Source organism: Bombina bombina, chromosome 2, assembly GCF_027579735.1.
Source record: "Bombina bombina isolate aBomBom1 chromosome 2, aBomBom1.pri, whole genome shotgun sequence".
NCBI classification, from domain to species: domain Eukaryota; kingdom Metazoa; phylum Chordata; class Amphibia; order Anura; family Bombinatoridae; genus Bombina; species Bombina bombina.
In genome coordinates this window covers 377,174,692-377,318,870 of record NC_069500.1, presented here as the reverse complement: position 1 = coordinate 377,318,870, position 144,179 = coordinate 377,174,692, and positions in this window count along the sequence as shown.

Here is a 144,179-nt window from a genome sequence, read left to right as displayed (position 1 = left end):
GAAGAGGACATCCGGACCGGCAAACATCTTCTCCAAGCGGCATCTTCGATCTTCTTCCATCCGGAGCGAAGCGGCAGGATCCTGAAGACCTCCAGCGCGGAACATCCATCCGGACCGACGACTGAACGACGAATGACTGTTCCTTTAAGGGACGTCATCCAAGATGGCGTCCCTCGAATTCCGATTGGCTGATAGGATTCTATCAGCCAATCGGAATTAAGGTAGGAATTTTCTGATTGGCTGATGGAATCAGCCAATCAGAATCTAGTTCAATCCGATTGGCCGATCCAATCAGCCAATCAGATTGAGCTCGCATTCTATTGGCTGATCGGAACAGCCAATAGAATGCGAGCTCAATCTGATTGGCTGATTGGATCGGCCAATCGGATTGAACTAGATTCTGATTGGCTGATTCCATCAGCCAATCAGAAAATTCCTACCTTAATTCCGATTGGCTGATAGAATCCTATCAGCCAATCAGAATTCGAGGGACGCCATCTTGGATGACGTCCCTTAAAGGAACAGTCATTCGTCGTTCAGTCGTCGGTCCGGATGGATGTTCCGCGCTGGAGGTCTTCAGGATCCTGCCGCTTCGCTCCGGATGGAAGAAGATCGAAGATGCCGCTTGGAGAAGATGTTTGCCGGTCCGGATGTCCTCTTCTTGCCGGATAGGAGGAAGACTTTGGAGCACCGGATTATGGATCGCCAACCCCCGCTTGGGTTGGATGAAGATGTTGGAGCCAGGACGGATCGGTGATACCTGGATGGTGAAGACAAGGTAGGAAGATCTTCAGGGGCTTAGTGTTAGGTTTATTTAAGGGGGGTTTGGGTTAGATTAGGGGTATGTGGGTGGTGGGTTGTAATGTTGGGGGGGGGGGGTATTGTATTTATTCTTTTACAGGCAAAAGAGCTGAAATTCTTGGGGCATGCCCCGCAAAGGGCCCTGTTCAGGGCTGGTAAGGTAAAAGAGCTTGTAACTTTTTTAATTTAGAATAGGGTAGGGAATTTTTTATTTTGGGGGGCTTTGTTATTTTATTAGGGGGCTTAGAGTAGGTGTAATTAGTTTAAAATTGTTGTAATATTTTTCTTATGTTTGTAAATATTTTTTTATTTTTTGTAACTTAGTTCTTTTTTATTTTTTGTACTTTAGATAGTTTATTTAATTGTATTTATTTGTAGCAATTGTGTTTAATTAATTTATTGATAGTGTAGTGTTAGGTTAATTGTAGGTAATGGTAGGTAGTTTATTTAATTAATTTATTGATAGGGTAGTGTTAGGTTTAATTATAATTTAGGTTAGGATTTATTTTACAGGTAAATTTGTTATTATTTTAACTAGGTAACTATTAAATAGTTCTTAACTATTTAATAGTTATTGTACCTGGTTAAAATAATTACAAAGTTGCCTGTAAAATAAATATTAATCCTAAAATAGCTATAATATAATTATAATTTATATTGTAGCTATATTAGGATTTATTTTACAGGTAAGTATTTAGCTTTAAATAGGAATAATTTATTTAATAAGAGTTAATTTATTTCGTTAGATGTAAATTATATTTAAGTTAGGGGGGTGTTAGTGTTAGGGTTAGACTTAGCTTTAGGGGTTAATACATTTATTAGAATAGCGGTGAGGTCCGCTCGGCAGATTAGGGGTTAATAATTGAAGGTAGCTGTCGGCGATGTTAGGGAGGGCAGATTAGGGGTTAATACTATTTATGATAGGGTTAGTGAGGCGGGTTAGGGGTTAATAACTTTATTATAGTAGCGCTCAGGTCCGCTCGGCAGATTAGGGGTTAATAAGTGTAGGCAGGTGTCGGCGACGTTGAGGGGGGCAGATTAGGGGTTAATAAATATAATATAGGGGTCGGCGGTGTTAGGGGTAGCAGATTAGGGGTACATAGGGATAACGTAGGTGGCGGCGCTTTGCGGTCGGAAGATTAGGGGTTAATTATTTTAAGTAGCTGGCGGCGATGTTGTGGGGGGCAGGTTAGGGGTTAATAAATATAATACAGGGGTCGGCGGGGTTAGGGGCAGCAGATTAGGGGTACATAAGTATAACGTAGGTGGCGGTCGGCAGATTAGGGGTTAAAAATTTTAATCGAGTGGCGGCGATGTGGGGGGAGCTCGGTTTAGGGGTACATAGGTAGTTTATGGGTGTTAGTGTACTTTAGGGTACAGTAGTTAAGAGCTTTATGAACCGGCGTTAGCCAGAAAGCTCTTAACTCCTGCTATTTTCAGGCGGCTGGAATCTTGTCGTTAGAGCTCTAACGCTCACTTCAGAAACGACTCTAAATACCGGCGTTAGAAAGATCCCATTGAAAATATAGGCTACGCAAATGGCGTAGGGGGATCTGCGGTATGGAAAAGTCGCGGCTGAAAAGTGAGCGTTAGACCCTTTAATCACTGACTCCAAATACCAGCGGGCGGCCAAAACCAGCGTTAGGAGCCTCTAACGCTGGTTTTGACGGCTACCGCCGAACTCCAAATCTAGGCCATAGAGTGCTTCACGTGCAGTCCTTTGGGAGGTTATTTCCTCTTTTTGTATATTATATAAACACATGTATACTGTGCATAAATGCATATGAATACATACACACTCCATATATATACTTCTGAACCCTTTTCAGTCAAACATCTTGAAATATACCATTTCCCAAATATTTACAGAAACAGAAGCACTCTCTCAGGAATGAACAACAGCTCAGTAGCTTGTTCTATGACAATTTACCACCTTGAAACATCCTCTTTTAGCCCAGTTGTGCCTTTCACAGAGACGTTTTATAGCGGTAGGCGCTCTTTCAACTTGTTATATGAGCGATATTTAGTGAGGCAGTGATATTATTTGAAAGTATAGAGCATACTAAAGGGATGTCGGCAACATTAAAATTCTCTGGTAATTCTAATACTAATTTGCTCAGAAATCCTAGATTGGTCCAGAGATATTGATAGTGCACTATGCGATACCAATAACATTGCACTTTTTATCTAGTCTTAAATTGACCTGTTATCTGCTTTGACTCTGCTGCAATAAAAGCTTTTGAGGCTATTTATTACCATGTTAGAAGAGTTTTCTTTTAACATGTCTTGTTTTTATGTGCCTCTAACAAAGTATACAGAAAGATATATGTATCTCGCAGAAGACTGTTCAATGTGAAATACAAGGGAAAATACATTTATGGTTAGTTGCCTATTATAGTAAAAAATGTCAATATGCTTTATTATAATAAATATGGTTAAAATGATAAAATATGTAAATATGTATTAAAATTAAGGGCGCACATATTTATTTGTAAAAATAATTTCTTTAAAACTTGTAGGAAACAATTGCATTTTACACAGTTTTTTTTCATGTAAAATGATTGATAGAAATGGAAGCAGAACATAATTTGTTTTATCTTTAAATTCATTGTAACACTGCTGTGAAACAGATAGGAGTTTATGCATATATGTGCTCCACTGCTCTTTGAAAATCTCTTTTTCTTCAGGATTTTTTTTTCATTAAATCTGTCCATACTATTGAATACAAGCTCAGTATAATAAAACAGACCTCTGTATCAGTCATCACTTGGGCATTATGAAGATGACCTCTTCTTGACATTGTGCAGATATAGGTATTATTTCTGCACTCATTTCATCCTTTGATAATAGAAATGCTAATACTCAGTTACCTTGGCTTGATGGGAATTAGTCCCTGAATGTGTGCTGTTTATCAATTGTATCTAAAAAGGTACTTATTTATATCTGTGTAATATATAGACTTACAATTCATTTTATTGTAATATTTCAGGAAATGTACCCCAAATCTCAGACAAACAAACCTAAGAGTGCAACAGACATATAAGGCCCCATGTACAAACAAACATATACAACAAGGATCCCAATTTGAGAACCTGTCCACCAGCTTCTGTGGCCTAAAGAGATGGGTACCAGCCATAAACATTAACATTATAAAGTTGTCTTTTTATTTTAAGAATGTAGATTGAGTGCCTTTTTACTTCTGGCGTAAAGTGCAGAAAGAGTGCACATTTCCATTTGTTATTTAGAGTGCTGGAGTGCTTACTGTGATGATTGTGATATATGGCTACAATACATACACATGCAACCAGTCTTATGAATGCTCACTTCCCATTTTAACAGCTTTTGAAGCCAGGTGTCACATTTGCCTTTGTATTTAATTATGTCATAGGGCTCCATTTATCAAGCTGCGTATGCAGCTTCTGGGGCCTTTGTTGCAGGCTTGCACGAGCGAGCCTGCAACTCATAGTTAAAGGACCAGTAAACACAGTAGATTTGCATAATCAACAAATGCAAGATAACAAGACAATACAATAGCATTTACTCTGAACTTCAAATAAATAGTAGATTTTTTTTCTAACACATTTCAAAGTTATGTATATTTCCACTCCCCCTGTACCATGTGACAGCAATCGACCAATCACAAATGCATATACGTATAGTCTGTGAGTTCTTGCACATGCTCAGTAGGAGCTGGTGACTCAAAAAGTGTAAATATAAAAGACTGTGCACATTTTTTTTAATGGAAGTAAATTGGAAAGTTGTATAAAATTGCATGCTGTATCTGAATCATGAAAGTTTAATAAAACCTGAGTGTCCCTTTAAGAAGCAGCAGTTATCAGATCAGCTATTAGCTGGTAGATAGAAATCACCTCGTGTTCGCCCAAGGTGATTGACTGCCCCTGCTCAAGCCAAATTTGGCTGGTGTGAGCAGGGGGCAGCACTGTACAAGCAGACGCTTGTGCAATTTTAAATTCAGTCAGTATATTTCTGCCTACTTTCTGAAATACAGAGAGGACAAGTTTGCAGAAACAAACCCTGTCCATTCGGACTTTGTTAAATCGACCCACAGTCTTAATTATGTCAGGTTGCTCCTGTAGACCTGTATTATATGCAGATATTCACTTTGTTCCTAAATGCACAATATACCAATTTATTGTCAACCCCCTCTCTCATTTCATGATTGCCCAAGCTATCTATTTGAACTTGTATCAGGATGATTAATAGATTCACTATTCCAGAGTCTAGTAGGTCCTTGGAAAAATAATATGTTAGCATCCCCTACACAAGTAAAATCATGGCAATATCTTATTGACAATACTTCTACCACATTTAGACACCACACATAATATAAAGAAAAGCAGATGAACATTGGTAGATAAATATATATGGGCTAGTGTAGTTAAGTGTTATAATGAACAAAATATTTGTTATATTAGCTCTTGGGTTCTAATCTGGAAGAGAGAAGACAACAACATGAAAAATAAGTTGAGCAATGAGCCAATATTAGACTTTTTAAAATGCTCCTTCAATTTTGGTTAAGTTCAAAACATATTACATTAAATAGTAAACTCAGTCCAGTATTAAGGCTGGATTATACACAGGGATTCAGACAACAACAAGGGTATAGCAATTACCCAAATTAAATTGAATGTTGATAAAGACGAACAGCCATAGGGATTTATATATATATATATATATATATATATATATATATATATGTATATATATATATATATATATATATATATATATATATATATATATATATATAGCAATCCAAGATTGGGTCAACCACCCGGTCCCTCTGTGTATATACAGCAAGCTACAACAAAATCAGAGGCAAACCAGGTTTTCTTCGAACGAATTTGTCAAATTTATTGACATTTCGGGGAACAAAACTCCCCTTCATCAGAACATAAATAACACACACAAACCGTGCTTAAATAGAGTGAAACACAAACAGGTACCACCTTCTTCCTGTCAACAAAGGCGCCAAACTTACAATATTTCCGGTTTAGGTTAATGTGGCCCTGGAAGTTTACAACATCCACTTCTGGGTTATTACAACAATCTTTATACATACAACAATTGTGAACAAAAAAGAGGGATCACTTGTGTCTCCAGTGACCCCGTGTGTTTAAACAACTCACCATTAATAAATCTAATTCTACATTGTATGTTAAAGCACAATATACAATGTACCTCGTTCCATATATTTCTTATATGATGCATAGTGTCTTCAAAACTTCACTATACGTGTGTACTTGTACTTATACCGGAAGTTGCATCACTTCCGGTTCCGGTTGCACCGGAACTCTACCATCGTGACTTCACTTCCGCGACAAATATTTACAATATCGCACGTGCAATGCGGTGTCAGTGTTTACATAACAAGTAAGCTTAAACCATAGTGATGTCAGACGACAATTAGAACAGCCAGTAAGAATATACCAACAAACATTACGTGGTCAACCATTTTTCCATGTCAGAAAAAAACGGACAATACAACAGTAAGTTAATACATCTCTTAATCCACTTATATAGTACTTCTTGCAAGGGGGGTTTAGTGCATGTCTATATATATATATATACATCATTCTTTGTTACAGATAGTAATCAATATGTCACATTAACACCCATTGTTATAGCAATTTTATTGGCAACGGTGCACACCTTGTAATACCATTTCACTGTCATGTGTTAGAGCCACCTATAAGGGTGGGGGGCTCAATACTGGTCTAGGGGGTACCGTGGCGATAACGCAAACTATCACTAATCTGCTCATCACCCACACCTACCAAAGACAATGGCTGGTGGTGCATCCCCCGTCCAAAGGTGAGAGGAGCCCCCCCAGTCAGTCCCCATCCACAACCATCCAGTGCCCCATCCCAATAGTGACACATTACAAGGATATATTATGTTAATGCACCAAAATCAGGCACAGAGTTCAGTTCCTTAGGATTTGAGGTATTCAGCCTGTACATCCATTCCGCCTCCCTTTTGAGAAGCAGCTTGTTTCTGTCTCCACCTCGTGATAGTTTAGGGATATGATCAATGAGAATCACTTTGAAGATACAGGATGTTTGGCCACCAACCAGTGGTGCACCACCAGTTGGTCGGATTCTCCTTTCTTTATGGTCTGCCTTATAGCCATTCGATGGTTGGCCATTCTTTCTCTGATCATCCCCTGGGTCTTCCCAACGTAGTGCAAACCACATGGTAATATCAACATATAGACAACATGGGTAGTTGTACATGTTAAGGCGTGATTGATGGTGTACTTCTGATTACCATGTGGGTGGTTAAATTTTTTTGTAGCTATCATTCCATTGCAGGTGGTGCAATTAGCGCACCAGAAGCAGCCCTTCCATGTCAGCTTCATATCATCATCTGAGTAACACTTTATGGGATCTGAAATGACCAGAAGATCCCTGAGATTCGTATTGCATCTGGTGCAACCGGAACTGGAATTGACGCAACTTCCAGTATAAGTACAAATAAACACGTATAGTGAAGTTTTGAAGACACCATGCGTCATATAAGAAATATATGGAACGAGGTACATTGTATATTGTGCTTTAACATACAATGTAGAATTAGGTTTATTAATGGTGAGTTGTTTAAATACATGGGGCCACTGGAGACACAAATCATCCCTCTTTTTTGTTCACAATTGTTGTATGTATAAAGATTGTTGTAATAACCCAGAAGTGGATGTTGTAAACTTCCAGGGCCACATTAACCTAAACCGGAAATATTGTAAGTTTGGCGCCTTTGTTGACAGGAAGAAGGTGGTACCTGTTTGTGTTTCACTCTATTTAAGCACGGTTTGTGTGTGTTATTTATGTTCTGATGAAGGGGAGTTTTGTTCCCCGAAATGTCAATAAATTTGACAAATTCGTTCGAAGAAAACCTGGTTTGCCTCTGATTTTGTTGCAGCTTGCTGTATATACACAGAGGGACCGGGTGGTTGACCATGCGTCATATAAGAAATATATGGAACGAGGTACATTGTATATTGTGCTTTAACATACAATGTAGAATTAGGTTTATTAATGGTGAGTTGTTTAAATACATGGGGCCACTGGAGACACAAATCATCCCTTTTTTTTGTTCACAATTGTTGTATGTATAAAGATTGTTGTAATAACCCGGAAGTGAATGTTATAAACTTCCAGGGCCACATTAACCTAAACTGGAAATGATGTCAGCTTGGCGCCTTTTTTGACAGGAAGAAGGAGGTACCTGTTTGTGTTTCACTCTATTTAAGCACGGTTTGTGTGTGTTATTTATGTTCTGAAAAAGGGGAGTTTTGTTCCCCAAAACATCAATAAATTTGGCTAATTGATTTGAAGAAAACCTGGTTTGCTTCGGATTTTGTTGAAACATGCTATATATATGCTGCATACTCTATATTCAGTGAACAACAGTTTTACAAATGTAAACTTAATACCAAATACTAGGATAAATTGAATGAAAACATTATGGGGCTCTGAGCAGGCGGATAGACATCGCCGCAATTCAACTCGATCGGGTATGATCGAGTATGATCGGGTTGATTGACACCCGCTGCTGACGGACGATTGGCCGCAAATCTGCAGGGGGCAGGGCTGAACTAGCAGCTCACAAGAGCTGCTGGTGCCATGCTGAATACGGAGAGTGTATTGCTCTCTGCATTCAGCAAGGTCTGTCGGACCTGATTTGGATCGGATCAGGTCCAACAGACCTTTGTTAAATAGGCCCCATTAGCTTAGATAAAGTAGTGGAGCAGAAAATAAATATTAGCACTATTGTGCAATAACATCACTCAAGCACAAACCAAATAGCTTCCATTTTTGTACTCATATTACAAGTCCATGAGCAACATCTAATAGGTGCTAACATATATATGTCAAGTAGCGCAGGTGTGTCAAATGTATCACATTATTTGCAGTAATAACACTCAAGCAATAAGACAATGGAGCACAAAAATCTGCTCAAGTAGTGGAGTTCTTCATTTGGTTATGTGACATACTATTTAAATTAGCCTTAAAGTGAATGTAAATTTTGATGCTAAAGTACCCTGTTCTTAAAAATTCAATTAAAAATTCAATTAAAAACAGGGGCACTTTAATTCATCAAAATTTAGATTTCACTCCTGTTGTGAAAAAAAACTTACCTTTTAATCTTCACAGCAGCTCCAGCTTCCTCCGGTCGTCGCAAGCTATTTCTGATGTCAGAAATGATGGATCGGTCATCCTCCAATCAGGGCTCCCCCCCGGGGAATCAGTGATTGGAGGAAGCTGGATTCCTCATATTAGACCCAGGAAGAGGCTTTGCAATGGGCAGATGAAGCTGGGGCGGCTGTCAAAATTAAAAGGTAAGTATTTTTTCACAACACGAGTGAAATCTAAATTTTGCTGAATTTAATTACCCGTGTTTTTAATCAAATTTTTAAAACCCTGTCATGTTAGCATCAAAATTTACATTCACTTTAAGCATAAATTACTTTAGACATACATAAACACTGGGGATGGGTGAATGTGGTAAAAGTTTAATTTGCTTGGTAGAACGAATAGTCCAGTGGACATTTTTTTTGGACAATCGGATGTTAATATAATTTGGTAATCAAATGTTATTTCCGGTTTTGGTTTGCTACTTTCATTAGATCGAATTGCCACATTCAAAATTTCAAATGTAACATTCAATTTAACAAATACTCTTCAGAAATTTCAATAGTTCATGTGGTAGGAAATTTAGTAAACTGATACATAATAGATACAAATATATCATTTCGAATTTTTCTATGCTGGGTTCTGAGCATTTTCTCATCGCTCTAAGCTTCCATCTGTCTAAGTGACCATCTTTAAGTGGCAGCACTGAGAATTAGACAGCAATTACAACTGGACAGAATGCTACTTATATAAGCCTTAAATCTGCTGAAAACTAACCCTACTACTTCTTATTTACTTTCACGTACGTCCCTTTAAACCACTGTTTCTATTGCTGGACCCCTTACAGTGTTTTAAACCCTAATACGTCCCTTTAAACCACTGTTTTTATTGCTGGATCTCTTACACTGTTTTAAACCTTGGTACGTCCCTTTAAACCACTGTTTTTATTGCTGGATCCCTTACACTGTTTTAACCTTTGGGTGTGCATTTAATTTAACTTTGCTGAATTAATTAATTAATTTATTTATTTATTTATCCCCACCCAATTGTTTTGCTTACATCTGTCCCTCTGATCATGTTGTAATACTTAGTCTTCTCACCTGGGTGTAACTTATCTCCCTGTCTCCAATTAATTAAACTCAGCTGTCTGTAAAAGCCTTATATACTTAAGGGAGAGCGTTTCAAACACATTTAAAAAAAAAAAAAAAAAAAAAAAAAAAAATTCATGTTCTGCTATGTTTTCATCATTGCTTTTCCTTTTAACAGTCTCATGCCTATTTCACAAGCGGGCTCACATGCTCATACCTTACCCTTCTCCACATGCAGTTTAAATTGGCCCCTCTCCTTTCTTCTCCATACCTTAGCTCTCATGAACTACTTTCTATTTTAAAATCTTTGTCACTAAACTGCACTACCTCACAAAAATACCCCCATTGCTATAAATCTCATTCTCACATACTCTTACTTTCCATCTTGCTACTATCAGCATCAGGCGACATCTCTCCAAATCCTGGGCCCACCATTATTCCCACCATTACCTAATAACGCACTCCTTATAGAAACTTTAATAATAAAAGCAACACACATAACCTCATTTCCATCCAATGCATCCCATATGCACACACTCCTTTCCCTTGTGCACTATGGAACTCTCATTCTGTCAGCAACAAATGCACAACCATCCATGACCTGTTTATATTAAATACTTTCACCCTTTTAGCAATTACCGAAACCTTGCTATCTTCTTCTGATACCGTTTCCATTGCTGCTCTCACACATGGTGGTCACCACTTTATCCATACCCCAAGGCAAGGTAAGAAAAATGGTGCCGGTGTTGGGATCCTGCTCTCCCCCTCCTGCACTTATCAGTACCTACCTCCAATCCCATCTCTCTCCTTCTCCTCCTTCAAAGTCCACTGTATTTGCCTGTTCTCCCCCCTCCCCCTCAGACTGGAAGACATTTATCGCCCTCCTGGACTGACCTCCCAATTCCTTGACAACTTTGCCACCTGGCTTCCTCACTTTCTTTCTACAAATATACAAACCATAATCCTTGCAGACTTCAACATTGCCATTGACAACCCATCTGCCCCTGCTGCCTCTAAACTTCTTTCACTAACATCCTCTTTTGGTCTCTCACAATCCACCCTATTTCCTACTCACCGTGATGGACACTCCATCGACCTGGTATTTTCCTATCTCTGCTCTATATCTGACCTAACCTGTCACCCTTTTCTCATTTCAGACCATCACCTGGTCACCTATAATATTAATGCAACAGCTAAACCCACTTTTCCATCCCGCCCCCGCACCTGTAGAAATCTACACACTGTGGATCCTCTCCAATTTTCACAAATAATTAAAGATCTCCTCCCTCACACTTCCACTATAACCTGCCATGATCTCGCTACAGCCCACTACAATGAAACTCTCTCCTCGGCACTAGACACACTTGCCCCTCCACAACTGCACAAAACATCACACCGTCAGTTACAGCCCTGGCAATCTCAACAAACAGGCTATATGCAAAAATGCTCCCATACTGCTGAGCGTGCCTGGAGAAAAACTCATTCTGAACCTGATTTCATACACTATTAGTTTATTCTTCATTCATGCACTTCTGCCCTTCATTTAAGCAAGCAAACTTACTTCTCTTCTCTCATATCTACTCTTTCCTCAAATCCTAAACGACTCTTCTCCACCATTAACTCTCTCCTCTACCTACCTGTTCCACCACCCCCGTCTGTCTTTAGTGCTCAAGACCTGGCAGACTACTTTTTAAACAAAACACGTACTATCCGAACCAACGTCCCAACACCAACCTGCAAATTTCCAACAACAGGCCCAGTTACTCCCTCTGCTACCCTCTGCATTTTTCATCCAGCCACTGAGAATGAGGTCTCTTCGCTACTATCTTACTCACGCCTCAATCCCTACCCACTCAACTCTATCCCTTCCCATCTAATACCCCCCTGTCTTCCACCCTCACTCCTGCTCTCACTCACATCTTCAACCTATCTCTCTCTACTGGCTCATTCCCATCTTCTTTCAAACATGAAAAGGTCACTCCCATACTCAAAAAAACCTCCCTTGACCCTAACTCTCCTGAAAGCTACCACTCCATATCACTGGTTCCACTAACATCAAAAATCCTTGAAAAAATAATTTACAATCGCCTAACCCACTCCCTGTCCACCAACTCCTTGCTTGACCTTCTGCAATCTGGATTCTGCCCAAAACACTCAACTGAGACTGCCCTTACCAAGGTTACTAATGATCTTCTTTCTGCTAAAAGTAATGGCCACTACTCCATATTCATCTTACTTGACCTCTCAGCTGCATTCAACACAGTTGACCACCCCCTCCTCCTACATAACCTAAGCTCTTTTGGCCTCTGTGACACCGCTATTTCTTGGATTCACTCTTATCTTTCTCACAGGTCTTTTTCTGTGTCATTTGCTGGTGACTCCTCCTCTCCATTGCCTCTGTCTGTTGGAGTATTTCAAGGATCTGTTCTGGGTTCTCTACTCTTCTCCATTTATACTTTTTCACTTAAACTTATCTACAGTTATGGCTTCAAATACCACCTCTATGCTGATGACACCAAGATCTACCTCTTCCCTCCCCCCGCTCTCTCTCCCTCTGTCCTTTCTCATGTCAGTGATGGCTTATCTAGTATTTCTTGCTGGATGGCCACTCACCACTTAAAGATTAACATGACCAAGACTGAGCTCCTTCTAATCCCCCCCTTGAGCTCTATGCCAACTTCTGACTTTTCTATCTATGTTGCCGGCATCACCATCTCCCCATCGCCCTAAGTACGCTGCCTCAGAGTTACACTTGACTCAAATCTATCCTTCATCCCCCATATCCAATCGCTTCCTTCATCCTGTTAATACCACCTACGCAATATTTCCAAAATTCACCCTTTTCTGAGCGCTAACACCACAAAGCAAATAATCCACTCCCTTGTTATTTCCCGACTTGAATACTACAATAACCTACTTACTGGCCTTCCTCTTTCCCACCTCTCCCCCCTTCAATGCATCCTAAATGCCTCTGCCAGGCTAATCCACCTTTTCTGTTGCTCTGTATCTGTTGCAGCTCTCTGCAAGTCCCGTCATTGGCTCCCCATTCGTAGCAGAATTAAATTCAAAATTCTCACCCTTTCATACAAAGCTCTCACCAATGCCGCTCCCCACTACCTATCCTCTCTAATCAACAAGAATACTCCAGCCCGCCCACTAAGATCCAATAATGACCTGCTCCTTGCATCTTCAACTATCATCTCTTCCCATGCTAGACTGCAGGACTTCTGTCGTGCAGCACCTACCCTCTGTAACACTCTCCTTTGTTCGGTCAGGTTTTACCCTAATCTTTCTTCTTTTAAATGCCCCCTGAAGACTTTTTTGTTCAAACTTACCTAACATTTCCCTCATCTAACTCTGCATTAACATCTTTCTCAATCTTGTAGTCCTCACCTCCTGATTCTCAACCTCCTACCGTTCTAAATTGTAAGTTCCCACGTGAATATGGTCCGTAATTCCTCCTGTATGTGTTTGTACAATTTTGTCTTGTCTGTTACAAGTTTTATAACATTGCTTTATCTAAATGAATTGTACTCATGGACAGTGCTGCAAAATATGTTGGTGCTTTATAAATAAAGTATAAAAATAATAATAATATTGCATAATTTGAATATTACATTAAAAGAAATTCTTAGAAATACTATTACAAATTAATCAATTAGAATTTTTCTATTTCAAATATGGCATAATTTGAATGTTACATTGAAAGAGAGCATTAGGAATACTATTATAAATACAGTATATCAATTCAAATTTTTATAGTTCAGATATTGAAATGGGGAAAGCCCCGATTCAGCCCCCTTACAGAGACAGGGTGACTTATTTTACAATAAGGAAAATAACATGCATTGATTTTTGTATTATAAATTTGATTCTTAGATAGTTGTATTACAATTTCTGTTATGCACCTTTCTGCTCAGTTTCAATATGAATTTAAATTTTTCCATAAAAACACAAAGAAATATAATAAAATGAGCCTGGAATAAAAAAAATTCCTCACATTTTCAATAAATAAATCCAGCGCATCATACTTATGGTACTAAGGTAGCTGCAAATGATATGCACACATTAGACCTCAGACCAGACCTATGGCTCTAAAGCACCTGTTAGTTTCATGTTCAACTCAGATTTCAGACCAGACCCATGGCAAAGATGCAAACACAAACAAGTTACACTCAGACATGATTCACATATGCACTCAGGCACCCATAGATACCCACAGACAACCATAGCACCAGCAGACACACATGTAAACCAAAGATACCAGCATGTGGACACATAGGAGGACCCACAGACAGCCACATACTTATATACAGAAATCCACATGCACAAAACAAGGTACCACATGAATACAAACAGCAACCCACAGACAAGCAGCCACTGACTGTGTACATATATACAGACATACAGAAATCCACCCATAGGCTCCTACTAACTTCCACCAAGTGCACACACACAAGCACCCACATCCACAGGGACTCACAAACACCTACATGGACACAGGCACCCATAGACAATTATATACACAGAGGCACAATCAGACAACCACAAAAATACATATACAGTTCCCCATAAACTTTGAGATATAAGCTTTGGAGATTAAAAGTTTTAGAGGTATCATTAAAATAACTATATAATGCCAAACACTGCTAAATAAGTACAGTAAAATGGAGTTAATTGTTATAAATAACAATGATGGACTCCATAAAAAATAAAAAATACTTTATAAAATATATTTACAAACTTTACACATTATGGAGCCTCATTATTCTAATAATTATCTAATAACACAGTTTCTCAAACAAAAATCCCCGCGCCCCCTTCTTCACAATATCAGCTAGATTACGAGTTTTAAAAAAGAATAAAAAACAGAGGCGCCACCATGGCCTAATATCGCCAGTACAAGTAAAATGAGCAGCAATATGAGAATGTGAATACTCACAAACATAAAGCACCCCACTGGTGCTAGTAGAGCAGACTGACACTTCTCAGTGGTTCAGCACACTGTATCCAAAGCGCAGAGACAGTCAGATATCCTCTGACACTCCAATGTATATGTGCCTATGGATAAAGGAAAAAGCAACACGACATGGCCCAATATCATCAAGACAAGGGGAAAATAATACCAATTGCTTGCACTTACAAGATGGTGGGCACCTGCAGGTGCAATCTCAGCAAACTGGAGCCGAAACGTCTCCCAGTAGACTTAAAACAGCAATCCTCAACAGGAACCAGGATAATTTATCACAGGAGGTGAAAAAAAATACACACAATAGCAAGTGTATAAAAGTATAAAAAGTCTTTATTAACACAGCAACTAGTTTCTCAGATTACGAGTTTTGAGCACTATAAAGAAATTAACAAATGCAACAAAAGTTGTTATTTAATTTCCTATAGTGCTGCCATTAGAAGTTTTCAAACATACGCCTTTTGCGTGTGATATGGTTGAGTTGAGCTCCATACCGCACCCAAAACAATTGCTGTGTTTGATGTGCTCATGCATGATTTCCCCATAGACATCAATGGGGAAAGCTGGCCAAAAAAAACTAACACCCGTGATCGCGGAAACAAAAGTTCCATAACGCAGCCCCATTGATGTCTATTGGGAAAAAAAATACTGTTTAAAACTAATACCCTAACATAAACCCCGAATGTAAACACCCCTAATCTGCTGCCACCAACATTGCTGATGCCTGCCTACAGTTATTAACCCCTAATCTGCCATTCACGATATCGCTGCTACCTAAATAAAATTATTAACCCCTAATCTGCCGCTCCCGATATCGCTGCCACTATACTACATTTATTAACCTAACACACTCTAACTTTAACATAATAAAAATATAGCTAAATTAAATTTACAATTATTAACTAAATAAACCTATTAACCCCTAAACCATCAGCCCCCCCCCCACATCGCAACAAGCTAAATTAAACTATATTAACCCCTAAACCTAACCCTAAACCTAACCCTATCCCCAAAACTTTAACATAATTAAATTAGATCTAAATTAAATTTACAATTATTAACTAAATAATACCTAGTTAAAACTAAATACTTACTTACCTGTGAAATAAAACCTACGCTAGTTACAATATAACTAATAGTTACGTTGCAGCTAGCTTAGGTTTTATTTTTATTTCACAGGCAAGTTTGTATTCATTTTAACTAGGTAGACCTACTTAGTTAAAATAAATACAAACTTACCTGTGAAATAAAACCTAACCTGCCTTACACTAAAACCTACCATTACAAAAAATAAAAAATCTTATCATTACAAAAACCCTAAACAAAATTATCCAAAAAAATAAAGATTAACCCTATTCTAATACCCTTAAAAAAACACCCCAAAATAAAAATCCTACTACCAAGGGCCCTTAAAAGGGCCTTTCAGGGGGCCCTTAAAAGGGCCTTTTGTAGGGCATTGCCCTGAGATAAACAGCTCTTTTACTCCAAAAAATACATAAACCCCCCTAAAAATGTACATTACACAAAATAGCAAACAAATTATCAAAAATAAAAAAAATATTCCTATTCTAATACCCATAAAAAAAACACAATAAAATAAAAAAAACCTAATCTAGAATAAAATACCAATGGCCTGTAAAAGGGCCTTTTGTGGGGCATTGCCCCAAAGATATCAGCTCTTTTACCTGTAAAAAAATACAAACACCCCCCCAAGAGTAAAACCCAACACCCAACAAACCCCCCAAATAAAAAAGCCATCTAAAATAACCTAAGTTACCCATTGCCCTGAAAAGGGCATTTGTCCGGGCATTATCCTTAAAAGGGCATTTAGCTCTTTAACTGCCCAGACCCTAAACTAAAAAATAAAACCCACCCAATAAAACCTTAAAAAAAACCTAACACAAACCCCCTGACGATCCACTTACAGTTTTTGAAGTCCTGCTTGAAGGATTTTCATCCAGCTGGCGAAGTCATCATCCATGCGGCAAGAAGTCTTCATCCAGACAACCTTTTCTATCATCATCCAGCCGGCGAAGTCCTCATCCAGGCAGCATGAAGTCTTCATCCAGATGGCCTCTTCGATCTTCATCCAGTCGGCACGGAGCAGGTCCATCCTGAAGACATCCGGCACAGAGCATCCTCTTCATACTGTCACTGTCGTACACTGAATCTTCAATGCAAGGGATGTGATTCAAGATGGCGTCCCTTGCATTCCTATTGGCTGAAAAATTTGAATCAGCCAATAGGAATTAGGGCTGGTAAAATCCTATTGGCTGTTCAAATCAGCCAGTAGGATTGAAGCAGCTCTCCTTCTATTGGCTTATTCGAATTAGCCAATAGAATGGGAGCTGCTTTTTAAGGGTTTATTGGGTGGGTTTTATTTTTTAGTTTAGGGTCTGGGCACTAAATGAGCTAAATGCCCTTTTAAGGGCAATGCCCATACAAATGCCCTTTTCAGTGCAATGGGTAGCTTAGGTTTTTTAGATAGTTTTTTTTATTTGGGGGGTTGGTTGGGTGGTGGGTTTTACTGTTGGGGGGGTGATTGTATTTTTTTTTAACATGTAAAAGATCTGATATCTTTGGGGCAATGCCCAACAAAAGGCCCTTTTAAGGGCCATTGGTAGTTTATTGTAGGCTATGGTTGTTGTTTTTTTGGGTGGACTTTTTTTATTTTGATAGGGCTATTAGATTAGGTATAATTTTTTTTATTTTTGATAATTTGATGTTTTTTTTTTCATAATTTAGTGTTTTTTTTGGTAATTTAGTTAGTTTTTATTTTTGTAATTAGATACTTTTTGTATATTTTAGAATAGTGTTAGGATTTTTTATTGGTAGTTTAGTTTTATTTAATTGGTAGTTAGTTTATTTTTAGTTCATTAATTATAATAGTTTAATTGTTAGTTTAAAATAAAAAACAATTATTTGCTGGGTAAGTTTTAATTGAATTTAAACTAGGGAAATTGTAATTTTAATATAAAGTTAGATGGTCGTTAGGTTTAGGGGTTACTAGTTTAAATGAGTTTATTTCATTGTGGGGGCTTTCGGTTTAGGGGTTAATAGTTTATTTTAGTATATCTTGTTGTGGGGGCTTGCAGTTTAGTGGTTAATAGTTTATTTTAGTATATTTCATTGTGGGGGGCTTGCAGTTTAGGTTTATTTTTTGTAATTAGTTACTTTTTGTAATTTTTAGAGTAGTGTTAGGATTTTTTTTGGTAGTTTAGTTTTATTTAATTGGTAGTTAGTTTAATTTAAGTTTAATAATTATAATAGTTTAATTGTTAGTTTGCATTTAATTTTTTTAATTTGACAGGTAAATTTTAATTGAATTTAAGCTAGGGAAATTGTAATTTTAATATAAAGTTAGGTGGTCGTTAGGTTTAGGGGTTACTAGTTTAAATTAGTTTATTTAGTTGTGGGGGTTTTCGGTTTAGGGGTGAATAGTTTATTTTAGTATATTTCATTGTGGGGGCTTGCGGTTTAGGGGTTAATAGTTTATTTTAGTATATTTTGTTGTGCAGGGCTTGCGGTTTAGGGGTTAATAGTTTATTTTAGTATATTTTGTTGTGCAGGGCTTGCGGTTTAGGATTTAATAGGTTTATTATAGCGGCGGTTTAGGGGGATGGCAGATTAGGGGTTAATAATATTTAAATAGTGTTTACGACGCGGTAGGGCGGCGGTTTAGGGGTTAATAGGTTTATCATATTAGGTAGTTTATTGGTATAGATTACTTTGTAACACTTTAGTTATGAGGTTTATGCTACAGCTTTGTAGCGTAAAACTCATAACTACTGACTTTAGATGGCGGTACAGATCTTGTCATTTTAGTCTGTAACGCTCACGTTTTAGCCAGAAGACAAAAAGGGAATTCCATGAAAAAATGTCATTTCTACGTGTGCGGGACTGACATTGCGTTACAGGCTAAAAGGTGTGCAGTACAGCTATACCGACAACACTTGTAATAGCTGCAGTGCTGTTTTAATGCTGAAAATGCCATATTTTCAGCGTTACAAGCCGCAACACAAAACTTGTAACCTAGGTGTATGTTTCTTCTGTTATTTGTGATGACTCAGTGACAGCTTGTGGGGTATGTAGGTCTCAGCTAGACTTACCTTTTAAGAAGCAAGTTTCCCTGAACAAGTGCTCTCTGTAGTAAGATCAAGATAGGCAGTGAGGGAGAGAGCTGCATGCAGAATTGAGCGGAGGATGAAGGGGAGAAGAGGAGGAGATGGGATGGCAATGAAGGAAGCACTGCTAAGCCAGCCATTCCATTCAGCTTGCTGGAATATTTAGATCACGTAAGTGAAGTTTAGGAATGTTGCTATTAGCAGTTGTTATGGGTATAATGCATCTGCCTTGAAGGCCGCAAGCAGCAGTGATGTATATGCCACTCAAATGGTGTCCATTTTCCTAAATGGAAATATAGATTTGGCTTTTTTTTTAATAGCTTTTAGTTGATTTTATTAATGTATAAGTATTGTTATTGTTTGTAGTCATATGAGCAGATTCATTCAAATTCTTTTGAATATATATATATATATATATATATATATATATATATATATATATATATATATATATTGTCTTTTATCTTTGTTATGCCATATTTAAGGTTCATCATTATTATTTATATATTTTTTGTATTTTACCATTATCTATTATTTTTTTAATGTTTTATTATCACTTATAGATTTTTTTTTATAATTTTGGAATTAATTATTCTTGTTTTATATTATATGGCGAATGTTTAAATCATCTTTTTTGCTATATATGGTTTTTAGTATAGGCTTTAATAGCATTATGAAATATTAAGTGAATTTGCCAGTTTTAATTATGGTGCTTTAGGGATCTTGCCAATATCTAATATGACAGCTATGTGACATGAACGATTAAGTGAATTTGCCAACACTAATTAAAGTATTTTAATGATATCGCCAATATCCAATATGGCAGGAACGTGGTATTATGAAAGATCAAAGGGACAATCAAGTCTAAATTAAACTTTCATGATTCAGATAGAACTTTACTTTACACTTTCATTATTTAAATATGCACAATCTTTTTATATGCACAATTATTGAGGCATCAGATCTTCCTGAGCATGTGCAAGATTTACAGGCTATATGTATGTGCATTTTGTGATTGGCTGATGACTGCCACATGATACTGTACATTAGGAAGGAAAATGTAACTAACTTTGACATTTGTTATTTTTATTATGCATTTATTGATTATTCTATTCTACTGTGTTTAGTGGTCTTTTAAATAAGTTATCAAAGACAAACTATAGATTTTACCTTGCCAATATCAAATATGAAGTATATGTGATATTAGTATAGTTAGTATAGGCATTATAAAATATCAAGAGCATTTGCAAATATTTATTATAATGCTTTAGTGATCTTACCAATATATAATATGGCAGACTTGTGACATTATGAAAGATTAAGTGAATTTGCCAGAGCTAACTATAGTATTTTATTGACCTTGAAAGAAGTCTCAGCATATCTTGCCCACACCTGCATATTAGGGGCTTTAGTATTGTGAGTACCCACTTTGGAATTACTTGTTGAATTTTTTTGGAGCCACTTGATACTCAGGCCCCTAGTTATCAAGCCGTCAACCTCAAATACGCTGAAATTTTGCAACATATTTGTGGCGAGGCTGATTCGCCTTAGTTATCAAGCCCTGCTGCCCGGCAAAAGTAGAATTTAGCGACGTACGTCCTCACAGATCGATTCTTACGTCACTCCAGATGTTCCGCACACAAGTTCGGCACAATCTGACTACTTTTGCTAGATATCAAATGACTAGCAGGTACGCTCTGCACTTTTCCGGCCCAGCGTACCTGGTTTTCAATCCGCCACCCTGGAGGCGGCGGATCCCATAGGAATCAATGGGAGTCTGACCATAGCGAAAGTTCATGTTCGCTGCTGCCCGATATCCCATTGATTCCTATGGGAGCTGTCTGCAGCTAACACCCTAACATGTACCCGGAGTCTAAACACCCCTAATCTGCCCCCCCTACACCGCCGCAACTAAATAAATGTATTACCCCCTAAACCGCCGCTCCCGGAGCCCACCGCCACTCTAATAAACTTATTAACCCCTAAACCGCTGCTCCTATACCCTGCCGCAACTATAATAAATGTATTAACCCCTAAACCGCCGCTCCCGGAGCCCACCGCCACCTACATTATACCTAGTAACCCCTACCCTGCCCCCCTATACCGCCGCCACCTATAATAAATTTATTAACCCCTATCCTGCCGATCCTGGACCCCGCTGCAACTAAATAATTGTTTAACCCCTAATCTGCCGCTCCCGGACCCCGCCGCCACCTATATTAAACTTATTAACCCCTAATCTGCCCCCCCTACACTGTTGCCACCTATAATAAATTTATTAACCCCTATCCTGCCCCCCCTACACCGTCGCCACCTATAATAAATTTATTAACCCCTATCCTGCCCCCCCTACACCGTTGCCACCTATAATAAATTTATTAACCCCTATCCTGCCCCCCACACTGTCGCCACTATAATAAAATTATTAACCCCTAAACCTAAGTCTAACCCTAACCCTAACACCCCCCTAACTTAAAAATTAATTAAATACATCTAAATAAATATTATTCTTATTAACTAAATTAATCATATTTAAAACTAAATACTTACCTATAAAATAAACCCTAATATAGCTACAATATTACTAATAATTATATTGTAGCTATTTTAGGATTTATTTTTATTTTACAGGCAAATTTCAATTTATTTTAACTAGGTATAATAGCTATTAAACAGTTATTAACTATTTAATAGCTACCTAGTTAAAATAAAGACAAATTTACCTGTAAAATAAATCCTAACCTAAGTTACAATTACACCTAACACTACAATATCATTAACTAAATTATTACTATTTAAAACTAAATACTTACCTGTAAAATGAACCCTAAGATAGCTACAATGTAATTAATAATTACATTGTAGCTATTTTAGGATTTATATTTATTTTACAGGTAATTTTGTATTTATTTTAGCTAGTTAGAATAGTTATTAAATAGTTATTAACTATTTAATAACTACCTAGCTAAAAGAAATACAAAATTACCTGTAAAATAAATCCTAACCTAAGTTACAATTAAACCTAACACTACACTATCATTAAATTAATTAAATACATTAGCTACAAATAACTACAATTAAATACAATTAAATAAACTAACTAAAGTACAAAAAATAAAAAAAAACTAAGTTACAAAAAATAAAAAATAAAAAGTTACAAACATTTAAAAAATATTACAACAATTTTAAGCTACTTAAACCTAATCTAAGCCCCCTAATAAAATAACAAAGCCCCCCAAAATAAAAAAAATGCCCTACCCTATTCTAAATTACGAAAGTTAACAGCTCTATTACCTTACCAGCCCTTAAAAGGGCCTTTTGCGGGGCATGCCCCAAAGTATTCAGCTCTTTTGCCTGTAAAAAAAAAAATACAACCCCCTCAACATTAAAACCCACCACCCACACACCCCTACTCTAACCCAAACCCCCCTTAAATAAACCTAACACTACCCCCTGAAGATCATCCTACCTTTAGCCGTCTTCAGCCAGCTGACCACCGATGGAACAGAAGAGGACATCCGCAGCGGACGAAGTCATCATCCAAGGGGCGCTGAAGAAGTTTTCCATCCGATTAAAGTCATCATCCAAGGGGCGCTGAAGAAGTATTATAGGTGGCAACGGTGTAGAGGGGGGGGGGGCATATTAGGGGTTAATAAGTTTAATATAGGTGGCGGCGGGGTCCAGGAGAGGCGGTTTAGTGGTTAAACTATTTATTTAGTTGTGGCGGGGTCCGGGATCAGCAGGATAGGGGTTAAAAAATGTATTATAGGTGGCGGCAGTATAGGGGGGGCAGGATGGGGTTACTAGGTATAATGTAGGTGGCAGTGGGCTCCAGGAGCGGCAGTTTAGGGGTTAATACATTTATTATAGTTGCGGCGGGGTCTAGGAGCGGCGGTTTAGGGGTTAATAACTTTATTTAGTTGCGGGGGGCTCCGGGGGCGCCAGTATAGGGGGTAGAACAGTGTAGTTTAGTGTGGGTGCTTAGTGACAGCTTATCAATAAAGCTGTAGAAAAGCCGAAGAGCAGCGAGATCGGATGAGTGATAACTATCACAGTCCGCTGCTCATCGCCCCGTACTTGGTGCGCGGCTTTTTGACAGCTTTTTTGATAACTTTTGCGAGATTATTCAGGTCCACGGTGGCGATGGTAGGCGAGCTTAGGCGGGCGTATTGGGCCGGGGAAGGCAGGTAAGTAGACACGTTGATAACTAGGCCTCTCAATGTGGTGCCCCCTGTGTTTTTTATGATTGCAGATTGGCCTTTGGATGAACTGAGACTGAGTTTATAGAAGAAAGAGCTGCCTATCAGTGATTTGTCAACAGAAATGCTACTACCATGGAGCATGATAAAAAAAAAATGAACAAAGACATCATGAATGAAGAAAAATTGATAAGAGAAGTAAATTAGAAAGTTTTTTTTAAATCACATGCCCTATCTGAATCATGAAAGGATATTTTTTGGTTTCATGTCCCTTTAAGTACAGTCTTTTTTGTATACTGTCTGCTAAAAATGTGCTTGGTTAAGTCAGCCTATTGCAATCACTTGCATGCTAGTTAAAGGTATAACTAACCAATTCTCATTATTGGAGTAATGAAAAACATTTGAAAGTGATGGTGGCATATACGTTAAAAACTGACTAGAGCATATCACATGACTATCTCTAAAGTAAGGATATATCAACATTTTCCCAGTAACCACATTCCATTGTGGAAGAAATGTAAGCATTAAATCTGTATGTTTGCCATGGGTCTACCTATATTAACTTTATATTAACTTACATCTCTTTTTTTTCTGGTCTGTTCCCTTTATTTTTGTCTCATATTACCTTGTGAAAATTTTATTACATAAACACAAAGGTCAACATGTTGTACCGAAGCATATGTGTGCTAAATTATTGCATACATACAACAAAGTCAGCGAGCCAAAATTAAACATTTCAGTGTAGTTCTTGGATTGGATTGGCCGTAGTTTGATTTTGTTCTGTAAAACACATTAAATAAAGGTGTTATATATCAAAGAATAAATTACTTTCCATCATTTTATAATGTATATTTTTTTTCATTCTAAATGTTATTAAATAATTTAACATTTATAATCATTGCAGTAGAGCTGTATACTACAATAATTAGCTATTTCATTATTCATATGAGGATGAATATTAATAATACAAATATTAATAATCATCACCATAAATGTAGTAATAATATTACTAGTATTTTTAAACATTTCATATTATAGCCACAAAAATAACCACACGTCAGTGAAGTCTATTAGATAGTAAATTCAAACAAAGGACTATTCAGATACTTTTTTGGTGTTAAAAATTAGAAACATTGACAGATTTTTGAATGGTTGCAATCTGAGTCCTTTAGGTTATCATGACAATTATGAATGCAGTCAAAAGTAGATTTTATTGGTTTATCATTAAAATAATTAAAGAAAAATATTATAGTGGAAGCAATTAAAAATATGAACAAAGAAATAGGAGGGCTCTATAAAATATTGATGTTTTCCTTAATGTGCCATGCTTCACTATCTATTCCGAGATGAAGAGGTTAAGAATAAAATTCAGTAAAGCTATAGCAAGAAAAAAAATAAAAGACTTGATTGCTTTACTTGCAAAGTAATTGTTCTGTGAAAGCTTTTATCTGAGCAGAAGGGTTATTGCTGGAAATCCCGCAATGTAGCCTTCTGGTATTTGAAATGTGAATAAAAATAATAAACCAATTAAATTCAAGTGCATTTTATGGCATTTTAAAAACTTGCAAGTTAATTATAGCGACAATTGTGGGTAAGACGCTAAAAATATTTTAGCAGGAAAGCGTCATTGCTCATTAGTATACTCTGTCTGGTGAAAACTAATTTATTGAGCTGTTGTTTCCACTTGGATAAGGACAATGTGTGTTTAAGTGGGAAAATATAAAATGTGCTATAAGTTTTGTAGCCCTGCAGTGTCTGACACCACAGAAACCTGCTGTGACACCATCAGCAGATAACTAAACTAGCTTTTTAATGGAATCACCTAGCCTTGTAAGGTTTGTGTGTAAATATTGGCTTGTTTATATGGGAAGAATAAGAGTGTGCTAATAGAGGAACTGAACACTAAGGGATGTAAGTCCTTTTTTTTAATTTACCACAACTGTGGCTAAGAAAGGAAATGATTAATGAATCTTAAAACTTTTGTCTCCAGTTAGACTGGTATAGAACTATAATTTCTCAGAAATAGAAGCATATGTACTGCTATGTAAGAAGGGCAGAATGTTCTGAATTTACATACTTTCAATTTAGAGCAGGCTTGTATACAACCTTAGTTCCAGAGACACAAAGTTACCCCTCAATACATTTATCTGATTATCCACTTCTCTAAAATTAATACTGTAGCCATCCATGGAGAAATTTTCAGTACTTGAATGACAATACTCCTCCTCAACACATATAGCAGATAGAAAGTTTGTTACTTTATCTGGGTTTAAAAAATAGCAAAGGGCTACTAATAGTCCCCCATTTTATCATGGAGCTCTGTCTGCAGTTTACCAGGACATTATAAAGACCTGTGATTTTTTTAAAGCCCTAAGACTTGTCCTAATCCAAATACTCCCATCCAGTTCTGCCTATCTCCCCACTCATGTCTGCCAGTGCCCATTGCCTAAGTAACTCAGTGATTATGTTTGGTAACTCTCAGATTAAACCATCAGCCTCCCCATTCCAAGTAGACATGTGCATGGCGAAAAAATTCAGTTCGGTTCAGATCGATTCGGATGGTTTTGAATTTCGGTTCGGATCGATTCGAATTCGGAAAAATTTGAATCAATTTGGTTCGGATTCATTTTGAATTCGAATAAATTCGGCTGTATTCGGTTCAGTTCGGTTCGGAAATTCTGAATTTCGGTATATGTTAGGTGGGATGTACTGTGTATTAGACTAGTATTATGTACTGTATATTAGGTGTAACCAATAGCAGAGTGATATAACCTAATATACTGTAAAATACTAGTGTAATCCATGGCCATCCGAATCTACTGAATAAATCCGAACTAATTCGGATTTATTCGGTAGATTCGGCACTATTTCAATTCGGAATTTCGAATTGATCCGAATCTCCGAATTTACCGAATTTGGCCGAATTTCCGAATCGATCCGAAATGAATCGCACATTTCTAATTCCAAGTGATCTCCTGGAAATGTTAGAAGGCATGATAACTTAATTATATCGGTGCACCATGTGGTAAGAGGACATTGACACAAAGCAAGCCAAGTTTTTATATAGTTAAAACATTTATCTAATAATTGTTTATATAAGTAAGCATTTTTTCTCATTTCATTATTTTTAAAAACATAGTTATGTAACCTTTGCTTCAGACATATTGTCACTTGCTAAAGTGCCCGGTTTTTAAAAATTCGATTAAAAGCAGGGGCACTTTAATTCATCAAAATTTACATTTCACTCCTGTTATGAAAAAAAACTTCCCTTTTTATCTTGACAGCAGCTCCAGCTTCCTCCACCCGTTGTAAAGCCTCTTCCTGGGTCTAAAATGATGAATCCGGCTTCCTCCAATCACGGCATTGAATCAGGCACTGATTCCCCCGGGGGGGAAGCCGTAATTGGAGGATGACCTATCCATCATTTCTGATATCAGAAATGGCTTGCGACAACTGGAGGAAGCTGGAGCTGCTGTCAAGTTTAAAAGGTAAGTTTTTTTCACAACAGGAGTGAAATGTAAATTTTGATGAATTAAAGTGCCCCTGTTTTTAATAAAATTTTTAGCATTTTAGCATCAAAATTTACCTTCACTTTAATAACACAGGATTTAAGTAACATGCACCAAGTTATGCCTGAAGAAAGTTACTTTTTAAGCAAATTAGGAACAAATGTATCAAACTATATGTAATGAGTTATCATACTAGTAAGGCAGATTATTGAACTTTGCTATTAGAGTTTAACAATTATCACTGCAATGATATTGTGGCTCATCATCGCTCCCCCTTTCATAATATTGCAGGACAAATGAAGGAGAGGCTAATTGAATAAATACAATTTTTACCTCCCTCCCTACCACCACCTCCAGGAGGTTTACGCAACCCTTCCATATCATAGTCCGTCAAAGAGATTTTATATGAGACTGAGCTGCTATTAAGAAGTTTTGGCAGCAGTATGATAAGAGGAACCAATCTTCTAACAGATCCCTGACCTAAAATAATGTCCAATCCACAGGAACCAGTTACATTAAAGGGACAGTCAAGTCCAAAAAAAACTTTCATAATTCAAATTGGCAATTTCATTTTAAACAACTTTCCAATTTACTTTTAGCACCAAATTTTGCTTTGTTCTCTATTGGTATTCTTAGTTAAAAGCTAAACCTAGGAGGTTCATATGCTATTTTCTTAGACCTTAAAGGCCACCTCTAATCTAAATGCATTTTTACAGTTTGTCACCACTAGAGGGCATTAGTTCATGTGTTTTATATAGATAGCATTGAGCTCATGCACATGAAGTTACCTAGGAGTGAGCACTGATTGGCTAAAATGCAAGTATTTCAAAAGAACTGATATAAGGGGCAGTTTACAGAGGATTAGATACCAGGTCATTACAGAGGTAAAACTTGTATAATTATAACTGTGTTTGTTATGCAAAACTTGGGAATGGATAATAAAGGGATTATCTATCTTTTAAAACCAGAACAATTCTGGTGTTGACTGTCACTTTAAGTGTGGTGAAACAGACATTTTTTGGGGATGGTCTCTGGGATTTGCCTTTTTTATTGTACTGCCTGTGCACTTCTAACTAAACATCAAAACTTAAATTGTACATTGTTTGATAATGTATCTTTATATCTGAGATGAATTTTGCAATGAAAATGCAGCTTTAGTTTATCAGATGAGTATATTGTTGTCTGATATTTTCTGTTAACAAATTTCCCTGTCATCTTGAACAAAATGACCTTTACTAACCAGTCACAAACTAATACACATATATTGGATTTGAACTTAATTTACTGTTTGCACATGTGTAATTAAAGAAAAAAAAATGGGGTAGCCCTGCCTTTACTTATCTCTTAAAGGGACAGCAAAGTCAAAATTAAACGTTCTTAATTCAGATAGAGCATTTAATTTGAAACAACTTTCCAATTTACTTCTACTATCAACTTTGCTTTGTTCTCTTAGTATCCTTTGTTGAAGGGTATACAGGGGTAGGATCGGGAGCAGCAATGCACTTCTGGGAGCTAGCAGCTGATTGGTGGATGCACATGCATACATCTTTTCATTGGCGCTTCCGATGTCCACAGCTAGCTCTTTACTGTGCACTACTGCTTCTTCAACAAAGAACAATATGCTTTATCTAAATCTTAAAAGGTTTATTTCCACTTCACTGTGCCTTTAAGGAAGTTACAATCTTCTTATTCTTATTATCAATAGAGTAAATGACTAGAGAGACAAGTTGGGGAATAAGGGGAGCAAATACTAGTTCACAGAAAAGTATTAAACCAAGTATACCTTGGGAGAGTGGAGCAAGCACAATTTTACAGCAAAAGGCTTACAGCAAATAATCAATGTAAACTGCAATTATGCTATTTTTTCATTAATATTTTATGCATTGTTACATTTGGCATTTAATGGCCATTAAAACTGGGGAAAAAGGGAGGAATGAATTATTGGAAGAAGATATTATAGGCTTTAAGGATGGGATATTCAGGAATATATAAACCGATTTATGAATCCTTCCATTGTTTCCGCAAACTTTAATGGAGATGCTTTTATGTACAAAGCTTTATAAATTTGTTTGCAGTTAATATTTATTTCTGTAAGTTTCATTGTTTTCTTCTAATATTATTTATTTATTTATTTTAAAAAAAGATTGGAAACAGCAAAGTACACAGGTGCACTTTTGTTTAACCTTCATATTATTTGTCAGCGCAATCATGTGCTGAACAGATAACGTATTGTTATAATTACTGTCCTTAAAGAACAGATGAAATATGTTATTAATTTCTTTTAGCTTTTCTGCATCAACTGGCTCTAGCTACACAGACATTCCATTAGCCTATTATTAACACTGTGGCCTTTTTTATTTTTTCTAGTTTTAACTATTAACTGCTCAGTTTACATTGGAAATTCAGAGATACGAGATAGCTATGTTTTTAATTTTGATCTCCATTTTTGTTTTTGTTTTTTATTCTTATTTTAGGATTAGATTCCATGTTATGAGCTACCTATGAATGACATCATCAGCTGGGTATGGGAACATAGTGGCAGGCAGCAACTTCCTTTATTTTGTATAGGAACCACTGCTATATTCCAGTGAAAGTACTTAATGGCTGTATCTACAGTGCTACATATTGTCCTATTAACATTTTCACTTTTATTAACCCTGAGACCCACAGTAAATTAATTCTTTAATTTCAATTAACCCTTAATATGGCCCTTAACCTCCCACTTAAAGTATAAGCTGCTCCCCACCTTAAATGCACCCAACCAATTACCCAGCTGCTAAACCAACTAATGCCAACATTTAATCATGTTAATTCACAAGACATCATATGCCTTAATCTGCTTTCCCTAGGGGGTTCTTCTTTACCTGCTGCTTGGTGCTCCCCTTACTATAGACCTCATTGAATAAAACCAGGAAGTGTCCATGAACAGAGCACTTTCTAGAGTCTATGGGGTAGACTTAACAAGCAGTGGATGCTACAATCTATCCCTGTAGTTTCCAGATCGCTGGAAACATAAGTTATCAGATGATCATGATCAGATACGATCGGTATGATTGACACCCCCTGCTAACGGCGGCCGCAAATCTGCAGGGGGCGGCATTGCACAATAATTTCACTAGAAATGCTTGTGCAATGTTAATTGCTGTCGGCATTTAGCGATGTTGGGCGGACATGATCATGTCAGCCCGCATCATAATAAATCGGCCCCTATAACTTGATCCTACTTAGTATGAAACTTGCATTTGTGTGTTTGAATGCTTGTTTCCTAAGCTGAGTTAGCTAGATATATGGGAGACATAGGTGAGTGTAAAATACATGATGTTTCATGAAATTCTTTATAAGATGATCTTTGTGAAAATATTTTATTTTATTCAATATTTTATTTTATTGTTGTTTTAAAACTAATGTTACTACCTTACGTGAGTTTGGGGAGAGGTAAGAGTATGCATGCATAGTCAAAATGAGTCGCCCCTCGGGAAAATCTGAATTTTGATTAGTTTTAAATGTATGTCCTATTTGTAAGATTAAATCTAGTATCCCTTTTCCCCTGACTGGGAAACTATAATAATGATAAACTAGAGAATGTTCCCAGCTTGATTCACTCTTACACTGAAGCTGCATTGGCAATTGCTAAATAGTCTAGTAAATATCTCCAACCGCTTCTTCAATACTGTTCAAGAACTGTGTAAGAGACGGAATACACCACATCAAACATTGCCAAGAAACTAACTGGCTGAACACTTTGCAGCTCAGAGCACAAATAATATAATATATAAATAATAAAAAGTAGAGAAGCTTACTTTTCATGTCATGTCAAATGTATAATTTATACTTGCAAACAAGGGTCTTTTTACTATATACTTTTAAATGTTTAAGAGAGAATGAATGATCCTACTGTTTTAGGACACTCAGAGAAATTGATATTAAAGGGATAGAAAAGTCAAAATTAAACTCACAGGATTCAGAAAGAGCTTGTAAATTTAAGACACTTAAAGTGCAAAGTGTTTTCACAATTGCAAGAAACAGATTTGCAGCACAACTTGTAATCTTGCCCTTAAAGTTTTGGTAAATTTGAGCCTTCTGGAATAGCTCATTAGGTTACCTTTATTATATATACTAAAGTCACTTCTTTTCTTTTTTTTTAAATTTATCCCTGTTTTTAAAAATTATATTTTATATATCAGTATTTACCGGTCCTTCCTCCACCCCCTTGAAGTTCCAGCAGGGTGACAGTAGCACATGCGCATTAGTTCTGAATTACGTTTTATCTGGAGGGTTGAGCACCTAATGGCCTGGAGATCAATTGGTTATCAGATACAAACGTCAGAAAAAAAAAAAAAAAAGAGGACATTTGCGGCGGGTGGAGGAGTGGCAGCCCAAATACAGAGACAATGTCGCCGATAAGAAGTTTATTTGGCTGTTTTAAAAAAAAATGATGAATAAAACTGATATTTATTTTTGATGATACCTCTAAGGCTATTGTGCAGAGTAATGAACTTTACCAGCACTTTAAACATAGTATTGTTATGAAAACGTATTTATATATAGAGGGATAATTACTACACTTCTCCATTTGCTACAAATATGAACACTATTATTTAATGGAACAGAAAGATACATTTTATATCCCCTCAGAATCATGTTATTCATAAAATTATTCATCATATGTTATTTTGAAGATTGACTGTATTCCCATTAGTTCATTATATCTAAATCTGATTTATAACCCAGATGAAATTTGTGTCTTTAATTTATATTTATCCAATAAACCTCTTGTCTACAAAACATTCTAAATATATAACCCCCTCTAGGCAGGCATTTAACTTGTTCTATAGCATTCCATGGAAAAGAGCTGACATTTTGTTTGTGCACTCAAATGAAATGCTTAGATAGGGCTGAGCATTGATTGCTATAAGAAATATATGACAAGCGCTAATGTATATGTGTGCGTACCTGATGTGTTGTCATACAAATGTATTGACCCTTATATAGATTGTATTCTTGTAAATAAATTACATAGTTTGATGCACAACTTAAACAACCTTTTGTTTCAAACATTTCACCAGTGCTATATGAAGAAAACAGACTGGAAACATTTATATAATCAGGTGCCTTACACCTGTTATTGCCACATTGGAATGTTACATTAAATCTAAGCCAGTCACTGCTTGATTGCGGGGTCAACATGCTTGGAAATAACACATTTTGCAAACTTAAACCTTTCGAGTAGACAAATCAAAATTTGTTATCAAATGTTGTAGACCCCACTTTTCAGAGCCCTTTTTTTTCCTAACACGCACCACTTTTAACACCTTAAAAAAAGCTACATTTTTATTGATAAAAAACCACAAGTCTCTTAAATTTGGGGCCAATTGGGGGACATTTAGAAAATTAACCAGAGATGGTATCTCTGTTTAATTTTCTGAGTGCTAACTGCTACCGCAAGCTTGTGGTAGCAATAAGCAGACTCGGGCACACAATAACTTAGCGCTCCACTATAAAATGAGCACAATATATTTAAGTAAAGTAATATTGGGTCAATTTATTGAATAGTGAACACTAAAGTGAAAGTGTCTTTAATTTTATTTTTATATATGGATGGGATATGAATATTACACATGTAAATTCTTAGTAAGAAATCAAGCAAGTAAATGGTTAATAAGCAAAGCGTAGTTGAATCTACCAATGAGGTTGGTTTTACGATTTTAAATAGGTGTGGTAACACTAGTTGCAATATGGTTTATGAATAAGATTCATGCCGAAATGTGTAAGTCCTGGCTTTATGCTTGTTTAACTATGGAGGTATTGTGCTTTTAAAGTTTTTTTTCAATACGTTTGAACATTTTATTTAACTTTAAAAGAGTCTGTGGAGATCGATTTATTGTATTTACAGACATATATACACATATAAACAAATAAATATATATGTACACAGATATATACATATATCGAAGTGCATTTGAGTCCTTTTGAAGATGAAAGCATGAAAAAAATTATTTATGCAATATTCATATTTAATAAAGTGTTATACTGTGTATTTACTTTAAATATTTGACAATCTAATGTTCTGCACATAGCAGAATATGCCTTATGCATTTATAAATACATATCCCTATATATCTGTATATATCTATACATTCTGCTATGTGAAGAACATTGGAATGTGAAATATTCATATTTTTATGTTGGGTTAGCGCACTTGAAAATATGCTATCGAGTTTGCAGGTATCAGGTTTTTTTGCTCCATTGACTTCTAAGGGGTAATATGTCACTGGGCGCTCAATATTCTAAGTTCCTCTTTTTAAGTGCATCAAGATAACGCGTGAGCAAAGACAGTTTACTTTAAACTTGTAATACGAGATCTTCCAAACATGTGCAAAAAGTTTACTTCTAGTGGAGTTAATGCTTGAGCAGGTGTGTTCAATACTGCTTCATGTGTAATCTTGCCTATAAATAGCTCTTTAAAAAACATGAAACATGAAACTCCTGTTATTTTGTTTATTTATTTTACACTGTCTGAAATCTGAACATTGGAAATTCCTCCAAAACAGAATGGCTTTCCCAGTTTGGAATTTAAAGTGATAGTAAACTGTACATGTTTTTAAATTAGGTCAGAAATCTAAGCGATATTTTACAGGGACTTTAATTGATCACTTCTAATAAAGATGCACTATAACTTATTTTTTAATCCAGCCGTGCCATTCTAATACCCAGTGCTCACGTAGCCCATTTCAAAGCTCATTTTTTGGAACTTACAGTTTTGACTTTTCTCCAATTGGCACTCTAGCCGTACAGCACTATTTTTGTAGCTAGAGTGCTTGCTGATTGGAGAGCAGTTCATATCGTTAGCTCACGATAAAATATGAGTTTTAAAGTGGGCGACCAGACAGCAGAGTATTAGAATGTCACGGCTAAATTAAAAAGTAAGTTACAGTACATTTTTTTTTTTTTTTTTTAATTGTTTTTTTTATTGAGGTTTTATAAAACTTACAGCATGCAGTAAGAAGACAACTACAACATGATTTAAGATTAAAAATAAACTCTACATGACATTAGTAATGTCGCGAACAGTTTTGCCGCGAATAGTTCGCAGCGAACATAGCATGTTCGCGTTCGCAGCGGACGGCGAACATATGCGATGTTCGATCCGCCCCCTATTCATCATCATTGAGTAAACTTTGACCCTGTAGCTCACAGTCACAAGACACATTCCAGCCAATCAGCAGCAGACACTCCCTCCCAGACCCTCCCACCTCCTGGACAGCATCCATTTTAGATTCATTCGGAGCCTGCATTCTTAGTGAGAGGAGGGACAGTGTAGCTGCTGCTGATTTAATAGGGAAATTGATAGCTAGGCTAGTGTATTCAGTGTCCACTACAGTCCTGAAGGACTCATCTGATCTCTGCTGTAAGGACAGCACTCCAAAAAGCCCTTTTTAGGGCTAGAACATCAGTCTGCTTTTTTTTTTTCCCCCCTGTGTAATCTAATTGCAGCCTGCCTGCCAGCTCAGGCTCACAGCGTATATATGTCCACTTGCCCAGTGCCACCACTCATATCTGGTGTAACAGTAGTCAACATTTAAAAAAAAAATATTTTTTTTTTTTTAATTTGAAATAATAGCAGTCATTTTCCTTCACACGTGTGCGTTTCAGGTCCTGCCAGGGCACAGTGTGACACCAGTGCAAGTCATATCTGCTAAAACAGTAGTGTACATACATTTAAAAAAATAAACTTTTTTATTGTGAAATAATAGCAGTCAGTTTCCCTCACACGTGTGTGCTCCAGGTCCTGCCAGTGCACAATGTCACACCAGTGCAAGTCATATCTGCTAAAACAGTAGTGTACATACATTTTAAAAAAAACAACCTTTTTTATTGTGAAATAATAGCAGTCAGTTTCCCTCATACGTGTGTGCTCCAGGTCCTGCCAGTGCACAATGTCACACCAGTGCAAGTCATATCTGCTAAAACAGTAGTGTACATACATTTAAAAAAAAACAACCTTTTTTATTGTGAAATAATAGCAGTCAGTTTCCCTCACACGTGTGCGCTCCAGGTCCTGCCAGGGCACAGTGTCACCCCAGTGCAAGTCATATCTACTAAAACAGTAGTATACATACATTTAACAAAAAAAAAAAACCCTTTTTTTACTGTGAAATAATAGCAGTCAGTTTCCCTCACACGTGTGCGTTCCAGGTCCTGCCAGGGCACAGTGTCACCCCAGTGCAAGTCATATTTGCTAAAACAGTAGTGTACATTTAAAAAAAAAAAACCCTTACACTACCTGAACGATACAACATCATACCTGATGTTTTAAAGCACGTTATTCCAAACAATTTAGGAATGTTAGGTGATTTATGCCCTTTATGGATTAAAACCAGACTCTGCATCAACTATGTAATTTTCCATGGGAGTTTTCCCGCATACCACAGTCCAGGTGTTAGTCCCCTTGAAACAACTTTTCCATCACTTTTGTGGCCAGAAGGAGTCCCTGTGGGTTTTAAAATTCGCCTGGCTATTGAAGTCTATGGCGGTTCACCCGGTTCGCCGGTTCCGCAAAAGTCTGCGTTCACCGTTCGCGAACGCAAAATTTTAGGTTTGCGACATCACTACATGACATTTCAAGACGTTGAGCATGTATTGAGTTTCATACTATATAACAATAAAATATGTGGTAGGCTACATGACAATATCTATACAATAGTAGACAACTTCAGACATTGATAAGGGCTGAAAGTCCTATGCTCCAGATAAACATAATAGGTACATATCGGGTACAAAGGGTGAGCTTGGAGTCTACTGTGTGACTAAGGTCATCATCAGAACCAGTGTAAGATCAAAACTTTAAGTGATGTAGAGAAACAGTTGTCTAACCTTGGGCTATACAATACGAGAGACACTGAAATGTTATACCTAACTTATATGTCAATAGTAACGTGTGATAGGAGGGTCAGGAACCTAATTTTTTAAATATATTGTGGAATGAATTGTGTGATGAATTCTAGAGTAAATTCAGGGTTGGGGTCAGTCAGCAGGCAAGAGCTGCTCTAAATTAGGGGAGGGATTTTTAGTATATGAACAATAAATCATGTCTCAACAGGAAGGGGTGATTCTCACATAGGGATCTAGCTTATCGCCACTATTGTTTATACTTATAAGTTAGGTCTGCTAGGATTGGAGTATGTGACACACTAACTAACTAACTAACTAACTAACAATTAACAAGTGATAGTGCAATGTAAGGAGGTTGTGGGAGCGGAGAAGCATCACTAGAATAGAGAGTTTGGTCTTACTGGACTAGTTTGTCTCTTATTCATAGGCTGCTCCTACCTGCAATGTTTTAGTCTAACAACCTCTATTAATTGCACTAGGTGCTTGTGTGGGGTACATTTCCACCCGTAAGTTATGTGATCAGATCTCTCCATGTTTGTTATACCTAATAATAGTTCTTCTACAAAAATAAGGCGTATGGCTTAGGTTACCAGACTATAGGTCTGGTTTGAGGGAAAGAAGGTCCATTAAACAGGTCAACTAAGCACAAGAGGTAACAACCCCTACTACCAATATAAAAACAACAGACATGGTGTAGGTGTAGATAGGGGCTAGAGCTTATTGTTAGATTAAATAGGTTCCATTCATAATGGAAGGTCGTAAGTATAGTGGTATATGGTAGGTCTGATCTATTTGGGACTTCAGCTTGAGAGTTAACTGTGGGGTAAATTTACTAGTGAGGGACCTTATTGTTAGTTTGGGAGAATCTGAGTCTTTGAGAGGGTTGAAGTACTTAACTTGTAAGAGTGATCTATGATACCCAAACTGATATGAGGAGTGTTAGGTCTAGTTTGGGAACATGTGTAGAATAAGCTGTACAATTCCACTAACTTTATTCCCCGCGTCATGAGCTAACCCCTCCAACCAGAGAGACCAAGATACAAACATTGTTTAATACAAAAACATATTCACCTATATGAGGAGAAAAAAATCCAGTTATGAGCAAAAGGTAGTTAGTCATAATGTGGGCAGCAGCTAAAAATAGAGAAGAAAGAGAAGAAAAAGAAAGGAAAACAGAAAGTACATAGCTTTTCAGGATAGGAGAGTATATTACCTAGAGTCTAAAAGACTAATCCAGAAGATAAAAATAGTATGCAGTCCTCCTTGGGGTTTTGGGGGTCTTTTACATTAGCCCACACCACTTCTACCAAACCATTCTGTTGAGCGGGTACCGTTAGCCCGGAATAGATTTGGATTGTGTGGGATGGAAGGTAATAAAAGTGTCCTGTCCCTTCAGAAGATATGGCCATATCCCCAAGAAGTCTAGGTGGCGAGACTGTGGTTCCGGCTTCATGGTAAGTAACTACAGGCTTCTGGCGGGACCCTGTCAGCTGTGGCTCATATCCATTGATGCTGAGGGTTACAGTCATGTCACCGAATCTAGCCGGGACCTCTGCTGAGGGATGCGTCGTTCTAGTTCTCTTTAGACCCCGGTGATCAAGAAGAGCATGACAGAGGCTACGAGGGCCATCCAGACAATCCACTCAGGGGTTGGCCGCCTCCTCCCAAGGGATCACCGAAAGCAGGTCCTCCTCTACAGTCAAACCATGATATTTTGACGTAGGTGCGGTAAATTGTTCTTTGGTTGCATCTAGCTCCTCAATAATCTGTGCGTTGTGGATTTGTAGTCGAGTAAGCTGACAGTGTACCGCCACTGAAGCAGATGAGGAAAGCTCTGGAATAGTAATCGCTGGGTTCTCTCTCACCTCTGATATGATGTCCGGATTAGGGTGAGTGGTTGGTATCAGCTGAGGGTGTAAGGCCACTTCAGTAACTTGCCTCTGGTTATCTGTAGGTGTAGTAGATTCCAGCTAGATGGGTCTCAATGGTGGGTCCTCACATGTTCCTCCTCTTAGTATCAAGGTTAGGTTATTAAAGCTACACTGCATTTGTTGCTCCAGACCAGCTAGGAGAGTATGCATCGCAGCGTGAAATTCCTCCCTGTTGAGAGTAGGCATGTTGAGCTGTTTAACCCCGTGCTCCGGGAGAGGGGTCTGGTGGAATGCACGGTAGGCCTCAGCTTGATGTCTCTTCGGCTAAGGTCGACTTTGGTAGATCATAGAACTAAAAGTTTTCATATGAATCTGTGCAGCGAAGCTTTATAGATCTGTTGATTCACTTTTTAGTAGAGAATTCAACATTGATTCAACAATATGTAGTGGATCGTTTTGATCTCTGTCAGAGTCTTAGTAAATGCTATCTATCATGGCCACTGCTTAGGCACGTCCCAGTTACAGTACATTTTTATTAAAAGTAATCAATTAAAGTCCCTGTAAAATATTGCTTAGATTCTTGACCTGATTTTAGAACATGTAATGTTTACCTTTACTTTAGATCATATATCTTTGGAACTGGGTACATTTTTATTTGTTTATATTTAAAACATAGAAGTGCAACCCCTTATACATTAGTTGCTCTTCATATAATCCATGTTCACGAATAACACTCAGGCCTCTAGTTATCAACGTGTCTACTTACCTGCCATCGCCGGCCCTAATGAGCCCGCCTAAGCTTGCCTACCATCGCCGCCGCGGACCTGAATACGCTCTCCAAAGTTATCAATAAAGCTGTCAAAAAGCCGCGCACCAAGTATGGGACGATGAACAGCAGACTGCTTTTTCCCAGCTTTATTGCTAGTCTGTCACTAAGCACCCACACTAAACTACACTGTTCTACCCCCTATACCGGCGCCCCCGGAGCCCCCCACAACTAAATAAAGTTATTAACCCCTAAACCGCCGCTCCTAGACCCCGCCGCAACTATAATAAATGTATTAACCCCTAAACCGCTCCTCCCGGAGCCCACCGCCACCTACATTATACCTAGTAACCCCTATCCTGCCCCCCTATACTGCCGCCACCTATAATAAATTTATTAACGCCTATCCTTCCGATCCCGGACCCCGCCGCAACTAAATAAATTGTTTAACCCCTAAACCGCCGCTCCCGGACCCCGCCGCCACCTATATTAAACTTATTAACCCCTAATCTGCCCCCCTACACCGTCGCCACCTATAATAAATTTATTAACCCCTATCCTGCCCCCCCCATAATGCCTCCACCTATAATAAATTTATTAACCCCTATCCTGCCCCCCCATACCGCCGCAACCTATAATAAATGTATTAACCCCTATCCTGCCGATCCCGGACCCCGCCGCAACTAAATATATTGTTTAACCCCTAAACGGCCGCTCCCGAACCCCGCCGCCAACTATATTAAACTTATTAACCCCTAATCTGCCCCCCTACACCGTCGCCACCTATAATACATTTATTAACCCCTATCCTGCCCCCCCTATACCTCCTCAACCTATAATAAAAAAAATAAAAAATCTAATACGTGATAAAATCACAGTGGAGGGGGCGCAGAATGGTATACAATTCAGATGGTAGTTATTGATAACCCTTAAAGACAATTTAAAACTTAAACAAACTAATGTTATCTTATGAGGTGAAAAATATATCAATATAAGGTTATATAAATCCCTTTTGGAGTATACAGAAAAGAAAATGTCTCTTTTTACAAATAAGTTGATAGCTGAGCGGCGGATACCTCCTCTCAACCGGATGATCCAGGCAAGAACTAAGAGAAATAAAAAACAGAGGGGCGCCTCATGTGTGGTATAGTCTGATTGAAGACATAAGAAAAAGCAACAGAATAGCCAAATGAGTACTCACATACTCCACGAGCACACTCATGTGCTGGTAGGGGCAGGCTGTAGATTTAGATGGGTGTGACAGCTCATCCGTTCAAGGATACTTCCAATACTGTAGTTCTGCAACAGGTGTAAAACAAACAGAGAGCACTATATGTGCAGACCATTAAGGATGATACATAAAAATGTGCTTTATAGTATAAAGTGGGTACTCACATACTCCCAAAGCACACCAATGTGCTGGTAGATACAGGCTGCAGATTCAGGCAGGTGTGGCAGCTCACCCAAACAAACGATCTTTTGGTATTGATGCAGTGAAAACAATGTCAAGTTTAATGCTTCTCAGTAGCTGTGCACTTAGTAGTGATTGCAGGCAGATGGTAGGAAATGAGATCCACTCCAAAAGTAAAAATTTGCAAATATTTATTAAAAACAAAAATTTAAAAACACCAGGGTTGTTATACAAAATGGATTACAGGGTCACCCAGTTGGCCCCAATGATTGCAACGCGTTTCTCGGTTGGCAAACCGTTTCATCAGGCATATCATAATCATTCCTACCTCTGCCTTTTATACCCTACAAACAAACAATTGTGTCCATTCTAAGGGGTGTGTTCCTAATTGATTCTCACCTGTGTGAGCTATCAGGTGTCTCTGAGGCTAATTGGTTTTTCACTAGAAAAAATATACTTTGCAACTAAAAAATTGACTTTGCAAAATAAAAAAATTGAAATATTCACCCTTTTGTGTATACCAAGTTGTGCATTCATGTGTTACATGTAGAAGAAAAGAAAGAAAGAAAAAATGTGTAGCAAAATAATAAATATATTCCAGTTATGTTACCAATCAATAATATGGCAATCCCTTTTCTGATAATGCACACAGAAAAATCGCAAAGGGCAGCTGCATAAAAGACTGCTGTCTATATGTTTTTTTGGCATTTTTATTTCAATAACAAACTGAATATAAACTTCTTAGTATGTTATAATATTTTTAGTAGGTTGGACAGCAAATGCGCGATCTTGTCCTATTGTGGGATATAGAACGTGAGCAGTTTAGTCAGAAGTCTAAACCGCCGCTCCCGGACCCAGCCGCCACCTATATTAAACGTATTAACCCCTAATCTGCCCCCCCTACACCGTCGCCACCTATAATAAATTTATTAACCCCTATCCTGCCCCCCCTATAATGCCTCCACCTATAATAAATTTATTAACCCCTATCCTGCCCCCCCTATACCGCCGCAACCTATAATAAATTTATTAACCCCTATCCTGCCGATCCCGGACCCGCCGCAACTAAATATATTGTTTAACCCCTAAACCGCCGCTCCCGAACCCCGCCGCCACTTATATTAAACTTATTTACCCCTAATCTGCCCCCCTACACCGTCTCTGCCTATAATACATTTATTAACCCCTATCCTGCCCCCCCTATACCGCCGCAACCTATAATAGATTTATTAACCCCTATCCTGCCCCCCCCCTACACCGCCGCCACTATAATAAAATTATTAACCCCTAAACCTAAGTCTAACCCTAACCCTAACACCCCCTAACTTAAATATTAATTAAATACATCTAAATATTATAACTCTTATTAACTAAATTAATCCTATTTAAAACTAAATACTTACCTTTAAAATAAACCCTAATATAGCTACAATATAAATAATAATTATATTGTAGCTATCTTAGGATTTATTTTTATTTTACAGGCAACTTTCAATTTATTTTAGCTAGTTAGAATAGTTATTAAATAGTTATTAACTATTTAATAACTACCTAGCTAAAAGAAATATAAAATTACCTGTAAAATAAATCCTAAAGTTACAATTAAACCTAACACTACACTATCATTAAATTAATTAAATAAATTAGCTACAAATAACTACAATTAAATACAATTAAATAAACTAACTAAAGTACAAAAAATAAAAAAACTAAGTTACAAAAAATAAAAAAAAATAAGTTACAAACATTTCAAAAATATTACAACAATTTTAAGCTACTTACACCTAATCTAAGCCCCCTAATAAAATAACAAAGCCCCCCAAAATAAAAAAATGCCCTACCCTATTCTACATTAAAATGTTAAAATCTCTCTTACCTTACCAGCCCTTAAAAGGGCCTTTTGCGGAGCATGCCCCAAAGAAAACCGCTCTTTTGCGTGTAAAATAAAAATACAACCCCCCAACATTAAAACCTACCACCCACACACCCCTACTCTAACCCAAACCCCCCTTAAAATAAACCTAACACTACCCCCTCTGAAGATCATCCTACCTTTAGCCGTCTACAGCCAGCCGACCCCCGATGGAACAGAAGAGGACATCCGCAGCGGCAGAAGTCTTCCATCCGATTGAAGTCATCATCCAAGGGGCGCTGAAGAAGTCTTCCATCCGATTGAAAGCATCATCCAAGGGGCGCTGAAGAAGTCTTCCATCCGATTGAAGTCATCATCCAGGCGGCGTCTTCAATCTTCATCCATCCGGAGCGGAGCCATCTTCAGACGAGCTGACGCGGAGCCATCCTCTTCTACCGATGGACTAACGATGAATGACAGTTCCTTTAAGTGACGTCATCCAAGATGGATCCTATCAGCCAATCAGAATTCGAGGGACGCCATCTTGGATGACTTCACTTAAAGGAACCTTCATTTGGCGTTAGTCTGTCGGTAGAAGAGGATGGCTCCGCGTCAGCTCGTCTGAAGATGGCTCCGCTCCGCTCCGGATGGATGAAGATTGAAGACGCCTCCTGGATGATGACTTCATTCGGATGGAAGACTTCTTCAGCGCCCCTTGGATGATAACTTCAATCGGAAGGAAGACTTCTTCAGTGCCCCTTGGATGATGACTTCAATTGGATGGAAGACTTCTTCAGCACCCTTTGGATGAAGACTTCGGCCGCTGCAGATGTCCTCTTTTGTTCCATTGGTGGTCGGCTGGCTAAAGACAGCTAAAGGTAGGATGATCTACAGTAGGGTAGTGTTAGATTTATTTAAGGGGGGTTTGGGTTAGAGTAGGGGTGTGTGGGTGGTGGGTTTTAATGTTGGGGGGTTGTATTTTTATTTTACAGGCAAATGAGCTGTTTTCTTTGGGGCATGCCCCACAAAAGGCCCTTTTAAGGGCTGGTAAGGTAATAGAGCTGTTAACTTTTTAATGTAGAATAGGGTTGGGTATTTTTTTATTTTTTTATTTTATTAGGGGGCTTAGATTAGGTGTAAGTAGCTTAAAATTGTTGTAATATTTTTTAAATGTTTGTAACTTATTTTTTTTATTTTTTGTAACATCGTTTTTTTATTTTTTGTACTTTAGTTAGTTTATTTAATTGTATTTAATTGTAGTTATTTGTAGCTAATTTGTTTAATTAATTTAATGATAGTGAAGTGTTAGGTTTAATTGTAACTTAGGTTAGGATTTATTTTACAGGTAATTTTGTATTTCTTTTAGCTAGGTAGTTATTAAATAGTTAATAAGTATTTAATAACTATTCTAACTAGCTAAAATAAATACAAAGTTACCTGTAAAATAAATATAAATCCTAAAATAGCTACAATGTAATTATTAATTACATTGTAGCTATCTTAGGGTTTATTTTATAGGTAAGTATTTAGTTTTAAATAGGAATAATGTATTTAATGATAGTGTAGTGATAGGTGTAATTGTAACTTATGTTAGTTTTTATTTTACAGGTAAATTTGTCTTTATTTTAACTAGGTAGCTAATAAATAGTTAATAACTATTTAATAGCTATTGTACCTAGTTAAAATAAATTGAATGTTGCCTGTAAAATAAAAATAAATCCTAAGATAGCTACAATATAATTATTATTTATATTGTAGCTATATTAGGGTTTATTTTAAAGGTAAGTATTTAGTTTTAAATAGGAATAATTTAGTTAATAAGAGTTATAATATGTAGATGTATTTAATTAATATTTAAGTTAGGGGGGTGTTAGGGTAAGGGTTAGACAGGTTTAGGGGTTAATAATTTTATTATAGTGGTGGCGGTGTAGGGGGGGCAGGATGGGGTTAATACATTTATTATAGTGGCGGCGGTGTAGGGGGGCAGGATAGGGGTTAATAGGTATTATGTAGGTGGCGGCGGGGTCCGGGAGCGGCAGTTTAGGGGTTAATCAGTTTATTATAGTGGCGGCGGGGTCCGGGAGTGGCGGTTTAGGGGTTAACATATTTATTATAGTGGCGGCGGGGTCCGGGAGCGGCGGTTTAGGGATTAATCAGTTTATTAGAGTGGCGGTGGGCTCCGGGAGCAGCGGTTTAGGGGGTAATACATTTATTTAGTTGCGGCGGTGTAGGAGGGACAGATTAGGGGTGTTTAGACTCGGGGTACATGTTAGGGTGTTAGGTGCAGACATCTCCCATAGGAATCAATGGGATGTCGGGCAGCAGCGAACATGAGCTTTCGCTATGGTCAGACTCCCATTGATTCTTATGGGATCCGCCACCTCCAGGGCGGCAGATTGAAAACCAGGTACGCTGGGCCGGAAAAGTTCCAGGCATACCTGCTAGTTTTTTGATAACTAGCAAAAGTAGTCAGATTGTGCCAAACTTGTGTTCGGAACATCTGGAGCGACGTAAGAATCGATCTGTGTCAGACTGAGTCCGGCGGATCGAAGCTTACGTCACTAAATTCTACTTTTGCTGGTGTGTAGGGCTTGATAACTAAGGCGAATCAGCCTTGCCACAAATATGCTGCGGAATTCCAGCATATTTGAGGTTGACGGCTTGATAACTAGAGGCCTCAGTGTATGTCTAATATATTTGTCAGTGTCACCTACAATAATTCAGACAAATGCCCTTTCCTCCATGTAATGTGGTTATTGAATGTATCTGCATCTATTCAGAGCTTTTTTAACTTATCAGCTCTGGATAATTAAATTAACAAACACAGACGTTTACTCCAATATACAGGGCATCTGCTGCTCTAATTTTTAACATACGTAGTCCCCAGCTTTAGTAGTAATATATATGTTAAAGAGTTTGCTAAGCAACTGCATTATTTAAGAAGTAAGCTTTATCTAAATATACCCTGCACTGCCTAGACACCTTTAAAGCTTTTTCTTCTGTTGTAACTGATAAATAATGGCTTTAAAACGTTGTTACAAGTACACATTATATTTTATTGCCGGCAAGTTTAAGTGTGGGTTATTGGCATTATGGCATTAACTTGACCAAAAGCCTTCTTAGATGCTATGTCTGCTACACACTTTTTAGATGATCTACTATATTTTTAGTAACCCTCTAACCTAAATCTGCCTAATATAATCAAAGCAAATACATTATATCACTTATATTGTATTATGTATTCCGGAACACATGTAAATAGTGAAACGGAGCACAAAATAAAATAAATTACTTTTATTTAAGGGGCATACCCCATAATAAAATGCAGCAGCTTTTCAGACCCCACCAACTAAATATAATGCCAATTTTTATTTACCGGGTTTGTTGTTTAACCCTTTAAGGACACAGCTTTCAGCTTGCTCAATTGTTTTATGATGGAAAAATTCCGTCATACGTCCTTAAGAGGTTAAATAAAAATTATTTACTTTATTTTGTGGTCCTGTCACTATTTACTTGTGAGCTTCGATTTGGAGTTGGCAGATACTCCAATGTGACAAGTACACAAACATAAAGCTTTAAAGTATAGAGCTCATTGGTAAAACTAGAGTATTTCTTCTGGACAGTTGTATCTCATTTACTGTCTAAGCAGTCACCAGCATTACATAATAGTGCATTAAAAATACTTCTGAGATTAAAGGGGTTAATTGATTTTGTTAGCCGATGCATGCATAATGTTCTGTAGTACTTAAGCATATATATTGACTCATGGGGCCATGCCCTATCCTTGGCTGAAATCTTGCTTCAAATTGGCCAGCTGTGCTATATCTTGTCCCTCTTAAAGGTGAACAGTAATTACATTTTCATCATAAGTGAATGGACTTGCCCAGTTTTTGCTGTAAATAGGAAGATAATCTGTGCTAATGTTTCAATAACTTCCAATCTATAAACTTGACAAATGAGCAGACGTTCTATAGTTTGAAAGTTACGGCAAAGAAAATCTACGACAAGTTATTTCCAATCAATTAGATTCTCATTTTCAAGAACTGCCAAAAACAGGTGAAACTGTGCAACCTTTGAAATAAATTATTACTTAAAAGAATGAGGGAAAAGAACGTGTCAGTAGCACTGAATTTTGTACAGTAACTCTATACTCAAAACTGTTTGGTTGATAAAGCAGAACATTTCATCTTATTGGTTCTATGAGTCCCATTATCCAAGGTTTATAAGGTGGCAATATCTTATAAAGTGCCAGATTACAAGTGGGTCGCAAAATATCGTTTTCACAAGTAACACCAGCGCACACAACTGTACGCTGGTATTACAAGTTAGCCGCTATGCAAATGCGACCTGACGTTCGCATTGCATGGAAGCTTTGTGCTCACAAGAGCATGCTTCCATAGGCTCCAATGGGAGCTTCGTTCTCATGCCGTGTCTCACCGAGCGCAGCAAAGGGGGTAAGTCGCGCAGGGATGGGCAGCAAATTTTAAATATATATGTACACATATAACCACATAAATATATATGTATATAAGCATATACATATATATTTACAGGGAACACACACTTCCCCATTTTTCTAACACCCCCACGCACGCACGCCAACTTTAAACCCTAAAAAAATGCTTTGTGCTGGGGTTTTTTAATTAAAAAAATGTTTTTTTTTAAATAAAAGACTACACTAGTCTTAAATTTGGGGGCAATTGGGCCACATTTTGAAAATTAACCAGAGGTCTGACATCTGGTTAACTTTCGGAGTGATAATTACTAAAGCAAGCTCGCAGTAGCAATAACCAACCACTAGTAATGGCTGGTTTATTTATCCCGTGCCCACCCCGCAATAATTTAGTGCTCCACTTGTAATCTAGACCAAAGTTTGTAAGATATCATTGTTTCAGTATATTTATCATAGTTAATTTTAGTATGTTATTAAAACAGAAACATTACATATTAAGTGCCAGATTACAAGTGTGGCGCAAACATTTATGTGCAGGTAAAAAATGGATTTATCGCAGGTGGTTGAATGCGTCGCGTTTACCACTCGTATTACAAGTTAAAAGTAAATGTGATTGTGCTAGAATGATTACCGCATCCTTAGAGCTCTAGTTAACTGTTTCACAAAACAAAAAAGTTACACAAAAAACATAAAAAATATATTACAAAGTACAGTTAAATTCATAATAACGCCATCTAAAAAAAAATATAAAAAAAAATTGCAGGTGTAAAGGGCTTTTACATAGAGATAGATACATACACATCTCTAAATATGTCTATGTATGTATATATATATATATATATATATATATATATATATATATATATATATATATATATATATATATATATATATATATATATATAATATAACAAAGAAGCACTCACTGAACTGTTCCAACTGTGACAAAAAGTTTTAATTCAAAATTGTGACGTTTCGGGACAGCAACAGTCCCTTCCTCTGGGAAGGGACTGTTGCTGTCACGAAACGTCACGATTTTGAATTAAAACTTTTTGTCACAGTTGGAACAGTTCAGTGAGTGCTTCTTTGTTATATTGTATCATTATCCTTATAGCACCCTGACAAGCTGCAAGAGTCGGTGAGAGTGCACTTACACCATCCTTTGTAAATATATATATATATATATATATATATATATATATATAGAGAGAGAGAGAGAGAGAGAATGGGGAAAGCAGACTCAATGCACACTTGCACTTAGAGAGATACAACTACACCTCACTGACGAGGCCCATAGGAGGCCGAAACGATCGTCTGGGGTTGTTGCTTCCCTTGTTCAGAGAAGAATTGCCTGGTATTTCGGCGCTGGACTGTCATTGGGCAGGGTCAGACTGATATGCTACAGGATATTTTTTCTCTGTGAAGGGGCATAGGGGGTAGTTATCAAGCCGTCAACCTCAAATACGCTGGAATTCCGCAGCGTATTTGTGGCGAGGCTGATTCGCCTTAGTTATCAAAGGCTACAAACCGGCAAAAGTAGAATTTTGTGACGTAAACTTCGATCCGCCGGACTCAGTCCGACACAGATCGATTCTTAAGTCACTCCAGATGTTCCGCACACGAGTGCAGCACAATCTGACTACTTTTGCTAGTTATCAAAAAACTAGCAGGTACGCTCTGCACTTTTACGGCCCAGCGTACCTGGTTTTCAATCCGCCACCCTGGAGGCGGCGGATCCCATAGGAATCAATGGGAGTCTGACCATAGCGAAAGTACAAGTTCGCTACAGCCAGACATCCCATTGATTCCTATGGGAGCTGTCTGCACCTAACACCCTAGCATGTACCCCGAGTCTAAACACCACTAATCTGTCCCCCCTACAGCGCCGCAACTAAATAAAGTTATTACCCCCTAAACCGCCGCTCCCGGAGCCCACCGCAAGCTACTCTATACATATTAACCCCTAAACCGCCGATCCCGGAGCCCAACGCAACTATATTAAGTGTATTAACCCCTAAACCGCCGCTCCCGGAGCCCACCGCAAGCTACTCTATACCTATTAACCCCTAAACCGCCGCTCCCTGACCCTGCCGCAACCTATATTAAATTTATTAACCCCTATCCTGCCCCCCCTACACCGTCGCCACCTATAATAAATTTATTAACCCCTATCCTGCCCCCCACTACACCGCCGCCACTGTAATAAAATTATTAACCCCTAAACCTAAGTCTAACACTAACCCTAACACCCCCCTAACTTAAATATTAATTAAATAAATCTAAATAATATTTCTATTATTCACTAAGTTAATCCTATTTAAAACTAAATACTTACCTATAAAATAAACCCTAATATAGCTACAATATAAATAATAATTATATTGTAGCTATCTTAGAATTTATTTTTATTTTACAGGTACCTTTCAATTTATTTTAACTAGGTACAATAGCTATTAAATAGTTATTAACTATTTAATAGCTACCTAGCTAAAATAAAGAGAAATTTACCTGTAAAATAAAAACTAACCTAAGTTACAATTACACCTAACACTACACTATCATTAAATAAATTATTCCTATTTAACTAAATACTTACCTGTAAAATAAACCCTAAGATAGCTACAATGTAATTAATAATTACATTGTAGCTATCTTAGGATTTATATTTATTTTACAGGTAACTTTGTATTTATTTTAGCTAGTTAGAATAGTTATTAAATAGTTATTAACTATTTAATAACTACCTAGCTAAAAGAAATACAAAATTACCTGTAAAATAAATCCTAACCTAAGTTACAATTAAACCTAACACTACACTATCATTAAATAAACTACCTACAAATAACTACAATTAAATACAATTACATAAACTAACTAAAGTACAAAAAATAAAAAAGCTAAGTTGCAAAAAATAAAAAAAAAATAAGTTACAATCATTTAAAAAAATATGACAACAATTTTAAGCTACTTACACCTAATCTAAGCCCCCTAATAAAATAACAAACCCCCCCAAAATAAAAAAAATGCCCTACCCTATTCTACATTAAAAAAGTTCAAAGCTCTTTTACCTTACCAGCCCTTAAAAGGGCCTTTTGTGGGGGCATGCCCCAAAGAGTTCAGCTCTTTTGCCTGTAAAAGAAAAATACAAACCCCCCCAACATTAAAACCTACCACCCACATACCCCTAATCTAACCCAAACCCCCCTTAAAATAACCTAACACTAATCCCCTGAAGATCATCCTACCTTTAGTCGTCTTCACTCAGCCGAGCCACCGATGGAACTGAAGAGGACATCCGGACCGGCAGAAGTGATCATCCAAGGGGCGCTGAAGAAATCTTCCATCCGATGAAGTGATCCTCCAAGCGGCGCTGAAGAAATCTTCCATCCGGGCGAGGTCATCTTCCAAGAGGCGCTGAAGAAGTCTTCTATCCGGGCGAGGTCATCTTCGAAGCCGGGTCTTGAATCTTCATCCCGCCGACGCGGAACATCCTTCTTTCCCGACGGACTACTGACGAATGAAGGCCCCTTTAAGGGACGTCATCCAAGATGGCGTCCCTTCAATTCCGATTGGCTGATAGGATTCTATCAGCCAATCGGAATTAAGGTAGGAAAAATCTGATTGGCTGATTGAATCAGCCAATCAGATTCAAGTTCAATCCGATTGGCTGATCCAATCAGCCAATCAGATTGAGCTTGCATTCTATTGGCTGTTCCGATCAGCCAATAGAATGCGAGCTCAATCTGATTGGCTGATTTGATCAGCCAATCGGATTGAACTTGAATCTGATTGGCTGATTCCATCAGCCAATCAGATTTTTCCTACCTTAATTCTGATTGGCTGATCCTATCAGCCAATCGGAATTGAAGGGACGCCATCTTGGATGACGTCCCTTAAAGGGGCCTTCATTCGTCAGTAGTCCGTCGGGAAAGAAGGATGTTCCGCGTCGGCGGGATGAAGATTCAAGACCCGGCTTCGAAGATGACCTCGCCCGGATAGAAGACTTCTTCAGCGCCTCTTGGAAGATGACCTCGCCCGGATGGAAGATTTCTTCAGTGCCGCTTGGAGGATCACTTTATCGGATGGAAGATTTCTTCAGCGCCCCTTGGATGATCACTTCTGCCGGTCCGGATGTCCTCTTCAGTTCCATCGGTGGCTCGGCTGAGTGAAGACGACTAAAGGTAGGATGATCTTCAGGGGATTAGTGTTAGGTTATTTTAAGGGGGGTTTGGGTTAGATTAGGGGTATGTGGGTGGTAGGTTTTAATATTGGGGGGTTGTATTTTTCTTTTACAGGCAAAAGAGCTGAACTCTTTGGGGCATGCCCCCACAAAAGGCCCTTTTAAGGACTGGTAAGGTAAAAGAGCTTTGAACTTTTTTAATGTAGAATAGGGTAGGGCATTTTTTTATTTTGGGGGGGGTTTGTTATTTTATTAGGGGGCTTAGATTAGGTGTAAGTAGCTTAAAATTGTTGTAATATTTTTTTAAATGTTTGTAACTTATTTGTTTTATTTTTTGTAACAGCTTTTTTTATTTTTTTGTACTTTAGTTAGTTTATGTAATTGTATTTAATTGTAGTTATAGTGTTAGGTTTAATTGTAACTTAGGTTAGGATTTATTTTACAGGTAATTTTGTATTTCTTTTAGCTAGGTAGTTATTAAATAGTTAATAACTATTCAATAACTATTCTAACTAGCTAAAATAAATACAAAGTTACCTGTAAAATAAATATAAATCCTAAGATAGCTACAATGTAATTATTAATTATTATCTTAGGGTTTATTTTACAGGTATTTAGTTTTAAATAGGAATAATTTATTAAAGTATAGTGTAGTGTTAGGTGTAATTGTAACTTAGGTTAGTTTTTATTTTACAGGTAAATTTCTCTTTATTTTAGCTAGGTAAGCTATTAAATAATTAATAACTATTTAATAGCTATTGTACCTAGGTAAAATAAATTGAATTGTGCCTGTAAAATAAAAATAAATCCTAAGATAGCTACAATATAATTATTATTTATATTGTAGCTATATTAGGGTTTATTTTATAGGTATTTAGTTTTAAATAGGATTAACTTACGCCTAGATTTAGAGTTCTGCGGCCAAAGGGGTGCGTTAGCTACGCATGCTTTTTTCTGGCCGCACCTTTTAAATACCGCTGGTATTGAGAGTTCACAGAATGGCTGCGTTAGGCTCCAAAAAAGGAGCGTAGAGCATATTTAACGCAACTTCAACTCTCGATACCAGCGGTCCTTACGGATGCGGCCAGCTTCAAAAACGTGCTCCTGCACGATTCCCCCATAGAAAACAATGGGGCTGTTTGAGCTGAAAAAAAAACCTAACACCTGCAAAAAAGCCGCGTTCAGCTCCTAACGCAGCCCCATTGTTTGCTATGGGGAAACACTTCCTACGTCTGCACCTAACACCCTAACATGTACCCCGAGTCTAAACACCCCTAACCTTACACTTATTAACCCCTAATCTGCCGCCCCCGCTATCGCTGACACCTGCATATTTTTTTTAACCCCTAATCTGCCGCTCCGTAAACCACAGCTACTTACATTATCCCTATGTACCCTTAATCTGCTGCCCTAACATCGCCGACCCCTATATTATATTTATTAACCCCTAATCTGCCTCCCCCAACGTCGCCTCCACCTGCCTACACTTATTAACCCCTAATCTGCCGAGCGGACAAAACCGCTATTATAATAAAGTTATTAACCCCTAATCCGCCTCACTCCCGCCTCAATAACCCTATAATAAATAGTATTAACCCCTAATCTGCCCTCCCTAACATCGCCAACACCTAACTTCAAACATTAACCCCTAATCTGCCGACTGGAGCTCACCGCTATTCTAATAAATGTATTAACCCCTAAAGCTAAGTCTAACCCTAACACTAACACCCCCCTAAGTTAAATATAATTTAAATCTAACAAAATAAATTAACTTACCTGTAAAATAAACCCTAATATAGCTACAATATAAATTATAATTATAATAGTTCTTAACTATTTAATAGCTATTGTACCTGGTTAAAATAAATACAAAGTTACCTGTAAAATAAATATAAATCCTAAAATAGCTATAATATAATTATAATTTATATTGTAGCTATATTAGGGTTTATTTTACAGGTAAGTATTTAGCTTTAAATAGGAATAATTTATTTAATAAGAGTTAATTTATTTTGTTAGATTTAAATTATGTTTAATTTAGGGGGGTGTTAGGGTTAGGGTTAGACTTAGCTTTAGGGGTTAATCCATTTATTACAGTAGCAGCGAGATTCGGTCGGCAGATTAGGGGTTAATAATTGAAGTTAGGTGTCGGCGATGTTAGGGAGGGCAGATTAGGGGTTAATACTATTTATTATAGGGTTATTGAGGCGGGAGTGAGGCGGATTAGGGGTTAATAACTTTATTATAGTAGCGGTGAGATCCGCTCGGCAGATTAGGGGTTAATAAGTGTAGGCAGGTGGAGGCGACGTTGAGGGGGGCAGATTAGGGGCTAATAAATATAATATAGGGGTCGGCGGTGTTAGAGGCAGCAGATTAGGGGTACATAAGGATAACGTAGGTGGCGGTCGGCAGATTAGGGGTTAATTATTGTAGGTAGCTGGCGGCGACGTTGTGGGGGGCAGGTTAGGGGTTAATAAATATAATATAGGGGTCGGCGGTGTTAGGGGCAGCAGATCAGGGGTACATAAGTATAACGTAGGTGGCGGTCGGCAGATTAGGGGTTATAAAAATTTAATCAAGTGGCGGCGATGTGGGGGGACCTCAGTTTAGGGGTACATAGGTAGTTTATGGTTGTTAGTGTACTTTAGAGCACAGTAGTTAAGAGCTTTATAAACCGGCGTTAGCCCAGAAAGCTCTTAACTACTGACTTTTTTCTGCGGCTGGAGTTTTGTCGTTAGATTTCTAACGCTCACTTCAGACACGACTCTAAATACCGGAGTTAGAAAGATCCCATTGAAAAGATAGGATACGCAAATGACATAAGGGGATCTGCGGTATGGAAAAGTCGCGGCTGAAAAGTGAGCGTTAGACCCTTTCCTGACTGACTCCAAATACCGGCGGTAGCCTAAAACCAGCGTTAGGAGCCTCTAACGCTGGTTTTGACGGCTACAGCCAAACTCTAAATCTAGGCCTTAGTTAATAATAGAAATATTATTTAGATTTATTTAATTAATATTTAAGTTAGGGGGGTGTTAGGGTTAGTGTTAGACTTAGGTTTAGGGGTTAATAATTTTATTACAGTGGCGGCGGTGTAGTGGGGGGCAGGATAGGGTTTAATAAATTTATTATAGGTGGCGATGGTGTAGGGGGGGCAGGATAGGGGTTAATAAATTTAATATAGGTTGCGGCGGGTTCAGGGAGCGGCGGTTTAGGGGTTAAACTATTTATTTATTTGCGGCGAGGTGCGGGATCAGCAGGATAGGGGTTAATAACTTTATTATAGAGGGCGACGGTATAGGGGGGGCAGGATAGGGGTTACTAGGTATAATGTAGGTGGCAGCGGTGTCCGGGAGCGGCGGTTTAGGGGTTAATACATTTATAAGACTTGCGGCGGGGTCTAGGAGCGGCGGTTTAGGGGTTAATACATTTATAAGACTTGCGGCAGGGTCTAGGAGCGGCGGTTTAGGGGTTAGTAACTTTATTTAGTTGCGGGGGGCTCCGGGGGAGCCGGTATAGGGGGTAGAACAGTGTAGTTTAGTGTGAGTGCTTAGTGACAGGCTAGCAAGAAAGCTGTCAAACAGCCGAAGAGCAGCGAGATCGGATGAGTGATAACTCTCACAGTCCGCTGCTCATCGCCCCGCGGCTTTTTGACAGCTTTATTTGATAACTTAGGTGTATTTTTTCAGGTCCGCGGCGGCGATTTGAGGCGAGCTTAGGCGGGCGTATTGGGCCGGCGAAGGCAGGAAAGTTGACACGTTGATAACTACCCCCCCAAGTGTGCAAAAAGAACTTGCACCCTGAGGAGTTGCAATAAAAATGAACAGGCGTGGAAGTCATTCTAGCTTTTGTTCTATCTCATGGAGTGCTGTTCTCTCTCTTTCGATATGCTGCTAGAAAATACAATACCCAGAAGGGCGGAACTAACTTTTCCACTCAGTTCCTAACAAAAGAAATAGCTTACAAAGGTACTAGGATGTATTAAGTGCTAGGTGAGATACAGGGGATGGATGAAACTAGAATACAATACAGCATAGGTGTAAGCAATACGAGACCGCTAACAGGTGGATGGTTCTCAATGTTGAACCATAATACAGATTAAAACTCCATCTGATGAAGAAGGAAATATTGTCACAAGCCTTCGAAATGCGTCAGGTGTTGGTGTACCAGTGGTACACTTGGTATCTTATTATATACTCGTTGATTGTAGACAACTCTTCACACTGATTCCAAACGCAGTGTTCCAGTGATCTGTAACCGGCTGGTACAGATCTGTTTATACTTTCAAAGCTGCAATCCGCCACCCTCACTTCGTACATGCCATTAGTTACCTCATATCATTGGGGTCACATCCTGTGAGTGTTTTAATCTTGTGTGCATTGTTCAATCTCATTAAATAGTATTACACTATTTTTTTGCATTTTTCTCCTTTTTATTATATTATATATCTAGATTCTGGAGCCACACACAGGGGGAACGGAGTAAAGATCCAGAAGCCTGTTTTAAACTAAGCCTTACTGAGGAATGGAATAAAGATTCAGGAACATATCACATATCTTCCCACTACGTAAAGGAACGATTGAAACACAGATTCTACCACTTCAAATTACCTCATATTATTGGGGTATGAGTCTGTAAGTAGATTTATAAGAGGGGAAAGCTGTGGGATCTCTCTTTGCACTGGGGTGTCTTCATAGACTTTAACATTTATGTGGACATGTTCTGAATTTTTCCCACCTCAGCGATCCTTCACATTAAATATAAATACACTCATCATCTTGAGTGCATCATTTTATTGTTTTTAGTTTTTGCCCTTTTTTTACACTTACCCCGTGCCTTTACCACATTTTAGTGTTTTATTTATATGGGGTTTTAATCTGTATTATGGTTCAACATTGAGACCCATCCACCTGTTAGTGGTCTCGTATTGCTTACACCTATGCTGTATTGTAATCTAGTTTCATCCATTCCCTAGCGTTTTATCTCACCTAGCGTTTAATACATCCTAGTACCTTTGTAAGATATATATATATATATATATATATATATATATATATATATATATATGTGTGTGTGTGTAAAGATGTATTTATGTATTTATATCTGTATGTTTGTATTTACAGACATATATACACAAAGAAACAAAGAAACATATGTCATACTGTGTATTTACTTTAAATATTTCACATTCCAATGTTCTGCACAAATGTTCTGCATATATATTGTACCCAAATACCATTTTATTAATATTTTTTTGTAGAGTGCCAACAGATTCTGCAGCGCTATAAACATAGGCGATATACAAGGTAACATTTATAGGGATAAAATGGGTAGTGAGCCCTGCCAAGAGTTGCAGTTGTAGTCAGCTCTTATGACTACATATGTGTGTGTATAAAAATATGTATTTATGAACAAATAGAACATATTCTGCTATGTGAAGAACATTGGAATGGGAAATAGACATATTTTCCTGTCAGTTTAGCGCACTTGAGAATATGCATTTTGGTTTGCGTGCGAGTAGGGTGTTTGATTTTTAACTTTTTTTGCTCCATTGACTACTATGGGGGAATATGGGAAAGCCTACCCAATATTCTAACTTTGGCTGTTGAACGCATCAGGTTAGTGCTAGCACGAAAACTGTTTACTTTCAACTTGTAATACGAGTGCTACCCGAAGCACGAAGAAAAGCTTACTTCTAGCAAATTTAGAGCAGAATTGTTAAATCGCGCTCCACTTGTAATCTGGCCCTAAATCTGTTTTTTTATTTGCATTATAATGGCCTAGATTACAAGTGGAGCACAAAAATATTAGAACTATTGTGTCCTAAAACCGCTTAAAGCTAATATTTGTGCTCATATTACAAATTCAAAGTAATGTATTAGTTCACAAGTGAAAGCCTTTGGCACACTCACATCTGGATGACAAATTGCGGTGTGGTAAATCGCTCACATAATAGACTTCCATGGGCGCTCTCTGAAAAACATATTTTGGCTATTGCTCAAGTGCTCAACTGAAGGTACACTAATCCTAAAATAACTATGCCGGAGGTGCATTAAGAGATTTCTCTTAAAATGTCACATTTAATATAATCTTGTTATCCTTGCTATAAAATTGTGTTTAGTGAAGGATCGTCTGCTGTCACTTACCAGGATTGTGACAATGGGGAGATATGATTGGTTACCTCAATGTGACGTTATTGATGGGAGTGTTGCACAACCCTTTGTTAAGTGTTATAAGGAATTATAATATGTATGGTAGTTGCCCATTTGACAAAATTGTTGTGCTTGGAGCAAAATAGGTCCCTTATATAGGAGGGTGGGCATTTACTACACCCTTTCAATGCCTCCTCGGACATTCGTGAGTTGATGGATCTGAGAAAACAGCCTAAAGGACTGAGAAATGCATCACTGTTTTTAGGTTTTTAATAAACGTTACTTTTAATATTTGAACGTATTTGCTACTTTTTGAGTTGCCACTATTCCTCAAATTGATGTGAAGAAAGAAAATTGTGACCTGCTTCCGGCTATGGCATGGATGATCAATCAGTTGGATGGCTGAGAAGTTCCAGCTTACAACTTGAGCTCCTGTTGGTGAGTGCTATTTGATTATTTGAAAGTATCAAGATTTTGAAACGGTACTTGGCCATGTAGCGCATCTGTGTTTGTCTATTTCTTCAGATTTAATTTTTGGGAGAGGAGCCATATCCCACTACAGGGAGCAGTCTGGGTTAGGGTGGATACAAGACTGTATTTGTGCCTTTTTTGGGGGGACATTTTTATCACAATTTTTGTTGTCTTTTACTTTGCTTATGCCCTGAAATATTGTACTTCATATATATGTTTTATGAGAGCACCCCTCATGTTATATATATCACATACCAGGCATAATCAGCTGTAATTCCTACCAGTGGTGATTTTTTTAAAGTTGGTAAGGCAGAAGAATCCATTTATTTATGGTCCTTTTTATTTTCTATTTTGAAAGGTGTTTCTTCTACCTCTCACACATCTTAACACATTTAGTAATATAAATATAATATTTACAACAGATATCACTTTACAATAAAGGAAAATATTAGCTATTAACCCCTTAACGACCTGCACCATACCCTTATCCTGGGCCTTTTTGTGTCGCTAAAAGTAGCAAGATTGGGCTATTTCTACATGCCCACGAGTGTGGCATTGCAGAAATAGTTGGGCAGAGTTACCGATGCAGAGAGAGCCACTCTGTGGCCCTCTCTGCATTGGACAGTGGTGGTGCCAATTGTTGGCAGTGTGGGAGGGTTATGCAGGAGGCGTTGGTCGGCCCATCGCTGGAGTGTGGCGGGAGCGGGTGGGACCACTACGCTGCAGGAAAAAAATGTTTAGAGCAATGTACAGCGGCAGTGAGTGGGGAGGGGGAGGAGGGAAAGGGTTCTTCTGCAGTGGAAAGGGGATTCAAGGGTGGGGAAGCGTTCTGGGAGGGGTAGAGGGGTAGGGTAATGAGGGGGGCAGCTACACTACAGAAACAAATACAGATTTTTTTAATAATAGGTAGAAGGGGGAGGTTTAGAGAGCTGTTTGGGGCTGATCATGGAGGTTGGGAGGTAAGGGAGGATCCTACACTGCAGAAAATAGAAAAATATATATATATTTTATTAAAAAATAAGCTTTATGTTTTCATACTGGCAGACTTTCTGCCACTACTTAAAGGGCCATTATACACCTTAATCTTAAAATCACATCTTAAAATCATTAAGCCCTTAGTGAGTGACAGAAGTTCACTTCAGGGGTTAGATTACATATGCGGCGCAAGCGTCAACACAACTGCTGAAACCCGAGCCATCCGTAATTTCACCTTGCACATCGGGGTATCACATATACGGCGCTGGCAGTTCATAAAGTGTCGTAAGTCGGATAAACTAGCGATGTCCAGAAATGAGTGTAAATACAAATTTCTGGAGTCGCCAGTGACTTACGGCACTTTAGAAACTGCCGGCGCCAAAGAAAATAAAAAAAATAATTAAATCTCCCGTAAAGGCTAACCACCTCCCAAAAATAAACCTGACACCTAAAACCCCTATATCCGCCATATACCCACATCGCAACTAATAAAAAATAGTATTAACCCCTAAACAGACAACCCCCACAACGCAATATACCTAATTAAACTATTAACCCCTAATCCGCCATTAACCCACATCGTGATCTCTCCAGTAAAAGTATTAACCCCTAAATCTGCCAACCGCAACATCGCAAACTACCTAATAAATGTATTAACCCCTAATCTGCCATTAACCCACATCACAACAAACCTTATACATCTATTAACCCCTAATCCGCCAAACCCACACAACGCAATAATCCTAATAAAACTATTAACCGCTAAACTGACAAACCCCCACAACGCAAGTACCCTAATTAACCTATTAACCCCTAATCCGCCAAACCCACGCAAATAAATTAAATTACTAAGCCCCTTAACCTAACCCCTAAATTAACCCAATTACCTAAATTAAAAAACACTAATTAACAATTAAAATAAAAAAGCTGATATTAATAAAAAATTTAATTAATCTAAGATTACAAAAATAAAAATGTCTAACATTACATAAAATAATAAACAAAATTATCCAAAATAAAAAAAATAAACCTAATCCCTATGAAAATAAAAAAGCCCCCCAAAAATAAAAACACTCCCTAATCTAATGCTAAACTACCAATAGCCCTTAAAAGGGTTTTTTAGGGCATTGCCCTAAGTTCAACAGCTATTTTACCTTAAGAAATATTAATTCCCCCCTCTAACAGTAAAACCGACCACAATAACTAAACCTTACACTAAATAAACCTAAACTACCTATTGACCCTAAAGTGGCATTTGTATAAGCATTGCCCTTAAAGGGTATTCAGCTCTTTTACTGCCCTTAAAAGGGCATTCAGCTCTTTTAAGAGTGCCCATTAAAACCCTAATCTTATAAAAAAAAAATCCTAACTCTAACCCCCAAATAGGTACTCACCGTTCCTGAAGTCTGGCGTAGAAGGTCCTGTTCCAGGTGGTGAAGTCTTCTTCTTCTTCTAGTAAATAAACATAAGAGCATCTTTATTTTTAATTTGTAAAAACTGCACAAAGCAGTTGTAAGGGTTAAAGTGAGGTGTTAGAAAAAAAAAGTCACTGAAAGTGCCTTTACATTGAGGTCAATGGGGGACTGTGTTTTCACTATACATGTATATGCTTATATACATATATATGTATGTGTTAATAGGTGTATATGCACATCTAAACACATAAATATATATGTATATATTCATATATATTTATTTATTGCTTCCCAACGCTGCGCGAATTGCCCCATGTGCTGCGCTAAGTGGTTTGCCATGTCTATCGGCATCAGAACGAGGCTCCCATTGAAGCCTATGGTAGCATGCTCTCGTGAGCACAAGGCTTCCGGGCAATGCATTGAGCCTCACTTGTAATACGAGTATTACTGAGTGGAGTGCAAATATCGTGCTTGCGTAAGCGCAATATTGTGCTCCACTCTAGCAGTGCTTTGGTTTCCCCTCAGGCTGTAAAATATTTCTGTCTACATCTTTAAGTCAAAGTAGAACATCATGCCTAAACAATAAAACAACCCCACTGGTAACATTTAATATATATATATACACACACACACATATACAGTATATATTGAACAATTACTATTTCTGAAACAAATCAAATCTCAATTTAAAATAAGATACTTTCGGACATACACTTTAGCACATTTTACATTTGTTTTTAACGAATTAGAAATAATAACAATATATACAACTTGACCTTTGCGGAAAAAAATGTCTATTTTCTCATTTTGTTTCTGGTCAAAGCAAATCTTGGAACAACTGCAGAGGTAACGTCAATTACACTGTTTATTCTCCTTATGATGATGAAGCACTTCTTATATCACCTGTTGTTACTGGACCCAGCAACTAGACAGCAATCAATACACTATTGATGTTCTTATTTAAAGTAATCAATAGATTATGAAAAGCTCCCCAGAGAATCTGAAATAAAAGTAGAACATCTCAATCCTAGAAAAGTTTACAGAACCCTGAGAGGTTTTTGTGAACAATGTTTGTTCATTGGAAGCACCATGAGAGTTCATCTTTCTTTGTGTCACTTATCACATGTAGAAAATAGAAGACAAGATAAGATATCAGTTCCAAGATATCTCCATGTTCCTTTCTTTGATCTATTCAGGTTCTGCTATAGTAAAAAAGAGCCTGCTGTGCAGTCTAGTATATTTACTCTTTTCTTCCAACTTGTGCTATAACACCTATTGGCTGTTTCCAAAAAAAGAAGCATCCAACTGTCAATCTCACAGTGATAACACACACAAAAGCCCTGGCCCTTCCTTGACATAAACCTAAAATATACTTTTCAAACAAAGCAATTCACAGTGAGACTCATCTGACCAATGCATATCACATAAGTTCCTCTAAAACATGAGATTTAGTATCCCTGTTGGTCACACTAGAACATTTGAAAAAAAAAAAATCCATTAAATGAACCTCTTGCAAATTTCTGCTAGGGGACATATTTACTTTTAGAAATACTATAATTTGGGCACATAATTTGGTATATTTGAAAAAAAAAAATATGATAATTATTATGTTGACCAAAATGTATTGTTTTGAATGAATGACCTATGTCTCCTGAAAATTTGGCATTTATTTTCTGCAAATAAATTGTTAACTCTCTTTTTATTCAATATATCTTTTGAATATAAATATGTCTATGACATTCAGTATTTAAATGTAGAAGATAAATGTAGTTGTTGATTTTTCTTACTTATATTAAGGTTAGCATTAAATATTCAAATATTCACATTTGTTCTATAGAAACATTGAATGACATCAAGAGGCCTATTTATCAAGCCGTCAACCGCAAATACGCTGGAATTCCGCAGCGTAATTAAGGCGAGCCTGATTCGCCCTATTTATCAAAGCCTACAGACCATCAAAAGTTGAAATTTGTGAAATAACATATGATCCGCCAGTCTCAGTCCGACACAGATCAATGCTTACGTCATTACAGATGTTCTGAATACAAGTTAACAAATTTCAAACAGGTACGCTCGTCACTATTCCGGCCCAGAGTACCTGGTTTTCAATCCGCTGCACTGGAGGCCGTGGATGCCATAGGAATCAATGGGAGTCTGAAAGCAGTGAAAGCTTATGTTTGCTGCTGCCCGATATCCTATTGATTTCTATGGTAGAAAACCAGTTACGTTTACACCTAACACCCTAACATGTTCCCCGAGTCTAAACACCCCTAATCTGCCGCCCACGACATTGCCACCACCTACATAATGTTATTAACCCCTATCCCACCGCTCCTGGACACCAGAGCCACCTACATAATGTTATTAACCCCTATCCCGCCACTCCCGGACCCCGCCGCCACTTAAATAAATATATTAACCCCTATCCCGCCACTCTCGGAGCCCACCACAACTAAATAAATGTATTAACCCCTAAACCCCTGGCCTCCCACATGACTACCACTTACTAAACATATTAACCCCTAAACCGCCAGCCCCCCACATCGCCATAAACTAAATTAACCTATTAACCCCTAAACCTAACAACCCGCTAACTTTACATTAAAATGACCTCATCCCTATCTTATAATAAATGTAAACTTACCTTTAGAATTAAATTAAACTATATTAAACTATTAATTAACCTACCCTAACTATTATACTAAAATTACATTAAACTACAAATTAAATGAACTATATTACATATTTAAAAACCTAACCTTACTCAAATTATTTAAATCTACAATAAATAATTACTAAGTTACAAAAAACTAACAACTAAGATACACAAAATAAAAAACACTAAGTTACACAAAATGAAAAATACTAAGTTACAAAAAAACGTCATTGTTTCAGAAGATGTCGGAAGAAGAAGATAATGCTCTGCACCGGATGTCTTGAAGATGGAGCCCCTCCGCGCCGGATGGATGAAGATAGAAGATGCCGTCTGGATGAAGACTTCTGCCGGCTTGGATGAAGACCTCGGCCCGCTTGGATGAAGACTTCTGCAGGCTTCGCTGAGGACTTCTGCCACTTCGGTGAGGATGGATGTTGGGTCTTCAAAAACCGTAAGCGGTTCTTCGGGGGTTAGTGTTAGTTTTTTTTAAGGGTTTATTGGGTGGGTTTTAATTTTAGATTAGGGACTTTGGGCGGAAAAAGAGCTAAATGCCCTTTTAAGGGCAATGCCCATCCAAATGCCCTTTTCAGGGCAATGGGGAGCTTAGGTTTTTTAGATATAATTTTATTTGGGGGGGTTGGTTGTGTGGGTGGTGGGTTTTAATGTTGGGGGATTGTTTGTATTTTTATTTACAGGTAAAAGAGCTGATTTCTTTGGGGCAATGCCCCGCAAAAGGCCATTTTAAGGGCCATTGGTAGTTTATTGTAGGCTAAGGGTTTTTTTTTTATTTGGGGGGGGGGGGCTTTTTATTTTCATAGGGCTATTAGATTAGGTGTAATTAGTTTAAATATTTGATAATTTATTTTTTATTTATTATTGTGTAATTTAGTGTTTATTTTCTTTTGCAACTTAGTGTTTTTTATTTTGTGTAACTTAGTTGTTAGTTTTTTGTAACTTAGTAATTTTAAATAGTAGATTTAAATAATTTGAGTAGGGTAAGGTTTTAAAATATGTAATATAGTTAATTTAATTTGTAGTTTAATGTAATTTTAGTATAACAGTTAGGGTAGATTCATTAATAGTTTAATATAGTTTAATGTAATTTTAGTGTAATAGTTAGGGTAGGTTAATTAATAGTTTAATATAGTTTATTTTAATTCTAAAGGTAAGTTTAAATTTATTATAAGATAGGGATGAGGTAATTTTAATGTAAAGTTAGTGGTTTGTTAGGTTTAGGGGTTAATAGCTTAATTAAGTTTATGACGATGTGGGGGGGGGCTGGCTGTTTAGGGGTTAATAGGTTTAGTAAGTGGTAGTAATGTGGGAGGCCAGGGGTTTATGGGTTAATACATTTATTTAGTTGCGGAGGGCTCCGGGAGTGGTGGGATAGGGGTTAATACCTTTATTAGAGTTGCAGTGGTCTCCGGGAGCTGCGGGATAGGTGTTAATAACTTTATTAGAGTTGCGGTGGGCTCCGGGAGTGGAGGGATGGGGGCTAATAACTTTACTAGAGTTGCAGTGGGCTCCGGGAGTGGAGGGATGGGGGTTAATAACTTTATTAGAGTTACGGTGGGCTCCTAGAGCAAAGGATAAGGGTTAATAACTTTATTTAGTTGTGGCGAACCACAAAGTGTAAGAAATCCCAATGCTACAATTTCCAAGCAAGGTAAATACATACGTTTGTCGGCCCACAGTGTAAAAAGGAAAAAAGCAAACATAATAAAAAACAAAAAATGTATGGAATACACACAGTAAAGATATAAGTACAACCAAAGCATGAAACTCAATATAATATAGTATTTCAATGGATCCCACTTGGATACCTATCATTAGGCTATCGGTCACAGAACATAGACAAATCCACGTTTAACCCTCTAGCCAGCTGTTCATGTTGCTAGTCCGTAAATAAACATTAATCAAACTGATGGAAAACGGGACCGGACGCGCTGTAAGTCCTTTATTCCCTCCGCTGGTGTCTGCCTACTGCACTGCCGGAATATCTGCATTAGATTTGTTAAAAATGTAAAAAAAAAATTTTTATGTATCACTAGTTTTTGGGATTTAGCAATCCAGTGTTACGTTGACACGGCTGACCACTACCTTTTTGGAGTGTGTCTAATGTGTAGAGCATGAAGCATAGATAGGCTGGGTATAAAGTCACGGTGGTGGTAAGTGTAACTGTTGAATTTCTGCCTGTTAAGGCTCAAAAATGTTAACACATTAAAAAAAAGTTAAAGTTGATATCATAGCAAGTCCTTTGGAGTGCACTTTTTTTTACAGGAACCTAACTCCCTCACTTCCCTTTGACTTACATTATAAACTGGGTTTCAATTTATAACGGTTTTGATTTACAATCATTCCTTCTGGAACCTAACCCCAGCGTAAACTGAGGGCTACCTGTACATATATATGATTTTATATATATATATATATATATATATACATGTATAAATACTGTATATACATACATATATATATATATATATATATATATATATATATATACGGTGTATATATATATATATATAAATAAATACAGTATATATACTATATATATATATATATATATATATATATATATATATATATATATATATATATATATATATATATATATATAAAATAAAAAGAACATTTCCTTTTATGTAAATAAATCATAAAATAATCATAGCTACTTTTTGATTTAGTGCAGTTAGTCTAACGCAGTGTTGGGTTAGCACGTTCCATTGAAATCTATGGTGAGAAGAAGAAAATGCGTTCACAATATCTGAAGTCCTGAAGTTAGAGTGCATTAGGTTTCGGTCTTGCTTTAACTTTTTAATTTCAACTTTTAATATACATACTAACCCGCCCGCGTTAAAAGTTTGCTAGATATACATTTTTATATATCACTTACTTGCAAGCATTCAGCTAAGATTAAAAGCAAAACTGGAAGAGTTATTTACCACATCTGGCCAAATGGGACAAGCCCAAGTACCACGTCAAGGTTTCTCCCAAAACCTGGGTCCCTAATACAGCCATACAATGCAAGCTCTCAATAAAACAAACTGGGAACAAGTCAAGGGTGCACAGACTTATGTAATCACCCTAGACATATACAAAACACGGAAGGGGACTGCACTCTCAGACTGGATTGGGTACACATCCTGTGACCCTGCAACATGCACAGCCCTGGATGCTTAATAGCACTCACAGGTAGCTGTACCGTCCCCAGAGTCCCAGGCAAACCCAGACAAGTCTTCGTGCAAGACCCATAGGGATTATTACAATAAAATTGATACAACACACAGAGGAAGTCTAGCACTCACTTTCAAGCACTAGGCTAAGATTAAAAGCAAAACTGGAAGAGTTAGTTACTGCATCTGGCCAAATGGGACAAGCCCAGGTACCACGTCAAGGTCTCTCCCAAAACCTGGGTCACTAATACAGCCATACAATGCAAGCTCTCAATTAAACAAACTGGGAACAAGTCAGGGGTGCACAGACTTATGTAATCACAGTAGATACATACAAAACACGGAAAGAGACTGCACTCTCAGACTGGACTGGGTACACATCCTATAACCTAGGGTTGTGCATGATGCAGGGTCATAGGATACAGGGTCATAGGATGTGTACCCAGTTCAGTCTGAGAGGGGTAGTTATCAACGCGTCTACTTTACCTGCCTTCGCCAGTTCAATACGCCCGCCTAAGCTCGCCTACCATCACCGCCGCGGAACTGAACACGTTCGCCTAAGTTATCAATAAAGCTGTCAAAAAGCCGCGCACCAAGTACGGGGCGATGACCAGCGGATTGTGAGAGTTATCACTCATCCGATCTCGCTGCTCTTCGGCTTTTTTACAGCTTTCTTGCTAGCCTGTCACTAAGCACCCACACTAACTACACTGTTCTACCCCCTATACCAGCGCCCCCGGAGCCCCCCGCAACTAAATAAAGTTATTAACCACTAAACCTGTAAAATAAACCCTAAGATAGCTACAATGTAATTAATAATTACATTGTAGCTATTTTAGGATTTATATTTATTTTAAAGGTAACTTTGTATTTATTTTAGCTAGTTAGTCTAGCTAAAAGAAATACAAAATTACCTGTAAAATAAATCCTAGCCTAAGTTACAATTAAACCTAACACTACACTATCATTAAATTAATTAAATAAATAAACTACAAATAACTACAATTAAATACAATTAAATAAACTAACTAAAGTACAAAAAATAAAAAAGCTAAATTACAAAAAATAAAAAAAATAAGTTACAAACATTTAAAAAATATTACAACAATTTTAAGCTAATTACACCTAATCTAAGCCCCCTAATAAAATAACAAAGCCCCCCAAAATAAAAAAATGCCCTACCCTATTCTACATTAAAAAAGTTCAAAGCTCTTTTACCTTACCAGCCCTTAAAAGGGCCTTTTGTGGGGCATGCCCCAAAGAAAACTGCTCTTTTGCCTGTAAAAGAAAAATACAACCCCCCCAACATTAAAACCCACCACCCACATACCCCTAATCTAACCCAAACCCCCCTTAAATAAACCTAACACTACCCCCCTGAAGATCATCCTACCTTGAGTTGACTTCAGCCAGCCGACCCACCGATGGAACCGAAGAGGAGATCCAGAGCGGCAGAAGTGATCCTCCAAGGGGCGCTGAAGAAGTCTTCTATCCGATGAAGTCATCATCCAGGCGGCGCTGAAGAAGTCTTCCATCCGGGCGATGTCATCTTCCAAGCAGGGTCTTCAATCTTCTTTCTTCAGGATCCATCTTCATCCCGCCGACGCGGAACATCCTTCTTCCCCGACGGACTAACGACGAATGAAGGCTCCTTTAAGGGACGTCATCCAAGATGGCGTCCCTTCAATTCCGATTGGCTGATAGGATTCTATCAGCCAATCGGAATTAAGGTAGGAAAAATCTGATTGGCTGATTGAATCAGCCAATCAGATTGAGCTCGCATTCTATTGGCTGATCGGAACAGCCAATAGAATGCAAGCTCAATCTGATTGGCTGATTGGATCAGCCAATCAGATTGAACTTCAATCTGATTGGCTGATTCAATCAGCCAATCAGATTTTTCTTACCTTAATTCCGATTGGCTGATAGAATCTTTTCAGCCAACCGGAAATTGAAGGGACGCCATCTTGGATGATGTCCCTTAAAGGAGCCTTCATTCATCGTTAGTCCGTCGGGGAAGAAAGATGTTCCGCGTCGGCGGGATGAAGATGGATCCTGAAGAAAGAAGATTGAAGACCCCACTTGGAAGAAGACATCGCCCGGATGGAAGACTTCTTCAGCGCCGCGTCGGCAGGATGAAGATGGATCCTGAAGAAAGAAGATTGAAGACCCCGCTTGGAAGATGACATCGCCCGGATGGAAGGCTTCTTCAGCGCCGCTTGGAAGATAACATCGCCCGGATGGAAGACTTCTTCAGCGCCGCCTGGATGATGACTTCATCAGATGGAAGACTTCTTCAGCGCCCCTTGGAGGATCATTTCTGCCGCTCTGGATCTCCTCTTCAGTTCCATCGGTGGGTCGGCTGGCTGAAGACAACTCAAGGTAGGATGATCTTCAGGGGGGTTTATTTAAGGGGGGTTTGGGTTAGATTAGGGGTATGTGGGTGGTGGGTTTTAATGTTGGGGGGGGTTGTATTTTTCTTTTACAGGCAAAAGAGCTGAATTCTTTGGGGCATGCCCCGCAAAAGGCCCTTTTAAGGGCTGGTAAGGTAAAAGAGCTTTGAACTTTTTAAATTTAGAATAGGGTTGGGAATTTTTTTATTTTGGGGGGCTTTGTTATTTTATTAGGGGCTTAGATTAGGTGTAATTAGCTTAAAATTGTTGTAATATTTTTTAAACGTTTGTAACTTAATTTTTTTATTTTTTGTACTTTAGTTAGTATATGTAATTGTATTTAATTGTAGTTATTTGTATTTAATTTATTTAATTCATTTAATGATAGTTTAGTGTTAGGTTTAATTGTAACTTAGGTTAGGATTTATTTTACTGGTAATTTTGTATTTCTTTTAGCTAGGTAGTTATTAAATAGTTAATAAATATTTAATAACTATTCTAACTAGCTAAAATAAATACAAAGTTACCTGTAAAATAAATATAAATCCTAAAATAGCTACAATGTAATCATTAATTACATTGCAGCTATCCTAGGGTTTATTTTATAGGTAAGTATTTAGTTTTAAATAGAAATAATTTATTAAAGTATAGTGTAGTGTTAGGTGTAATTGTAACTTAGGTTAGGATTTATTTTACAGGTAAATTTCTCTTTATTTTAGCTAGGTAGCTATTAAATAGTTAATAACTATTTAACAGCTATTGTACCTAGTTAAAATAAATTGAAATTTGCCTGTAAAATAAAAATAAATCCTAAGATAGCTACAATATAATTATTATTTATATTGTAGCTATAGTAGGGTTTATTTTAAAGGTAAGTATTTAGTTTTAAATAGGATTAATTTAGGATTAATTTACAGTGGCGGCGGTGTAGGGGGGCAGGATAGGGGTTAATAAATGTATTATAGGTGTAGGGGGGGCAGATTAGGGGTTAATAAATTTAATATAGGTTGCGGCGGGGTCCGGGAGCGGCGGTTTAGGGGTTAATACATATATTATAGTTGCGGCGGGGTCAGGGAGCGGCGGTTTAGGGGTTAACATGTTTATTATAGTGGCGGTGGGCTCCGGGAGCGGCGGTTTAGGGGGTAATAACTTTATTTAGTTGCGGCGGTGTAGGGGGCGACAGATTAGGGGTGTTTAGACTCGGGGTACATGTTAGGGTGTTAGGTGTAGACAGCCCCCATAGGAATCAATGGGATGTCTGGCAGCAGCGAACATGTACTTTCGCTATGGTCAGACTCCCATTGATTCCTATGGGATCCGCCACCTCCAGGGTGGCGGTTTGAAAACCAGGTACGCTGGGCCGGAAAAGTGCCGAGCGTACCTGCTAGTTTTTTGATAACTAGCAAAAGTAGTCTGATTGTGCCGCACTTGTGTGTGGAACATCTGGAGTGACGTAAGAATCGATCTGTGTCGGACTGAGTCTGGCGGATCGAAGCTTACGTCACAAAATTCTACTTTTGCCGGTCTCTAGCCTTTGATAACTAAGGCGAATCAGCCTCGCCACAAATACGCTGCAGAATTCCAGCGTATTTGAGGTTGACGGCTTGATAACTACCCCCCTGAGAGTGCAGTCTGTGTTTTATATATGTTTCTAATGTAATTTTTAGATTTAATTAATGTGACAGCGTACCTGCAACTTTTCAACACTTCTTAAATGATACCTTCAGAGATCATATGTTTATCATTATTTTTGAATGATATTTTAATTTCCTCTCCTTTTCAAGACTCTCATGTGACTCATGCTTGTTCTGTATTGTCCAGACTTCGGGATAATCAATTTTTTGTTAAATTAGAGAAGTGCCAGTTTTCAGTTTCTTTGCTAGAATTTATGGGCTACATCCTGTCTTCTAAAAACATTATATATTTGATGGACCCAAAGAAGGTTGCAGCAATTATGGAGTGGTCAATATATACCAATAAGAAGGTGGTGCAAAAGTTTATTGATTTTGCACATTTCTATGGAAGATTTTAAAAACAAAAATGAAGATTGGGTATTTGTGCACCTTTTGCTCAATTGACCTACACTCAATATTCATTTTCCTGTACTTCTGATCTCAGTTGGATTTATTTCTGCTCCAATTCCTGTTCAACCAGATGTTTTAAGGCCTTTCTTTCTAGAAGTTAATGCTTCTAAGAGTGTTAAATTTAATTTTGTTATATCATCCTGGCTCTAAGTTTAAAAAAGCGAATACGTTATATAGAATTCCTGAAGTTTCATTGTATTATTTTGTTCAGCTTGATACTGTGTTGATACTGTGTTGCAGTGACGCATCCAATTACATTATGATTCCTTTTCCACTGGCCATGAAAGAAACCCCACATTTTTCTTTCATGTTTCAGATAGAGAATTGAATTTTTAAAAACTTTCCAAATTTCTATTATTTAATTTGCTTCATGAGTTTGATATGCTTTGTTGAAAAGACAGCAATGAACTAATCGAAGCTAGTTAACACATTAATGAGCCAATAACATGAGGTATATATGTGCAGCCACCAATTAGCAGCTCCTGAGCTTTCAACAAAGGATACCAAGAGAAATAGATAATGAAGTTAAGTTGTAAAGTTGCTTAAAACCACGTCTTACCTGAATCATGACATATATATTGTGGGTTCTTTTAAGAAGACCGTTCTAGGACTTTTTTTAGTGGCCTTAGTTATTTAAGAAAGTTAATCATTTTTTTTTATCCTGTGATGTCTGGGCTAGAATTAAGCATTTTATTTTGGCTCCTTCTGGTCCTTTTCTCTCCTTCCTGAGACACCTTGGTCTAGTGTTTTTCAGGACTTTATTGTAGATCTGCCTCCTTCTGACTATCATGATACTATTTTTGTGCTGGTGGATAATCATGTTGGCACATTTTTATCTTCCTTTGGCAAGTGTTACAGCTACTTAGTTTTTAAGGGAATTTTTGTTTGCATGGGTTGCCACAAGAGGATTTGTCTGAGAAATATTCACAACAAAATTCTTTATTCTGGAATAATTTTTAATCCAGTTTTAAGATTGCATGCGGTCTAACATCACCTAATGGCCAAAAGTAATGCACTAATCAGAATTTGTAGGATAATTGGCTGCCTTTACCTTCTACTGCTGGATTTGCCCATAACAACCAGGTTCATTAGTCTATTAAGATGTCCCCTTTTATCTTACTTTGGTTTTCATCCTAGTATTTTGCCATAGGTCTCTACTGTGTTACCTGTTCATGATTTAAATTAAAGGTTAATTCATTAATCCAAGAACTATCAGTTCAGTTTTCAGTTTAGGTATTTTGCTTTTAGTGGTGATAAAGTATGTCTTTCATCTGCTAACTTGAAGCTCTCATGTCCATCCAGAAAGATGGGACATCATTTTTTGGCAAAATCCAGTAGCTGTTTGTTTGGATTTTAATTCCAGTTATTGTGTCCATCCAGGTTTTCATGTTTTACAGTTAAAGCAATGTGTGTTCAATCGATGTATTCTCCTCCACCTGTTACTGTGTAGAATTCAAATGAATTTGAGGTTTAGAAAATTTTGGATTCCCATATTCGCATAGAGAGGTTGCTTTACTTTATCAAGTTGAAGGGTTATGACGCAGAAAAATGTTCATGACAATACTTAACTAATGTACATGCACCTTGCCTATTACACATTTTTCAACAAATACAGTGGCCTCTATTTATCAAGCCGTCAACCGCAAATACGCTGGAATTCCGCAGCGTATTTGTGGCGAGCCTGCTTCACCTTAGTTATCAAACCCTACAAACCGGCAAAAGTAGAATTTTGTGACGTAACATACGATCCGCCGGACTCAATTTGACTACTTTTGCTAGTTATCAAATTCCTACCAGGTACGCTCAGCACTATTCCGGCCCAGCGTACCTGGTTTTCAATCCGCCGCCCTGGAGGCGCGGAAGCCATAGGAATCAATGGGAGTTGGAAAGCAGTTCGCATTCAGCCAATAGAATGCGAGCTCAATCCTATTGGCTGATTGGATCAGCCAATAGGATTGAACTTCAATCCTATTGGCTGATTGCATCAGCCAATAGGATTTTTCCTACCTTAATTCAGATTGGCTGATAGAATTCTATCAGCCAATCAGAATTCAAGGAACGCCATCTTGGATGACATCATTTAAAAGACCATTCATTCAGTCGTCGGATGTCGTTAGAAGAGGATGCTCCACGTTGGATGTCTTGAAGATGGAGCCGCTCCATGTCGGATGGATGAAGATAGAAGATGCCGCCTGGATGAAGACTTCTGCCCATCTGGAGGACCTCTTCTGCCCGGCTTGGATGAAGGACTTATTGAGGACTTCGGCACGGTTGGGTGAAGACTTCTCAAATTCCTACCAGGTACGCTCGGCACTATTCCGGCCCAGCGTACCTGGTTTTCAATCCGCCGCGCTGGAGGCGCGGAAGCCATAGGAATCAATGGGAGTTGGAAAGCAGTTCGCATTCAGCCAATAGAATGTGAGCTCAATCCTATTGGCTGATTGGATCAGCCAATAGGATTGAACTTCAATTCTATTGGCTGATTGCATCAGCCAATAGGATTTTTCCTACCTTAATTCAGATTGGCTGATAGAATTCTATCAGTCAATCGGAATTCAAGGAACGCCATCTTGGATGACATCATTTAAAAGACCATTCATTCAGTCGTCGGATGTCGTTAGAAGAGGATGCTCCGCGTCGGATGTCTTGAAGATGGAGCCGCTCCATGCCGGATGGATGAAGATAGAAGATGCCGCCTGGATGAAGACTTCTGCCCATCTGGAGGAACTCTTCTGCCCGGCTTGGATGAAGGACTTGTTGAGGACTTCGGCCCGGTTGCTTTACTTTATCAAGTTGAAGGGTTATGACCCAGAAAAATGTTCATGACAATACATAACTAATGTACATGCACCTTGCCTATTACACATTTTTCAACAAATACAGTGGCCTCTATTTATCAAGCCGTCATCGCTGGAATTCCGCAGCGTATTTGTGGCGAGCCTGCTTCACCTTAGTTATCAAACCCTACAAACTGGCAAAAGTAGAATTTTGTGACGTAACATACGATCCGCCGGACTCAATTTGACTACTTTTGCTAGTTATCAAATTCCTACCAGGTACGCTCAGCACTATTCCGGCCCAGCGTACCTGGTTTTCAATCCGCCGCCCTGGAGGCGCGGAAGCCTTTGGAATCAATGGGAGTTGGAAAGCAGTTCGCATTCAGCCAATAGAATGCGAGCTCAATCCTATTGGCTGATTGGATCAGCCAATAGGATTGAACTTCAATCCTATTGGCTGATTGCATCAGCCAATAGGATTTTTCCTACCTTAATTCAGATTGGCTGATAGAATTCTATCAGCCAATCAGAATTCAAGGAACGCCATCTTGGATGACATCATTTAAAAGACCATTCAGTCGTCGGATGTCGTTAGAAAAGGATGCTCCGCGTTGGATGTCTTGAAGATGGAGCCGCTCCATGCCGGATGGATGAAGATAGAAGATGCCGCCTGGATGAAGACTTCTGCCCATCTGGAGGACCTCTTCTGCCCGGCTTGGATGAAGGACTTATTGAGGACTTTGGCACGGTTGGGTGAAGACTTCTCAAATTCCTACCAGGTACGCTCGGCACTATTCCGGCCCAGCGTACCTGGTTTTCAATCCGCCGCGCTGGAGGCGCGGAAGCCATAGGAATCAATGGGAGTTGGAAAGCAGTTCGCATTCAGCCAATAGAATGCGAGCTCAATCCTATTGGCTGATTGGATCAGCCAATAGGATTGAACTTCAATCCTATTGGCTGATTGCATCAGCCAATAGGATTTTTCCTACCTTAATTCAGATTGGCTGATAGAATTCTATCAGTCAATCGGAATTCAAGGAATGCCATCTTGGATGACATAATTTAAAAGACCATTCATTCAGTCGTCGGATGTCATTAGAAGAGGATGCTCCGCGTCGGATGTCTTGAAGATGGAGCCGCTCCATGCCGGATGGATGAAGATAGAAGATGCCGCCTGGATGAAGACTTCTGCCCATCTGGAGGAACTCTTCTGCCCGGCTTGGATGAAGGACTTGTTGAGGACTTCGGCCCGGTTGGGTGAAGGCTTCTCAAGGTAGGGTGATCTTCAAGGGGTTAGTGTTAGGTTTTATTAAGGGGGGATTGGGTGGGGTTTAGAGTAGGGTTGGGTGTGTGGGTAGTTGGTTTTAATGTTGGATATTGTACTATTTTTTACAGGTAAAAGAGCTGATTATTTTGGGGCAATGCCCCGCAAAAGGCCCTTTTAAGGGCTATTCGTAATATAGTATAGGGTAGTGCTTTTTATTATTTGGGGGGGGGTTATTTTATTAGAGGGATTAGATTAGGTGTAATTAGTTTAAAAAAATTGTAATTATTTTATTATTTTCTGTAATTTAGTGTTTTGTTGTTTTTTGTACTTGCCTGTAAAATAAAAATAAATCCTAAGATAGCTACAATGTAACTATTAGTTACATTGTAGCTATCTTAGAGTTTATTTTATAGGTAAGTATTTAGTTTTAAATAGGAATAATTTATTTAGATTTATTTAAATTATATTTACGTTAGGGGGTGTTAGGGTTAATGTTAGACTTAGGTTTAGGGGTTAATATATTTAATATAGTGGTGGCGGTGTAGGGGGGGCAGATTAGGGGTTAATAAATATAATGTTGGTGACGGCGGTGTAGGGGGCAGATTAGGGGTTAATAAATATAATGTAGGTGGTGGTGGGCTCCGGGAGCGGCGGTTTAGGGGGTTAAACACTTTATTTAGTTGTGGCGGGGTCCGGGAGCGGCAGGATAGGGGTTAATAACTTTATGTAGGTGGCGGTAGTATAGGGGGCGGAAGATTAGGGGTTAATACATTTATTAGATTTGCAGTGTGCTCCGGGAGCGGCAGTTTAGGGGTTAATACAGTTATTAGATTTGCGGTGGGCTCCGGGAGCAGCGGTTTAGGTGTTAATAACTTTATTTAGGTGCGGCGGGGTCCGGGAGTGGCGATATAGGTTTAGTGACAGGGTACCAAGAAAGCTGAAAAAAAGCGAGATCAATGACTGTTAGTTAACAACAGTCCGCAGCTCATCGCCCCGTACTTGTTGCGCTTCTTTTTGACAGCTTTTTTGGTAACTTTGGAGAACGTATTCAGGTCCGCGGCAGCGATGTTAGGCTATCTTAGGAGAGCGTATTGGTGCCGTTGAATGCAAGAAAGTCAATGGCTTGATAAATAGAGGCCAGTATATCCTTCTTATCCTGATTCTGGTTGCACTCAGAGGTTGCATTTAAAGAGGGGACTGTGTCCTGCCCAGAAATAATTAGCCACTGTATCTTACACATTGCTACATGCTGAGCTGTAGAACACATTTACAAACATATTTGGGCTAAAACAGGCTGCTCCTAGGTGGTAACTCACAGTAGAACAAGCTACTGAGCTGTTCCTAGTAGAGCACTTCTCTTTCTGTATACACTGGAGAACAAACATATGGACGGGAATAATGGTGCCCAGTAAATAAGTTAAGGAGCGAGAACAGCATTTGGTGGATGGTGGCTAACTGAACTCCCCTGGGTATATAGGTATAATTACCAAGGAATTTATTAATTTAATATATACTATTTTATAGCAGGGCTGCTTGTTTTTGGGACTGATGATTTTCAATACATTTTTCATTGTATGATTTTTAACATGGTTTGGTTAAAGGTACCTTGCAAGATTAAAATATAGAGAACAAAAAATACATTGCATTGTCCCATAAATATGCACATTGATCTAGGTTTACTATGGCAATTTTTGAAAGTACAGTGTTTCATGTTGTGATGTAGTGACAATTACATATATATTTGGGTTTGTGAAATCAATGGTACTTGTTTTTAAAAGAAAAAATATTGTTAATCCATTTGACATGGGGCATTATGGGTATACAGTACATATGTCGATGATGTATAATTTAATTTGCATGATATGGTAAAACTGTTCATTATACATTTTTTCTAAGGTTGCTTGTTGTAAAAATCTTGCCTAAAAAAATCTCTTCTTTTTTTTTCAAGTGTCGGGGAGTGGAGGGCTGGGGTCGAGGACCTGCTCTGTCTGGAAAGATTTCACTATCTTAGGCTTGGGAAACTTGCTACACATGAGTATATGTCATTGATATGGCAGGGCAAGGGAGCGTAAGGATGGACCTCTATTTAACGGGTCCTTGATATTTATCTACCAGAGATATTATATTATATATATTATTTTTTTCCCCTTCCTTCTTCCGCTCCCTTTCTCCTTCTTTCCTCCCCAGCTTTCTCTTTCCCTTCTCTCGTGCCCTGGTTTTATAGTGGACAATGTGAGCCATACATCCACTAACTTTCCGTTCACTGGGGTTAAGAACAGAGGTCTACGAACCTACACCACTGTTAGTCAGGATATGAATAATATTTCAAGCTTTCTAAACTCGCAACTCCATGAGATTATACATGGAAAACTTATTGAGCATGTAATCTGTATGTTAACAATGAACAATCAAATTGTATAACTTTCTCAGTAGTTTGTATAGACTGTGACACAGCTGTTTTGTTTGGTGTAGGCACAATTCATGTAATCCAGTCGCTGTAGAACAAAATTGCTGTAAAATTACAATTGTTTACTCAATAAAGCCTTTCTTTTGGTCAAGAGATTCCATTTTTTATTTGCTGTCCCATTATCTGTAAATTGAAAACAACTAAAAACTAAACAATATGAAGAAGATGGAGAAAAGACTGTAAATAATTTTCTCCTTATGCATTAGTTTGGCAAACTTAATGCACCTGATACCTGAAAAGTTAAGGTGCTGGTGCAGTTGTTGGTGTTGAAAGGAATAAAAAGGTGTTCTGGCTTCATGACTGCCTATTTAGATACAGCCTCAGGGGCCGAATTTCTTTTTGCTGCTCCATAACTGGTCTGCTGCCTCTGAGGCTGCGATCTGCAATCCACCTGATCCTATATGATCTGGCTGATTGACAACCCTGCTAGTGGTCGATTGGCGGTGAATCTGCAGGGAGCGGCATTGCACAAACAGTTCTGGTGAACTGCTCGTGCAATGTTAAATGCCAACAGCGTAGGCTGTCGGACATGATACGCTACAGCATATCATGTCGAACAGACATTGATAAATCGCCCCCTCAATCAGGTCCTATATGATAAAACTGGATAATGTACTTTCTGTACAGATTGTTCAGGTATGAATAATTTGAGTTCCCCAGTACCAAATGCACTCTTGATAATGTAATTAACTTTGTGATCAACTATTTGCATCCTATATTTTTGGTTTGTTTTTTTCTGTAAAAAAAACATGAATCTTAGGAGATTTGCTTCTCTTGTTGTCATGTGCAATTTGGAGACATCAAATGTAGGCTTGATTGTCCTTGTATTTGCACTGGTGTGAGAGACATCTGCCACTTCTTTGAATTTACATTAACTGGTAATATGGTAGCAAATTGTATGCAACCAGCCCTTAGAAACCCATGAACATATTTTTGTACTCCCTTCTTTTTTATAGCTCCAAACTTTGGGCATTTGAAAATAATTCTCTAAGGGCTAATCATCTTCTTTTTGATAATATAGTGCAGCCAACAAAAACAGACTCAGGTCTAAATGTAACTGGCATGACCATACAGTTATTACCAGGCATGCGCATTAGTTCAATATTTGGCATCCGCTTCAAAAGCAAGCTGCGGTTAGTGGTATTCCCCTATTTTTGGTGCCATATTTATTACTATTAAAGGGCAATACACAAATATCTAGATTGCACAGATACAGGGAGTGCAGAATTATTAGGCAAATGAGTATTTTGACAACATCATCCTCTTTATGCATGTTGTCTTACTCCAAGCTGTATAGGCTTGAAAGCCTACTACCAATTAAGCATATTAGGTGATGTGCATCTCTGTAATGAGAAGGGGTGTGGTCTAATGACATCAACACCCTATATCAGGTGTGCATAATTATTAGGCAACTTCCTTTCCTTTGGCAAAATGGGTCAAAAGAAGGACTTGACAGGCTCAGAAAAGTAAAAAATAGTGAGATATCTTGCAGAGGGATGCAGCACTCTTAAAATTGCAAAGCTTCTGAAGCGTGATCATCGAACAATCAAGCGTTTCATTCTAAATAGTCAACAGGGTCGCAAGAAGCGTGTGGAAAAACCAAGGCGCAAAATAATTGCCCATGAACTGAGAAAAGTCAAGCGTGCAGCTGCCAAGATGCCACTTTCCACCAGTTTGGCCATATTTCAGAGCTGCAACATCACTGGAGTGCCCAAAAGCACAAGGTGTGCAATACTCAGAGACATGGCCAAGGTAAGAAAGGCTGAAAGACGACCACCACTGAACAAGACACACAAGCTGAAACGTCAAGACTGGGCCAAGAAATATCTCAAGACTGATTTTTCTAAGGTTTTATGGACTGATGAAATGAGAGTGAGTCTTGATGGGCCAGATGGATGGGCCCGTGGCTGGATTGGTAAAGGGCAGAGAGCTCCAGTCCGACTCAGACGCCAGCAAGGTGGAGGTGGAGTACTGGTTTGGGCTGGTATCATCAAAGATGAGCTTGTGGGGCCTTTTCGGGTTGAGGATGGAGTCAAGCTCAACTCCCAGTCCTACTGCCAGTTTCTGGAAGACACCTTCTTCAAGCAGTGGTACAGGAAGAAGTCTGCATCCTTCAAGAAAAACATGATTTTCATGCAGGACAATGCTCCATCACACGCGTCCAAGTACTCCACAGCATGGCTGGCAAGAAAGGGTATAAAAGAAGAAAATCTAATGACATGGCCTCCTTGTTCACCTGATCTGAACCCCATTGAGAACCTGTGGTCCATCATCAAATGTGAGATTTACAAGGAGGGAAAACAGTACACCTCTCTGAACAGTGTCTGGGAGGCTGTGGTTGCTGCTGCACGCAATGTTGATGGTGAACAGATCAAAACACTGACAGAATCCATGGATGGCAGGCTTTTGAGTGTCCTTGCAAAGAAAGGTGGCTATATTGGTCACTGATTTGTTTTTGTTTTGTTTTTGAATGTCAGAAATGTATATTTGTGAATGTTGAGATGTTATATTGGTTTCACTGGTAAAAATAAATAATTGAAATGGGTATATATTTGTTTTTTGTTAAGTTGCCTAATAATTATGCACAGTAATAGTCACCTGCACACACAGATATCCCCCTAAAATAGCTATAACTAAAAACAAACTAAAAACTACTTCCAAAACTATTCAGCTTTGATATTAATGAGTTTTTTGGGTTCATTGAGAACATGGTTGTTGTTCAATAATAAAATGTATCCTCAAAAATACAACTTGCCTAATAATTCTGCACTCCCTGTAGTTGTATGTTGCACTTTAACACTAATAAATCCATAGAATGCCACTTCCCATGCCCATATTCAGCATTTGTTTGTGAAAAGAACACTGAATAATGAACTAATGCACTTCCATAGTTATTACTGCAATTTAATTTGAAAATTATTGGTATTCTCTATCTTAATTAATACAGGTGTTATTTTTCTTCACATTAAAGGGTCAATTTATCAAGCTCCATACAGAGCTTGATTCCCCGTGTTTCTAAAGACTGCTGCTCCATAACCTGTCCGCCTGCTCTGAGGCAGCAGATAGAAATCAACTTGATCGAATACGATCGGTTTGATTGACACTGCCTGCTAGCGGCCGCAAATCTGCAGGGGGCGGCATTGCACCAGCAGTTCACAAGAACTGCTGGTGAAATGATAAATGCCAACAGCATTTGTTTTAACAGTCCTGATTGCAATATATTTATATATATAAATGAACAGGTTAGAAAATATCAAGTTAGAACTGGCTATGGTTGTTCACTTGGTCTTTTTGTGAAGAATGAGTGGGCCTTCTGTTAAAGGAGTTGTGACACAGAACCAAAGAGGAGTAATAGATGTTCAGCTAGTGAGAGGTGCTAGGCCTTACAGGCTCAGTGAGGGGGTTATATGCAGTTGTAGGACTATAAATAGCAATAAAAAGAAGTAATAGTGGCTGAGACACTGATCTGCATTCTAATAGCCAAAAATAAATGGCAAAGTCATGCATGTCTGCTATTTCTGAACAAAGGGGATCTCAGAGAAGTCTTTACAATCACTTGACATATGACTGCAGTAGTTGTGTGTAGATAATTTCAGTGAGAAACCCAAAGTTTGCAAAAGAGTTAAAAATTATTTTTATATGAGCATATTTAGCAGCCAAATAGTGTCATCAAATATACCAAAATGAGCCAAAATCAATACCTTGGGTTGTCTACTTTTAAAATATATATATAGTTTTTATAGGTAAATCAAAAAATCAAAAGCTATATCTGCTTGATAGCAAAAATTCTAAAAATTCTCTGGTACTTTGGATATGTTTTTTTCTCTCTGAAATTCCTGGTAGTGAAGGGGTTAACCTATCCAAGTCTTCCTCTTCAGTATGAGCTGCACAGTGAAGAATAACAGGGCTGTATTTAGATTGTCAAATTTATTGTAGTGGCCTTCGCACACTATTTGTCCTCTGTCAGTTTTCAGTATTTTTAAGGGTTAGTCAATGTAATAGGTCAGAATGGTATTGGTTTATTGGGTGGTATCACTGCATACTGCAATCATTTATTTTCCTTTACTATATCCTCTGAGGGATGGAAAACTGTTAAGCTTTTATACATGCAAAGAAATGATACATTTCCTGGAAGTTATAAAATATACATGCATGCTTCTCAGGGCACAAAAAAAACAAGAAAAAACTTGCAAGAATCAGCAAACTATTCAGTTAAATCAATGTGTAAATTGTTTCAGATTGATCCATGAGCTTGAACATATAGGTGGGTAAAAAGAGGCATTGGCAAGTACAAGAGTAACTGGTTGATGAGCAATTCCACAAACAATACACTAAGGGCTAGTTTACGAGAGGGGCTCTATTTAGTGCTCCTGCTCATGCCCTAACTGCGCTAGACTTCGTTTGGGCACTGCGCATATTGCAAATTGAAATTAAAACATTTTTCCTCTCTCGTGCTAACCTGATGAGCGAAAAAAAACGAAGTTACAATATCGCAACTACGTAAAGATACTTTACCATAGACTTCAACCTCACAAAGTACCCCGCTACCAATTAACCCCTAAACTGCCACAACCCCATCACAAAGTACCCACTAACATCTATCCCCCCTAATACCCCAAACCTTACACCCCCTAGGTTACCAAAAAAAAAAAAAAAATCATTACATACAAATAAAAAAAACTAACATTACATGGAAAGAAAAAACAGAAAATAAAAAGCCTGTCATAACAGAAAATGCCTATTCTAAAACTAAAGCCCCATTAATAAAAAATAAAAAAACACCCCAAAATAAAAACCCTATACTAATTTACTATAGCAATAACCTTTAGAGGGGCTTTTTGTAAGGCATTGCCCTAAAGTGACAGCTCTTTTGCTGGAAAAAATACAACCCCATTCTACAATAAAAGTAACCCCCCCCCCCAAAAAAAGCCTATTAAAAAAAACTACTCTTTTTTTTCTCAGCTCTTTTGCACCCTAATCTAAAAAGAAAAAACCCACCCAAAAAACTCCCATCAGTAAACCCTAAAATTAGTACTCATTAAACTTGAATCCAGCTCCTAGGTGATCGGCTCTGGTGGTGCTCCTCTGCTTTCTTCATCCATGGGGCACTGCGCTGAGCCAGTCTTCTTCCATCTTCTATCTGATGCTTTTTCTTCTTTTCTTCTACCCAATACATCTTCATGCAGTCACCGCCACACAATGAAGCTTGAATACGAGGTTCCCCCTTATATAGAGGTGCCCTTGCATTTTTATTGGCTGATTTTCAGATACAAATACAAACAGTCAATAGAATCAGCTTCAGTTTCAGGGCATCTTTTTTTAGGATAAAGTTTTTTTTTAGATTAGATTTTTTTTATTAAAAGAGCTGAGTCACTTTAGGGCACTGCCCTACCAAATGCCCTTTTCAGGTCAATTTTTAAAATAGTTTTTTTTTTCTTTTTTTTTGGCGGGGGGGGGGGTTCTATTTTTTTATTTTTTTTAAAAAGAGTCACTTTAGGGCAATACCCTACAAGAAGCCCTTTTAAGTGCCATTGTTATAGTGACTTTTAGTGTTAGTAGAGGTTTTTTTTATTTTGGGATTTTTTTTAATGGGGGGCTTTAGTTTTAGAATAGGCATAACTGTGTTTTTTTATTTTGTTATGTTTTTTTCTGTAATGTTTTTTTTATGTCAAATTTTGTATTTTGTAATAGTTTGATTTTTTTTGTAACTTAGGGGGTGTTTGTGGAATAGGCTGGTTAAGGGGGTTAGATGTTAGTGGGTACTTTGCAATGGGGGTTGTGGAAGTTTAGGATTTAATACATTAGGGGGGGTATTTTGCAATGTGGGGGTGTGGTGGTTTTTATGTTAATAGTATAGCAGGGTACTTTGAGATGTGGGGGTGTAGTGGTTTAGGGGTTAATATTGATGCAGAGTAGTTTTGCGATGTGGGTGTGGCGGTTTAGGGGTTAAAAGTGTAGAGGAGTAGTTTGCGATGTGGTGTGTTTAATAGTATAGCTGGGTAGTTTGCAATGTGGGGGGTATTCATTTAGGTGTTAATTCTATAGTTTAGTGACAAACTCTTTACGCAAACTTTGAGCGTTAAATGCAATTCCATTAGAGAGATCACATTTACTTTCAGCTTGTAATACGATCGCACATTGCTGCTCAATGCCCGCTTTGTAAAATATGGGTCGCATAAATTACCACGAGTTTGCTCAAATTAATTTGCGGTAATTTCACAACAGGACACTTGTAATACAGATTTGAGTGTAAAAAACACTGCGGTAGGGGCATGTCCAGGAAACTGCCCTGATAGGATGCAAATCTAGGTGCTCATGAAGTTGCTTATCCTCCAGTTTTCAACAGCTTGGTACTTCATACATCGGTATTATAACTAGATACTGCTGCAGAAGTATCTAAAGATTCAGTGGATATAAAAATTGTTGTACTGGAGATTCCAGGGCCCTAGTTTGGACCATTGAGCTTTAAGGTGGTGGCCTACACTTTTAAGTTCAAGTCCCCCGGAGTTGACTAGCAGGGGTATCGCAGCAGGTCCTAAACTGCTGCACATAATTATTAGCAATCAGAGCTCAAATGAGGTTATCTAAGCAAGATACAGTGACAATGTCTTTTTTAACGGAGCACACTTTTGAACAAATTTTGAGCAACATTTGTAGCAGACCTATGGGCTGCACTATTCCCCTGTACAACTGACACTCCAAATATAGACTCTCTCCAGACTCTTAACTTATGTGAGCCAAAGTAGTGACAGTGTTCCAGGACCCCAGTGAAAGCTACTAGATTGTGGAGTTGTTAACCCTGAACCAGTAGTGACTGGATTAACAAAAATGATGCAACCCCATGCCTCAGAAATGCTCAGACATAGGAAGGAGGGGTATAGATAAGTTGGGACAGCGGCTCTACAAGCAGCAATCTTGAGAGTATTGCCCACTCAGTGAGGAGGTTAACAGGGATAACATTTTTTCTTGTGTGCTTGGAGTTTGCTGGTGAGGTCTGTCAGTGAGACTGTTGTAAGATATGTATGCCCAATTATGGATTGATATGAGCATCATGAAGTAAAGAGTTTATTCTCACATTATTATTGAAATTTGTTTGAATTTAATAAAGCTACTGTACTAATTTCTAAAATGCCACAACTTAATAACTGCTTTCAGTATGTTTTGCAGTAAAAACTGTAACTGAATTTGCTATTTAGTAGCTCTTCAGTCTAACAACTGTTTCATTTCAAAACTGCTGACACTGGACTACAAGTGGTGCACTGTTTAGCCCTTTTGCTCACACGCAAACATCACCAGGATTAAACTTTTAAAATGCACAGGTTATTACAAGTTGAAAGTAAATGGTTTGCGTGCACGTGAAACCGGATGTACTCTAACCTCAGGACCTAGGATATTGCAACCTCGCCAACATCTTCTCCCTATATACTTCAATGGGGCGTGTTATTAAAAAAACAACATTACTTTAGACCAAGTGTGCTCAACCCAAAGGTAGTTATGCATATTTTACATTCCATTGTTCTTCACATAAATGTTCCTTTTATGTTTAAATATACACCCCAATTGAGGCAGCTCTCATAGCTGCCTCTTGGTGGGGGCAATCAACTGTTTACATTCCTGGTTTACAACAAAGATTGACAGCACCACGAACATGACTGGAGTGCTCATTTGACCAGTGGAGAGAAGAAGAGTCAGTGCAACTGAGACTAGAGTGGCTCAGAGTGGGGGGAAGGACCGGTAAACAACTTGTCTACTATTAGAATGTTTTAGTCGACGCACGACACACGAGTCAGAGTCACAACATGACAAAAACAAGTTGGCACTTGTTTATTAGTGCCAGTGGCAGTCAATGACTGTGGAGCTGCGGGATTTGCTGTCACACCAGACTTGTGAGTGGTGACACAGACTTTGCCCCAGTAGAGGAGAGCAGCCACTGCCGACTGTGAGCACTGCAAAGTCAGAGAACAGAGGCACAGTAAGGAATCAGGAAGGATCCATATTAAGCTTTACATAGCTTATTGCAACACACAAGAAGCATTTTTACAAAAAGCATTTATATAGCAAAAGACTTGACAGTGTATTGCACATTCAAATGTTAGTATTGGAACAAATTACATTTAGGAGCCCTACATGGAGCCAGTCTCAGACATCCTCAGTCTTTCCTTTTCTTTCTTTACACATTAAGTCCCTAATTAAAAAGCAGCTTTACAGTAGTTATAAACTAGAAATAAAATCAGCAAAAGGGCAATTAATTCCCACAAATTTAAAGGGACAAAAAATCTCAAATTGTCCCTATACATTCATGTAATTAATTAAAGTAAACAGGATAGAAATATGCACATACGCATTATTTATTTTACTTGCTTGTTACAGAGAACCAGTGTGTCAACCCAAGCATGCTGCAAAATGCCTGACCTGTATAAATAATACAACGTTTTTGCTTAAAGCATTGCACAAACTTATTTACAGTTAGCCTAATTGGCCACAATAAATGGAAATGAAAAAAAAACATCAGGTTTATCAAATAAGAAAACATTTTTCTGACTTTAAAATTCAATCATAAAACATGCACAATAAAGCTAGTTTTTCCCCAGCACAATAATTGAAATAATGGATGACGTGAGAATATAATCATTAGCTACTCACATATACACACACACATTCACAGGATACAAACATGAACACACACATACATTTACACACACATGTACAATGTACAGATAGACAAACACACAAATACACAGACAGAAAAATGCATATACACAGACAGATATATACATACACTACTCACACACTGACACACACACATGCACCCACCCACACCAACACACACACACATGCATATTCACGCACTACAAACATACACGCATACACTCACATACATACATACACCACTCACACACATACACACACTCACCCTTACATACACAATCACACTCGTGTATACCCCCCCCACACACACACATACAAACACACACACATTCACACTCATAAACAGATAGACAAACATACGCACTTACACACAGACACAGTAACTTTGTAAGTGTGTTTTATAATGTGAGAGGCTGAAGAACATTTTCTCCTATTGGAATTTAAAATATTTACATTGAATACATAGTAAAATTGATTAAAAATTATTATTATATATATAGTATGTGTAAATATATATGTATAGATTTGTGAGGTCAGAACCTGAAAAGTTTTGGCTAAAAAAGCATCAACAAGTGAAGGGAAATTTTCCTTGTGGACACTGTGTGTATTGTCCGTATATGTTGAAATGCAAATCATTTTCAGCAAATACTGAGAAACAATTTGAAATTAGGTGTTTCTCGAATTGTAATACTGTTGGAGTTGTATATCTTCTACAATGCTCCTGTCCCCTGTTCTACGTTGGAAAAATGAAACGCATGTTCAAGGACAGGATACAGGAGCATAGGGACGAAATTCTGTATGAAAGGGACACCAGCGTAGCACATCATTTCAGGGACTTCCACAACAGTAGCACTGTCTCTCTAAAGTTTGTTGGAATTGACCGGGGGATAGCAAGTGTCAGAGGTGGAGACAAGAACAAATGTCTTTTAAAGAAAGAAGCAAGATAGACGTACGTATTAAAAACAACGTCCCCTCAGGCTTAAATGAAAGAATAGAGTATGGGTCTTTTTTAGGCTAATGATCTATATAATTTCTTTTTAAGATAACTTTATTATTGGTTTGGATAGGTATTTGGTTTTTTATTTATATTTCACTTTTAATATAGGCCTCTATCACTTTAAACCACGTTTTAGAAATATATATAAAAAACGTGTAGTTATTTGAGAAATCGATTTTTCTCATCCAGTCTACTCACTAAGATTTGATAGTTCCTATGCACAATTAGATAATCTGGTGTACATCAACATTCTAAGTTGCAAATCATCACATAAGAGTAGCTGAAATTGTAGCTATTGTGTTGGTTTAGACAAAGTTAATGAGATATAGCACATATTGGTCTCTCGATATTGCAATTAATTTAATTTATTATTTTTTATCAAGTCTGTGTTCTCTCCTTAATATTTGTGGCAATTTTGCCTTTTTTCTTTCTTTTTTCTATTTGTTGATTTATGCATTAGTTTTGATTGTACAAACATTTGCATGGCAAATTAGAAAAAGCAAAACAACAAGTGACGGTTAGAGGTATACTAGATAGAGCTTGCATGATTGGTAAGCAACGAATAAATGGTGAAGAGCGCAAACAGTGATTGACAGTCCTGACGAGGCCCCTACCGCACAGCATTATGGGGCGAAACGCACATCGACAAAGTCATTTCATCTCCAAGCAGCATCTGTGAAAGCACCTGCACAAATTTACGGTGCTATATTTCAAAGATCCGGAATGAATTTGGCAGAGGCGAGAGGAGAATTTTACAAATTGGTTAGTTTAAGGAACTAGTGAAAAAGGGTGTGTGTACAAGCGCTAAGGTAATCCCCAAGCTGTATCCAAACAGAGATCCTAACCAACCTCCAAAAAATATCCACAAGTAGTAAGAAGTGAATACAGCGCCAACAAGAGGCCAAGGGATAAATATACTCACAGAGAGATAAAAGAAGATTATTTAATGAACCATGTTAAAAAGCATCAGTAATAAAAGACTATATATAAAAAATGTAAAAAGCACATATAAATAAAATTACAAATACAGGAATATCTTACAGAAGCGGCTCAAAGGGCCAAAGCTGATAATTACAATAAAAACAGAGGTAATAACAGGTGATCAGTGTGAGTGGTACACCAGAATAAGAGTGTATACTAATAAAACAGAATTAGCCTAAGTACAACTGTAGCAAGTGCATCAAGCAAAAAACTAATAAACAATAATACAAACAATAGTGTTCAAAATTAGTGTTACAAAAATAGTGTTCCAAAAAATAGAAAAATGCACTGCAGTGCAAAAAAAGGGGGGTAGCAAAATAATTGTATAGATACAATCAAATAGTGAGTGAGTGCAAATGGATATAAAAATGCTAGCTACTTAATCCAGTGAGGTTAAGATATAATTAAATAAAATACACAATATGCAATAACATAAAAAATAAAATATAAAATATAATCCAAAAAAGTATTCAAAAAGTGGATCAACAAATGTTAGTGAAGAACAAAAATAAGTCAATCAAAACAAAAAAATGGAAAAAATGGGTGATGAAAAGCAAGGTGAAAGTGAGGAAATTGATTCCTTCCAATGTTAGTTACTTTAACAGATCCAAATTCCTGAGTGTGGTTGCTGAAGTAGCTGATTGGATCCTAGCACCTGTCAGCTGCTCCTATAGTATCCTAAAAAGTGTCCCTGTAAAAAAAGAAATTCACAACATAGTGTATCCAATATGAGAATGAAGTAAAGATTAAAGTAATGCTTACCAATATGTCAACGCGTTTCTGCCCTCAAAAAAGGGCCTTTCTCAAGACTAGCCTTTTTTTACAGGGACACTTTTTAGGATACTATAGGAGCAGCTGACAGGTGCTAGGATCCAATCAGCTACTTCAGCAACCACACTCAGGAATTTGGATCTGTTAAAGTAACTAACATTGGAAGGAATCAATTTCCTCACTTTCACCTTGCTTTTCATCACCCATTTTTTCCATTTTTTTGTTTTGATTGACTTATTTTTGTTCTTCACTAACATTTGTTGATCCACTTTTTGAATACTTTTTTGGATTATATTTTATATTTTATTTTTTATGTTATTGCATATTGTGTATTTTATTTTTTATGTTATTGCATATTGTGTATTTTATTTAATTATATCTTAACCTCACTGGATTAAGTAGCTAGCATTTTTATATCCATTTGCACTCACTCACTATTTGATTGTATCTATACAATTATTTTGCTACCCCCCTTTTTTTGCACTGCAGTGCATTTTTCTATTTTTTGGAACACTATTTTTGTAACACTAATTTTGAACACTATTGTTTGTATTATTGTTTATTAGTTTTTTGCTTGATGCACTTGCTACAGTTGTACTTAGGCTAATTCTGTTTTATTAGTATACACTCTTATTCTGGTGTACCACTCACACTGATCACCTGTTATTACCTCTGTTTTTATTGTAATTATCAGCTTTGGCCCTTTGAGCCGCTTCTGTAAGATATTCCTGTATTTGTAATTTTATTTATATGTGCTTTTTACATTTTTTATATATAGTCTTTTATTACTGATGCTTTTTAACATGGTTCATTAAATAATCTTCTTTTATCTCTCTGTGAGTATATTTATCCCTTGGCCTCTTGTTGGCGCTGTATTCACTTCTTACTACTAGTTTAAGGAACTAGCCAGAAAAAGATACTTTATAAGCACTCAAAAGACCCCCAGTATTATGGAGTTGAAAAAAGAATCACACAATTAAAATATAAATCTTTATTAGAAATTGGTTAAAAATTCTGGGTAGGTTAAAACTAAAATGCTGGTCTGAAGTTTCCAGTACAAAGACTGGATATTATGCACTAGAACCTCATATGTAATAGTGTCTAATGGCGAATTAAAAGTCACTGACTGTAATTGCACATATATACCCAAAGGTAAAAAAAGAGGATTTTAAGGAGTATAGTGAGTTGGGATAGTATAATCTCTGCAGATACAGCTATTACTCACTATTATTATAACATAAATATCGCAGTTGCTCGCAGGCAAAATTAGATGATAAAAATACCTATGTTAAGCACATAGATAAAGTGGTGTAGTAGAGCAGTAATCTATACACAGCAATAATCACTTAATATGATGAATATATTCTGTAACTCTTAGTGAGCATTATTATCAGTTGACATCATAGTGATTATAAGACCACTTTATCTATGTGCTTAACATATATATTTTTATCATCTAATTTTGCCTGCGAGCAACTGCGATATTTATGTTATAATAGGAGTGAGTAATAGCTGTATCTACAGAGATTATACTATCCAAACTCACTATACTCCTTAAAATCCTCTTTTTTTACCTTTGGGTATATATGTGCAATTACAGTCAGTGACTTTTAATTAGCCATTAGACACTATTACATATGAGGTTCTAGTGCATAATATCCAGTCTTTGTACTGGAAACTTCAGACCAGCATTTTAGTTTTAATCTACCCAGAATTTTTAACCAATTTCTAATAAAGATTTATATTTTAATTGTGTGATTCTTTTTTCAACTCCATAATACTGGGGGTCTTTTGAGTGCTTATAAAGTATCTTTTTCTGGTTAGTTCCTTAAACTAACCAATTTGTAAAATGTTACTATGTCGATACCTAGCACCTAACCACAAATTATTCTATAATATTAGGGCCATTGACCTTATTATAGAACGGTACAAGACCTGACACGGGATTCCTGAGTGGTGCCATCAATTTAAATCGAATTCGAGAGGCGAGAGGAGTCCATTAAACCTGCAAACGGAGTCTTGTGATAAACCTGTGTTCTCAAGAGCCAAGTTGCGAGACGAAAAGTTTTAGGTGAGACTGGATGTCGGAGGAGGAGTCCCGGTCCGTTACCTGTAATGCCTCAGAGATAAGCCTTCTATACCCAGACTTGTTGCTGCTGGATGGTACAACTAAACAAGGTCGTATGCTGTCTATGTTGAAACAAGTTTGCTACTTTGGATGTAATAGTCTGTCTAATCAAGATAAGAATATAGCAACTGTGAAGCTGACTATTTGAGGACGTCTTTACCTCGGTCTTTTCAGCTTTATTGTATTTACGGCAGTATCTCCATAAGTGATTTCTTGATTATATCACTTCTTTCATTAAGGATATCTAATAACATCATGGAGTCTGCTTTGTGAACTTTGCTATTGCTTTATATATCTTAAGCAATTCTGTTACAACATGTTGCATTATGTATACAGTTTATTTTATGCTTTCATCTTTGTAGCCATACGTTAATATGTACATTGGTAGCACCTGACTCGCTATAGGTAATCCACTGCAGTGGCTAAACTTAAGTTAGGGACTAGCATACATATCCTTGTTTATCTAATAGTTGGTTTTATAAATAAATTCTTTGCATATTGTAGGAACTAGTGTGTGTTTATGTCTCCTTGTTCTATACATTATCTCAGCCTAATAGTCTATATACTAGATCAAGAATCAGACTTACACTGAGTGCTGATTTCCCCTTCTTTCACAGCATTCTCATATAACTCTGCTGTATATATATATATATGTTTTTTCTCTTATAAAAAACATTTTGAATTTATACTAATTTAAGGGGTCTGCACCTAGGCCTATGATCAGCCTTTGCGGTCTAGGTCATAACTCTATTTTTTAGAGTGTATACCTTAAGTATTTTAATGATAATAAAAGCGAACGAAAATCGTTAAACTTCTGCGCAACTTCGAAATACTTAAATCTGTGCTGTATAGCCTTTATATATAGTCTTAAACCATATATATTTGAAAGGGTCAATAGATAAATATATGGTATATGTTCTTAATTCAAATGCAACACATCTGAGTCAGGGAAGAGTATAGGTGTCCTCTTACCAGAAATTACCCCAATCATATGAGGTAATGTGTAGTCATGTAGTTAAAGTTTTAGGTCTGTAGTCAACCGCTGCTGGTGCCTGTTCTTTCAGTGCAGCACGTGATTTGGAACTTACAACTTATTTTCCCTATTCTACATCTGAGTGTAAACATAATGGCTAAACAGCAGAAGAGAGAGATTTTTTGACAACATACAAAGTTATGTAAACAAACCAATAGACGGATACCTTAAAGTGTGACGTTTACAGTTTAGACATCTGGGAAAGACTCTAGGACAAAAACTACCATACCGCCAAGAGATTTCCAAATTCAAGCACAAGATTAAGAAAGTTCCAGACATAGGACTACCATACACAAGGCTGCACTGAAAGAACAGGCACCAGCAGCGGTTGACTACAGACCTACAACTTTAACTACATGACTAAACATTACCTCATTTGATTGGGGTAATTTCTGGTAAGAGGACACCTATACTCTTCCCTGACTCAGATGTGTTGCATTTGAATTAAGAACATATACCATATATTTATCTATTGACCCTTTCAAATATATATGGTTTAAGACTATATATAAAGACTATACAGCACAGATTTAAGTATTTCGAAGTTGCGCAGAAGTTTAACGATTTTCGTTAGCTTTTATTATCATTCACCACAGTGTCAGGGGTACACTGACAATCTCCACTTCTTGCTGCACTCCCACTTATATATATAGATATATCTTGTTGTGATTTTTTCATCTAAGTTTATGTTTGTTATTTTTCACACCAACTGTACTGAAGTGATTACAAACCTTTTTTTGGGTACTACTTAGAGTAACTCTTACCCTTCTATATCTTATCCAATATCTAGTCTAGGTTATTTATTATCACATCACCAGGACAAAAGTGATTATATACTTCTGTTGGGGTGTTACTCAGAGAGATATACACCTCTTGGAACTATATCCAGAATCCAGATCTATATACCTTATTTCTGTGTTCCATCTAGAGCGCTGGTGTTTCTCCTTTCCTTACCTTAAGTATTTTAAGGTTACTAAATTGTTTCTCTCCCTAAATTTCATTTTTGTTCTATAATATATATATATATATATATACGTTTTTCTCTAAAGATAGAGAAGAGAAGAGCGCGGACTCAAATGCAGAGTAACATCAATTTAATAAATCACACGACAAATGGCTACTTACAAAATAAAAATATAAAATCGGCATATATATGAAATAAAACCATAGACTTATCGTCTCATGCCGACATTCATCTGTATTGATGGGGTGTCAGAGTAAACTTGTCCCTTTGTATCTTCCTTAGTATTGCCAGAGTCCAGTATATCAGAATAGGTCCTTGAGGAATTACCTCCAAGCAACGTTCATAAAGCCACAATCATAAAGCCAATTGTGGACCAAATTTCTGAATCGATATTAGAACAGGTGACAAATACTGTGGCAAGCTAAGAGTGCGTTGTAGCTAAAAATACACAGCGTTCCTCGGCTCTTTTAACCTCCAAACTCGTAGCTGCAGACTTAGAGCTGGGGCGGCTTCACAGGAACGATTAGCTCAACGGGTGGGCGGGCAGTGGGCGGTTCTCTACGCGTTTCGTCACGTCTCGGCGTGACTTTCTCAAGAGTGCTATGTGAAGGGGGCGGGGAGGCTCTTATAAAGAGGAGTGTAACTACACACACCCTCCTTTTTGACCAATCATATACGGTAAAACACGATAAAATTTAGTGAATGAAAACTGCATAGTGTTGTGACGATCAAGGATTGATTAACATACAATATCACAATAATACATTACTGATACATTGTCATATCAACTAATATAAAAAACACAAGCATATACATAGTACCAAACGATAAAAACATGACAAATTGTAAGTTCATACCAAAGTACGAAAATAACAATAAAAACTGAACAACCGGGTGCTAAAAAGCTATATAAATATATGTAAGAGAAACAAAGTGAATTACGCATCCACACATAATAAAAGCATCTAATATATATATACATATATCAAAGATAAAAACACACAATTGATATTAAAAAATAATAATGTATGAATATATTAAAATTATATATTATAAAAACGCCTGCAAGTCAATTTCTATATTAAGTCCATTAGGCTCCAAACAGTTGAGACTTTTAATCCAATACGTTTCCTGTTGTCTGAGTTTTAAAAGCCTATTGGTATCCCATACATTAGGTTTTATCCACTCTATAATTTTAACTGAGAGATCTTGGGGATTTTGATTATGATGGGTTTTGAAATGGCGAGACACACTATGATTATCAAAGCCTGATATGATATTGTTTACATGTTCCTTAATTCTATACTTGATTTTCCTTTTTGTGCGCCCTACATAGATACGGCCACATTTACAGACCAATTGGTAAACCACATATGTGGTATGACATGTGTATCTGTCTTTACAAGTATACTGTTTGCTGTGGTTGTAATTGGAAAAATTAGTACTGTCTTGATCTATTAAAGGGCACAAGACACAATCAATCTTTTTGCATGGATATAGGCCATTTTTCCCCCCACACCATTTATTAACTGAAATGGGATGTTTTTTATTATTTCTTAATTTTGTGGGAGCAATATAGTTTTTGATGTCTTTGCTTTTCTTAAAAATAACCTGTGGTTTATCTTCCAAAATATGATTAAGAACGGGGTCTAGCTTTAATACATTCCAATGTTTTCTCAAAATATTTTTTATTTTAAAATGCTGGTTATTGTATTGTGTTACAAATTTAGGTTGATTACTTTTAATTGTATTTTGGTATTTGGGTACACTGGTCTTATTCAAAAGAGAATTCCTATCCATCGTGTCTACTTTCGCTTTGCTTTCCTTAAGAAGGTCCATGCTGTAACCCTTTTCTCTAAATTTATCTATTAGGATGTCTGATTCTTTATGATAATCTTCTGTAGTTGTGCAATTGCGTCTTATTCTTTGGAATTGACCCAAAGGAATATTGTTTTTCCATTGTCTCAAATGGCTGCTTTTAATATTTAGTAGACTGTTTCTCTCAGTAGGTTTCCGGTAGTTTCTAACAGCTACTTTTTTAGTGGATGCATCGTGATAAAGAATAAGATCCAGAAAAGAAAGAGAGACAGGTGATTGTTCCAATGTGAAATTGAGATTATATGTGTTGGTATTTATATAATTTAAAAAATCCTCTATCCTATTTTGAGGACCTTGCCAGATAATGATAATATCATCTATGTACCGATGATATTTGGCAATGTCATCTTTAAATGGATTGTTATTCCAAATAAGATGATCCTCCAAATGAGATACATATAAATTGGCATAGGATGGGGCAAAGGTTGTCCCCATCGCTGTGCCTTGATGTTGACGATAGTAGATGCCCTCAAATAAAAAATAATTGTGATTTAAAATAAATGATATTCCTTCCAATAAAAATTCTATCTGTTTTTCTGCAAATTTATTCTTACCCAACACATCTTTAATTGCTGCCAACCCTTTAGTATGGGGTATGCTTGTATAAAGGGAGGATATATCACACGTGATCCATATATAATTGTCGACCCAAGGGGTGTCTTCATATTTATTTATCACGTCAATGGTGTCTCTGAGATAGGCTCTGGTGGATTGAACTATCGGTTGTAAATAGCTGTCAATAAATTTGGATAGGTTATCACACAGAGAGCCTATCCCAGAGACTATAGGTCTACCCGGAGGATTCAGTGAATCCTTATGGATTTTTGGCAGATGGTAAAAGCATGCAATTTTAGGTGCAACTTCATATAAGTAGTTATATTCATTAGTGTTTAAAATTCCCTCTAATTTTGCCAAGGATAAGAATTCAAACAATTCTTTTTTATATTTTTCCGTTGGATTAAAGGTTAATTTCTGATACGTTTTAGAATCAGAGAGTAGGGTGTTAGCCTCTTTTAGATAGTCGCACCTATTTTGTACGACAATGCCACCCCCTTTGTCCGCCGCCCTAAAGACGACGTCTGTGCATTTACTAAGATTATTTAAGGCCGCTCTTTCTGCCTTTGTTAAATTATCTCTTATATTTGAAACGTATGGTACTGATTTATGTGAAAGCGATTCTAAATCTTTACAAACTAATTTGTTGAATATTTTGATATACTCAGATTGTGTGTGTTGGGGATAAAAAATTGATTTTCTTTTCAAATCACAGTGTTTTATAGGAAAATCTTCATCGTCTTCATACATGGACAAGTCTGACCAGTCTGAGTTGTCACTTGAAATATCATTACTTTGGATATTAGTATTATCATCTAAGCTCATTATGGTATCCAATATCTGTAAATCATTCTGGTCTAATGTAGTTCCAGATGGGTATGCATCAGTATCTGTTTGTTTATGAAAGTACCTTTTTAAAGTGAGATTCCTAATGAATCTCTGGACATCTATATATAAATCAAACTGGTTAGGACTATTTGAGGGTGCAAAATTCATTCCTTTCGCTAGCAGATTCAATTCAGACTCATTGAATTTTTTATCAGATAAGTTGAATATCATTTTAACCCCTTGTTCTAGTTCCATACTTCTTTGTTTCTTTTTTCTCTGTTTGTGTCCCCCTCTGCTCCCTCTATATTTTCCTCTTCGTATGGTCTCTTTGGGTTTCTCTGATTTAGGGGAGGAGGGATAGATAATAATGGTACTATCTCTCCCCCTCCCTCCTGTTGTCTCCAGGGAGGAACCCCTAAAAAAGATTGATTATTTGTAGATGGGGGATGATTGAAGTTCTGTTGAACTTTATTGTGGTTGTTACTATAATGTGGACGATTATAGAAAGTATTTCTAGGGGAAGGATTACTTTTATAATGGGGACTATTCCATCTAGGTTTGGCTCCTTGTTTATGCCAATGAGGGGATTGTGGCTGTGTATCTAATGCAATGTACCTGTTTTCTGACTGAAAGTTTTGGTAGGAATTGTTTGTTGAGCCAGTCCTCATGTGTTGTTTTTCTTTTTCTTTATAAGTATTTCTTTCTTGTGGGTAACTGTTATGATTGTGACCTTGTATGTAATTTCTATCACTGTTGTTAGTTCCATTCAGTGTTTTATTATACACTGGACCTATGTTTTTATTTTTATTAGTATAATGTGCTGGCGGTTTGGTACCTGTAAGATCAGAATTGGGGGTAGGTTCATCTCCTGGGGCTTGTCTTTTATTTGGGCCCTGATAAATTCCTATATTCTTTTTGTATGAATAGACCTTGTCAGTCCTAAAGTCTTCTAGATCCCTTTGTAATTTTTTGGCCTTAGATGTCTCTAGTTCCTTTGAAAAAGTGTCAACTCTATTTTGGATATTAGTGTTCATTTCTTGCCATTTCTGTATGTGTTCATATGGTTTAATTTTGATTACCAAATTGTCTATATCAATTTTTAGTTTTTCAAGCTTAGATTCCCTATATTTAATAAGGAGTTTGATAAGTGCTATAGAACAGTTGTGTAAAATCTGTTCCCACTCCGTCTGGTACTCAACTTCGTCTAAATTAAATGCCGGGAACTTGAAAATCCTAAGGCCTCTGGGTATTACATTGTGTAGGATGTAATTATCTAACAAGACTAAGTCTTGCCACTCCTTGGCATCTTTTAATAAAACTTTTTCTAATTCTCTGAAGATATGTATAGGGTCTTCAGTAGTTGCAATTGTGTCAGAGCTAGTAAGTAAATTATATGCACGTTGGCGTTTAGATCTATTTTCACTAATACCAAAGGTGGTGAATGAAGGGGCAGTAGTTTCCATTGTACTGAACAATAATAAACCGTGACTGCTATATCTAGCAATTAAATATATTATATTATAATATATTATAAGTTTTCTTATCCTTGGCAAAATTAGAGGGAATTTTAAACACTAATGAATATAACTACTTATATGAAGTTGCACCTAAAATTGCATGCTTTTACCATCTGCCAAAAATCCATAAGGATTCACTGAATCCTCCGGGTAGACCTATAGTCTCTGGGATAGGCTCTCTGTGTGATAACCTATCCAAATTTATTGACAGCTATTTACAACCGATAGTTCAATCCACCAGAGCCTATCTCAGAGACACCATTGACGTGATAAATAAATATGAAGACACCCCTTGGGTCGACAATTATATATGGATCACGTGTGATATATCCTCCCTTTATACAAGCATACCCCATACTAAAGGGTTGGCAGCAATTAAAGATGTGTTGGGTAAGAATAAATTTGCAGAAAAACAGATAGAATTTTTATTGGAAGGAATATCATTTATTTTAAATCACAATTATTTTTTATTTGAGGGCATCTACTATCGTCAACATCAAGGCACAGCGATGGGGACAACCTTTGCCCCATCCTATGCCAATTTATATGTATCTCATTTGGAGGATCATCTTATTTGGAATAACAATCCATTTAAAGATGACATTGCCAAATATCATCGGTACATAGATGATATTATCATTATCTGGCAAGGTCCTCAAAATAGGATAGAGGATTTTTTAAATTATATAAATACCAACACATATAATCTCAATTTCACATTGGAACAATCACCTGTCTCTCTTTCTTTTCTGGATCTTATTCTTTATCACGATGCATCCACTAAAAAAGTAGCTGTTAGAAACTACCGGAAACCTACTGAGAGAAACAGTCTACTAAATATTAAAAGCAGCCATTTGAGACAATGGAAAAACAATATTCCTTTGGGTCAATTCCAAAGAATAAGACGCAATTGCACAACTACAGAAGATTATCATAAAGAATCAGACATCCTAATAGATAAATTTAGAGAAAAGGGTTACAGCATGGACCTTCTTAAGGAAAGCAAAGCGAAAGTAGACACGATGGATAGGAATTCTCTTTTGAATAAGACCAGTGTACCCAAATACCAAAATACAATTAAAAGTAATCAACCTAAATTTGTAACACAATACAATAACCAGCATTTTAAAATAAAAAATATTTTGAGAAAACATTGGAATGTATTAAAGCTAGACCCCGTTCTTAATCATATTTTGGAAGATAAACCACAGGTTATTTTTAAGAAAAGCAAAGACATCAAAAACTATATTGCTCCCACAAAATTAAGAAATAATAAAAAACATCCCATTTCAGTTAATAAATGGTGTGGGGGGAAAAATGGCCTATATCCATGCAAAAAGATTGATTGTGTCTTGTGCCCTTTAATAGATCAAGACAGTACTAATTTTTCCAATTACAACCACAGCAAACAGTATACTTGTAAAGACAGATACACATGTCATACCACATATGTGGTTTACCAATTGGTCTGTAAATGTGGCCGTATCTATGTAGGGCGCACAAAAAGGAAAATCAAGTATAGAATTAAGGAACATGTAAACAATATCATATCAGGCTTTGATAATCATAGTGTGTCTCGCCATTTCAAAACCCATCATAATCAAAATCCCCAAGATCTCTCAGTTAAAATTATAGAGTGGATAAAACCTAATGTATGGGATACCAATAGGCTTTTAAAACTCAGACAACAGGAAACGTATTGGATTAAAAGTCTCAACTGTTTGGAGCCTAATGGACTTAATATAGAAATTGACTTGCAGGCGTTTTTATAATATATAATTTTAATATATTCATACATTATTATTTTTTAATATCAATTGTGTGTTTTTATCTTTGATATATGTATATACATATTAGATGCTTTTATTATGTGTGGATGCGTAATTCACTTTGTTTCTCTTACATATATTTATATAGCTTTTTAGCACCCGGTTGTTCAGTTTTTATTGTTATTTTCGTACTTTGGTATGAACTTACAATTTGTCATGTTTTTATCGTTTGGTACTATGTATATGCTTGTGTTTTTTATATTAGTTGATATGACAATGTATCAGTAATGTATTATTGTGATATTGTATGTTAATCAATCCTTGATCGTCACAACACTATGCAGTTTTCATTCACTAAATTTTATCGTGTTTTACCGTATATGATTGGTCAAAAAGGAGGGTGTGTGTAGTTACACTCCTCTTTATAAGAGCCTCCCCGCCCCCTTCACATAGCACTCTTGAGAAAGTCACGCCGAGACGTGACGAAACGCGTAGAGAACCGCCCACTGCCCGCCCACCCATTGAGCTAATCGTTCCTGTGAAGCCGCCCCAGCTCTAAGTCTGCAGCTACGAGTTTGGAGGTTAAAAGAGCCGAGGAACGCTGTGTATTTTTAGCTACAACGCACTCTTAGCTTGCCACAGTATTTGTCACCTGTTCTAATATCGATTCAGAAATTTGGTCCACAATTGGCTTTATGATTGTGGCTTTATGAACGTTGCTTGGAGGTAATTCCTCAAGGACCTATTCTGATATACTGGACTCTGGCAATACTAAGGAAGATACAAAGGGACAAGTTTACTCTGACACCCCATCAATACAGATGAATGTCGGCATGAGACGATAAGTCTATGGTTTTATTTCATATATATGCCGATTTTATATTTTTATTTTGTAAGTAGCCATTTGTCGTGTGATTTATTAAATTGATGTTACTCTGCATTTGAGTCCGCGCTCTTCTCTTCTCTATCTTTAGAGAAAAACGTGTTTGCAACCAAGGTCTGTGGAATCACCTGTTCCAGAGGAGCTGCTGGATCCTTTGCTTCATTTCATTTATCAACTTATCAACATATTTTTTGGAATAAGTATCAAGAACTGTCCTTATATCTTAAACAACTGTTTGGACTTTGTGTTTTTGCGTTATAAATTTTGCATAACTATATATACATATATTTGTCAGATATTTGCTATTTATTTACAACATAGAGTATTCTATCGGTTATTTTCAGATCATTGCGCTGCTTTGGTGTGTGTTTTACACACACCAAAAGTCTGTATTCTATTTTTATTTCATCCTAATCAAGTAGCCGCATTATCTGTAAACTTATAATATATTTAATTGCTAGATATAGCAGTCACGGTTTATTATTGTTCAGTACAATGGAAACTACTGCCCCTTCATTCACCACCTTTGGTATTAGTGAAAATAGATCTAAACGCCAACGTGCATATAATTTACTTACTAGCTCTGACACAATTGCAACTACTGAAGACCCTATACATATCTTCAGAGAATTAGAAAAAGTTTTATTAAAAGATGCCAAGGAGTGGCAAGACTTAGTCTTGTTAGATAATTACATCCTACACAATGTAATACCCAGAGGCCTTAGGATTTTCAAGTTCCCGGCATTTAATTTAGACGAAGTTGAGTACCAGACGGAGTGGGAACAGATTTTACACAACTGTTCTATAGCACTTATCAAACTCCTTATTAAATATAGGGAATCTAAGCTTGAAAAACTAAAAATTGATATAGACAATTTGGTAATCAAAATTAAACCATATGAACACATACAGAAATGGCAAGAAATGAACACTAATATCCAAAATAGAGTTGACACTTTTTCAAAGGAACTAGAGACATCTAAGGCCAAAAAATTACAAAGGGATCTAGAAGACTTTAGGACTGACAAGGTCTATTCATACAAAAAGAATATAGGAATTTATCAGGGCCCAAATAAAAGACAAGCCCCAGGAGATGAACCTACCCCCAATTCTGATCTTACAGGTACCAAACCGCCAGCACATTATACTAATAAAAATAAAAACATAGGTCCAGTGTATAATAAAACACTGAATGGAACTAACAACAGTGATAGAAATTACATACAAGGTCACAATCATAACAGTTACCCACAAGAAAGAAATACTTATAAAGAAAAAGAAAAACAACACATGAGGACTGGCTCAACAAACAATTCCTACCAAAACTTTCAGTCAGAAAACAGGTACATTGCATTAGATACACAGCCACAATCCCCTCATTGGCATAAACAAGGAGCCAAACCTAGATGGAATAGTCCCCATTATAAAAGTAATCCTTCCCCTAGAAATACTTTCTATAATCGTCCACATTATAGTAACAACCACAATAAAGTTCAACAGAACTTCAATCATCCCCCATCTACAAATAATCAATCTTTTTTAGGGGTTCCTCCCTGGAGACAACAGGAGGGAGGGGGAGAGATAGTACCATTATTATCTATCCCTCCTCCCCTAAATCAGAGAAACCCAAAGAGACCATACGAAGAGGAAAATATAGAGGGAGCAGAGGGGGACACAAACAGAGAAAAAAGAAACAAAGAAGTATGGAACTAGAACAAGGGGTTAAAATGATATTCAACTTATCTGATAAAAAATTCAATGAGTCTGAATTGAATCTGCTAGCGAAAGGAATGAATTTTGCACCCTCAAATAGTCCTAACCAGTTTGATTTATATATAGATGTCCAGAGATTCATTAGGAATCTCACTTTAAAAAGGTACTTTCATAAACAAACAGATACTGATGCATACCCATCTGGAACTACATTAGACCAGAATGATTTACAGATATTGGATACCATAATGAGCTTAGATGATAATACTAATATCCAAAGTAATGATATTTCAAGTGACAACTCAGACTGGTCAGACTTGTCCATGTATGAAGACGATGAAGATTTTCCTATAAAACACTGTGATTTGAAAAGAAAATCAATTTTTTATCCCCAACACACACAATCTGAGTATATCAAAATATTCAACAAATTAGTTTGTAAAGATTTAGAATCGCTTTCACATAAATCAGTACCATACGTTTCAAATATAAGAGATAATTTAACAAAGGCAGAAAGAGCGGCCTTAAATAATCTTAGTAAATGCACAGACGTCGTCTTTAGGGCGGCGGACAAAGGGGGTGGCATTGTCGTACAAAATAGGTGCGACTATCTAAAAGAGGCTAACACCCTACTCTCTGATTCTAAAACGTATCAGAAATTAACCTTTAATCCAACGGAAAAATATAAAAAAGAATTGTTTGAATTCTTATCCTTGGCAAAATTAGAGGGAATTTTAAACACTAATGAATATAACTACTTATATGAAGTTGCACCTAAAATTGCATGCTTTTACCATCTGCCAAAAATCCATAAGGATTCACTGAATCCTCCGGGTAGACCTATAGTCTCTGGGATAGGCTCTCTGTGTGATAACCTATCCAAATTTATTGACAGCTATTTACAACCGATAGTTCAATCCACCAGAGCCTATCTCAGAGACACCATTGACGTGATAAATAAATATGAAGACACCCCTTGGGTCGACAATTATATATGGATCACGTGTGATATATCCTCCCTTTATACAAGCATACCCCATACTAAAGGGTTGGCAGCAATTAAAGATGTGTTGGGTAAGAATAAATTTGCAGAAAAACAGATAGAATTTTTATTGGAAGGAATATCATTTATTTTAAATCACAATTATTTTTTATTTGAGGGCATCTACTATCGTCAACATCAAGGCACAGCGATGGGGACAACCTTTGCCCCATCCTATGCCAATTTATATGTATCTCATTTGGAGGATCATCTTATTTGGAATAACAATCCATTTAAAGATGACATTGCCAAATATCATCGGTACATAGATGATATTATCATTATCTGGCAAGGTCCTCAAAATAGGATAGAGGATTTTTTAAATTATATAAATACCAACACATATAATCTCAATTTCACATTGGAACAATCACCTGTCTCTCTTTCTTTTCTGGATCTTATTCTTTATCACGATGCATCCACTAAAAAAGTAGCTGTTAGAAACTACCGGAAACCTACTGAGAGAAACAGTCTACTAAATATTAAAAGCAGCCATTTGAGACAATGGAAAAACAATATTCCTTTGGGTCAATTCCAAAGAATAAGACGCAATTGCACAACTACAGAAGATTATCATAAAGAATCAGACATCCTAATAGATAAATTTAGAGAAAAGGGTTACAGCATGGACCTTCTTAAGGAAAGCAAAGCGAAAGTAGACACGATGGATAGGAATTCTCTTTTGAATAAGACCAGTGTACCCAAATACCAAAATACAATTAAAAGTAATCAACCTAAATTTGTAACACAATACAATAACCAGCATTTTAAAATAAAAAATATTTTGAGAAAACATTGGAATGTATTAAAGCTAGACCCCGTTCTTAATCATATTTTGGAAGATAAACCACAGGTTATTTTTAAGAAAAGCAAAGACATCAAAAACTATATTGCTCCCACAAAATTAAGAAATAATAAAAAACATCCCATTTCAGTTAATAAATGGTGTGGGGGGAAAAATGGCCTATATCCATGCAAAAAGATTGATTGTGTCTTGTGCCCTTTAATAGATCAAGACAGTACTAATTTTTCCAATTACAACCACAGCAAACAGTATACTTGTAAAGACAGATACACATGTCATACCACATATGTGGTTTACCAATTGGTCTGTAAATGTGGCCGTATCTATGTAGGGCGCACAAAAAGGAAAATCAAGTATAGAATTAAGGAACATGTAAACAATATCATATCAGGCTTTGATAATCATAGTGTGTCTCGCCATTTCAAAACCCATCATAATCAAAATCCCCAAGATCTCTCAGTTAAAATTATAGAGTGGATAAAACCTAATGTATGGGATACCAATAGGCTTTTAAAACTCAGACAACAGGAAACGTATTGGATTAAAAGTCTCAACTGTTTGGAGCCTAATGGACTTAATATAGAAATTGACTTGCAGGCGTTTTTATAATATATAATTTTAATATATTCATACATTATTATTTTTTAATATCAATTGTGTGTTTTTATCTTTGATATATGTATATACATATTAGATGCTTTTATTATGTGTGGATGCGTAATTCACTTTGTTTCTCTTACATATATTTATATAGCTTTTTAGCACCCGGTTGTTCAGTTTTTATTGTTATTTTCGTACTTTGGTATGAACTTACAATTTGTCATGTTTTTATCGTTTGGTACTATGTATATGCTTGTGTTTTTTATATTAGTTGATATGACAATGTATCAGTAATGTATTATTGTGATATTGTATGTTAATCAATCCTTGATCGTCACAACACTATGCAGTTTTCATTCACTAAATTTTATCGTGTTTTACCGTATATGATTGGTCAAAAAGGAGGGTGTGTGTAGTTACACTCCTCTTTATAAGAGCCTCCCCGCCCCCTTCACATAGCACTCTTGAGAAAGTCACGCCGAGACGTGACGAAACGCGTAGAGAACCGCCCACTGCCCGCCCACCCTTTGAGCTAATCGTTCCTGTGAAGCCGCCCCAGCTCTAAGTCTGCAGCTACGAGTTTGGAGGTTAAAAGAGCCGAGGAACGCTGTGTATTTTTAGCTACAACGCACTCTTAGCTTGCCACAGTATTTGTCACCTGTTCTAATATCGATTCAGAAATTTGGTCCACAATTGGCTTTATGATTGTGGCTTTATGAACGTTGCTTGGAGGTAATTCCTCAAGGACCTATTCTGATATACTGGACTCTGGCAATACTAAGGAAGATACAAAGGGACAAGTTTACTCTGACACCCCATCAATACAGATGAATGTCGGCATGAGACGATAAGTCTATGGTTTTATTTCATATATATGCCGATTTTATATTTTTATTTTGTAAGTAGCCATTTGTCGTGTGATTTATTAAATTGATGTTACTCTGCATTTGAGTCCGCGCTCTTCTCTTCTCTATCTTTAGAGAAAAACGTGTTTGCAACCAAGGTCTGTGGAATCACCTGTTCCAGAGGAGCTGCTGGATCCTTTGCTTCATTTCATTTATCAACTTATCAACATATTTTTTGGAATAAGTATCAAGAACTGTCCTTATATCTTAAACAACTGTTTGGACTTTGTGTTTTTGCGTTATAAATTTTGCATAACTATATATACATATATTTGTCAGATATTTGCTATTTATTTACAACATAGAGTATTCTATCGGTTATTTTCAGATCATTGCGCTGCTTTGGTGTGTGTTTTACACACACCAAAAGTCTGTATTCTATATATATATATATACACACACTCACTGGCCACTTTATAAAGTACTCTATACATACAGAGAGAAGCTCACTCAGAGGAACAAACAACCGGCTCAATACCACTGTTAGCCTGTTCCATGGTGATTTACCACCTGGCTGCAGCTTCTTTTTAGACCAATAATGCTTTACACAGAGTAGAACTTTCCTGTAGTATATCAGTCTGATCCCGCCTATTATGGTCAGAACAGCGCCAAAATACCTGGCAAATCCTCTCTGAACAAGGAACACAGCAACCCCAGATGATAGTTTCCGCCTTTATTAGGTACACCTGTTCAATTGCTTGGTAACACAAATTGCTAATCAGCCAATGACATGGCAGCAACTAAATGCATTTAGGTACCTAGATGTGGTTACGATGACTTGCTGAAGTTCAAACTGAGCATCAGAATGGGGAAGAAAGGGGATTTAAGTGACTTTGAACGTGGCATGTTGTTGGTGCCAGACGGCTGGTCTGAGTATTTAAAAAACTGCTGATCTACTGGGATTTTCACAAAAGAGAAAATATCCAGTAATGCGGACCAAAATTCCTTGTTGATGTCAGAGGTCAAAGGAGAATGGGCAGAGTGGTTAGAGATGATAGAAAGGCAACAGTAACTAAAATAACTACTAGTTACAACCAAGGTATGCAGAATACCATCTCTGAATGCACAACACGTCAAACCTTGAAGCAGATGGGCTACAGAAGTAGAAGACCACACCGGGTGCATTCCTGTCAGCTAAGAACTGCAAACTGAGGCTTCAATTCACACAGGCTCACCAAACATGTACAATAGAAGATTGGAAAGACGTTGCCTGGTCTGATGAGTCTCGATTTCAGCTGCATGATTCAGATGGTAGGCTCAGAATTTGGCATAACCAATCATGAAAGCATGGATCCATCCTGCCTTTTATCAATGGTTCAGGCTGGTAGTGGTGGCGTAATGTTGTGGGGATATTTTCTTGGCACACTTTGGGCCACTTTAGGACAAATTGAGCATCGTTTAAACACCACAGCCTACCTGAGTATTGTTGCTGACCATGCCCATCCCTTTATGACTACAGTGTACCCATCTTCTAATGGCTACTTCCAGCAGGATAATGCACAATGTTACAAAGCTCCAATCATCTCAAACTGTCACCAGATCTCAATCCAATAGGGCACCTTTGGGATGTGGTGGAACAATAGATTCACATCATGGATGTGCAGCTGACAATCTGCAGCAACTGTGTGATGCTATCATGTCAATATGGATCAAAATCTCTAAATAATGTTTCCAACAGCTTATTGAATCTATGCCACCTATGCCACAAAGAATTAAGGCAGTTCTGAGGGCAAAAGGGGGTCCAACCTGGTACCAGCAAGGTGTACCTAATAAAGTGGCCGGTGAATGTATATAGTCCTTTCCATTCAAATACGTTGTCATATACTATACACCGTTTAACCCTTCTAAAAAAAGTTTTATTAATATTTAAAGGAACATTTTTAATAAGAAATAGGAAATATATGTATACCACTTTATTTTAATTTTTCATGTTGTGTTTGATACACATTTATTTTTAGCCTGAACCCTTTACACAAACCTGGCGAGTGAAAATTTAGATTGCGCTCAGTGGTGCACATTTACTTTCAACTTGCAATACGTGTGCACGTTAAAGTGATTAGCACACCACTTGTATAATCTAGCCCACTGATCAATATTCATATTATGAGGACTACAGTCAAAAAATAAATAAATTAAGTAGTAAGAATTGGTATTTGGGTATATCCTAAAGGGTTTCAATATAACTTGTAACAATGTCCTCCTGCCCACCCCATCACATTCCCTGAAGGGCTAGTCTGCTTTGGCATTTTAGCGATGAAAATTCACCCATGACTGAGAATGTAGGTAGGTAGCAGAGGTTATGAAACAGAGAGAAATTTAATATTGTTTTATTCATAGTTTAATAAGGCAGCAACAAATAAGACATTTACTTTCTCCAGTGTATTTCCTCCGGGGGATAATAAGCCAGTAAAATATCCCTCTGTAGTCAATATTTATAAAAGCAATTACAGGAGTCTGCTTGTGAGGATATTGAACAAGGCAAACTGCCACTTTAAGTTTCCTTGACTAGGCTTTTTACCAAACGATATCTGTAAATTCCAATATCCTGCAGTGGCCGAGGGTTGCTGTATAGCAGCTTCACTCGACTTTTGCTAGACCCAGATTAGCATTCTTGTCGCTGTGCTGTAAGAAAACGAACTGTAAAGAGGAAATCGTTGCAGTTCATTATTTAAGAGGTCAAGTGCATGTGTCAAATCAGGTTTGTCAAGTTCTACTCATTTAGACTGAGTGTCACTCATAGAATCATTATGTCTCATTTTCTTATCAGAATACTTGATTGCAATTTATTTAAATTTCTTTGAAATGTTGATTTATTTGATTGGATATTTGTTGTATTGTATGTTGAACTGAAACAAAAAGTGTCATGATTACACTATAAATTATACATTGAACAACTCATGAGCAATATATATTACAGCTGTAGGTTTGAGCTGTTCTTTTCTGATTGCTACTGTTTTATTGGTCTAACACCATATTTTCTATTTAAAGTTACATAAATATTGCATAAATATTATTCAATAATTCCTCTACATCTCAAGTACCTATCATGCCTGTCAAATCAATGGTTGAACATAAAAACATTGAATTTTCTATTGTTATCACTCATAAGCTATAAACATATTTGACCAAAAAAAAAATTAAATATTAAAGCAAATGCATAGAAGCTGTTGACAAGACTAATTATGAGCATCCGAACTTGAGGAAATAATATCTTTGATATATTTAAATTCTATATTTTGCTCTCAAGTCTCCCATAAATATAAAATAGGATTTTTTTTCTGGTCTTATTAGTTTCTGTATGGCATATGGAGGGGTCAGCAAGCACACGTTTATCTCCCAACAGACTGGCAATCCCATCAGCATCCATAGCGTTCTGCTCTGTCCCAGTCAGAGGAGATTGTTTCCTTCAATACAATTATCAGTTAGTGATTCGGCAGCATTCTGGGGGGGGGGGGGGGGGGAATTAAAAATGAATTCCTGTTATTATTATTCAACTAAAAGTAGACAATTTCCTAACCAATTAATAGAGTTGGAGCTTTCCTCTTTTTATTGATAATTCTAATACCAGTCATGTGAATTACATACACCTTGCACATTTAGAATAATATTTTCATGCCTTTAGAGGTTCTTAAGGAGGATTATTGCAAGGACTTAAATTATAGTGGCCATTAGATATTGAGAATTAAAGGTACATTGAAGTTGCCATTAAATATTAAGTTACAGAAAATAGAACAACAACGCAAATTACTTTATTAATTTATTTTGTCTGCTTTGGATGTAAAATGTATATGAAAAGTGTGCTTGTTTTAATTTCTCTCAGAGAGCTTGGAGTGCCAACCATCACTTATTTAAGTATGGGAAAATGTTCCTGTCTGCAATATTCTACACAGTGATTGGTTAGATCAGAGTATAAGGCCATGTTTTTCTCTCTCTATAACTGACTACAGTAGAAGGCCAGAAACATAGACTTCCAGACATTAAAAATTAGTATACCTGAGCTGCTCTTGATTTGCAAATCCTTGTAAACTGGTCTAACAGAATCACAATGTTTAATGATTTAACATGCTTATAAATGTTATGTGTTTAATATTCCTTTAAGGAGCCTGGGCATTAGACAAGTTAGGGCAGACACTATATTTTTCTGAAGATGAAGCAGAAGAATTCCATAGCTTCAAGATTAAAGAAATAAAACAACCATAGACTACTGTCGAACTTGACTACATCAATAAAGGGCATTTTCTCTCCTATGGCAGCTTGCATAACCTTCTGTAAAGGCCAGCAAATAGCAGAGGCAGAGAATAACATAGTGAAGCCAGTGCATATCTTAAAATTACATATGCTAATATATACACACTAATTGGCCCTCATGTGTGTGCCAAGTGCTGATCTTATAGCTAACCGGCTCTTATTGGTTGGTGTGCATCTGTCAGTCAAGCTAGTGAATGAAAGCATACGTATCAATCAGCATTTTAGAGTTTCTTATCTATGTGTTAAACAGGACAAAAGCTGCCTTCTGTTAATCACACATTGCATCTTATTGCATTTTTAAATTTGTTACAATAATATACATGGACTGTACTGCTCCAGAATACTACTGAATTTATGTGCGTTTAAGTTTTTATTTTTTACATTGTACCCCTTTAAGCTGAAGCTATTTACAGCTTGTTTATACAGAACTATTTGTATACAGCATTATATTATTAATTGGGACCTCATGAGGTTTCAATGTAATAATCAAGACAATGTTTCTTGTAATGTGCATTAATTCTCTATTAACTAAAATTCAGAGAAGATTTGAGTTAAAAAAAAAATCTGCGTTTAAAGAAAATGAAGTACTTTGTTTACGGTAACCTCAAACAGCTTGCCAGCATAATGATGTTTTATCTAATTGGTCTATACGTGCCCTTTATACTGCTCCTGCATACCACAAGAACACAGCATGATAATTAATTTATTACAACCTACGCAAGTGTCAAATACGTATTGTACAGATGGAGTTTGCATATAAACCTGAACAGTATTCAGGCTGTGTAGTTTTGTTCCTGTTCTCTTCACAATTAACTTTTTTGACTTTGATGTGCTCATGCAATCAGTACATTACAGAGACAAGCTGCATTTTCCCATTAAACAGTTTTTTTTTTCACTCGATTGCACCCACTTTTCAACCTCCACCGACTGAATGTAATAACTCATCACTGTCATTTTCCTAAAGTTTCTATGAATAGGAATTAATTATTTTTTTATTATTGTTTATTTTTATTGTAATATACCAATACACTCGCTGGTACTATAGCAAGCTGTACAATGGCTACAAGAGACATAGCACTGTGTAGTAATATATGACAAAGAGTAACAGACTTGTATGTAGTTACCATGTACTGTAAAGTGTATGGTACTTTTAATGCAAAATAATCTAATATATAAAGGCATTAGAGCTTATATCATAGAGCAGATGATAGTAAATGATTAGTGCAACCAATAAGGGAATACAAATATATGTTTTGTAATTGAGTTGAGGTTTACGGTTGACACCCGTCCCTTAAAATACAAAACACTTATAAGTTACACATGGTGCAGGGAGGAATATGAATAGTGCTGTCCAGAAACACAATACATGTTCCTCCCTGCACACCCTGCAGCATGTGTAACTCACAAGTGACCAGGAAAATATGGCTGAGGTGGCAACCCTATTGAGGTTATATGTGTTAAAAAGAATAAAAAAAGAAAACATCACTGTGATATATAAACATTGTTCTCTGCTACTTACGTTAGTGTAAAATATATACAATGTCAAAAAAATTATACATTTTTTTATATACTGCATATGATATATATATATATATATATATATATATATATATATATATATATATATATATATATATATATATATATACACATTATGTGTCTGAATAGCACGGGGGGGAAGACAAACCAATACATATAGGGGATAACTCTACAATGGCGCAACCTATGATGCAATTAAAACAATTTCTTAGGGAGTATCATGTACCCTATCACTGATGTCAGCCGATAATATCTTGTATAAATAGATTAGTGGACCTAAAATTCTATGTTCTATTGTGAATAATACCGTATAAGTTAGTGAGCTATTATAATTAATGAAGGAATGGTTGGTACCTCTAAATCAATAATAATACATGATGCTGATAGCTGTCTATACAGACTAAGTTCATATACATTCAATCAATAAATATGCATATCATTATCGATATATACAGTATGTCTCGAGTACACAGATATAACAGCAATAATGCAAACACTTTGTATGTCAAATATGGGAGGCGACATTCCCATTTTAAAAGATGTAAAATGTCACTTATATTGTCCCCTTCATTAGTAGGAAACAGATTGGGGATAAAGTTCTTCTTAGTTATAAATCCAAAACGATAACAGGTAGACAGTACAGCTCCCTTTGGGAGTTTACTCACACTTCTTCACCTCAATCCTATAAGGTAAGTGCCGCGTAGTGTAAGGGAAAACCCTTGGGGAAACAGATCCGTATCGTCTCTCAATGTCCTTAGAACTCACTGCTGCTCTTCTAAAAGGTTGTCTCCAAGCATGTATAATATAAAGACAAAAAAAGAAAATAATAGTGCAACCCAATTTATAATAGTTACACTCTGTTTTATTTCAATCAATTATGTGCTTACAATAAAAAACCTCAATACGATATGAGGTAATTAAAAACAATAATGCTTGATATAGCATAAGCAGTAGTAGAAACGTTCTTATTATGAAGAGAGCACTTCTGCAAATAAAAATATGGTGTCCTAACGTGTTTCAAAGGGATCTCATCTTTCACCCTTCTTCCTCAGAGGCTATCCTCTGAGGAAGAAGGGTGAAAGATGAGATCCCTTTGAAACACGGTCATGTCAGACTAATCTGATTGACTTCTTTGATTATGTAACAAAGTATTAGACCAGGATGGAGGATTTGATGTAGCAGTAGCATATCTAGATTTCAGCAAATTATTTGACATATCTCACACAACAAACTAATTCACAAACGGTAGACTAAAAATGGAGAACATAGTACAGTGAGAATGAATAGAATGCTGGCTTAAGGATAAAAAAACAGACGTTAAGAGGTCCTAATGCTGCTTTTTAACACCCGCTTGTATTACGAGCCTTGCAGGTACAGGTGTACCGCTCACTTTTTTGACCAGACTCGGAAATACCACAAATCCACTTACGTCAATTGCGTATCCTATATTTTCAATGGGACTTGCATAGCGCCGGTATTACGAGTCTGACCAAAAGTGAGCGGTACACCCTCTCCTGTCAAGATTGGTACCGCATTTTAAAGTCATTAGTTAAGAGTTTTACACTACAATGCCGTAGCATAAAACTCTTAACTAAAGTGCTAAAAAGTATGCTAACACCCATTAACTACCTATTAACCCCTAAACCGAGGTCCCCCCGCATCGTAAACACTAAAATACATTTTTTTAACCCCTAATCTGCCGAACCAGACATCGCCGCCACTATAATAAATATATTAACTCCTAAACCGCCGCACTCCCGCATCGCAAACATTAGTTAAATATTATTAACCCCTAATCTGCCGTCCCTAACATCGCCGTCACCTACCTACATTTATTAACCCCTAATCTGTCGCCCCCAACGTCGCCGCCACTATAATAAAGTTATTAACCACTAAACCTAAGTCTAACCCTAACCCTAACACCCCCTAACTTAAATATAATTAAAATAAATATAAATAAAATTACTACAATTAACTAAATTATTCCTATTTAAAACTAAATACTAATAGTTACATTGTATCTATCTTAGGGTTTATTTTTATTTTACAGGCACATTTGTATTTATTTTAACTAGGTACAATAGTTATTAAATAGTTATTAACTATTTAATAACTACTTAGTTAAAATAAAGACAAATTTACCTGTAAAATAAAACCTAACCTGTTTTATAGGGGTCAGTTCTGGGGCCTGTTTTGTTTAACTTTAAGTATGTATCAATGATATCAGCAAAGGGCTACGGGGGGGGGGGGGGAATAGTAGATGTTTTCTGGGGGGGGGAAGGGATATCGGAGTGGACAAAATGAGAAGTGGTATAAAAAAATTGTAGGAATGGACAAATGACTGGGATCACACTGTAAAGTGCAAAATTATGAATTTAGGCAAGACGTTATTTATAGTCTCAATGACACTTTCCTGACTGTTACAAATGAGGAACGAGGCTTGAGAATAGTTATTTCAGATTATTTTAAATGTAGTAAGCAATGTAGCATTGCTGCGAGTAAGGCCAGTAGAAAGCTTGGATGTATTGGTAGACGTATTTGCCACAGAAATATTAAGGTTCTTATGCCACTTTACAGATCATAAGCTAGGCCTCTTCTTGTGAATTGTGTGCAGTTCTGGAAGAGATATCTGCAGAAAGATATAAACAATTTGGAATCTGTGCAACGGAGGGCTACCAAAATGGTACATGGTCTAAAAAATAAAACGTACCAGAACATGCTTCATGAACTAAATATGTATAGCTTAGAGGAGAGAAGGGAAAGAGGTGATATGATAGTAACTTTTAAGTATATTAAGGCTTAGCAAAGCTGAGACTGTGTGTAATTTACATAAAAAGAAAAATTCAAAAATAAGGGGTCATGATCTCAAGCTTAAGGGTAGTAGATTCTGGAATAATTTGCGGAAGCACTTCTTTACAGAAAGGGGGATTGATTCATGGAACAAACTTCCACAAGTGGTGATAATGACAAACACTGTTGTGGACTTTAAGAATGCCTGGGATAAGCATAAAGCTATCTTATGAACTAGATAAGTTTATACATCTATGAGATTACAAGTGGCGTGCTGTTTTGTGCAAGCGATACCGGATTTATCACAGCTGTTTGAAGTGTCTGAAGGAGCACTAGTATTACAAGTTGAAAGTAAATGCACATGCGTGAGCGCAATTGCTTTTTATGCAAGAATGATTACCGCAACCTCAGAGCTCTGGTTAACTGTTTTGAAAAAAACATTAAAAATAAATTTAAAAGTAGAGTTACAATCATAATAACACTGTCTAAAAAAGGATAAAAAAAGCATTGCACAAAAAAGTTACAAGGGCTCAAAAATATGAGGTCTCAGGTGTTTGGAAAAAAAAGGACTGCAATGGACTTTAACATAGAGATACATACATATACATGTCTAACGTTGTTTATATATGTTTATATGTGTGTACATATGAATTTATGTATCTATATGTGTATATATGTATTTACAGACATATATACACATATGAACACATAAATACAGTACATATGTACACACTTGTAGACATATATACAAGTGCATTGGAGTCCTTTGCATTAAAGTAGATAAAAGATGTAAAAACATATTTATGCAATATTTATATTTAATAAAGTGTAATACTGTGTATTTACTGTAAATATGTTACATTAAAATGTTGTGCACATTGAGCAGAATATGTTCTGTGTATTTTTAAATAGATATTCCTATACATATCTGTATATATCTATACCTATTTATAATTATATATATATATATAGAACACATTCTTCTATGTGAAGAACATTAAAATTAGAAATGTCGGGGGGGGGGGGGGCGGAGCTAGCCACAGCACAGCATGGACGTGCTTTCACTGAGCTCCTGAGTGCTTACAAAATTAAATACTTTTATAGAGGTATTTTAAACTTCAAACCTACGAAAAGTAGGTATAAAACACAGACTCTTAACCTTGCCTACAATTCTGCGAAATCCTTAAGGTCTGAGAGGATAATCTTAGACCCGCAGGAAACTACCGCTACATCGAGACCTGAGTGACGGACTGCGGTGCTGCACCGGACGAGCTCCTAAACTATCACAGCCCTACATTGAGAACTGCTGCCGAGGTGTATCGTCTCCGGAGGGTCGGGGCTCCGCTCCGGAGATCTATATAGCAGGACCACCAGTGGGCTCCATTTACCGGCTTTCACCACACAGCTCCGGGGGGCCGGGGATCCGCCCCGGAGCATATACTTACGAACTCGACTGGATACCTGGTGGTGGCCGAGAAACTAAAACTATTGCCTGCTGCAGCCTCAAACTGCCTCTCTCTTATACGGGTGACCCAGAACCTCACCACTAACATCACCTTTTCCAGCCCGCTGAGAGGTGCCCGTTGTGACAAAAGGCGCGAATAGGCGCCATCTTGGACTTCCTTACCCGATCTCTGTCCGGGCCTCGGCGCAGACCCACGCTTTGGTTTGCTCCCGCTACACGGCTCTGGCCCTTAGAGAACTGCAGGATTGAACAACCGGACCTATAGTGTAACGGAACCATCTTACCTGAATTAGCGGTGACCCGGAAGGCCGGGGCATCGCTCCGGGACTACCACCAACTGCTGAACCTTACCCTCCAGGGAGTGCAAGAGGCTTACTTAATTTGAGGGGTGCTGCCTCGTGAGCCGTAACTACTCCTTCACTTACTACCCTTCGATCGGCTGGTCTCTGCGGAGAACACAGGAATCAGACCGCCCCACTACAAGCTTCTCAACACCTGTGGCGTGCTCTCTTAGAACCTGAAACACCAGGCCTGGTCGTGGGCCTACCTTGAAAGTGAGAATTGTCTGGAGCAGATAGCTAGATACTGTAAGTAAAAATATCACACAAATTGCCTATACCCACGGGGCTTTGAATAGCATCATTTATATCAGACTGTACAGCTATTTAATTTGAAGGGGACTTTTGGAAGGGCCAGTTCACTTATAGAAGGCTATTATTAACTGGGCCTAACCCACCGCCTAACCAGCCAAGACACTGTTACAAGACAGCCCGACTCTAAAACTGGTAGAACAGGAAACAAGTGTCAGGAAAGCCAGCATAATCCCCACAGGACTTATCTACACCTGACCTCCCATCTACCTGGCTGAGAAGACGCGTGTACACAGTATTCATAGCAGACACGTATGAATTGCCAGTAATCTGCTCCTAGACACCAACCAACAGCACAAATCCCTGTGTTTGCTCTATATTATTGCTTTTTATCCAGAAACGCTAACCCAGTTCTGTCCCCCAACTAAAGGACTTTATTTTCATTTCACTGTGCTGCAACAGATTCAGAGGAACTATCTGATTCAGCACTCTGCTGATATTCATTTACTGGAACCCACAGCACTATACTACTATCAAAGCCATAAAACTCAGCATCTGCCCAATCATTGGAGACTACAGTTGTAACCTAGATTGCATCAGAGGTTGCATATACCACTTAACCTGACCTCTCCCCCCCCTTTCCCGCCGGCCCACCTTGCCTGCGGGTCATACCCCTAATACCTTACCTACATCGCCCTACAGAGGCAACACCCCAGGAGAGAGGTTAGTTGTACAGAAGTATACCCTGGGCAAACTAACAGATTTTCCTATGTAACAGTAGTGACTAGGACCCCAAGAAACGCCTATAGTCTCCCCCTTTCTACCAAGAGGCCTTGAGACACCTTAACATGTAAGCCCACTTACTAACAGCCCACACCCCCGCCAACCCATGAGCACCTAACTAACATACCAAAGTAAGCGGATTCCCACTGAAGGAAGATAATATAACAAAAGGGAGAAAAGCACGACAGCCCAAGTTTATGCTCAGTGACACTAATACAGGATGTCTCAGCTTTACAAAAGAAAGCAAAAATCACACAATACTCCAAAGAGAACGGTCGCTGACCATTTCCAGCACTCACATAAGATGGCACATACCAGATCTGAAGATGAGGGGTCTGACACTGGGAGCCTCTCGGATTCTCAACCTGGCAAAACATTAACAAAAAAGGCCTCTCGACTAACATCAATAGAGGGTGCCCCAAACAACCTAATGGACTCTATCACAACATTACTAGCATCCCATCATGACTCCCTATCGAAGAAATTTGACAAGTCTCATGCTGACCTTAAAAAGGATATAGGAAGCATTGGGGAACGCACAGATGCACTTGAGCGCAGACAAGAAGATCTTGCAGTGGATCATACGAACCTCCTCAGCTACTCTCAATGTTTGGCCGGTCAGATAACAGACCTAGAACTAAAATTAGCGGACCTGGAGGACAGGTCACGCCGCAATAACATACGAATTAAGGGAATTCCAGAGACTGTCACACCCCAAGACCTAGACTCTTATCTGCAGGACCTATTTAAAGCGACACTTGGTCCCGACCTAGGCAATGAAACCCTCATCGACAGAGCACATAGAGCGGTCAGACCCAGAACTGCAGACGAGGGGAAACCTCGTGATGTTATAGCCAAGCTCCATTACTACACATTCCGAGAAAAGATCCTCAGAGCCCTTGCTAGAGAAAAATCACTACCAGACAAATATGCTGATCTACAGATCTTCCCTGATCTTTCCCCACACACACTTCAGCTCCGGAGATATTACCAACCATACACAAAGATCCTTAGGGATAAGGGATTCAAATATAGATGGGGCTACCCAGTACGTCTATTCATCACCAAAGATAGCCAACAATATCTCGCCACAACACCACAACAAGCCAGAGAACTTTTACAGAAATGGGAACTATTCCCGCCGGATCCGGAAGATCAAGAACCGGGCCCCACCAAGAGCAATGGACTTCGGGCCTCTGCACCGACCTGGAGACCGCTTCCACAACGTCCAATATCCACTTCTAAAAGATCATTGGACACTAGAGACTCACCCCTGACAGAAGATACATAGGGAATCCGCTTACAGCCCTATAAGCACAATTTGACACTTATCCAGAGATGTTGGGTTTCTCCCACGTATACCCTCTAAGAGGGGCTCAAGACCACAGATGAAGATGGGTGAGATTTTCAGATACCATGCCAACTTAAATTGACTGACTTTATATTTCCATAATCTAGCGATTTAATTGATAACTTCACGGTATACAATAGTTTGAATACAGGTTGTCATTGTTTTTACTGCCACCCTAACCATAGAATGTTCAACATATACACCAGTAGTGTTTAATGTGATCAGGCTGGACTATGCTTCAATCTAACATTAACTGAATAGAACCTTTGTTATAACATTACCGGACTGTGACATACCACGATAAGGACCCAGATTACTGACTCTGCACTACATCTCCTGACCCTTTCCATGACTTCACAACTAGTGAGACCACAACACTCTCACTTCTACATATTAGTGTAACAACATTCAACTGACAAGGGTTCTAGAACCACTATGACCTCTTCAAGACAGTAAGACCTGAGGTAATAGCCTAATTAATGCCACACTATAAGCTCAATTTTGCTCAGCGACAGACCCAGTTCTGACTGTAGATGGAGGACCCCCTACCGCACTTGACAACGCATTAGATATCTGGGATGACCAAAACGCACCGACTCTTTAACCCTGTAATGAACCACGATTAGATAACTACACAGTCCTGATCACATGTCACCCCACACCCCTTACCGAAAGACCTACTTGGTTTGAGAGTGGAGAACACCCCCCCTCTGGTTTCATTACAATTATATGTTTATGTTCATTAATGTTTGATATGTTACAAGTTTATTTGAGTATGTTATGCTATATTTATGTTAATATTGTGAAAGCAAAGCTGCTTTCTGGGTTTGGCGGGGATTATGGCTGACCTTTGCTAATCTCCGCCCCACAAACATAGTTGTGTCCCCCTGATAGACTTCACCACTTTTTCTTTAGAGTAATATTTAGGACATTTGATTTCTCAATCACAGTAGACACCCCAGTTTGGTAGATTCCCGTGTCTGATTCCCGTGTCTGGCTCCTTGACAGTAAACAGTACAACCGCCATATTTCCCATCCGGACCCTACCCTTTCCTTTACCCACAACTGACAGTACTAATGGCCCCAATCCGAATAGCTACTCTCAACGCACAAGGACTAAACTCCCCAACGAAGAGGAAACTCTTGCTTAATTATATCCGTACCCACAAGGTCCATATCCTGTTTCTCCAGGAGACACATTGGTCAGGAGACTCCCACACTATTAGACACTCACGATATTTCCCCATTTGCGAAATGGCTTCAAATGCGGCAGGGAAGACCCGTGGAGTGGCAATCCTACTCAGTAGAGACTTAACCTTCACACTAGACCATATAGAGAAAGATACTGAGGGTAGATACCTTATACTAATTTGTACTCTTAATGGCATACAATATACCCTAGCCTCAGTATATGCACCAAACACAAAACAGATCCCCTTCGTAAGGCGGTTCCTCGCCAGGGTTGACCAGCTTAAGAGAGGACATCTAGTCATAGGAGGAGACTTTAATATGGTGTGGGACCCACGCAAAGACAAGAGATCTTCCCTTACCACCCACTCAGACAGAAATGTCTCGTCACTCTCCAATGCCTTTCGAAAACTTATGTTCCAACATAACCTATACGATGCATGGAGATGCTTAGCCCCTTCAAACATAGATTTCACACACCATTCTAGAGTCCACAACTCATTCTCAAGGATTGACTATGTCATGTGCGACTCCTGGTCCCTTGACAAGATGACAAACCCAACTGTCCAACCATGCACATGGTCAGATCATGACATGGTCTATCTAGACTTTTCCGAACTTCAGGCCTTTACTACCAGACCCCCCTGGAGGCTCTCTGACCACCTACTGACTGAGAGAGAGATGCCATCCCTTCTTAGGGAGATAACTGACTTTCTAACACATAATGACACAGGAACCACGGACCTGGACATGGTCTGGGCAGCCCTTAAGGCGTTCCTAAGAGGGTACTTCATTAAGACGTTAGCCCATCAACGGAAATCAGGTAACCAACCTTTAGCCAAGCTCTATGGAGAACTCTATACTTTAGAGACCACTAACAAATCAAACCCTGAATCCCGATTATCCCAACTGATAGGCCGCATTAGGGAAGAAATAGCTAAACGAGAAACTCTGCGAGTGCAAGACAACCTACATAGACTTAAACAGATGTACTACTACAAAGGCAATAGAGCAGACAGGCTGTTAGCCAATAAGCTTAGAAAACGCACACAACAGAGTAGGATAGCCTCCATCAACACCCACCAGGGCCCAGTTCACTCCCCTAAAGCAATAGGAGTGGCCTTTTCAGTTTATTACTCCTCCCTATATAACATAGCGTCGACTGAGCAGATCAATGAAGCCACCCCGGACGACATTCGTCGGTTCCTGGGAGACTTGAACCTACCCACATTACCAGATGATGCCAGGGCTGCATTAACACAGCAATTTACACTGGAGGAAGTCAGCAAGGCCATAGCCGATCTGACCCCCCACAAAGCCCCGGGACCTGATGGTTTCACAGTCACCTTCTATCAGAACCTCGGTCCTCTACTTTCTCCAATCCTACTCCGTCTCTTTAATAGAGTGGCCCAGCTTGGTGAGTTCCTCCCGGAATTTCTGGAGGCCAACATCACCACAATTCATAAGGAGGGTAAGGACCCATCGCTATGCTCTAGCTACAGGCCCATCTCCCTCATTAATGTTGACGCCAAGATCTACGCCAAGATCCTTGCCAATAGACTGAATGTACATCTTCAGTCACTCATACATCTTGACCAAGTGGGCTTTGTCCTTAATAGACAAGGTTCTGATAATACCCGCCGCCTCTTGAACATATATGCAGAAGTGGCGGATTTGGGCCTGCCCATGCTCACTCTGTCACTCGACGCTGAAAAAGCGTTTGACAGAGTGAGGTGGGCCTAATTAACCCAGACCATGGAGGCGTTCGGTCTACCAGATACATACATCAGAGCTGCTATGGCGCTCTATTCATACCCCACTGCTGTGGTGAGAGGTTTGGGTTTCTGCTCCCCTACAATACGGATAGCGAACGGGACGAGGCAGGGTTGCCCCCTGTCCCCCTTACTGTTCGTACTAGCGATCGAACCCCTAGGCGCAGCCATTAGGAAATGCCCTGAAATACAGGGGCTCCAGCTCCATGACACCATACAGAAGCTGGCTTTGTTCACAGACGACCTCACGGTCTTTCTCACGGATCCTCTGGATTCCCTCCCTCCATTATTTCGCCTACTGCAGAAATTTGGTGAACTTTCCTATTACAAAATAAACGTTAACAAAACTGAAGTGTACTCCCTTAACCTCCCCTTGGAGGAGGAACACAGCATTCGACTCCTATACCCTTTTAATTGGTCCACCAAGGGAATTAGACATCTAGGAGTGTTTCTCTCCCACTCTAAACACAACATCATTAAAGAAAACTATGAGAAACTGCTGAAGGAGATTACATTCGAATTGACCACCAACAGATATAGTGAGATTTCGTGGTTTGGTAGAGTGGCGGCCCTCAAAATGATGGTCCTACCCAGGCTCACATACGCGTTTCGATGTATTCCCATCCCACTTCCGACCTCTCTGACTCGGAAGTTCCAGACTGTCTTCAATGCCTACACTTGGCAAGATAAGAGACCTCGAGTTGCAGCCCATATACTACAAATGCCAGTAGAGAAAGGCGGAGCGGGTCTTCCTAATGTGAGGAAATACCATGAGGCGGCAATGATCACCCATGCCTCAGCGTGGGGCAATGACCTGCCGACGACCAGATGGAGAGAGATAGAACAGGCTTCCTTACCGGCTCTGGTGGAATTAGAGGACCTTCTATGGCTCCCGCCGCATTGGCGGGCAAACATTCACATTTCTAATGATATAGTCAAGGGGTGCCAGGAAACCTGGCTGAAACTGAGACATAGCAGACTCATTGCCCCACACCCCTCGCCTGCACATTCGATTCGGGGCCTCCTCCTGGGACTACCTGATATTCCCACCAGCTCGTGGTCTACTACGGGAGTGGCTTCTCTGTCTGATTTCTATGATAATAGGAAACTGAAAGCCCATACGACCATGCTAGCTCTGCCTCCAGTGGCCCCGAGATTCCACTTCACACTCCTACGCCTCCGAACGCTTATGAAATCCTGGGGTTTCCTAGATGATGAATTGAGGGTCCCCACATTGTGGGAGCTGAGATGGAGGGCTAATCTCCAACTCTACAAACCTCTTACTGTGCATTATCAGTGCCTATTAGGAGACTCCATCCCCTCTAAAACGATCCATATGGAGGCATGGGAAAAAGACCTACAATGTACCTACCCATTGGAAGTATGGGAGGAAACAATCAGTATCACTAAAAAGGCTACCCACTGTGTAACTTTATACGAGCTCTATTTCAAACTCATTACGAGATGGCATTTAGTACCCACCAAACTGCAAAGACTATATCCCGATCACTCGCCCATGTGCTGGCGGGAATGCGGTGAACGGGGCACCCCGATCCATGTCTGGTGGTCCTGCCCAAGATTGACAGACACTTGGAAAAGGGTAGAAACCCTTTGCAAGAAATTAGAGCTCGTAGAAACACTGAAACCGGCTCTGGCTCTTCTGCATATAGGGGTAGACTCGCTCCCTAACATTAAACGAAATTTACTCATATATATCCTCATTTCCACAAAGTTGTTGATTGCCAGAAACTGGAAGAAAAGCCAGCCCCCCAAAATGCGGGGAGTAATAGAATGCGTGAACTACATTAGAAACATGGAGACCTATGTTTACAATGAACGTAAGAAATTGTCAGATTTCTGCCTCATCTGGGAACCTTGGGACACCCTCATGTCCGATCCAACACACAACCAAACTGCACAACACCTGACCTTACCGACACACCCTTAGAGAACTCCCCTGACACCCTGTTAGGTGAGGAAGCCAGACACGGGACGACCAAGAGAGCCAGTGGCTGGATCATTATGGCCTCTCTTGATTCCCACACAATACACGCTGTGAAGCTAGACCTCATCGTTATTCTTTTACTCATTATGCCTACAACATTTGGCTTCTTTGTTTCTACTGTTTTTCTCCTTTTTTCTCCTTATTGCATTAGTCCTAATGACTCTACCTACTGCCTTTAAAGCCATCCTAGTTACATAACCACTAGACTGGGCAAATGTGTTCTGTACTGCCCAGTTTGACTCTAACATGACGGCCTCTGTAAAAACGAGGTACGTGTTCTAGCCGAGGTGTTCACATGCCTCATGCCTTAAAGTTTATGTACCATGTTATGTTATTGTTTATATTTGTTGAAATGCATAAGCTGTATACCATTTGATTTACCTCAATAAAAACTATTTAAAAAAAAAAAAAAAAAATTAGAAATGTCAGATTTTCATGTCGGGTTAACGCACTTGAGAAAATGTGATCAGGTTTGTTTTATGCTCCATTGAAGTCTAGGGGGAATACGTTAACACAATAGCAATAATTAAGTTAGGCATTTTGTGCACGTCAGGGTAGCGCTGAAGGGAAAACTTTTTACTTTCAACTTGTGATACAAGCGTTACCGGGCTCATGAAAAATACTTACTACTAGCGGAGTTAGCGTGCGAGCCGGAGCAATAAATAGCTCTGCTCATAATCTAACCCCAAATCTATGTTTCTATAAATGACAGCAATCAGCAATAATGCATCAATGTTTGGATAAAGTTCTACTTTCCAACTGGCTGCGCATTTTTTAATCTGCTTTGGTCTGTTTGTAATATTTAAGGTTTTGTATGATTACCCAATCACATTCCAAGAAAATCCGGATTAGAATTCTACATGACATAGCTCAGACAGCCTAACAAATTTGAATGTAATCATTAGAATACTGCTGGTTTGAAAGTCAAAATTCTCCAAGTTGATTTTTGCATGGTAAATTTGAAATAGATTCAGCTGCTTTGTGGCTGGTGTAAAGACTTTTTAACAGGTCTAGATAGATGCAATGGATAAAAGGTTAGTTAATGCACAGCAACAGCTTAAGTATAGTAGGTTGCAGAGAAACGGAATTGCTGTTTTATATTGCTGTTTTATATGTTGCTTTTGTATCTGAAGACCGGATGGATTTACACCATGCTGGCATGAAAGTCCCATTTTCTTGTATTTTGGGTCTTATGCTTGTGGGAACTAGGCTGATAGTAGTCCGCTCATATTAATATAAGATAGGTGCAACAATCTAACGCCTAGATTTAGAATTCTGCGTTAGCCGTCCAAACCAGCGTTAGGAGGTCCTAACGCTGGTTTTGGCCGCCCGCTGGTATTTAGAGTCAGTCAGGAAAGGGTCTAATGCTCACTTTCCAGCCGCAACTTTTCCATACCGCAGATCCCCTTACGTCAATTGCGTATCCTATCTTTTCAATGGGATCTTTCTAACGCTGGTATTTAGAGTCTTGGCTGAAGTGAGCGTTAGAACTCTAACGACAAGACTCCAGCCGCAGAAAAAAGTCAGGAGTTAAGAGCTTTCTGGGCTAACGCCAGTTCATAAAGCTCTTAACTACTGTGCTCTAAAGTACACTAACACCCATAAACTACCTATATACCCCTAAACCGAGGTCCCCCCACATCGCCGCCACTGTAATAAAATTTTTTAACCCGTAATCTGCCAACCGCACACCGCCGCAACCTACATTATCCCTATGTACCCCTAATCTGCTGCCCCTAACACCGCCAACCCCTATATTATATTTATTAACCCCTAATATGCCCCCCCAAATGTCGCCGCTACCTACCTACACTTATTAACCCCTAATATGCCGACCGGACCTCACCGCCACTATAATAAATGTATTAACCCCTAAACCGCCGCACTCCCGCCTCAAAAACCCTATAATAAATAGTATTAACCCTTAATCTGCCCTCCATGACATCGCCGACACCTAACTTCAAGTATTAACCCCTAATCTGCCGACCTGACCTCACCACTACTATAATAAATGTATTTACCCCTAAAGCTAAGTCTAACTCTAACCCTAACACCCCCATAATATCTAAAGAAATAAATTAACTCTTATTAAATAAATTAATCCTATTTAAAGCTAAATACTTACCTGTAAAATAAACCCTAAAATAGCTACAATATAACAAATAATTTTATTGTAGCTATTTTAGGATTTATATTTATTTTACAGGCAACTTTGTATTTATTTTAACTAGGTACAATAGCTATTAAATAGTTAATAACTATTTAATAGATACCTAGTTAAAATAATTACAAAATTACCAGTAAAATAAATCCTAACCTAATTTACAATTAAACCTAATACTACACTATCAATAAATTAATTAAATAAACTACCTACAATTATCTACAATTAAATCAACTAAACTAAATTACAAAAAAACCCCACTAAATTACAAAAAAAACAAACACTAAATTACAAAAAATAAAAAAAGATTACAAGAATTTTAAACTAATTACACCTACTCTAAGCCCCCTAAAAAAATAACAAAGCCCCCCAAAATAAAAAAAATGCCCTACCCTAATCTAAAATAAAAAGTTTACAGCTCTTTTACCTTACCAGCCCTTTAAAGGGCCTTTTGCGGGGCATGACCCAAAGAATTCTGCTCTTTTGCCTGTAAAAAAAAACATACACAATACCCCCCCCCCAACATTACAACCCACCACCCACATACCCCTAATCTAACACAAACCCAGCTTAAAAAACCTAACACTAAGCCCCTGAAGATCTCCCTACCTTATCTTCACCACGCCGGGTATCACTGATCCGTCCAGAAGAGACTCCAAAGTCTTCATCCTATCCGGCAAGAAGAGGTCCAGAAGAGGCTCCGAAGTCTTCCTCCTATCCGGCAAGAAGAGGATATCTGGACCGGCAAACATCTTCATCCCAGCGGCATCTTCTATCTTCATCCATTTGACGAGGAGCGGCTCCATCTTCAAGACCTCCGGCGCGGAACATCCTTCTTCAGCGACGACTAGACGACGAATGACGGTTCATTTAAATGACGTCATCCAAGATGGCGTCCCTCGAACTCCGATAGGCTGATAGGATTCTATCAGCCAATCGGAATTAAGGTAGGATAAATCTGATTGGCTGATTGAATCAGCCAATCAGATTCAAGTTCAATCCAATTGGCTGATTGGATCAGCCAATCAGATTGAGCATGGATTCTATTGGCTGTTCCGATCAGCCAATAGAATGCGAGCTCAATCTAATCAGCTGATTGGATCAGCCAATCGGATTGAACATGAATCTGATTGGCTGATTCAATCAGCCAATCAGATTTTTCCTACCTTAATTCCGATTGGCTGATAGAATCCTATCAGCCAATCGGAATTCGAGGGACGCCATCTTGGATGACGTCATTTAAAGGAACCATCATTCATCGTCTAGTCATTGGTGAAGAAGGATGTTCCGCGCCAGAGGTCTTGAAGATGGAGCCGCTCCTCATCGGATGGATGAAGATAGAAGATGCCGCTTGGATGAAGATGTTTGCCTTCCGGATGTCCTCTTCTTGCCAGATAGGAGGAAGACTTCGGAGCCTCTTCTGGACGGATCGGTGATACCCGGTGTGGTGAAGATAAGGTAGGGAGATCTTCAGGGGCTTAGTGTTAGGTTTTTTAAGGGGGGTTTGGGTTAGATTAGGGGATTTGTGGGTGGTGGGTTGTAATGTTGGGGAGGGTATTGTATGTTTTTTTTACAGGCAAAAGAGCAGAATTCTTTGGGGCATGCCCCACAAAAGACCCTTTTAAGGGCTGGTAAGGTAAAAGAGCTGTAAACTTTTTATTTTAGATTAGGGTAGGGCATTTTCTTTATTTTGGGGGCTTTGTTATTTTTTTAGGGGCTTAGAGTAGGTGTAATTAGTTTAAAATTCTTGTAATATTTTTTTATTTTTTGTAATTTAGTGGGGGTTTTTTGTAATTTAGTGGGGTTTTTTTGTAATTTAGTTTAGTTGATTTAATTGTAGATAATTGTAGGTAGTTTATTTAATTAATTTATTGATAGTGTAGTGTTAGGTTTAATTGTAACTTAGGTTAGGATTTATTTTACAGGTAATTTTGTAATTATTTTAACTAGGTAGCTATTTAATAGTTATTAACTATTTAATAGCTATTGTACCTAGTTAAAATAAATACAAAGTTGCCTGTAAAATAAATATAAATCCTAAAATAGCTACTATATAATTATTAGTTATATTGTAGCTATTTTAGGGTTTATTTTACAGGTAAGTATTTAGATTTAAAAAGGATTAATTTATTTAATAAGAGTTAATTTATTTTGTTAGATAAAAATTATATTTAATTTAGGGGGGTGTTAGGGTTAGGGTTAGACTTAGCTTTAGGGGTTAATAAATTTATTAGAGTAGCGGTGAGGTCCGGTCGGCAGATTAGGGGTTAATACTTGAAGTTAGGTGTTGGCGATGTTAGGGAGGGCAGATTAGGGGTTAATACTATTTATTATAGGGTTTTTGAGGCGGGAGTGCGGCGGTTTAGGGGTTAATACATTTTTTATAGTGGCGGCGAGGTCCGGTCGGCAGATTAGGGGTTAATAAGTGTAGGTAGGTAGCGGCGACGTTGGGGGCGGCAGATTAGGAGTTAATAAATATAATATAGGGGTCGGCGGTGTTAGGGGCAGTAGATTAGGGGTACATAGATATAATGTAGGTTGCGGCGGTGTACGGAGCAGCAGATTAGGGGTTAATAATAAAATGCAGGGGTCAGCGATAGCGGGGGCGGCAGATTATGGGTTAATAAGTGTAAGGTTAGGGGTGTTTAGACTCGGGGTACATGTTAGGGTGTTAGGTGCAGACTTAGGAAGTGTTTCCCCATAGGAAACAATAGGGCTGCGTTAGGAGCTGAACGCTGCTTTTTTGCAGGTGTTAGGTTTTTTTTTCAGCTCAAACTGCCCCATTTTTTCCTATGGGGGAATCGTGCACGAGCATGTTTTTGAAGCTGGCCGCGTCCGTAAGCAACACTGGTATTGAGAGTTGAAGTGGTGGTAAATATGCCTGTACTCTCCCTTTTTTGAGCCTAACGCAGCCCTTCAGAGAACTCTAAATACCAGCGTTGTTTAAAAGGTGCGGGGGAAAAAAAGCACGCGTAGCTAACGCACCCCTTCTAATGCAAAACTCTAAATCTAGGTGTATGTGTGCACTAGGCATAGCAACAGATTGTGATTTTGCTTGCACTTGAGCAACAACTGTGTGTGATACGGTTGTTAGTAAGTGTTGGTTCTGTTGCAAATTATAATGATAGCATTGAGATCCTGGCTCAGTATCAGATGTGTTATTATAATGTCAAGGATGAACTTTGTACTCTTTTAAGCTCCACTACTGTGTTACTGTGTTTCTTAAGTGACCTAATAGATTTTTTTGCTAAATTAATTAATTAAAGTGACAGTACACTCAAAATTAAACTTAAAAGGATTGTATAGAGCATGACATTTTATGCAATATTGCAATTATTTCAATTATTAATTTTACTTAGTTTTCTTGTTATCCTTTGTTAAAGAGTAATCCTAAGTGACGTTAGGGCTGGAGTATGCACGTCTATTTAGCCATATGGAAGCAGTGTTCACAATAATGTTATACATAGTTGCAATCACTACTCCCGTGGAATGCTTAAAGACATATGTAAGAACCTAAACTCAGCCTATCTAAGTTTACTCTTCAACAAAGAATATCAAGAGGACTAAGCAAAACTGATAATAAAAGTAAATTGTTTAAAATGGTGTACCTTATCTGAATTATGATGTTACTGTCCCTTTAAGTAGTATATCCTCAGTTTTGGTATATCTCATATAAATCACAAATCTTACATTTTCATATAATTAACCCTTAACAACTTTGATCGTTTAGCCCTTAAGGACCAGAACTCTACCCTGTATGGGACTGCTTTCCTGGGCCTCTTTCTGCCTCAATCACACTAACAGTGGCGGTATTGCACTATTTCTGCATGCCTCATGAGTGGTGCAGTGCAGAAATAGCAGTGCAGAAAGGCTGATGCAAAGAGAGACACTCGGTGCCGCTTTCCATCAGGTAGCGGTGGCGCTGATTGTTGGTGGTGTGGGAGGGTCAGGAGGGAGGTGGGTGTGGACACTAGGGGGCGGGAATGGACTGGAGAGGGCAGAATTGCCACACTGCAGAGACAAAACACAGACCGCTAGATTTAGAGTTCTGCGTTAGCCGTCAAAACCAGCGTTGGGGGCTCCTAACGCTGGTTTTGGCCGCCCGCTGGTATTTAGAGTCAGTCAGGAAAGGGTCTAACGCTCACTTTCCAGCCCCGACTTTTCCATACCGCAGATCCCCCTATGCCATTTGCGTATCCTATCTTTTCAATAGGATCTTTCTAACGCCGGTATTTAGAGTCTTGGCTGAAGTGAGCGTTAGAAATCTAACGACAAGACTCCAGCCGCAGAGAAAAGCCAGGAGTTAAGAGCTTTCTGGGCTAACGCCGGTTCATAAAGCTCTTAACTACTGTGATCTAAAGTACACTAACACCGATAAACTACCTATGTACCCCTAAACCGAGGTCCCCCCACATCGCCGCCACTATAATAAAATTTTTTAGCCCCTAATCTGCCGACCGCACACCGCCGCAACCTACATTATCCCTATGTACCCCTAATCTGCTGCCCCTAACATCGGCGACCCCTACATAATATTTATTAACCCCTAATCTGCTGCCCCCAACGTCGCCGCCACCTACCTACAATTATTAACCCCTAATCTGCCGACCGGACCTCACCGCTACTATAATAAAGTTATTAACCCCTAATCCGCCACACTCCCGCCTCAAAAACCCTATAATAAATAGTATTAACCCCTAATCTGCCCTCCCTAACATCACCGACACCTAACTTCAAGTATTAACCTCTAATCTGCCGACCGGACCTCACCGCTACTCTAATAAATTTATTAACCCCTAAAGCTAAGTCTAACCCTAACACTAACACCCCCCTAAGTTAAATATAATTTTATTCTAACGAAATAAAATAACTCTTATTAAATAAATTATTCCTATTTAAAGCTAAATACTTACCTGTAAAATAAACCCTAATATAGCTACAATATAAATTATAATTATATTGTAGCTATTTTAGGATTAATATTTATTTTACAGGTAACTTTGTATTTATTTTAACCAGGTACAATAGCTATTAATTAGTTAATAACTATTTAATAGCTACCTAGTTAAAATAATTAAAAAATTACCTGTAAAATAAATCCTAACCTAAGTTACAATTAAACCTAACACTACACTATCAATAAATTAACTAAATAAAATACCTACAATTATCTACAATTAAACCTAACACTACACTATCAATAAATTAATTACATACAAATACCTACAAATAAATACAATTAAATAAACTAACTAAAGTACAAAAAATAAAAAAAGAACTGTTACAAAAAATAAAAAAATTATTTACAAACATAAAAATATTACAACAATTTTAAGCTAATTACACCTACTCTAAGCCCCCTAATAAAATATCAAAGCCCCCCAAAATAAAAAAATGCTCTACCCTATTCTAAAATAAAAATAGAAAAGCTCTTTTACCTTACCAGCCCTTAAAAGGGCCTTTTGCGGGGCATGCCCCAAAGAATTCTGATCTTTTGCCTATAAAAAAACCCATACAATACCCCCCCAACATTACAACCCACCACCCACATACCCCTAATCTAACCCAAACCCCCCTTAAATAAACCTAATACAAAGCCCCTGAAGATCTTCCTACCTTGTCTTCACCACGCTGGGTATCACCGATCCGTCCAGGGGAGGCTCCTAAGTCTTCATCCAAGCCCAAGCGGGGGCTGAAGAGATCCATCATCGGGCTGAAGAGGTCCATCATCGGGCTGAAGAGGTCCATCATCGGGCTGAAGAGGTCCATCATTGGGCTGAAGAGATCCATCATCGGGCTGAAGAGGTCCATCATCCGGCTGAAGTCTTGATCCAAGCGGGGGCTGAAGAGGTCCATCATCGGGCTGAAGTCTTCTATCAAGCGGCATCTTCAATCTTCTTTCTTCCAGATCCATCTTCATTCCGCCGACGCGGAACATCCATCCTGGCCGACGACTTCCCGACGAATGACGGTTCCTTTATATATCAGCCAATCAGATTCAAGTTCAATCCGATTGGCTGATCCAATCAGCCAATCAGATTGAGCTTGCATTCTATTGGCTGTTCCGATCAGCCAATAGAATGTGAGCTCAATCTGATTGGCTGATTGGATCAGCCAATCGGATTGAACTTGAATAGCTATTGTACCTGGTTAAAATAAATACAAAGTTACCTGTAAAATAAATATTAATCCTAAAATAGCTACAATACAGGGAGTGCAGAATTATTAGGCAAGTTGTATTTTTGAGGATTAATTTTATTATTGAACAACAACCATGTTCTCAATGAACTCAAAAAACTCATTAATATCAAAACTGAATAGTTTTGGAAGTAGTTTTTAGTTTGTTTGTAGTTATAGCTATTTTAGGAGAATATCTGTGTGTGCAGGTGACTATTACTGTGCATAATTATTAGGCAACTTAACAAAAAACAAATATATACCCATTTCAATTATTTATTTTTACCAGTGAAACCAATATAACATCTCAACATTCACAAATATACATTTCTGACATTCAAAAACAAAACAAAAACAAATCAGTGACCAATATAGCCACCTTTCTTTGCAAGGACACTCAAAAGCCTGCCATCAATGGATTCTGTCAGTGTTTTGATCTGTTCACCATCAACATTGCGTGCAGCAGCAACCACAGCCTCCCAGACACTGTTCAGAGAGGTGTACTGTTTTCCCTCCTTGTAAATCTCACATTTGATGATGGACCACAGGTTCTCAATGGGGTTCAGATCAGGTGAACAAGGAGGCCATGTCATTAGATTTTCTTCTTTTATACCCTTTCTTGCCAGCCACGCTGTGGAGTACTTGGACGCGTGTGATGGAGCATTGTCCTGCATGAAAATCATGTTTTTCTTGAAGGATGCAGACTTCTTCCTATACCACTGCTTGAAGAAGGTGTCTTCCAGAAACTGGCAGTAGGACTGGGAGTTGAGCTTGACTCCATCCTCAACCCGAAAAGGCCCCACAAGCTCATCTTTGATGATACCAGCCCAAACCAGTACTCCACCTCCACCTTGCTGGCGTCTGAGTCGGACTGGAGCTCTCTGCCCTTTACCAATCCAGCCACAGGCCCATCCATCTGGCCCATCAAGACTCACTCTCATTTCATCAGTCCATAAAACCTTAGAAAAATCAGTCTTGAGATATTTCTTGGCCCAGTCTTGACATTTCAGCTTGTGTGTCTTGTTCAGTGGTGTTCGTCTTTCAGCCTTTCTTACCTTGGCCATGTCTCTGAGTATTGCACACCTTGTGCTTTTGGGCACTCCAGTGATGTTGCAGCTCTGAAATATGACCAAACTGGTGGCAAGTGGCATCTTGGCAGCTGCACGCTTGACTTTTCTCAGTTCATGGGCAGTTATTTTGCGCCTTGGTTTTTCCACACACTTCTTGCGACCCTGTTGACTATTTTGAATGAAACGCTTGATTGTTCGATGATCAAGCTTCAGAAGCTTTGCAATTTTAAGAGTGCTGCATCCCTCTGCAAGATATCTCACTATTTTTGACTTTTCTGAGCCTGTCAAGTCCTTCTTTTGACCCATTTTGCCAAAGGAAAGGAAGTTGCCTAATAATTATGCACACCTGATATAGGGTGTTGATGTCATTAGACCACACCCCTTCTCATTACAGAGATGCACATCACCTAATATGCTTAATTGGTAGTAGGCTTTCGAGCCTATACAGCTTGGAGTAAGACAACATGCATAAAGAGGATGATGTGGTCAAAATACTAATTTGCCTAATAATTCTGCACTCCCTGTATAATTATAATTTATATTGTAGCTATATTAGGGTTTATTTTACAGGTAAGTATTTAGCTTTAAATAGGAACAATTTATTTAATAAGAGTTATTTAATTTCATTAGAATAAAATTATATTTAACTTAGGGGGGTGTTAGTGTTAGGGTTAGACTTAGCTTTAGGGGTTAATAAATTTATTAGAGTAGCGGTGAGGTCCGGTCGGCAGATTAGGGGTTAATACTTGAAGTTAGGTGTCAGTGATGTTAGGGAGGGCAGATTAGGGGTTAATACTATTTATTATAGGGTTTTTGAGGCGGGAGTTAGGCGGATTAGGGGTTAATAACTTTATTATAGTAGCGGTGAGGTTCGGTCGGCAGGTTAGGGGTTAATAATTGTAGGTAGGTGGCGGCGACGTTGGGGGCGGCAGATTAGGGGTTAATAAATATAATATATGGGTCGGCGGTGTTAGAGGCAGCAGATTAGCGGTACATAGGGATAACGTAGGTGGCGGCGGTGTACGGAGCGGCAGATTACGGGTTAAAAAAATATGCAGGGGTCAGCGATAGTGGGGTCGGCAGATTAGGGGTTAATAAGTGTAAGGTTAGGGGTGTTTAGACTCGGGGTGAATGTTAGGGTGTTAGGTGTAGACGTAGGAAGTGTTTTCCCATAGGAAACAATGGGGCTGCGTTAGGAGCTGAACGCTGCTTTTTTGCAGTTGTTAGGGTTTTTTTTAGCTCAAACGGCCCCATTGTTTCCTATGGGGGAATCGTGCACGAGCATGTTTTTGAAGCTGACCGCGTCCGTAAGCACCGCTGGTATTGAGAGTTGCAGTGGCGGTAAATATGCTCTACGCTCCCTTTTTGGAGCCTAACGCAGCCCTTCTGTGAACTCTAAATACCAGCGGTATTTAAAAGGTGCGGGGAAAAAAAAGCATGCGTAGCTAACGCACCCCTTTGGCCGCAGAACTCTAAATCTAGCGGAGAGAAAGGAAGAACATTGTAATAAGAGGGAAGAGGGGGGATAGGAGAGAAAGGCCTTAGAAAACATATATATATATATAAATATAAAACATACATTTATATAAACTGGGAACTGGCAGACAGCTCCCTCTAACTAGTGTACCTAAGATGGTGTACACTAGTTAGAGGGAGGAGGGTTAAAAAAAACACTTCACATTGGCAGACTGTCTGCCAGCATCTAAAGGGGTGGTGACAAGTAGGAGATGAGGGAGTACAGAGAGAAGTTTTGGAGAGATCAGGTAGGGATCGGTGGGTGGTAGGTTCCAGGTTAGATGGTGATCTCTACACTATAGCTAAACTTAACCTTACAAGCTTTCTGATTAACCCTTTAACTGACAAGAATTTCAGAAGTGTGGTGCGCAGCTGCAATAAGCGGCCTTCTTTATACCAAAAAGCAATGGCGAAGCCATGCATGTCTGTTATGTCTGAAAAAGGGGATCCCAAAGAAAGTTTGGCATCTATTTGTATCATGACTGCACAAGCGGTATGCAAATAATTTCAGTGAGAACTCCAAATTTTGTAAAAACAATTTTTTTAACGTGATCGCATTTTTCAGTGAAATGGTGGCATGAAATATACCAAAATGGGCCTAGATCTATACCTTTGGTTGTCTATTAATATATATATATATATATATATATATATATACAGTATATAGTTTTGATAGGTAAATAAAAAAAAAAAACATGGCTCTATTTGGTTTAAATTAAGTGATGGCAAAAATGTTAAAAATCCTCTGGTCTTTTGGCAAATTTGTATCTTAAATGCAGGTCCTTAAGGGGTTAAAGAGGCATTCAGCTCAACATTTAATCTCCTCAAAAAAGTTTAATTAATAAAAATAAAACAAAATTACAATGCAGATTCATTATTTACAGTATTTTGCTCATATTTTCTGTAAAACACCTTGCATCCAGAATGTTAAAGGGAGAGTAAAGTCAAAATTAACTTTCATGAATGAGATAGGGCATGCAATTTTAAACAACTTTCCAATTTAGTTTTATCATCAAATTTGCTTTGTTCTCTTGGTATTCTCTGTTGAAGGCTGAAATTTGGAAGGCTCATATGCTAATTTCAAAGCCCTTTAAGACTGCCTCTTATCTAAGTGCATTTTATTAGCTTTTCACAGTTAGGCATTGCTATTTCATATGTGCCATATAGATAACATTGTGCTCACCCCCCATGGAGTTATGTATGAGTCAGCACTAACTGGCTGAAATGCAAGGCTGTAAAAAGCACTGAGGTAAGGGGACAGTCTGTAGAGCACTGGTTTTCAAACCTGTCCTCAGGCCAGGTTTTCTAGGTTACCTTGGATGACAGCAGATTTATAACCATGTTTGCTAATCATCTGATAATTTCACCTGTGCTCCAGTTCAGATATCCTCAAAATTTGGCATGGTAGGGAGGCCTGATGACAGGTTTGAAAACCAGTGCTCTAGAAGCATAGGGGCTGATATAACATGCCCTGAATGGTGCCTAATGCACCTGTTTCCGCGCGACCCTATAGTCTTGCCAGAAACAGGAGTTAAGACCGCTGCTCTTTAACTCGTCTGCTGCCTCTGAGGCTACGGACATCAATCTGCCCAAACGAATACGATTGGCTTGATTGACACCCCCTGCTAGTGTCCAATTGGCCGCAAATCTGCAGGGGGCGGCATTGCACAAGCAGTTCTCCAGAACTGCTTGTGCAATGTTAAATGCTGACAGTGTATGCTGTTGACATTTAGCGATGCAGGGCGGACATGATTGTCCACCTGGGATTTGATAAATCCACCCCTTAGATACAAGGTAAACACAGAGGTAAAACGTGTATTAATATAACAATGTTGGTTTTGCAAGACTGGGGAATGGGTAATAAAGGAATTATCTATCTTTTTAAATAATAAACATTTTCTAGTAGACTGTCCCTTTAAGTCCCTTTAAGTATGGTAACGTGTTCCTGAATATGCAACATTTTACACAGAGGTTGTGTCATCTTGATTTGCAAAAATTTGTAAAGTATGGTAAAATAAAAGAACTATAAAAAAAATGATTTTGCATATGTCCAATCTCTTTTGCCTGGAAAGGTGAATCCTAGCAAACACTGATTTCCATATTCTCTTAAATTTAAACTTTAATAAAAATTATAGAATATCTCTGCACTTGTAAACAATATTTCAAAACCTGTACCTTCTGTTACACATATGCTGAAGCTTTCCCACAATTCTACTGAGTTTTAAACAAGTGTTTTTAAACATTAATGTTGTGCAGACTGATGGATAATCTTGAGATGTTTTTTCTAGATACCACAGCATGGACATTGTAATCAAACACTTCACACCACAGCTAATGAAACTGACAGTGCTTGTGCTGATTTCTTAAGTAAAGAAACTTGTTTTCTAAGCTATTAAGGTTGTGGGCTTCTCTTAGAGCACGATGCATTTTTTTCCAGTTCAATGAATGCTTCCTTTGGCAGAAAGGCACCCTGAGCACTGCTTGTTCTAAAGAAAAATCAGTTTGAAGAATAAAGTGAATGTTTTCCAAACCTGCAATTAGCTACAGCTACAAATCAATTTGTATTGTACTGGCTCATTTCAGGGATTGCATGTATGTATGTTCCAAACTACTCTTCGGGGTCGATTTATGAAAGTGCGAGCGGACATGATACAATGTAGCGTATCATGTCCGCCGCACATCGATAAATGCCAAAAGCATACGCTGTCGGCATTTATCATTGCACAAGCAGTTCCTGTGAAGTTCCTGCGGATTGAAGACCGTAGCCTCAGAGAAGGCGGACAAGTTATGGAGCAGGGGCATCAAGCTCTATTCGGAGCTTGATAATTCGGCCCCTTCATGTGTACTTTATGTTTTGTGAAAACTACCTTACTACTCCTTGATTGCAATCAGAAATAAATCTTATGTTCTTTACGAAAGAAATCATATGCATATTTTTAATACTGATTTTTTTTATAATTGCAATGTAAGTCATTAAAAATTAATAATTTATCTGTACCTTTGTTTTTTGTCCATAATTTTTTATCATCTAAAAAGTACTGCTGAGAAAACAGTGACAAACAAAAAAGACAGATGTGTGGTGTGTAGAAACTACCGTATAAGGAAATAAATTGCCCCCTAGCAACTTCAGAAGATGGAGAGACATACATTGAGCTCCCAAACTAAAATTTTTGATGATGTGTGAGGCTTTACCAAAAATGGCTTTGTCATTCCAGCCTTCCATGTTTCTGAGCCATCAGAACAACTTCTAATGAAAGAGAACAGCTGGGAAAAAAAATGCATTTTTGAAGAAATCCAGAGCTTGGTAACGAAGAGGAGCTTGTAAAATGTCTTGAATCAAGGATACAGTTAGCCCTATGATTCCTTGTATCTTGGAGGGACTTATATTAAAGTAAATTTATGGTAACTTTCATAGAACTGAAATCTTTAATGTACATTGTGTGGTATATTGGATAGGTTTAAATGATGTGTTCTTATATGTAAGACCTAGCAACTGTCCATTGTTGAGAGGCAACTTACATAATTCTAACCTTTGTCCCAGCTATTCCTCTGAGCCAGCCATGTGTCCTTATTTGCAGAACTTCCCTTAGCTCTGCCCATAAACCTCCCATACACACCCACAAACTGCCCAGACACACTCACAACCTGTCCATTATCCTGCCCACTACCCACCTGTAACCCATCACTCTTGAAATGGCCCTGCCCACGAAGCATTCACAGCCTTCCTCAACCTCCCGAGTCCCTAATATCAAGCCACAAATTTGGATATGATATAGTATATTTTGAAAGCATATTTTACCTTATATCTGTTTTTTTTTTCTAATTTTTATTTTCTTGTTATTTATCTGTTACTTGATAAAACGTAAGAGGCCTCTAAGGACTTGGGTGTTTTTTTAGCTGAGAATTTAACACTAAACTCCAATAACTACTGAGTCAGGTCTAAAAAAAAAATTCTGCTCTTTATCTGGAACTTGAGGCTTGTATTGACTGAGCTTCTTAAACTCGATGAACATACATGTTTTCTTGTTAACCTTTTCTTTTTCTAATAAAGAAAATATAAAAAGAAAATAACCAATGGTACATTAGGAAAGATGGAATAAGGGGAAAAGAAAAAGTCTAAAGCAAAAATTGATTTTTATATTTCAAAGACTTTCAAATGCTACTAAACTTTCAGATCAGAAAAAAAGAGTAATTGGGACACTCTAGGTAGTTTAAGAGCAAGCCCATTGGCTAGTTTCAGCTGCTCATTTAAATTCCTGTGCTCATTGGCTTGTTTATTCTTACCCTTGTGTTTTATGTTATGCATTTATTTTGAATGTTTTAAAAGCTGTTAAAGCAGCAAACTAAGGCCTAGATTTGGAGTTTGGTGTTAGCCGTGAAAACCAGCGTTAGAGGCTCCTAACGCTGGTTTTAGGCTACCTCCGGTATTTGGAGTCACTCAAAATAGGGTCTAACGCTCACTTTTCAGCCGCGACTTTTCCATACCGCAGATCCCCTTACGTCAATTGCGTATCCTATCTTTTTAATGGGATTTTTCTAACTCCGGTTTTTAGAGTCGTGTCTGAAGTGAGCGTTAGACATCTAACGACAAAACTCCAGCCGCAGGAAAAAAGTCAGTAGTTAAGAGCTTTCTGGGCTAATGCCGGTTCATAAAGCTCTTAACTACTGTACTCTAAAGTACACTAACACCCATAAACTACCTATGTACCTCTAAACCGAGGTCCCCCCACATCGCCGCCACTCGATTACATTTTTTTAACCCCTAATCTGCCGACCGCCACCTACGTTATACTTATGTACCCCTAATCTGCTGCCCCTAACACCGCCGACCCCTATATTATATTTATTAACTCCTAACCTGCCCCCCACAACGTCGCAGCCAGCTACCTACAATAATTAACCCCTAATCTGCCGACCGCAAAGCACCGCCACCTACGTTATCCCTATGTACCCCTAATCTGCTGCCCCTAACACCGCCGACCCCTATATTATATATATTAACCCCTAATCTGCCCCCCTCAACGTCGCCTCCACCTGCCTACACTTATTAACCCCTAATCTGCCGAGCGGACCGCACCGCTACTATAATAAAGTTATTAACCCCTAATCCGCCTCACTAACCCTATAATAAATAGTATTAACCCCTAATCTGCCCTCCCTAACATCGCCGACACCTAACTTCAATTATTAACCCCTAATCTGCCGGGCGCTCACCGCTATTCTAATAAATGTATTAACCCCTAAAGCTAAGTCTAACCCTAACACTAACACCCCCCTAAATTAAATATAATTTTAATCTAACGAAATTAATTAACTCTTATTAAATAAATTATTCCTATTTAAAGCTAAATACTTACCTGTAAAATAAATCCTAATATAGCTACAATATAAATTATAATTACATTGCAGCTATTTTAGGATTAATATTTATTTTACAGGTAACTTTGTATTTATTTTAACCAGGTACAATAGCTATTTAATAGTTAAGAACTATTTAATAGCTAAAAGAGTTAAAATAATTACAAATTTACCTGTAAAATAAATCCTAACCTAAGTTACAATTAAACCTACCACTACACTATCAATAAATTAATTAAATAAAATACCTATAATTATCTACAATTAAACCTAACACTACACTATCAATAAATAAATTAAATACAATACCTACAAATAACTACAATGAAATAAACTATCTAAAGTACAAAAAATAAAAAAGAACTAAGTTACAAAAAATAAAAAAGAACTTAGTTACAAAAAATAAAAAAATATTTACAAACATAAGAAAAATATTACAACAATTTTAAACTAATTACACCTACTCTAAGCCCCCTAATAAAATAACAAAGCCCCCCAAAATAAAAAAATGCCCTACCCTATTCTAAATTACTAAAGTTCAAAGCTCTTTTACCTTACCAGCCCTGAACAGGGCCCTTTGCGGGGCATGCCCCAAGAAGTTCAGCTCTTTTGCCTCTAAAAAAAAACATACAATACCCCACCCAACATTACAACCCACCACCCACATACCCCTAATCTAACCCAAACCCCCCTTAAATAAACCTAACACTAAGCCCCTGAAGATCTTCCTACCTTGTCTTCACCCTGCCAGGTTCACCGATCGGTCCAGAAGAGCTCCTCCGATGTCCTGATCCAAGCCCAAGCGGGGGGCTGAAGAGGTCCATGATCCGGCTGAAGTCATCATCCAAGCGGGAGCTGAAGAGGTCCATTATCCGGCTGAAGTCTTCATCCAAGCGGGGCAGAAGAGGTCTTCCATCCGATTGAAGTCTTCATCCAAGCGGGATCTTCTATGGTCATCCATCTGGAGCGGAGCGGCAGGATCCTGAAGACCTCCGACGCGGAACATCCATCCTGGCCGACGACTGAACGACGAATGACGGTTCCTTTAAATGACGTCATCCAAGATGGCGTCCCTCGAATTCCGATTGGCTGATAGGATTCTATCAGCCAATCGGAATTAAGGTAGGAATATTCTGATTGGCTGATGGAATCAGCCAATCAGAATCAAGTTCAATCCGATTGGCTGATCCAATCAGCCAATCAGATTGAGCTCGCATTCTATTGGCTGTTCCGATCAGCCAATAGAATGCAAGCTCAATCTGATTGGCTGATTCCATCAGCCAATCAGAATTTTCCTACCTTAATTCCGATTGGCTGATAGAATCCTATCAGCCAATCGGAATTCGAGGGATGCCATCTTGGATGACGTCATTTAAAGGAACCGTCATTCGGCGAGTAGACGTTGCTTGAAGAGGTTGGATCCGCGTCGGCTGGGAAGAAGATGGCTCCGCTCCGCTCCGGAAGAAAGAAGATTGAAGATGCGGCTTGATAGAAGATGGATGGATGTTCCGCGTCGGAGGTCTTCAGGATCCTGCCGCTCTGCTCCGGATGGATGACCATAGAAGATCCCGCTTGGATGAAGACTTCAATCGGATGGAAGACCTCTTCTGCCCCGCTTGGATGAAGACTTCAGCCGGATCATGGACCTCTTCAGCTCCCGCTTGGATGATGACTTCAGCCGGATCATGGACCTCTTCAGCCCCCCGCTTGGGCTTGGATCAGGACATCAGAGGAGCTCTTCTGGACCGATCGGTGAACCTGGCAGGGTGAAGACAAGGTAGGAAGATCTTCAGGGGCTTAGTGTTAGGTTTATTTAAGGGGGGTTTGGGTTAGATTAGGGGTATGTGGGTGGTGGGTTGTAATGTTGGGGGGGGTATTGTATGTTTTTTTTTAGAGGCAAAAGAGCTGAACTTCTTGGGGCATGCCCCGCAAAGGGCCCTGTTCAGCGCTGGTAAGATAAAAGAGCTTTGAACTTTAGTAATTTAGAATAGGGTAGGGCATTTTTTTATTTTGGGGGGCTTTGATATTTTATTAGGGGGCTTAGAGTAGGTGTAATTAGTTTAAAATTGTTGTAATATTTTTCTTATGTTTGTAAATATTTTTTTATTTTTTGTAACTTAGTTCTTTTTTATTTTTTGTACTTTAGTTAGTTTATTTAAATGTATTTATTTGTAGGTATTGTATTTAATTAATGTATTGATAGTGTAGTGTTAGGTTTAATTGTAGGTAATTGTAGGTATTTTATTTAATTAATTTAATGATAGTATAGTGTTAGGTTTAATTGTAACTTAGGTTAGGATTTATTTTACAGGTAATTTTGTAATTATTTTAACTAGGTAACTATTAAATAGTTCTTAACTATTTAATAGCCATTGTACCTGGTTAAAATAATTACAAAGTTGCCTGTAAAATAAATATTAATCCTAAAATAGCTACAATGTAATTATAATTTATATTGTAGCTATATTAGGATTTATTTTACAGGTAAGTATTTAGCTTTAAATAGGAATAATTTATTTAATAAGAGTTAATTTATTTAGTTAGAATAAAATTATATTTAACTTAGGGGGGTGTTAGTGTTAGGGTTAGACTTAGCTTTAGGGGTTAATACATTTATTAGAATAGCGGTGAGCTCCGGTCGGCAGATTAGGGGTTAATGTTTGAAGTTAGGTGTCGGCGATGTTAGGGAGGGCAGATTAGGGGTTAATACTATTTATTATAGGGTTAGTGAGGCGGATTAGGGGTTAATAACTTTATAATAATAGCGATGCGGTCCGGTCGGCAGATTAGGGGTTAATAAGTGTAGGCAGGTGGAGGCGAAGTTGTGGGGGGCAGATTAGGGGTTAATAAATATAATATAGGGGTCGGCGGTGTTAGGGGCAGCAGATTAGGGGTACATAAGGATAATGTAAGTAGCGGCGGTTTACGGAGTGGCAGATTAGGGGTTAAAAATAAAATGCAGGTGTCAGCGATAGCGGGGACGGCAGATTAGGGGTTAATAAGTGTAAGGTTAGGGGTGTTTAGACTCGGGGTACATGTTAGGGTGTTAGGTGCAGACTTAGGAGGTGTTTCCGCATAGCAAACAATGGGGCTGCATTAAGTGCTGAACGCGGCTTTTTTGCAGGTGTTAGGTTTTTTTCAGCTCAAACAGCCCCATTGTTTTCTATGGGGGAATCGTGCACGAGCACGTTTTTGAGGCTGGCCGCTTGCGTAAGCAACTCTGGTATTGAGAGTTGAAGCTGCATTAAAAATGCTCTACGCTCCTTTTTTGGAGCCTAACGCAGCCTTTATGTGGACTCTCAATACCAGAGTTATTTTTATGGTGCGGCCAGAAAAAAGCCGGCGTTAGCTACGCGGGTCCTTACCGACAAAACTCCAAATCTAGGCCTAAGACTATAGTAAAATATGACTCTCTTTTCTTGTAATAAAATTATTTAAGCTTAAAGTGCCACTAAAGTCAAAATTAAAGTTTCATGATTCAGATTAAAGTGCGGATGGACATGATACGATGTAGAGTATCATGTCCACTGCACATCGATAAATGCCAACAGCATACGCTGTCGGCATTAATCATTGCACCAGCAGTTCTTGTGAACTGCTGGTACAATGCCGCCCCCTGCAGATTTGCAGACAGGTTATGGAGCAGTGATCTCTAGACCTCTGCTTCATAACTTCTGTTTCCGTTGAGCCTGAAGGTTCGCCGGAAACACGGGACATCAAGCTCCGTACAGAGCTTGATAAATTGACCCCAAAGTGTTATTTAAAAAAAATCCAATATCAAAACATGCACATTATTTTTAGATGCACACTTTCAGAGGCTCTAGATCCTACTGAGCATATGTAAATGTGCACAGTATATACTGTACGTACATACATTTTGTGATTGTCTGATAGTCGTCACATGGTACAGGGAGAGGGAACTTTGGGTTAACTGAGATTTGCCAGAAAATATTCTACTGCTCATTTCAAATTCAAAGTAAATGCTTTTACATTGTATTTTTATTGTGTATTTGTCAGTTATTAAATTATATTATACTAGCCCTAAAGCCCCGTGTACACGGGTCAATTTTTTAGGTACCGCGGTTCCAACCCTCGCTCCCTCTCTCTCCCCCCTCTCTTTTGCACTCTCTCTCCCCCTCACTTTTGAGCTCTCTCTCTCCCCCTTATTTTGTGCTTTTTCTCCCCCCTCTTTTGCTCTCTCTGTCCCCTCTTGTGCTCTCTATCTCCCCCTCTTTTGCTCTCTCCCCCCTCTTTTGCTCTCTCTCCCCTCTTTTGCTCTCTCTCTCTCTTCCCACCCTCTTCTACTCTCCCCCCCTCTTTTGCTCTCTCTCTCTCGCCCTCTTTTGCCCTCTCTCTCCCCCCTCTTTTGCGCTCTCTCTCTCCCCCCTCTCTTTTGCTCTCTTTCCCCCTCTCTTTTGCTCTCTCTCTTCCTCTCTTTTGTGCTCTCTCCCCCTCTCTTTTGCGCTCTCTCCCCTTCGCTTTTGTTCTGTCTACCCCTCTCTTTTGCACTCTCTCTCTCTCCCTCTTTTGCGCACTCTCTCTCCCTCTTTTGCACACTCTCTCCCCCTTCTCTTTTGCGCTCTCTCTCCCCCCTCTTTTGCGCTCTCTCCCTCCCCCTCTCTTTTAAACTCTCTCTCCCCCTCTCTTTTGAGCTCTCTCCCTCTCTTTTGCGCTCTCTCTCCCCTTCTATTTTGAGCTCTCTCCCCCTCTTTTGTGCTCTCTCTCTCCCCCTCTTTTGCGCTCTCTCTATCCCTCTTTTGCGCTCTCTCTCCCCCTCTTTTGCTCTCTCCCCCCCTTTTGCTCTCTCTCTGTCTTCCCCCTCTTTTGCTCTCTCTCTCCTCCTCTTTTGCTCTCTCCCCCCTCTTTTGCTCTCTCTCTCCCTCTCTCTCTCTCTACCCCCCTATTTTGCTCTCTCTCCTCCTCTCTTTTGCTCTCCCTCCCTCTCTTTTGCTCTCTCTCCCCTCTCTTTTGCTCTCTCTCTATGCTCTCTTTTGCTCTCTCTCCGCTCTCTTTTGCTCTCTCTGTTCTCTTTTGCTCTCTCTCTGCTCTCTTTTGCTCTCTCTCTCTGCTCTCTTTTGCTCTCTCTCTCCACTCTCATTTGCTCTCTCTCTCCCCCTATTTTTGCTCTCTACCCCCCCTTTTGCTCTCTCTCGTCTCTTTTGCTCTCTCTCCCCCTTCTCTTTTGTTCACTCTCTCTCTCCCCCTCTCTTTTGCTCTCTCTCCCCCTCTCTTTTGCTCTCTCCCCCCCCTCTTTTGCTCTCTACCCCTCTTTTGCTCTCTCCCCCCCTCTTTTGCTCTCTCTCTCCCCCCTCTTTTGCTCTCTCTCTCCCTCCTCTCTTTTGCTCTCTCTCCCCTTTTTTCTTCTCTCTCCCCTCTCTTTTGCTCTCTCTCTCTTCCCCCCTATTTTGCTCGCTTTCTATTTTTCCCTCCTCTGTTTTGGTATCTCCCACCTCTCTCCCACTGGCCACGCCCCTCCCGCGCACTCCCGCGAGGCCATGCCCCCATCGCAGCATGCACAGCCACGCCCCCATCACGGCACGCCCGGTCACAGCCCCACCAGGCAGCTTCCGCAGTGCGCACTACTCTGCTGCTCAAGGCCAGGTATGTTTGTCCTCTGCAGTCTCTACTGCGCATGACTGCATCTGACAAACATACCTGGCCTTTTATTATATAGGATAGTAGAAGGATTTTTTACTGCAATTGTCCAACCACTAACTATCTAGTAATTTCTCAATGTCAGGCCCTTGTGAAATTAGATTTTACAGGGCTGGTCCCACTGTCCCCAGATAATGTAAAGCAGATTTTAAATCTGAGTCAACAGGGTTTAGTTTTTGGCAGTTTTTTTTATCTTGCTCTCACACTTTTTGCGCTCTCTCTCTCTCCCCCCTCTCTTTTGCTATCTTTCCCCCTCTCTTTTGCTCTCTCTCCCCCTCTCTTTTGCTCTCTCTCCCCCCTCTCTTTTGCTTTCTCTCCCCCTCTCTTTTGCTCTCTCTCTTCCTCTCTTTTGCGCTCTCTCCCCCCACTCTTTTGTGCTCTCTCCCATTATCT